Source organism: Narcine bancroftii, chromosome 8 (assembly GCF_036971445.1).
Source record: "Narcine bancroftii isolate sNarBan1 chromosome 8, sNarBan1.hap1, whole genome shotgun sequence".
Classification (NCBI taxonomy): domain Eukaryota; kingdom Metazoa; phylum Chordata; class Chondrichthyes; order Torpediniformes; family Narcinidae; genus Narcine; species Narcine bancroftii.
In genome coordinates this window covers 29,341,732-29,462,428 of record NC_091476.1, presented here as the reverse complement: position 1 = coordinate 29,462,428, position 120,697 = coordinate 29,341,732, and the positions used below count along the sequence as shown (strand labels likewise).

General features: G+C 40.2%; 2 long non-coding RNA genes across 3 annotated transcripts; one reads left to right on the top strand and one right to left on the bottom strand.

Moving 5' to 3' along the window:
- Positions 1–15,526: 15,526 nt before the first annotated feature.
- Positions 15,527–104,987, bottom strand: LOC138741694 (uncharacterized). 2 transcript variants are annotated; one of them, XR_011343667.1, is made up of 3 exons: positions 104,746–104,987; positions 44,961–45,242; positions 15,527–15,675 (listed from the first exon to the last, which is right to left on the bottom strand). It is a non-coding gene; the product is annotated as an uncharacterized lncRNA (long non-coding RNA). The 2 variants fall into 2 exon arrangements; XR_011343666.1 differs by lacking the exon at positions 15,527–15,675 and adding an exon at positions 37,588–37,677.
- On the top strand, positions 70,602–79,622 carry LOC138740567 (uncharacterized). The gene is made up of 3 exons (XR_011343004.1): positions 70,602–70,736; positions 77,096–77,195; positions 78,636–79,622. It is a non-coding gene; the product is annotated as an uncharacterized lncRNA (long non-coding RNA).
- Positions 104,988–120,697: the final 15,710 nt, after the last annotated feature.

The window sequence follows — 120,697 nt, the reverse complement described above, 5'->3', positions numbered from 1 at the left end:
CGAGAGTGCCAGCTGCTGTTTATTGAATATTTTGAGTGGTTTCCCTGTTTTCTGGAATCGTTTCCTCTCCACGCCCACTCACTTTCACAGGCCATTCCAGAAGTAGGAATGTGCGGAGGGATGTGAAGGGAAGAGCAGGTTAATTGGGAGGATATTTTTCTGTGTTTCCTGTCATGTTTACTATGCAGCAGTGTGGAACTGAGTTTCTCAATATGACTAAGATTCATGTCCCTGTTTTGTTTTAAAATCCCAAAGCTAAGTTTGATAATTTTTTCCTCCCAAGGACCCTGACTGAGAAGTGATGAAAGATATTTAAATTTAAATACAGAGGCTACACTGTGTAAGGTAAAACATCATGAGATGGGAATGTGTAGGGAGTTACCCTGTACAGGGCAGTAACAAGAAGGGGAGGTGTCCTTGTACTCCTGTTAGGTAAAACATCATGAGATGGGAATGTACAGGGCTGTAACAAGATGTGAATGCATCCTTGTACTTACAAGATAAGAGAGACATTGATGGATTGAGAGGCAGGAAGCTAGCAGGGAAAGGATAGCAACAGTTTTAGTCATTGGACAAGTAATGATATGATGATGTTTGTTAGGTCTGCTTTGTTCATGAATGAGTGAGACAAACACCAGGCTGAGTCGAAATCAGGGTTCTTTGTTCTTTATTACCGGATTGTAACACTTGCGACCAACCAAGTTAGTCGGAGAATGCATTCTGCCGTTATCAGCAAAATGGTGATTTTTTATACCCTTGGATACATGCTTAGAACATCATCATATCATTACTTGTCCAATGACTAAAACTGTTGCTATCCTTTCCCTGCTAGCTTCCTGCCTCTCAATCCATCAATGTCTCTCTTATCTTGTAAGTACAAGGATGCATTCTGTTACTCCTTAGTACTGGGTGACTCCTTCTCCGGTCACATCTCATGATGTTTTACCTAACAGGAGTACAAGGACACCTCCCCTTCTTGTTACTGCCCTGTACAGGGTAACTCCCTACACATTCCCATCTCATGATGTTTTACCTTACAATCCCTCCTTTGTCCTCTTTAGAGGACAATCTCGCCCTGACTATGCTACCACCGCGTTACATTATTTCGCCTATTATTGCCAAGCTCTATACGGGTTCTGTTCACAGGGTAGTTCGGCTGGTGGGCGAGGGCTCCCCCAACCCTCCTTTGCGTACACCCCCCATCCGTCACCCCGATCCCATTGCCCGTTTACAAGTTTCATCCCATTTGCCCCCAAGCAAAAAACTAGCTAACCCCCCGTACATTAGTAAATTCCCAAGTTAACATATGGTCTACAATCTAATTCATAATACTTGTTCTACAATCTGATTAATAATGTTTGTGTTACAATCAATGTTATAATATTTGTTCTACAATCAAGGTTATAATATTTAGGTTACAAGCAAGGTTAAAATTATATGTGTAACAATCTAATTCACAATCCCTCCTTCCCATCACATTCCCCTTCAGACTCCAGATCGATCTCAGCAACTTTCTCCGCCTCCTGTAATGTGAGATAGTCTTGCTCCACAGCCTGCACAGCTTGATATTTCGGAGGCAGTTCATCACGGTCAGCAAGGGCTGTCTCTATGGTCCTCGTGACCAGCGTTCGAATGCATGGAATACAACAACAGCCACAAGTGATAAAAATTGATACAGAAATGAACAAACCCAGCAAAAGTTGTCCTAACAATGTGCTCCATCTCCCAAACACTCCCTGTAACCAGGATAAAACAGGATTGGAGACTCCAGACTGGGCTTTTAATTCTTTCGCCAATGCCCTAAGTTTCGTTAACCCCTTAGTGAGTGATCCATCTGGCCCTGTGTTATTAGAGATAGAAGTGCAGCATAGATCTCCAAACATAGCACACACTCCACCTTTCTCTGCCAGGACCATATCAATCGCTATCCTATTCTGAAGTGTCATAAGGGAAGTTTCTGACAGTTGTTGATGTATTGCCTCAACAACGTCCCTGGTCAAATTTGCAAGGCGCTGGACATTATAGTGAATAAGGTTGATCCTATTAACATTCTTATTTACAGTGATGGGAAATATTGCACTAAAAACAGGAAAGCTTTCAAACCCAGCTGCAATCTCATCGGCTAATTTAAATTCGTCCGGAATATTCCGGGCTTGGCCAATGGCATCAATCCATACCCCATCAGGGTTCCTTCCTCCCGGCCCCAAGAGTCCAACACTCCTCCTTTTTCTCCACAGCCAACTCTCTGTGTGGCGCAATTCTAGGGAATCCTCGTCTCCCTCCTGCATTTTGACAATCAGCACTGGCGCATTAAGGGTTACTAGAGCACACCGACCATCCCAGTTAGCGGGGAGCCAGTTGTACAGCACTCTTCCTCCACAAAACTCATCTGTGTAGTCATTCAATCTGCTACAAGTCTCCTTAGTTTCAGATTCATTTTTTTTGTTATGGGACCTCAAAATCATCCCCTGTATATGTTCATGATAACCAGTAACCTGTTTGGCTGCCCTGTCAGGCACCCATGTGGCGTTTTCCCTGCTAATAGTAGGTCGTCTACATACTGAATCAGTGTAACATCTTCCGGGAGCTTTAATTTCATTAGGATTTCGCTAAGGGCCTGATTGAACAGTCCTGGACTGTCCTTATAACCCTGAGGTAATCTAGTGTATGTGTACCGATGTGCTTGGTAAGTGAAAGTGAACCAGTCTTGGCATTCCTCAGCTAATTTCAAGCAGAAGAATGCGTTTGCCAGATCAATGACAGTATAGTATTCGTGCTCCGGACTCAGAGCCCTAAGTGCTACATATGGGTCTGGGACTGGTCTCCCGATGGTCTTGGTAGCCAAGTTAATTTCCCGGAGGTCGTGTACCATCCTCCAGTCTTTTCTACCCTGTTTGGGAACAGGCATGATGGGCGTGTTCCACATACTGTCAGGTGCCGCCCTTAAAACCCCTGACTCCATTAACCCTTCTATCGTTCCTTTAATACCCTCCTCCTGACTGGGCGACAAGCGGTATTGTTTTCTCCATATTGGTTTCTGCCCGGGGTTGGCCAATTCTAGAAATACCTCTCCTTTTATTACTCCCACATCATAGGGCCCCGTTGTCCATATATGTGGACTCAGATTAGAAAGATATTTGTCTGAGTCTCTGTGATCAATATTTTCTCCTTCTATGGCTCGGTCTCTTTCTACTTTCTCATTCACTACCTGGTCCCATGCTTCAATATTCAGTCTGACAAATTTTCCTCCCTCCGAGGTGGAATATCCCGGGATTTCTGTCTGCCTGTATTCACACCCTATCGCTTCCTTTACCATCGGACCCAGCTGTCGAGCGTGATGATCTTTGGCAATACCCAAGGTCACATGAGGCACACTTTCTACTCCTAAGCAGAACCACTCCATTTGTTCTTCTGTCATGACAACCATAGCAGCTATTCCCTCCTTACCTACAAAGATAAATGGACAATGTATCGTTTCTGTCTTCCCTTCTTTTAGAGAGTCCCACCTCTCCTCATATTCCTGGTCCGGGTGGATGGTGTAGTTTAATGTAACATGCATAGGATCTAGTGGATAATGGTAATCCCCATACCGAGGAATACTGGCCCTCCACTCAAAAAACTGTTTAATCAGCCCTGGGCCTGGTTCATCATACAGTAGCCGACTCCAGAAAATACTAACCTCCACAGAGTCTTCTGAAGCGTTAGATGGGGTCATTACTATAAACTGTCCTTCCCTTCTTATTGTATCCCCTGGGTATGTTAACCGAAGGCCCTTCTCAGAACATTGTATGGTTATTCCTAGTTTGGTAAGAATGTCCCTTGCTAATAAATTAATGGGGCAACTTGGCACAACCAGGACAGGCGTCTTAACCCTTTGTCGTCCAAATGTCATGTCGATGTTATCTGTATAGGGCTGTGTTTCCCTTATCCCGGAGAATCCTATTGTAGATAATGTTTTGCCCGAAAATGTGCTCCCTGGGGGTTTTTTAATCACTGTCGTAACTGCTGCCCCTGTGTCAACCATAAATTCAATTTTTTCTCCATTTACCGTCCCCCAAATTTTTGGTGGCTCCCAGGGAGGCGTGATTTTTGATTCTCCTGGGCACCTTCAATAATCAAATTCAGCACCTTCCTCAATATAGTCATTACACTGAGGTGCCTGGACTTGTTGATCACTCTGCCACCCCCCGATTCTCTGGGGCCCATCAATGTGTCCACCCCTACCCCTTGCTCGTCCTCTTAAGTTTACTCCTCTTCCCCGATAGCCTCTCATAGAGGGTAATCTTTTTCCCCTTGCTCTCCCAGCCTCCGGACAGTTCCGCTGGTAGTGTCCAGGATTTTGGCAGTACCAGCATACTGCATGTTCCCCTCTATACATTGTACCTAGCTGTCTTTCCCAACCATTTCTTACTTGGGGTCCCGGATTTATCACTGGCCCCATGACCTGTGGGACTATCTGTTGGGCCGCTAATTTAACCCCTATATGTTCTATAGCTCTCACCAATTTATCGGTTGTTTTGTCCACCTCCTTCTGGGACGCACTTTCTGACTTAGCATGCTCTGATTGACGATGTCGTTTGATTGCATGTGTCAGGTGTCTTTTCCACAAATCCTCTGACATTGTCTCTAATCCCACAATGTCCCTTAATTTTGCTTGAACCGTAGCAGGTAGTCCGTTTATTATCCCATTACGAAAGTGAGCCCTTCCTAAGGGGCTGTGGTCGGGTCTTTCTCCAGTCCCTGTTTCCCATAAGTCCCATGCTCGAGTGAAATACTCGTGTGCAGTCTCTCCTTCCTTTAGTTGAAGGGTTACCAAGGCATCCAAACTATAGGGTGTAGGAAATGTTTCTCTAAGTGCTTCCCAAAATTTATTCCGAAGTGGGTTAAATTCTATTTCATCCCCCAATTTACTGCTTCTTATAATTTTCTCTATTTGCTTCAGGGCCCCTTCTGCCTTTAATTTTATCATGATAGTTCTGACATCTGCGAGTGCTAATTGTTCTTGGCAGGTTTCTCGCTCAAAACAAGAAATCCATGGACTAGCCCCATTACTCAACGGAGGTAGTTTTTTCATTAAACTCTCTAAGTCCATTCGTGACCAGGGTACATATTTTTGAGTTCCCCGTCCCGTGATCAGTAATGGGCATTGATATCTCAATTTTGGGGATTTCTGCTCCTTCTTTACTCTTGGCATGCATTTATTTATCCCACCTTGTTCTGACTCTTCTTCGTCACTGTCACTGTCCCTATCAGCTTCCAATGTCTCAGGGTCAAAGGTATATTGGTCACGTTCATCTCTAAGATAATCTTTTCGGCCATAGTTTAGTTGTTTCACATCTTTCTCTTTTGTTCTAACTATGTCCAGGTAGGCATGTCTATTTTTCTCCCTCCCGAGTCTTTTCCTTTTACTTTCCTCCCATGGTGGATCGTATCTCGTTTCCTCATCTGTACTACACTTTTCGTCCTTTACTCCTATTACCATTCCTTCAGCTTTAATTTCTCCTGACAGTGTTGTAGTTATCTTTTCCACTTCCTTAAATACACCTACCATTAATTCTTTTTGATCCTCACTGATCTGCCCCAGCACATTAATATCTCTGTTTAAGTTTTTAATGTTATCCTGAACCTTTTTCATGTTCCATTTCTGTATCTCTAACTCCTTCTCTATTTTCTTAGACTCCAGAGGGGTCTCTACATCTATTACTCCCCCTTCTATTTTTATTAAAGGGGCCTGTACCTCGTCTGATGTGTCCCTATTCCCGAGGTTCTTGTCACACCCCAGTGTCTCAATATCTGGATATAAGGGACGTGACTCCAGGATCCCATCTGGGGTGCCAGAGAGAGAGAGAGAGAGAGAGAGAGAGAGAGAGAGAGCATAGCGAGAGAAAGAGATAGAGAGGCAGATACACAGAGCACAAGAGATAGAGAGAGAAAATGCCTTGCACTGGCCCCACTGGGAGAAAAGTCTTCAGATTAACACTTTCGTTTCAAAGGTTTTAAAAGGTTCTCATCCTGTGATCACTGGTCTGGATCAGATTGGGTCTCCCACCACTGGGAACTATCACTCCTTCCTTCCCTCCCACCTCGAGTGAGCTACACGTCAGCCCACAATGTCTGCCTTGATCCCGCAATGGTGGGGGTGCGGGAAAAAGGGAGGGAGAGAGGGTAAAACAGGATCCCATTTGATGCGGAGCTGGAATTGTGGGCACAAAATTAAAACCAAATTGTATTTCTCTGCCCTGCCCAACCTGGGGATTTCAGGGCAGCACCGCCACAGATTGGGATTGGGAGGGGGAGTGGGTGAGAGAGGAGGGGGGGGAGAAGAGAGAGAGGGGGAGAGAAGAGAGAGGGGGGAGGGTGAAAGGAGGGAGGGAGAGAGCAAACCCGGACACTTCGTGGCTGGAAACTGGAAACAGGCACTTTTCCTTTCCCTTCTGTGTTTTGTTTCTTCCAGCTTATCTAAGACACTACGTTTTAAAATTTTTTTTTTTCTCTCACCTGTCAGGAACATCTCAGTGCCCCCGGGTAACCAACCCCTCTTCCTCCAGCGGTCTACACATTTTCGGAGCATTTTTTGTTTTTCCAATGCCGCATTACTGGTATTTCGCTCCTCTAATTCCTGATTAATTTCCTTAATAACTTGGTCAAAAGTCTTAGCAGGCAACTGTACAGCCATAGCTGCGGGACCGCTTTCTAATGCCTGTTTTAATTTAGGTTTTTGTCTGTTTAGGGGATCTATGTCAACGAAAATTGCTTTTAAAAATGTCCCCTTGCAAGCTGGATGACTAATATCTTTTAAAAGAACAGTCTCGAAGTCTTGTCCTCCAATTGACTTCAGACTGTCCTGTATACTCTGATTGCTCGTTTTCCACTCTCTGTTTTCCCAAAGGGGTCTGAAAGTTAAATTACAACTAGAAAACCAAATATTTGGGCTATACTTTTGTCCTGTTTCCCTGTACCAATCTATGAATTTACGTAACTTTATCTCCTTGGTGATGTTGGGAATACCCTCATTTAACTTATCAAAAGTGTTTCGAATAAACCGGGTGTCTCTTAGGAGTTTGTCAACTTTTTCATTAATATCTCCTACCTGATCCGGACACAGCTGTCGCAGCCTTCTGTCGTCGTTCTTGTTCACCAGGCAGGCGTCCCTGAGTACTTTTTTTGTTGTCTCAAGGTCTCTAGTGTCTGCTGTGGTATTCCACCACGGCGAATTGGGGAAATAAATTCTTAACTTCTCAAGTGTACAGACATTATCATACCTACCGGACATTTATAAGTCAGTCTCTCAGATACAATTGAGGCCAATAAGCCTGAACCTTTGTTTTCTTTCAAAGCCCAACCTTCACGTGGGAGATTTCTCCTCTTAATAACCAGTTTAGGGCAGAAAACTCAGGTCCTCAATTGTTTATAGACCACCTTCTCACTCTATTGGACTTTGCAACGACACAATAAAGACTTTTAAACTCTAGTAGTTTCTTGCGAAGCACTTAATAAATGTCATTCAAACACCTTAAGGACTTTTATCTTGTCTGTAATCACTTACGTGTTACAATCCTGGCATGCGACCTTCAATTGTGGTCGTCTAATTTGTCCGATCTCCAGTTCTTACTGACAATCATAAAGATTTAAAAAAAAAAAAAGAGAATTTTGTTAAAACAGGCTTCTCTGGACCTTTTTATCAGCCGGCTGAGATGATTGTCAGAAAAAACAGAAACCGTCGTCCAGTGTTCACTCACCCATCACGTCGGGGTCACCAAATTGTTAGGTCTGCTTTGTTCATGAATGAGTGAGACAAACACCAGGCTGAGTCGAAATCAGGGTTCTTTGTTCTTTATTACCGGATTGTAACACTTGCGACCAACCAAGTTAGTCGGAGAATGCATTCTGCCGTTATCAGCAAAATGGTGATTTTTTATACCCTTGGATACATGCTTAGAACATCATCATATCATTACTTGTCCAATGACTAAAACTGTTGCTATCCTTTCCCTGCTAGCTTCCTGCCTCTCAATCCATCAATGTCTCTCTTATCTTGTAAGTACAAGGATGCATTCTGTTACTCCTTAGTACTGGGTGACTCCTTCTCCGGTCCCATCTCATGATGTTTTACCTAACAGGAGTACAAGGACACCTCCCCTTCTTGTTACTGCCCTGTACAGGGTAACTCCCTACACATTCCCATCTCATGATGTTTTACCTTACATGTTCTAAGCACATATCCAAGGGTATAAAAAATCACCATTTTGCTGATAACGGCAGAATGCATTCTCCGACTAACATGGTTAGTCGCAAGTGTTACAATCCGGTAATAAAGAACAAAGAACCCTGATTTCGACTCAGCCTGGTGTTTGTCTCACTCATTCATGAACAAAGCAGACCTAACAATTGCAAGAGGAAAACCATTAGTTCACTACAGAAAGGAAGGCCAGATTAGTTTGTCAAGAAGTATTTAAAAGTGCCTACAAAATTCTGGAAAAAAAAAGTCTTGTAGACAGATGAGACCTAGATGAATCTGTATCAGAGTAATGGCAAGAGCAAAGTGTAGAGGTGTAATGAAACTGCCCAAGATCCAAAGAATATCACCTTTGCCATGGTTTGCATCTTGCAGTGTAGTCTCTGTATTTCTGTTCATGAAATCCTCTGCAGGCAGTAGTCACTGACATTGACACATCCACACCTGCCTTTTGAAAAGTGTTTCTGATCTGTGGGACAGGCATTTGGGATTTTTCTTCATTTTGATGAGAATTCTTCTGACATCAGCAGTGGAGGTCTTCGTTAGCCTTACAGCTCCTTTGTGATTACTGAGCTCATCAGTATGCTCTTTCTTCTTAATGATGTTCCAAACAGTCAATCCTAAGATTTGGATAATGTCTTTTACTGTTTTATTCTTGTTTTTTCAGCCTCATAATGGCTTCTTTGACTTACATTGGCACAACTCTGGTCTTTATGTTGAAAAATGGCAACTACAGACTCCAAAGGTGATCAAAATTTAGAAGTCTACCTTTCTTACATCTGCACCAATGAACCACATGCCTGAGTACTCTCAAACACCTGTGAATCCAAATGTCCCAAACATTATGGTGCCCTGAAATGTGGGGACTATTATAAAAAGTGCTGGAATTTCTACACGGTCAAACCAAGAAGTAGACAAATAACCTTGAATAAAATCTGGAATGTGCACTTTAATTACATGTGAATTGTTGGATTATAAGTTTAAAACCACGGAGCACAAGGATAAATAAAGGAAAATAAAAAGGTATTTGTCCAAAATATTATATAATCACCCATACTTCTTGAGTACTACTTGCCTCATTATTGCTGAGCATCTCGACCCTTGCAACTCTCTCCTCTCTTAGTAATATCTAAGTCATTCTTGGCTGGCATTAGAATTTCAGGTAAGGCACTGCCCACATAAAGGTGAACCAGTATTACAATTATCTAAGGGCTCATATCTTGTTCATATAGAACTTGAAGTATCCTTTAATTATAGGAAAAGAAAGATTTATTTATTATCTATCAACATAACTCCTTTGACATTGAGTTGCATTCTATTATTTGTCTTTGTTTTTATTGAAACATTTTGGAAAAATAAGTTTTGATGTATAAAGCATGAGAAGTTTTTTCATGATCAAAATATTTAACAGCTTAAAATGAATGATACAAAATGAACGGTATAAAATCAAATAAACTTAAAAAAGGAACAATGTATTGGAAAGCTTCTCAGTGTTCGTAAGTTTTAAGATTAAATTTCTAGAAATCACTCAAATGGTGAGGCATATTTCTTCAAAGTACCTGAATATTATAAGCTACTCCTGTCCTAAGATGATTAATTATGTGCAGGGGTTCATTGCATTCAAGTGTTTGAGTTTGAGCATGTATTGTTTCCAATTTGTTATAGAAATTGAAAATTTTACTTTCTAATATTTGGAACAATTATTCAGAAGTAACTGAAGAATGAAGCAGTGCAGTTGTTGGATGAGGATTTTCATAAATGATAACATGCCACACAGAAGATGGAGAGTGGTGATGAATGGATTGAAAGGAACTTTATGATGGAATTCCCTACTGTCTCTACTGCTTACTTTGACATACACTATGGGTTTGAACATGGGAATGCAGAGCATAAATTGGAAACTTAAAAGTGTAATCAAACTTAAAAATCACTGCTGGGTACACCGATATTAATGAGTACAAGAGTACAAGATAGATTGGTGGAATTGACTGTAACTTAAGTTTGATTACATTTTTAAGTTTTCAATTTATGCTCTGCCTACCCATGTTCAAACACATTAACAATTAAACTGGAATACTGAGAATTTATAGAAGTCATATTTTGGAAACTTGATTTGCATTATTTAACACAGAATGTATCCACTTAGGAAAAAGGTGACCTCTGTGTCAAGTTGGAATGCCTTTTAACTGTATCCAAATAAAAATTTCTCTCTGTACCAAAATAAGTAGTTTACTCATTTTAGTGATTTGAATAAGCCATGAGTTACTGATGAGATTAATAATTCATATTATCAAAATACATCATGGATTCCATCCTATTTTTATTTTTTTCAGAGTTAAACATTTTGCAATCATAGATCATGATCTCTTTGTAAAATACAAATTTTCAGAGATTGCATTATAAATTATTTTCAAAACCTTTGTAAATGACTTGCTAACTAGGTAGATTTTCAGATAATATTGTAATCAATGTACTGCTGGTGAAGTGCAGTGGCTAGAAATCTGAACTGTTGGTGAAACTGATTGAACTGAGGTTTGTTGGGGTATAAAACTGCAATTTATGATGCCAAGATGAAATGGGAATTATAACTATGTGCAGTATTTAATTCAAGAGTGAATATATAATCCATTGCCGCCCTAAAAACCACGGTTGAAATTTTGCATTGCAAAAGTAATTTTATTTTGTTTTCAGTTTTAATTAATTATCACTAATATTTTGGGGAAATTTCAATATTTAAGATTATCTTGCATCTTTCCAATGAGGCTTGAAGCTTAAGTATCCTTTCATCATTTGAATACAATCCAAACATAGGGCGGCAGCGTTAACATAGTGGTTAACACAATGCTATTACAGCAACAGCGACCCAGATTTGAATCACATGCTGTCTGTGGGAGTTTGTATGTTCTCTTCCTACCTTTCAAAAAAATGTACATGAGTTGTAGGGAATTGTAGGTTAATTAGTGCAGATGGGATTGTTACAGAAATATGCTATTATTAATCTTTAAGTTATAATACATTATATTTTAGAGGTACCTTGTGGGTTTGAAACAAAAACACACACAAGGACATTTATACACAGAGAATATCATTTCAGAGACACTGAATCTGCTATGTCCATCTGTAAACAGAGGAATAAAACTAGAGTTGATTGTTCCATAGAAATACTGATGAAAATGAATGTTTACTCAGAAAGACATCCAGTCAAACAGAAAGCCATTTGCTTCAAGAAATGTTTTCTGGAGAAATGAAACTTCAAACAGAACCAGTAGTGATGTCATGTAATTATAACCCTTCAATAAAACATCTTTAATATGATTAACAAGTTTCATGTGAAATCAGAAATGCAGTAATATTCTGTGAGAAAGGACTACTATAATATTCTCCTTGTCAAGGGAGGAACATAGATTCAAAGTGGCTTAAGAAAAGTTGGCCACTTCAACTCTCTTTCCTTATTAAAAGAGAGCAGGGCTACTGTGGCCATTGTAATGGTCATTTCATCTAAAACCTGGGTTTGTGAAATCATCGTGTAAATCGTAAGTTCCATAATCCCATTCATATGAAGAAACTGAAACTAAATGCAACTCTAGAAGAATTTATGAGTTTTAAGAAATCTGATGATTTGGGGCCTCAGCTACTCCATAACTACTTTTGAACAACAGTTTAAATATTCTGAGTTTCAACACAAAATATTTACAAGATTTAACTTTGAAATGGATTTTTCAGAATCATGCCTGAATTGTAATGGTTTGAAATTTCTCACACACACACACACACACACACACACACACACACACACATTTGTGCATGGAGGGGTTAAGTTTAGAGTTTAAGTAAGATTTTATATTATTAATAGTTATTAATAAAAATTATTGTTTTGAAGATACCATTGTTGGTGAATTTCTATTGATGCTGGTCTAAGTCATATCAGAGGGCCTGACAGATCCACTATCCCCTTCATAGTCAGATCTGATTGCCTGAAGGTGCTGGGAACTTGGTTTGGAAGGGCCAAAGAGTGGATCACAAAGGTCCACCAAAAATTGAGTCTGTGGAGAGAAACAACAAGGTGTCACAATTGTGGGAACAAGGTATTGAAGGAAAAAATGTAACAATGTAACAAGGTATATTGATGAGAATTTTCAGTATAGATATGACTGACATTAAATGTGTAAAAAGACTTAAACCTTTTGTTTTTAATTTTTTTTTCTAGACAACGTATGTCTATGACAAAATGTAGAAATGACAAGGTGCCACAGTGGTGGTTACAATGTATTTTGAGAGAAAAATTAAAATGTATAATGATGAGAATGTGACTAACACTATGAATGCAAAAAGTCTTGAATGGTTTTATTGTTTTGTAAATAATTTATTGTGAATAAAGTGTATTTTGGGCAGACAAAATATGAGGCCACATCTAAAAATTAAGCAGACACCCAAGACTAAAAATTGGATCAATTAGTACCCATCTTTACATACAAAGAGAACATAATTTATGTCAATGGTAGGTAAATTATTGGAAGGAATTCTTAGAAATTGGATATACAATTATTTGGATAGCCATGGACTGATTAGGGATAATTAACATGGCTTTGTGTGTGGTAAGTCATGTTTAACCAATCATAGACTTTTCCAAGTAGGTTATCGGGAATGTTGATGAAGGAAAAGCTGTGGTTGTTGTCTACATGGACTTTAGAAAGGCCTTTGACAAGATCCCGTATGGGAAGCTAGTCAGGAAGGTTCAGACGTTAGGCATTCATGATGAAGTTGTGAACTGGATTGTACAATGGCTGGACAGGAGAAGTCAGAGAGTAGTGGTGGATGATTGCTTCTCAAACTGGAGACCTGTGACAAGTGGTGTGCCTCAGGGAACAATGCTGGGACCATTGCTGTTTGTCAACTATATCAATGATCTGGATGAGAATGTTGTAAATTTGCAGATGGCATTAAGATTGGAGGCATTGTGGACAGCGAAGACAATTTTCAAAACTTGCAAAGGGATCTGGACCAGCTGGAAAAATGAGCTGAAAAATGGCAGATGGAATTTAATGCAGGCAAGTGTGAGTTGTTGCATGTTTGAAGGACAAACTACAAAAGGACACTGAGGAGAGTGATAGAACAGAGGGATCTGGGAATAGAGATACTAATTCCCTGAAAGTGATGTCACAGGTGGATAGAGTTGTAAAGAGAGCTTTAGCATATTGGGATTCATAAATCAAAGTATTGAGTACAGGAGTTAGGATGTTATGTTAAAGTTATATAATAAATTGGTGAGGCCAAATTTGGAGTATTGTGTACAATTTTGGCCACCTAACTGCAGAAAAGATATTAATAAGATAGAAAGAGTGCAGAGATTTACTAGGATGTTGTCTGGACTTCAGGAACTGAGATGCAGGGAATGGTTAAACAGGTTAGGACCATATTCCCTTGGAGCATTGAAGAATGAGGGTAGGTTTGATAGAGGTATTTAAAATTATGTGGGGGATAGACAGAGTAAATGTAGATAGGTTTTTTTTCCCACAGGTACATGGGTCAAGAATGAAAGGGAAAACATTTAGGGGGAATATGAGGGAGAACATCTTCACACAGAGAGTGGTGGGGAGTGTGGAATGAGTTTCCAGCTGAAGTGGTGAATGTGGGCTCAATTTTAACATTTAAGAGGAATTTGGACAGGAAAATGGATGGGAGAGGTATGGAGGGATGTGAACTGGGTGCAGGTCAGTGGGACTAGGCAAAAAAAAATAGTTTGGAACAGACTAGAAGGGCCGATGAGGCTTGTGTGTGTGCTGTAATGCTTTATGGCTCTTTAAGAGCAATTTAATCTGAGGCGATTGCAATAGTAATTATTTCTGGGTGAAATTGCACCCATGGTGCAATTGAACAGGGCACTTCCATATACTATTGTCATTAGTGTTTCTGATGTTCTCCACATCTAATGCATACCTAATGGCATCTCTTATTATGCAGAACCCATTTGTTTCCCTTTCCTTGATAAATTGAAGCTTTGGACTACAGCCAATATCCAGTACTGCTCAGAAGATAATTCCTGAAGGAGATAGACTACCCTGCCTCTGGACATAATTCACCATCCTGGTCACCAGTGTGACACCATTACAACCAGAGCTGTGCAAACACCAGAAGCCTTTTGGAAAAATGAGATTCCAGTGCCTGCATCTGACATTGCAGTACATGCCCATTAACTTTACCATTATGTGCTGCTCATTGAATAGCCAAGCAACATGCAACAGGAGCTGGTTCAGGAGATAGAGGCCCAGGGGGGTTGAGCAGCAGGGCCACAATTAGAAAAGACTCTCAAAGATGTTGGGTTGGTGTTGACCAGTTGTAAACATCCTCAAATTATGAAGCGATGTTAAAAGACATTTCATGACTAAATAAGATGTATCAAGTTGAGGCTTAGACCAGCACATTCTCGGAAAGAACTCTGCAATCACCCTTCTAGTCTGCATCACTATCATCTCATCCCACTGTTGACATTCCATCCTATGCACCTCACAGAGGAATCAAGGCTCCCAAGGATGATAACAAAAAGGTTTTTATTGTCCTTCTTCATTGAGGCAAATGAGTCAAGGCCACCCAGATGGGGGCCTGAGGGTGATATGTCTGTCCTCGACAAACAAGACCATTCTATAGCTCATGGGAAGAAGGGACACAGAGTTCAAAATCATCTTGAGCCAATGTGATCCACAATCTGCCAGTAACTTCTCTAATAATTTTTTAATGTGAGCATTGTATTCTTGTTGATTTAATCATCTTGACCAATATCATGGCAGAAATGCACCTGATTTCATGGGGTGGGGGAGGAGGGAAAGAATTCACCAGGAAGATCCTGGAATTTCTGTAGACAGCAATGTAATGAGACTGGTAGAGCTATTGTCTCACAGCACAAGAGACCATTTCCTTCCTGTGCTCTCTGTGTGGAGTTTGTAGGTTCACTGTAAATGCATAGGTTTCCTCCTGATGTTGCAGTTTTCTCCCATGTCTTAAATATGTGTGGGATGTCATGTTAGCTATAGTAAACTGCCTCTTGCATAAATGAGTAGGATCTAGAAAGAGTAGATGAGAATGTGAGATTAATAAAGGATCCGTGACATGGGTGGCTGATGGTCAGCAGGATCTCAGCAGAGCAAAGACCTGTAGCATTGTTGTATCTCTCTACATAAGCATGGCTCTTTTGAAGAGGAAGACCCCGGGTGTAAAAAAGATCAAAAATACCAATGCAGATCTCAAAGTTTTTTAGGCCTCTTCCACAAACTTTAATGATTCTTATTTGCCTCCTTACATTTCAGAGCTAATTGTGAAATATATTTTCAGATAAATAATTCTCCATGTAATCTCAGATGATCCTTCAATCTTTGATGAATGAGACTGCAACTTAAATTCCATGGATCCCTCCAACTTTCAAGTATAGGCAACACTTGACCTGTCTTCAGATAGCAAAGAATCAGTAAATATATCAATAATATCAATAATCTATTTTCTGTATAATCATGGATTATACACCATAAGACACAAGAACAGAAATTAGCCATTCAGCCCATCAAATCTTCCCTGCCAATTAATCATGAGCTGATCCATTTTCCCACTCAGCCCCACTGCCCAGGCTTCTCCCTCTAACTTGTGATTTCCTGGCTAATCAAACACCTATCAATCTCTGTCTTAACTACACCCAATGACTTGGCCTTCTCAATTGCCTATGGCAACAAATTCCACAGACTTACCACCCTCTGGTTGAAGAAATTCCAACACATCTCTGTTGTCAGTGGATGCCTTTTAATCCTGAAGTGTGCCGCCTTGTCCTGGACTCTCCCACCATGAGAAACAACCTTCCTGCATCTACTCTGCTGTCCATACCTTTCCAAATTTGAAATATTTCAATGAGATCCCACCTCATTCTCCTAAATTCCAACGAATACAGCCCAAAAGCTGTCAAACTCCTCAATGACAACCCTATCATTCAAAGAATCATCCAAGTGAAGTTCCTTTGAACCCTCTCTAACTTCAGCACATCTCTTCTTAAACTAGGACTCCAAAATGCCTCACAATACTAGAAGGGAAGCTTTACCAGTGCCTTATAGAACTTCCATATCCCTGCACTTGTATCCTTTTCCTCTTCAAATGAATGCCAGCATTGCATTTGGTTTCTTCACCACTATCTCAACCTGCAAGTCTACCTTCAGGTTATCCTGCATGAGGACTCCCAGGTCTTTTTGCATCTGGGTATTTTCAATTTTCTCCCCATTTAAAAAAAAAATAGAGAGCCCTTTTTTTTCTCTACCTTAGACTTTCTGACATTGTATTTAATTTGTCTCTTCTCTGCCCATTCTCCTAATGTAAAGGTCTCCAAAATGGTCAATATCAACCCTAAGAAGTCAATGGGACCATCCAGGGGGTCGATAACACCGGTGGGGGGGAGGAGGTCGATATAAAATAGCAACTCCCCAACACCCCCACCTCACCCGCCTAGACTAGCATAGCCGTTATTGATGCCACCACTCCCCCCCACCCCACACCCGTGCTGGACCGGGGTGAGAGGAAGGAAATGCTTACCTGACGTGAACCTTATTGCGCCGCCGTCACTTTTCCCCCTCATTGCTCATGCACCAGCTGGCACTTCAAGCATCGCTGTCACATTTCCCCCTCATTGCGCATGCGCCAGCCAGCGACGCAGGGCCTGTGGACCTTGGGACTCTACACCTAACAAATAAGTGCACTTCTGCCCCTTAATTTTCCTCCATTTGGGAGTGTAGGGCCTACATCCCCAAATGGGGGACAAATTAATGTCTGGCTCAAGATGGTGCCGAATAGAGGACAGAGGGCTCAAAAGCTGGACTGTCTGGCCTAAAATCAGACATCTGTCACCCTATCCAGCACTCACCCTGTCCAGCCCCCATCACGTCCAGCTCCCCTGTTCACCCCTCCCCCATCCAGCCCCTACTAGCCCAGACCCCCCCCCGTCCAGCACCCCTTCCGTGTACAGGAGTCTCCCCCCCCCATCCAGCCCCCTGTCCAACTGCCCCTAGTCCAGACCCCCTCCCCGCATCCAGCACTCGCTTCTCCGTCCAGCCCCCTCCCCCCCTACCCCCCGACCAGCTCTGGAATTCTTGGGGATTGATGAGGGACCACAAAGTCACTGAAGGGGTCAACGGTCTAAAAAGTTGTGGACCCCTGTCTTAATCTGTCTATGCCCTTCTGCAGCCTCTGTGTTTCCTCTACACTACCTGCTCTCCACCTACCTTCATATCTTTTGCAAACCTGGCCACAAAGCCATTCATTCCACAATCCCAATCATTAATATACAACATAAAATAAAGCAGCTCTTGTGAGAAAATAGAGTGAGAGCATCACAGGAATTTGACCCAACAGCATATAACTTGTTCTGCTTCAATCACACTTGAATATGCTACATTCAGAAGGTAAGGCATGTATTTAACTGGCTTAAATGCCACTCGATGGAATCAAAGAGAAAATTGTGATCAATGCCATTCAACATACTTCCAATTTTTGTCTCCATTTGCCTTAGACTTCATGAACTTATGCTTTTAAATCATTCCTTGTCATTATTAAAGTGAGGCTACTTTAACTATTTTTAATGCAAGATTTAAAAAAAAATCTCTAATGCCATAAATTAAAATTTCAATTACAAAAAAACCATTTATTTAATTCCAGCAGGTCCTCGTAATATATGATGCATAATGCTTATTTAATATCATACACAATATTCTGCACTAGACAGAATATCATATGTGGCACTAAATCTGCCATAACCCTAGTTCTCACTCTCCTCAAGTGCTGGTCTATTATGCATTTTTCACATTCTCTGCTTTATTTCAGATATCTTGACATTCACAGTTTTTATCTCACACGTTATATTTTCCTCTAATCTCTAAGATTTATTTACATCTTCCCCAACCCAATCAACAACCTCGAATAAACTCCCTCACCCTTTCTCAACCTTCACCACCATCACTTGTGTCATCCAATCTCTCTTGGTCTCCACCCTCACATATACATTCTATTTCTTCTCTCCAACCCATTCTTTCATCCATAATTTAAATGTAATTTGATGAAAGGCTATTGTTCTGAAACGCCAGCTCTCTTCCTCTCTTCACAATACTCTCCAGCCCACCTTGTTTTTATTTCAGTTATTTTCAAGATTTTTCTTTCACTTTTCAATAGTAGACATTTTATTTACAACAATAAAGTGTTGGTTTGATGCAACTTCTGATCCGGGCATTGTGAGGGAGTGTAAATAAGGGCAATTACCTGATTCAGATCAGATCATGTTAAATTATTTTTAACATTGTTGCTTTCAATATTGAACATTGTGTGTCCATATATACCTATTAATATTTTTAAATTAGTTATTTTTTATCTGATGTCATGAGCCTGTATCCAATAATTAATCTGTTAAATATAATGGCTTTAACAGCATGATAGGGTTATTCACTGGCCATCAGCTATTACGTCTCTTTTGATCATCCTCTATAATTATTTAATCTTTCCTTCTTTCTACCCTGTTACAGATCTTCCCTCTTGTTCCTTCATCCTCTCTCCTCCCCAGTTTTTTTTAAACATCTCAAGTGTATTTTTCTCTTTGGTTTTCCAGTCCTGATGTTGAACCAGAATATTAACTGTTTCTTTCTGCACAGATGCTGCCTTTCTGGGCTTATTCCACCACTCGAAACACAAAGACAGAATGCTGGAGATACTCAGCAGGTCAGGCTGCACCTGTGGGAAGAGAAGCTGAGTTGATGCATCAGTTGAACACCCTTCATCAGAAGGCAAAGCTCTGGCAAAGAACTTTAGACCTGAAATGTTGACTCTGTTTCTCTTCCCACAGGTACAGATCAGTTCGAGCATTTTGTGTCTTTGTTAGATTTCCAGAATCTGCAGATTTTAAAAAAAATTCCTGTTCCATCTTTTTCCGTTTCTCTTTCTGATTTCCACAAGCCACAGTGTCTCGTTTCAATGTCATTAACCTGCTTATCAGATGGACTGGCTCTTGATTTCTGAAGCCATTTAGATAGTCAATGGCCACTGGTCATGCCCTGAGTTCTTTGACATGAGGCCAATGAGCCTGTACATTCTCCCAAAATAAAGACTGTTGTTTTGCTGCTGGCGTCGTTAAATCCTAGTCCTGCAGCTGAAATGCAGAGGCGCTTGGCAATAATATTGCCCTAATGTGAATACAGCATGGTGCCATGCATCAGTGTGAAATATTGGTGTAATAGCAACTAATTACTTCCATTGGTTGTTCAAATATCACACAGCCTGATGCTAGAGACATTAGCAATATCTCCCTGTCATGCCCCATGAAACCTGATGTGACAGCTTTGTCCATAGCTAATGTCATTATCTCCTCCCTAACTGCAGCAGATGAAAGAGTTGAGCAGCTGTGCTCTCTGGCGCTGTGACCAAGGGGAACAACGTTAATTATTGAGTTGAGCTGTGCTGTGCAATGGCTTGGAACGTTTTTTTTTCTCTCTGCTCCTTTTTAACCACAGGTTTCTAATTCATTAAGGAATAATACTCAGCCACAGTTGAAGATCTCTGCCCTAGAACAAAAAGAATTTCTGCTTGCTTTTTTTTTGTAATCTATGCAATAAACTATGATATGAACAGAAAAGAGTTAACTTGATACTCCTCTGCCCTAATAAATCTGCTGATTTATATTTACTGGTTCATACTGGTTCATAATATAACAAAAGAAATGAACAATGAAAACACACCAACTGCTCCAGCAATTTAATCATTAAAATGTTTCCATAATTTTGAGTTTTAACCACTTTCTTTTTCGTTCAAGTATTCAATAAATGCATGTCAGTTCCTTTTAAACTAAATGATCAAGGGGAGACAGGGTGCTGATGAGTACTTATTTCCTGGCCTTGGTACTCTGCTTGGGTTAGCGCAGGGGAAAGCCTTGTTACCTTTTGACAAAAAGTTTGAAGTTAGTCTTGGGCAAAATGGAAAAACTGATTGCTAGTCACTTATACTGAAATTTAGACAAAACACTCACCTGCCTCTGTCTTCCTCTTCCAACCCCCTTCTTTCCCCCTCTCCCATCTAGCTCCTTCTGTCTGTCATCCATCACCATCCATTAGCCATCTACTGGCCCCTGTCTCACTCCTCCTGTCAACTTTATACTGGCTGGCTTCCCTTTCTACAATCAGTCTTGATGAAAGGTCTTGCACAAATATCTACACTTCATTTCCCTTCAGAGATGCTGCCTGACCCATTGACTTTCTCCAGCATATCGCTGAAAAGCCACCAATGGGGTTGAACAGACTGTTGATTCTTTCAGTTTATGTTAAAAAACAAGTAAATTCCCTCAATCCTAAACTCAGAGATTTATTACTTTGATCACAAAGGAACCTGCTTTTGCTCAGACAATCTATCAAAACACAACTTTGAATAAAATGGATTCTGTGCCTCCAAATAATTACATTGAGGGTCCCCAAACATGCTTATTGTAGAATGCTTACTGTTGGAAAGGAGAACTGGGGCTTGAATTCAAGTTGCAGAGAGACTAGCCCATCAAATGTCATGCCTCAACCCTAAAAATAATTAAAAGCTAAACTTGTAATTAGAGACCAAGGATCAAGTCATTTTTATAATAAATATGCAAATATAATTCTGTTAGTCTGAGCAAATCCAAGGAGTTTGTATATGAATCCCTGCTGAGCATGCAAAATCTACACATCCATGTGATGGAGCAAGTCAAGGACAGGGTAATGACAACTAAAAGAGCAGAATATGTGCATGATAACACCACACTTATAGCAAACGCATTTGTGTCATGCAAGTTCCCTCTCATCTTGCAATCTCTCCAGGTTACAGATTACAATTTACAAGGACTTCAGAAGGAAATCAGGGGAACATGACCCAGTCCTCATCGAGGAGTCCGCTGTGGAGAGGGTCAAGAACTTCAAATTCCTGGGGGTCAACATTTCCAATGTCCTGGAGCCTCCATGTCGATTCAAAGAAGCCTCGCCAGTGGCTATATTTTGTGAGGTGTTTGAGGAGATTTGGGATGTCACCGAAGACTCAAAAACTTCTGCAGGTGTACCGTAGAAAGCATTCCAATTGGTTGCATCACTTTCTGGTATGGACGTGCCAATGCTCAGGACAAGAAAAAAACTCCAAAGGGTTGTTAACTTGGCCTGCAACATCATGGGCACCGTCTTCACTCCATTGAGGACATCTACAAGTGGCGGTGTCTTCAGAAAGCAGCCTCTGTCCTCAAGAACCCTCACCACCCAGGTCATGCCCTCTTCACTCTGTTACCATCAGGAAACAGGTACAGGAGCCTGGACGAGCATTCAGTGCCACAAGGACAGCATCTTCCCTGCTGCCACCAGATTCCTGAATAATCAATGAATCACAGACACTGCCTCACTTTGACCTTTTCTTTTTCTTGCACTATTTTTATTTATTTTGTAAGGTGACACTGTGATGGTGCCTCCAAACAACCAATTTTGTGACATGTTTATGACAATAAATTCTGATTCTGATTCATATAGTTTAAATGTGGACCTTTTTGAGTCTTTTCCCCTCCCCTAGACCATACCTATGTGCCTTTCACAACCCAGGTATTCAAGGATCACTTGAAATAGGAAGGAGGTTGATGTACATGAACATTTACATTCTTGGGGCATGATTGGATGTGAAATACTGAGAGAAAATCAGCTTCAGCTTTGTATGAATTCCATCATTTACAGCATCAAAGTGGGAATGAGATACCTGCAGATCTGATCATTGTGCAGCCTTTGCAAGCTTAGATCTCAGCTTCCATTTCATGCAGGCAACAAACTTACTGACTGGGTACTGTGCTATAACTTGGAACAGTACAGCATAGGAACAGATCTTTAGCCTCTGACGCCTAATCCGGTAATTAAAATTATACTCTGGGTTCGGCTCTTCAGTTTCAGGCAGATGACAGGCCTGATTTGCAGCATTAATTGGGGCATTTCTCAGACTGCTGATGCCCCAGGGCCATTGGAGTCCACTCTCATGATGAAAGGCTTACACTTCCCCTCCTCTTGTCCAAACAATGTTCTCACAGTTGCAAACAGCCAGCAAACCTAGTTCATTTCTTTTCATGGTGAAACAAGGTGTGAAATCAGGTCATCATGCTATCTGCAACTGCCTCCAGACAGGATCAACCATCCACCACATGGTTGCAGCTGCTGGAGTAACAAGCCAAAGATGTAGTATGGCAGGAAAGATACACAGAAAACCAGCAGTAAGGGAATACACTTGGACGTATAATATGTTACTGCTCTTGACTAGAAGTATAGTAAAATCCCCATTATCCAGAATTCAAGCAACTGGCAAAAGAAACACGGAAAATAAATAAGCGAAAAATACGGAAGTTTCCAATTGGCACCCCGAGCTGTTAATTCGTCAATCCCGCAACATCCAATCTCAAGCAACCGGCAAATACACATCCAGCATCTATCAATCCCCAGAGGTTTTACTGTATAAAGTTGTTTATCATTTTGATAACTGTACTTTTAGTTCTTGTGATTTACTGAGACAGGTCAGGTAATCAGAGTGCAGCAGTCAATGGAGCTGGTATCTCACAGCACCAGGGACCTGGTTCATTTGTGACCTTCATTGTGTGGAGTTTGCACATTCTGCCAGTGGCCACATTTATATTTATCGACTGCTTCAGTTTCTTCCCACATGGTGGGTGTAGCCATTAGCGCAACGTCTTTACGGTGCCAGCGATCAGAACCGAACCTGGGTTCGAATCCCATGCTGTTTGCAAGAAGTTTGTACATTCTCCCCATGTCTGTGTGACTTTTCTCCAAGGCCTCCAGATGATTCCCTCCATTCAAAACATACTGGAGGATGTAGATTAATAGGATGTAAATTGGGCAGCACGGACTCATGGGCCGAAATGGCCTGTTATCATGCTGAATGTCTAAATTAAAATTAAAATCTCAAAGGTGTGTGGGTTGGTATGTTAATTGCTTGCTATAAAAGTTTCCAAGTGTGAACATTGGAATAGAGGGAGGGAAATTGATGGGAATACAGGGAAAATAAAGGTGGGATTAGGGGAGATGCAAAGCTACTTGGGAGTCCTTGTGCAGGATACCCAAAAAGTTAACATCCAGGTTGAGTCAGTGTTGAAGGTGAATGCAATGCTAGCATTTATATCTAGAGGAGTAGGATATAAAAGCAGGGATGTGATTATGAGGTTTTGTAAGGCACTGCTGAGGCCTTACTTGGAGTAAGGGGTGCAGTTTTTGGTCTCCTTTAAAAAAAGATGGGCTGGCATTGGAGAGAATTCAGAAAATTCATGATTGATTCCTGAAATAAAGAAATTAGTATATGAGGAACATTTGATGGCTTTTCGACTGTACTTGGAAGTTCAGAAGAATGAGGGGGGATCTTATAAAAGCATTTTGAATGTTGAAATACTTGGAAAGAGTAGATGTGGATGTGATAGTACAGATTCTATCACCAATACGTATATGTACAGATTGTAGTGTAGGATGACTGTGATTGGCTGAGAGTGTAGCCACACCTACTGGCAGGTCTTAAAGGATTTCTCTTAGCCAGACCAGGTCATTCTGGACTGGTTGACATACTTGTGATATACTCCAATCTTTTAGTTAATAGAAGCCTTGGTTTGGATCAACAAGTCTTTGGTTCTTTCGACGCGCATTACAATTTTATTAACTAAAAGACTGGAGTATATCTCAAGTAGATCGACCAGTCCAGAATCGGGAACCTCCTGCCAGCGGCAGCCCGAGCCACCCACCCCCACGCCCCATGGCCTCACCTGTAGTCTCTCCACCCTCCGAGTTGCTCCGGTAGCACTTTTCGCAAATCTCACCCCTGGCTGGAAGCCTGTGGCCACCAAAAGCTGACAATATAGTTCTGAACACAGGAAATTTGTCACATCGAGGTGCGCAGACTGCTGGATGAGGGTATTATCGAACCTAGCTCGAATTGATGGAGGGCCCAGGTAGTGGTTGTTACAAACGGGGAGAAGCCACGGATGCTGGTTGACTACAGCCAGACAATCAACCGCTTCACGCTCCTGGATGCGTACCTCCTTCCACAGATCACGGATGTGGTGAATCAGATCGCCAAATACCATGTATTTTCCACTATTGACTTGCGTTTGGCCTATCATCAGCTGCTGATCCGCCGAGCAGTCCAACCTTTCACGGCCTTCAAAGCGAATGGGCGGCTGTATCAATTCCTCAGGGTACCCTTTGGGTTCACAAATGATGTCGCGGTCTTCCAGCGGGAAATGGACTGGATGGTGGACCAGAATGGGCTGACTGCTACTTTCCCATATCTGGAAAATGTCACCATCTGCAGCCATGACACGGAGGATCATGATGCCCACCTTGAGAAATTTTTTCAGACTGCAACTCGGCTGCACTTGACCTACAATTTTTAACAAATGTGTCTTCCGGACCACTCGGCTTGCAATTCTGGGTGATGTGGTGGAAAACAGGATGGTCATGCCGGACCCTGAGCACATGTGTCCCCTCGTGGACTTGCCCCCGCCCCCCCCCCCCCACCCCCCCCCCAGCCCCAACACCCAGAAGGCACTCAAATGCTGCCTGGGTTTTTTTCTCTTACTATGCCCAATGGGTTCCACACTATGCCGACAAGGCATGGCCACTCTTCAAGACCACCTCCTTCCCCCTGTCAACCGAAGCCAGAGCAGCCTTCGACCACATCAAATCGGACATCGCTGCTGCAACGCTGCATGCCATCAACAAGTCCATTTCGTTCCAAGTCGAAAGCGATGCATCTGACTTTGCACTGGCAGCCACTTTGAGCTAGGCCCCAGCCGGTAGCCTTCTTCTCCAGAATCCTCCAGGGTCCTGAGAGCCAACACTCCACTGTCGAGAAGGAGGCTCAGGCCATAGTCGAGGCAGTGCATCGTTGGAGACACACCTCACTGCCAGGTGCTTTACGCTGCTGACTGACCAACATGCAGTCTCCTTCATGTTTAGCAATACCCAGCGAGGTAAGATCAAGAATGACAAAATCGCCAGTTGGAGAATCGAGCTCTCCACCTTTAATTATGATATACTGTATCGGCCAGGTAAACTCAATGACCCACCAGATGCACTATCCAGGGGGACTTGCGCCCACATGCAACTGGACAGGCTGCAGAAACTCCACGAGGAGCTCTGTCATCCAGGGGTCACTAGGTTCGCGCACTTTGTCAAATCTCGCAATTTGCCCTACATGGTCGAGGAGATTCGCTCCATGACCCGAGCCTCCCCAGTGTGCGCTGAGTGCAAGCCCCACTTCTTCCGTCCGGAGAACACCCAAGTCATCAAAGCCACCCACCCCTTAGACTTCAAGGGGCCCCTACCATTGACCAACCTTTACACCTACATCCTTACAGCCATCGATGAGTACCTCTGCTTCCCATTTGCTGTGCCCTGCTCAGACATGACTGCCTCCTCAGTTATAGAGGCCCTGCACAGCATCTTCACCATCTTTGGGTACCCCAATTACATCCACAGTGACAGGGGGTCCTCGTTTATGAGTGCGGAACTGCAGCAGTACCTTCTGGAGCGTGGAATTGCTTCAGGCAGGACCACCAGCTATAATCCACACGGTAATGGGCAAGTCAAAAGAAAGAATGCTACCATCTCTCGCTGGCAGGATGTGCTCACTAGTGACCTACACTCCATCCGCTCCCTCCTATGCACCGCGACCAATGCCACCCCCCATGAAAGGATGTTCTTTTACCCGAGGAAATCCGAGTCGGGTACAACCATACCAGCATGGCTCACGGTTCCCGGTCCAGTCCTTTTACGACGCCACGTCCGGTACTCTAAGAAGACCCCTTGGTTGACCGAGTGACTCTGCTCCATGCAAACTTGCATTATGCCTACATTGAGTACCCAAACGGACGGGAGGACACAGTCACGGTAAGGGACCTAGCCCAAGCTGGATCAGGTGCAGCAGTGCCTTTAACCCAACCTCCCCCTATTCCTTTTCCCCCAGATCATGTGCTTGAACAGAGGGACCAGCACCACCCCACAAGCTCAGGCCAGTCTGTCGACAACACCGTTGGGGAATTGAGTGGAGCAGTGGCCGCACCCGGCAACATGACTCCGGTGACCCCGATCCCGGCGCCACGGCGGTCATGCCGGATGCTCAAGCCCCCTGACCGGTACAGCCCCTAATCTCCATCCACCCTGGGGTGGTTCTCAAAGAAGGGGTGATGTGATAGTACAGATTCTATCACCAATGTGTATATGTACATATGTACAGATAGTAGTGTAGGATGACTGTGATTGGCTGAGAGTGTACCCACACTGACTGGCAGGTCTTAAAAGATTGCTCCTAGCCAGACCAGGTCATTCTGGACTGGTCGACCTACTTTTAGTTAATAAAAGTCTTGGTTTGGATCAACAGGTCTTTGGTTCTTTCGACATGCATTATAGTGGAAAAGTTGCTTCCCATGGTAGGGGAGTCAAGAACAAAAGGGCATAACTTCAGGTTTAAAGGGTGCCCATTTCAAACAGAGATGAGGAGGATTTTCTTTAGTCAGAGAATGGTGAACCTTTGGAATTTTCAGCTGGGGGAGCTGTGGAAGCCAAGTTGTAGGTTGTGTTTTAGGCAGAGATTTAAATGTGCCTAAATGGATCGGGTATCAAAAGTTATGAGAAGAAGGCTGGGGAATGGAACTGAATGGAAGAATGGATCAGCTCGTGATAGAATGGTGGGGCAGCCTTGATGGGCTGAATGGTCGACTTCTGCTCCTATATCCTATGGAGTAAACTTGACTGTTACACAGGGAAGGAGACCATAAATTTTGAACAGACTTCTAAGGGGAGAATAGCAAATAAAGGTTGAGAATTGCTATGAAGCTGTAGGGAGAATTTTCCCTGGAGTGTAGGAGGCTGAGGGAAGACCTGAGAGAGGTTGATAAAATCAGGAAAAGCATTGATGGAGCAGACAGACAGAATCTTCCCCCATGGTAAAAGCATATTGTGCCATTTATGATAAGGATGAGGATGTTTGTAAATGATGTGTGTGGCACATATTGTACTCAGAGAGTGGTGGGTGCCTGAAATGTGCTGCAGGAGTAGTGGTGGAAGCAGATACAAGAGTACCATTTAAGATGCTTCTAGATAGACTTGTGAATATGAAGGCCATGGAAGGATAGCTATGAAGAGCAAACAGCACAATTTTAATTTGATTTGGACATTATGTTCAGCACAGACACATGGGCAGAAGGGCAGATTCCTGTGCTACCATGTTATGTACATTGTATTCTATTTCCATGAATGGATCTCTCAAGATCACAAGATATCACTGCAGAAGTAGGCTCATTAGCCCATCAAGTCTGCTCTGCCATTCTAATCATGAGTTGATCCATCCACCCACTCAGCCCCATCCCTGGCTTTCTCCTTGTAACACTTGATGCCCTGACTAATCAAATACCTGTCAATCTCTTCCTTAAATATACCAAATGGCTTCGTTTTCACAGCAATCTTGGGCAAAAAGTTCCACAGACGCATGACCTTCGGACTAAAGAAACTTTTCCACATCTCTGTTTTAATTGATGCTCTTTTACCCTTAAGTTATGCCCACTTTAACAAGAAAGCCCTTGCCACACCATACCTTTCAGCATTCAAATTGCCTCTACGAGGTCCCCTCTCATCCTTCTGTTCTCCAGCAAGTACTGTCCAGGAGCCAACAGTCATTCCTCATATGCTAACCCTTTCATTCTAATCTAATTCTCTGAACCCTTTCCAACATCAGCACATTCTTTCCCAAATAAAGTACTCCAAGTGAGGTCTTACTATAGAGTTTCAATATTACATCCCTGCTCTTATATGCTATTTCTCTAGAAATAAATGCCAACATTGCATTTACCTTCTTCACCACAGACTCAATTTGGAAGTCAACCTTTAGGATATTCTGCACGAGGACTCCCAAGTCCATTTGCACCTCTAAATGTTGAGTTTTATCTCCATGTAAATAATAGTCTGCCCATTTAATTCTTCTATTAAAGTGCATGACCATACACTTTCCAACATTGTATTTCATTTGCCCATTCTCCTAATCTATCCAAGTTTCTCTACAGCCTTTTGGTATCTTCAGCACCACCTCCACTACCACCTACGTTGGTATCACCTGCAAATTTAACCACAAAGTCATCTATTCCAGAATCTAAATCATTTATATAAAACGTAAAAAGAAGTGGCTTCAACACTGACCCCTGTGGAACACCTCTCTGGTGTTCGGACAAGGTGCTTCCGATTTCATTTTATAAGGAGCATGAGGTAATCAAGTTGTTAACAGTGGGAGCAGGGTCTTTTAAAGCCTGCTCTATAATAACTAAGAAATAGGAGCAGATTTAGGCTATGCAGCCTCTTGAACATGTGCTGCCATTCAAAAAGATGATCCTTGGATTCACTTCCTGTTTGATTTGATTTCCTGTTGTTCAAAAATCAACACAGATCAAGTTTTACCCCATTAGGTTTAGATCTGGAAAAATAATATAATTTGTGTTCATTTAACAAATATACTGTTCTTCATTTAAATGGAATGAATTCTCAGAATCCAAGATAACAAATTTTGGCACTGTCAGTGAAGGGAATTTTTTTTCATCAAAAACACATTGCTTCATTGAAAGCTTTGTGTGTGTGTGTGTGTGTGTGTGTGTGTGTGTGTGTGTATGTATGTGTATGTATGTGTGTGTGTGTGTGTGTGTGAAAGCGATTGGCTTAATGTCTAAATGAGTTAGAGAAAATTATTATTCTGCAGTGTGCCCAGTAATAATCTGGATAGACAGCTCGATGCAAGACTTCTCCACCTACCGCATAACATTTCCCTGAAGACTTACTGGTGAGAATTAAACCAAAGGAAAACAAAGAACAAATGCCAAGCAGATATGAAGTAAAATACCTCTTCCACAAGATGTAATTTAGCCAAGACAGCAATGTGGGTATTTTTTGGATCCAATGGTTGAATCAATTGATTAAAAATACATGGCGTTAATTCGTCAGTTTGGGGAGAATTTATATTCTCATCTTTTTTAAATTTGAAACAATATATATTCTTAAGTTGATAGTTTTAACCAAGTATGTAGTTTCCTTATACATTTTGTAGTTAATTTTTATAGCTCTGAAGTATCATACCTTAATGAAGGGATCAAGCCCGAAACATTACTTATGTATTTTTATCTTTGCTATAACATAAGCTATTTGACCTGATGAGTTTCTCCAGCATTGTATTTTTTTTACTAAAAACAGTTTTAGTGGCAAGTTAACAATCTTAATACCCCAATCAGTTCAACTCCAATTTAAAATTGTATTGGTCATGAATGCCAACCTGACAAGAAAACACCCTCTTTTAATAGGTGAATTCGATTCCAATACAGTGTCAGAGCTCGGATAAACAAAGAAACAAGATTTCCAACCATCAGGCCAAATCTGAGAAAATCTTATGTTTTATCATTTCTATAATATCCTTCAAATTAAGGAGGAATAAAGATGATCCTCAGTTCCCACAAACTCATTTTCATCAACTGTCTCATTTTTCCCCAAACTCTTGTCAATAGCGATCCCTCTCTTGCCAGCCAGGAGTCAAATCCTGCATTAATGAAGCAGTCCCAAGTGCTAAAATCTCTTCAGACCCTCCCAAGTAGCACTAACACCCAAATCTCTCTTCACCCATGCATCAAATCTGTTAAAATCAAGACTAATCTGAAAGAAAGATATATCTGTGCTTGAGTCAGGTCAGGAATTTTACATTTGAAACTGAGAAAGGGATGCTTGTATGTTCTGATTTTCTTGAATAAGTCGTCAATTTTATTATTATCTGATTGCACAAGCCGATGAAACAGCGTTCTCCGGTCCTCAGTGCAAAACGTGCAGATTTTCAGTCAGACATAACACACATACAGACAAGCAATACACATGCAGGACAAGTATTCATATATACAATAAACATTGTTTAATAAATAGTAATGTCTTGGAATGTAAGTGTGAGCAATTCATTATTCTTTCAGCAATCTCATTGTCCCTGGGAAGAAGTTATTTCCCAGCCTGGTAATGCTGGTTCTGATACTCCTGTATCTCTTTCCCAGTGGGAGCAGGTGAAAGATGCTGTGTGTGGGATGGTAGGGGTCCTCAATGATTGTGTGCCCTCTTCAGACAATGATCATGAAAGATTACATTTTGGAGAGGTATGGAGACTCAAGTGATCATCTCTGCCACTCTTATAGTCACTGGATTAACCACCAATCCATTTCTCTTCAGCAACTGTACCACACTGAGATGTAGCCGGCCAGGACACTCTCGATAGAGCTCCTGTAGAAGGTTGATATGATGGTGGCTGAAAGCCTTGCCTGCTTCTATCTTCTCAGGAAGTACAGTCGCTGTTGACAAATCAGAAGATGTTGTGTGTCCATGATAGGTCAATAGTTAAGCAAACTCCAAGGGACTTGGTGCTCTCCACTACAGAGTTATTGATATATTTCTGGTCCTCCTGAAGTCCATGATTATCTCCTTCATCTTGTCACGTTCAGACTCAGGTTGTTACTCTCACGCCGTATCACGAGATTTTCCACCACCTCTCTATAGTGCGACTCATCATTGTTGCTGATGAGACCAACTACTGTTGTGTCATCTGCCAATGTGATGACACTGTTGGAGCTGGATCTGGTGTTGCAGTCGTGGGTCAATAGCGTGAACAGGATCGGGCTGAGAACACAGCCAACATTTAACTAGAAACAAATAAATGATTTTTTTTCTTCCAAAGAATAATAGATAGCATTTGCAGAGAAGTTCACAGTACACCAATAGCAACAGAAGTTGGAGTCATTGTGCCCTCCACAGGCAACATCACTCTCAAGGTCCAGTCATGCTTATTTTTAAAATGGAATTTTCTTTCCCACATCTGGCACAGATGATTGCTTGATCTCCATTTGGGCTTCAGAGCTAGTTACTGGTTTCTCAAATTGTTCCAAAGACCATTCACAATGGTTTACGAAACATGAGCCATGTCTTGGAGATGACCTTGATTCTTGGGCAGCCAACCCTCCTTATTCGAAAGAAGTGTGAAACAGCACAGCTTAAACATCCTCAGTAATCATTTTATTTTCATTTGGAGTGGTCAGAGGACATTGATAGAATGTACTATCATATTTACCAATTGGTCATGTGGGTGTAATTGGACTCATGGGGTGGAAGAGCCTGTCACTGTGCTCAATGTCTTATGTTAGGAAAATTTATCTACTCAAATATGTCCTCAAAACTTTAAGATTTATTCACTTTTATCCCCAAATTCCAGTTCTATAGTTTGCAGAAGAAAGATTTATTGATTATTCAATATCCAACAGAAAAGGCTGCTGATGTTCTTTCAGCCCAGAGACACAAATAAATGGCACATTTCAAATGCAAGCTTTACTTTAATATATTTTTAGATCAGGAGCACCACTGAAAAGACCAAGAGGTCTTGTCCATCTCTAGCTCAATTACAAGTCACAATATTTCCTTATCATTATTTGCACAAATCATGAAATTCTGTGTCCCAGAAATACACTAATGCTCATGAATAATATTCACATGAACACCTATGAACACACATTGGGCATTTTTGTATTGTACTCAGCCTTCCTTTAATTGCTGTTGTGTGCCCTGATCATCATGGAGCTGGACCACTGCCTGGAGTCTCTACCCACACATCTGTTTTTTTTTCACACGGAGAGGTCTCGACGACACCCTGCAAGCATTTAACAATCTACAGAGCTGTCCAAGAAGCCTCAGGGACTGAATCCCAAGATCCCACCTCTTGACTAAACTAGCTCACCAACTATAAAGCTTTTTTAATTTTCTGCAATTGAACAGCATTTAAAATCCAAACAAATATAAATAATTTTATAAACTATTTATATTTGTTAATATACAATAACTTTAACTGATAGCATTAAACTATTAACTAAAAGCAACAATATAAAGTTAAACACTCGGCATTTCTCTTTCTATGGAAAGAGACAATTCAGCCAATCAAGTCTCTGCCAGTTCTCATCAATTGCAATATTCCTATTATTTACTAGTAACCTATTCTTTCTCACTTCACATATACAGTTACTAGAAATGTGTTTAGAGATAGTCGACTCTCCAGTTCAGAGAAGGATGATGTGCAGCAAATGAGTGAAAATATTCTCCTGCTCAACTATAAGCAACTGTATTTTAACACGCTGCTCCAGTCATTCCACCCTCTACTTGAACAATGGATTTTGAGAAAAGGAAGTGGATAACTTATTTTTCTTGCTTCAGAAAGACAATGATTTTCAAAGAATCATACTCAGAACATTTGATCAGTTTGTCTCTGCTAAACCTCTTACTCCTTATTGAATGCAGAGAAAGTGATCGATTTGCCACTGTAAAGTGTTCCTGCCTTTGTCCACTGGCTTCCCAACTTACGGCAGGAATATCCCTCTAATTTAGTCCTAGATATTACTACATCCCTATCTGTTATGCTATTATGATTCTTCCCCTGCCATTCCTATGGCAGAAACTGGGCCAGTGTGACACTTACACAATTTATCTTTGAATATATTTGTCCCTTTGCTGGAAGTTTTTTGTAAATCACACATCCTTGGTGCAGAGGAGTCAAAATCCTTGGTTACGTTAACTTGCGTTCATCATGATTGAATACATTTGTCTCAAACTAATAAATAGGGTCATACTGTAAATTGTGATCAGTTATTTTCAATGCAAGGAAGTCTGATAAACAGACATCTACAGCTTTGGGTTACTAACATTTCAAAGAATTTCTTTGGCATCTATTTGAAGGTCAAGACCTCAAACCCAGCACTAATCTCAATCATTTATTGGGCAGCAATAATTTCTGTTCTTCTACATACTTATGAGTCTACCTACAACCATCACCCCAAAGCAGAGAGGTGTACTACTCACTCTGTATCTGTAAAATCCTCCAAATCCACTGGTAGGATAACAAATCAATCTTATTCTCCTTTCTCAGGCCAAAGTCCTCAATATGGATGCTCTGAATACATCTCATCAATTTTAATGGAGAGACCAGCTCAACCACATAATATGAAATTCCATCAACATGTTATTCCAGGATAACCAAGTGGACAGATCCAGGCATGTTCTCAATCCCTCCTTGTAAAAGCGTAAAATCTATTGGAGAAGTTCCTTCACCAGAAACCCTTGGAAGCCTTGAGTAAACAGTAGAAAGATTATACCATCTCTCGCACTACACACCTATCCACCCTTCCCTATAAGCATCTCCTGTTCTCCTGAATTAACTCTGTCATGTCACATTAAGCTCATCTGTCACCTCAGAATCCATAAAATTGGAGGGAAAGCAAGACATCCTTAATCCCAAAGAAAGAAAGAGATGTGATTGGCGACCATTCAATGAGAAAGGTCACACTGCCCCCGATTCAATGGAGAAACAACTGCCATTTTCCTCCTGGGGAAATTCCACAAACAGCACAACCTTGGGGATCTAGCTTCAGTCAGACTTCTTCTGGTCTCTCTCATTTTGCTGAGTCCAAGTTTTGATGCTAAAAGTCATATCGCATTGTCTATCCAAGCTTGAGGTCACATTGATGTGACAAAAGTGAGTTCTTCAAATGTTAAATAAGAGATGCTATTGCAAAATGTCACCTGGTTTGTCAAATGATGAACAACAGTAAAGGAAAAGACAATTACCACATGAAGAAAGCAAATAATCCTAACTGTAGATGTAAATTCCTTCAACTTTCCCACGGATAACATGAGTTATTAGTCCTCCATAGACAAACTGTCAACCTAAATACTGTGTCTCTTCATTTCAAAGACTTAAAATCCCTTTAACTTGTGTTATTAATGAAACAATCAAGTTAGACAGAGGTTTGTGTCAGTCACTTTGTAATTTAAAGTGGTGTCTAACTCTCCTGGGGCATCTTAACCATTTCACATTGTGCTGCTTTTTAAGTGGCTCTGTCATGCCTGAGACCTATCATCATTAAAAGTTCACTATGCAATACCACATACTAGTTACTTTGCATGTAATCAATCATATTTTGCACCTCAATGTTTCATTAGAAGGCTACAATTCACCTTTAGTTTCAACTTAATCTTCCCAAAAGAACAAAGTAACTGACTGGCAATTTTTGCTTTTGTCTTGTTGATCCTATTGTGAGAGATTTTGGACAGATATCCATTGTAATCTCTTTTCCTTTTAAGAAAAATATCGGCAGATAAGGATTTAGCATTTCCAAAAGAAATGTTTTCTTGAATTTTTTTAATTGCATCATCCTTAAGATGCATCTCTGTTTGAATATTTACACATTTTATTTAGCTAGATAATCCCAGTGTGAGATTCTCATGGCTTCAGTTTAAAATATTCACTACATGCTGTATATATTTTTTTGCAAGAGCCATGGAAGAACTTTACTAACCAGATCTGTATGTCAATAAATTATGTACCAAGGAAAAAAAAAGATCTTCTTAATTGGTTCTGCAGCTAATTGAATTTAACTTCTACAAATTTCTCATTTTCAGAATTTTGTATTTTCAAAGCCTTGTGATACATCTTGTTCAAGATCAGACATGCACCTCCTTGGTGAATCACTTTTCATTTTACTGTCTATACATCAGAGACTGGAGCCCTCTGCACTATCTCAAAGAAAGCCCAGTCAATGGATGCAAAAGATTCCTTCAGTGCACTTTCTAAATTGAATGAAACATGGTGTTTTAATTAGTAATTTAATTAAGACAGGGAATGAAGACGGTAAGCTATATTCATCCTTCATCAACAAAATAATGAAAACCTTTCCTAATTTCAGTTTAACATAAGAGGGCAAAGCTCAAAAATTCTCAGCAATAAATCGCAAGAATCTAATTCTCTGTTGAACCTACACAATAATACATTTCTTCTGATGGAAGATCACCACTCTGACATGTAAGTGGTGCTTCTCCCTCTGGACACATTGCCAGGTCTGCTGAACATTTCCAATGTATTCTAGCTCCTGGAATCATTTTGTTTTGTGAACTAGTGAGCAACAGATTATAAGAAAAATAACGTGTGGCATTGTTAGTGTAGTGGTTAAGCACCAGCGATTGAGACTGGGGTTCGAATCCCACGCTGCCTGTAAGGAGTTTGTACATTCTCCCCATGTTTTCCCCAGGGGCTCCCACCATTCAAAATATACCAAGGATTGTAGTTTAATTGGGTGTAATTGGGTGGTACAGCATGTGGGCCAAAATAGCCTGTTGCCAATTAATGTGTATGGCCATCTGCAGTCCAATGCTTTATTATTCATGGTAAGATGCACTATAGATGCACCACTTCTCACTTGTTAGGAAGGCACAACAGCAACTTCACCCCAAGAAGACTGAAGAGAGTGAGGTTATCAGCCACCATCATGTCATCCTTCTACAGGAGCACTCTCAAGAGCGTCCTGGCTGGCTGTATCACGGTGTGGTATGGTCGTTGCAGAGAAATGGAATGGAAGTCAATCTACAGGAACCTAAGAGTGGGAGAGAGGATAACTGGAGTCTCCTACCCCACCTTCCCTCCCCCTCCATTGACGTGACTACCAGAATCTTTGTCTGAAGTGGGTGCACAAAATCATGGAGGACCCCTTCCAGCCCGTACACACAGCACCTTGCAGTTGCTCCTGTCAGAAAAGAGATACAGGAGTATCAGTGCCAGAACTACCAATGGAGAAACAGCTTCTTCCCACGAGCAGTGGGAATGCTGAATGACCAAAGGAACTGCTCACATTAATCATCGAAGACCCTCATATTTGCCAAACAATTTTTAAATTTGCATCTATTAATTATTTGTCCTGTTTATGTATTTTTTATGTGTATTATGCCTGGTTTTGCACTGAAGACAGGAGAACTCTGATTTGTCGAGTTGTACTTGTACAATCAGATGACAACAAACTTGATTTGACTTGACTTGAGTGTATTTTCTAACATGTACATGTACTGTTTACTGATCACCCCAGGCTTGCTGGCCTAGGCTGACACCTATTTAAGCAAAGCCTTGATCTTAAATTTTCTCATTCTTGTTTTCAAATCTCATAAATCTATTCACTCTTTGTAAACTTACAATGTTCCGAGGTCATTCAGGACAGAAGCAGGCTATTCAACCCACCACATCTATGTCAACCATCAGATAACTGCCTATATTCATCACATTTTCCAGCAAAAGATCTGCTCTTGACATCTGCACATTCAAGTTAATCATTCCACCATTTTGGGCTTGCCTCCAGTTGCCAAGAACCAAACTTCCCCCTAGCACTCTCAACCTCCTCTTCCTCTACCAATGAACTCCGATCCCTTTCCCCGAACCTTTGGGCATCAAATATAATTTCTTCTGATATGGCTCTGCAATGTTTATTTTGTTTACTATGTTCCTATGAAGTACCCTAAGAGTGTTTTTTTAAATTAGATTAAAGGTGTTAAAAATTAATAGAAGTTATCATTTTTGTCATGGAGTTGATCACAATATTTAGTCTGAAGGTGCAAATACTTAAAAAGAACTGCAATGTCTTATACTTTGAATAAAGTATTAAAACAAGACCCAGTTGGTGTACTTAGATTGAATGGAGTATCTGAGACTCTCCTTGCTTGTCTGCAGCCTTTTTTCTCTACATCACTTTTCAGGCTCTGTCTCTACCTGTTTCCAGATCAAAGGAAGATTTTCAGGCACCCATCAGCCTCAATCTCACTCCTCCTCTCTCTTCTATACACAGCCTACCTTCCCTCTGCTATCTCAGTCCTGACTCTGGGCATCAACAACAATCCTTTTGCTTCCACAGATGTTGCTTGACTGATCGAGTTATTCCAGCTATTTATTTTTGCTTTCCATAAACATGTGTGGCAAGGAGAAAAAAAAAATGTTGAACTAATGAAGACTAATAAAAGGTCATTGGTATATTGGCCTTTATTGCTATGTCTTCTTTTCTTTGGCTTGGCTTCGCGGACGAAGATTTAAGAGGGGGTAAAAAGTCCACGTCAGCTGCAGGCTCGTTTGTGGCTGACCAGTCCGATGCGGGACAGGCAGACACGATTGCAACGGTTGCAAGGGAAAATTGGTTGGTTGGGGTTGGGTGTTGGGTTTTTCCTCCTTTGCCTTTTGTCAGTGAGGTGGGCTCTGCGGTCTTCTTCAAAGGAGGCTGCTGCCCGCCAAACTGTGAGGCGCCAAGATGCACGGTTTGAGGCGTTATCAGCCCACTGGCGGTGGTCAATGTGGCAGGCACCAAGAGATTTCTTTAGGCAGTCCTTGTACCTTTTCTTTGGTGCACCTCTGTCACGGTGGCCAGTGGAGAGCTCGCCATATAATACGATCTTGGGAAGGCGATGGTCCTCCATTCTGGAGACGTGACCCATCCAGCGCAGCTGGATCTTCAGCAGCGTGGACTCGATGCTGTCGACCTCTATGTATTGCTGTTTAAAATGAAGTCGTGTTAGAATTGTACAGCATCCTGATGAGCCCGCACCTGAACTGTTGTGTGGTTTCCTTATTTAGGAAAGGCTACTTTAGCATTGTAGACAGTCCAGATGAGATACCTGGAATGACAGGATTCTCCTACCACTAAGGGATTAAAATGTTAGAACAATACTCTTTGGAGTTGAAAAGAATGAGCAGTCATCTTACTGAAACACATGAGATCATAAAGATTCATGACAAGAAGAAAGTTTATTTTTTATCACTTTTGAGTAAATCTTCAACTGGTGGATTGTAGCCACAAAGTAAAGGGATAGCCAATTAAAGACAGGGTGCATTGGAATTTCTTCTCACACGTGGTAGTGAATATCCCAAATTCTCTATTCCATAGAGTTTTGGAGGTAGTTCAAGTGTAGGTAATTGAGGACAATTATGGAAGTGGCAACATAGTTGAATCGAGGCCTGGGGCTGACCAGCCTTGAACATATTGACTGGACAGGCTTGAAGGGTCAGGTAGTCTACCGTTGCTCTTGGCTTCTCAGTTGATTGCCATGAGCGCAGAGGAAAATTATATTCTGGTTAAGTATTCAAGAAGTACATGAACATAATGACCAAAGAAAATTAAATGCGTTATCTTTTCAGCAAAAAAATCAAATATCTTGGTTTGAATGTTGATGGCAGGGGGCCACAGCCAGTTAAAGAAAACTCAGAATCCTGGACAATGCACCCAAGCACAAAAATGTAACAGAACAAATGTCATTGCAAGGGAAGTAGAATATTCTATGTAATTCCTTCCAGCTCTTGTAACAGTGCCCATGGCATATAGGATGTGAAACAAAGCGCATATCATAAATACAAGGAATGATTGGAAAATATGTTTCTTATTATACATCACAATACTTTATGAAAGTTGAAGTTGGCATGTGATGCATCATGTGTGCTCTGAATGTGGGGAAAAACCACGTGGTGGGTTTTACGAAAGTGCAACCCAAATTTTCCCTCTCACATGCTCGTAACCAACAAACACAATTGTAGAAAACTTGAGGAAGAATCAGGAAATTTCATCCATATTTTCCTACAAGTCAGAGTGTTCCCATAATAACAGATACCTGTTGGTGATATTAATCACAAATGGCTATTCAGGGAGCATCAAGTTTGCAATCTTTTTGACTGCTACAATTAGTCTTGTGGTCCTGTGAATTGACCCCTGATCTGATGCTATATGACTGTATTTAAGCACAGGAATTCTCACTAGAAATACATTATTTATGCCATGGCAATTGTATAAATATATCAGAGTGAAAATATGACCCTTATTTTAAGAGTGCTTTCCAATAATTCCCAGAAATCATGACAAGACTTGATTGTAAAAGGATTCAAAAGACAGTCAAACTTGATCAGGTTAAACACAAGGTACTGAAATTGTCTACTCAGAGCCATTCTTTTGAGAGAAAGGATTTTCACATTAAATATAACTGAAAATAGTCAACATGAAAACACTAGCAGGAAGATTTGTTTGCTGGTCTTGGATAGTGACTGCAAATCATGGATAAGCAAATGTAGTATTTCCAAAGTTCAAGTTTAAGTTTATTTATCATCCGATTGTATAAGTACAATCCGATGAAATAGCATTCTCCAGTCCTTGGTGCAACAAACTGCAAGCACTCATGATGACATAACACATATACCGACAAACAATACATCTGCACAGTAGATAGAGACAAATATTAAAATAAATAAATATTATTGTTAAATAAATAGCTGAAGAGGGTTTGTATAAGCAGTTCATCAGGCATTCAGCAATCTCACTGCCCATGGGAAGAAGCTGTTTCTCAGCCAGGAGGTTCTGGCTCTGATACTCCTCTCTTTCTTTCCCGATGGGAGTTGCTAAAAGATGCTGTGTGCGGAGTGTAAGGGTCTTCCTTGATTTTGTGAGCTCTCTTAGACAATGATCTTGGTACATTGCACCAAATGGGGACAAGGGAGACCCCAGTGATTCTCTCTGTCATTCTCATGGTCCTGTGAATTGACCTCTGATCTGATGCCCTATAGCAACCATACCATAATGTAATGCAGCCAGCCCTTGAAAGAGCTCTTGCAGAAAGTTGACAGGATGGTGGCCAGTAGCCTTGCCAGCGACAGCCTTCCAAGGAAGTGCGGTCGCTGTTTTGCCTTCCTGACAAATGAGGAGATGTTTAGCGTCCAGGATAGGTCACTTGTTAGGTGGACTACTCTGCTGAATTATTAATGTTTTGTGGAGTTTGATCATCCTGGTCCTCCTGAAGTCCATGATCATCTCCTTCATCTTATCTATGTTGAGATTCATTATTCTAGCATCATATCACGAGATTTTCCACCTCATTGTTACTGATGAGGTCAATTACCATCATGTCATCTGCAAATGTGATGACTCAGTTGGAGCTGGCAGTGCAGTCGTGGGTCAGTTCCACCTCATTGTTACTGATGAGGTCAATTACCATCATGTCATCTGCAAATGTGATGACTCAGTTGGAGCTGGCAGTGCAGTCGTGGGTCAGTAATGTGAACAGGAGTGGGTTGAGCACACAGACCTGAGGTGTGCTGGGTGCAGCATGACGGCGATTGATGTTCTGCTACCAACCTGGACAGACTATGGTTTTTCCATTAGGAAATCCAGTTACAGGGAGGGAAGCTGAGTCTCAGCGAGGACCATTTCTCCACCAGCCTCTGGGAAATGACCGAGCTGAAGTCAATGAACAGCAGCGCAGTGTATGATGCATCATTCTCCGGGTGGGACAGAACGGAGCTGAGGGACAAGGCTATAGCATCATCAGTGGAACAGTTCTGTCTGTAGGTGAATTGAAATGGATCCAGTGTCTCTGGGAGGTGCACTTTGTTCCATCACCAGATGCTCAAAGCATTTCATTATGGTGGAGGTCAGTGTCAATGAAGCAACAAAACCACCACATTTGCACCTTTGTGAGAAATAAAAGGCAATTTCTTGGACCTTAAAGGAAGATGAAATCAAACACACAGAGTTCTGCTCTACTAATAAACCTAATATCAGTGGGTTTAAAGGCCACAGTCTGTCCGGGTTGGCAGCAGAATATCGAGCTGTGGGCTTAGCCTGCTTCTCTTCACACTACTGTCCCAAAAATGTCAGATCCAGGTCTAACAGAGCATTCAGGTTTGCAGATGACCTAACAGTAGTTGACCACATCAGCAACAACGATGAGTTGCAATATAGAAAAGTGGTGGAACATCTCGTGATATATTATGCTGGAATAACAACTTGAATCTCATCTTGAAAAAGACAAAGGAGATGATCGTGGACTTCAGGAGGACCAGGATGATTATCCTCCACTACACATTAATAGCTCAGTAGAGAGGACCAAGTTCCTCTGAGTCCACTTAACAAGTGACCTTTCGTGGACACTCAACAGTTTTTCACTTGTCAGGAAGATGCAATGGTGACTGCTCTTCCTGAGAAAACCAAACCGGGCAAGGCTACTGGCCATCATTATGTAAACCTTTCTATAGAAGCTCTATCAAGAGCATTCCGGCCAGCTGCATCCGAGTGTGGTATGGCTGCTGCAGAGCATCAGATCGGAGGTCAATCCACAGGATCATAAGAGAGGTAGAGAAGATGACTGGGGTCTCCCTTCCTCCCCTCTATCCACCCGTGTGGAAGTCCATGAGCAGAAATACCAAGGCTGAACTGCAAAATGCAAACCTTGGCAAAGGTGGTATGCTTTGGTTCTTGGGCAGTTCCTTTACGCCTCCACACTTCGCTTTGCCATCATTCTGATACAGATTCATCTTGGTTTCATCTGCCCACAAGACCTTTTTCCAGAATTCTGCAGGATCCTTTAAATACTTCTTGGCAAACTGTAATCTGGCCATCCTTTCTGTGGCTAACTAGTGGTTTGCATCTTGCAGTGTAACTTCTGTATTTCTTTTCCTAAAGTCTTCTGCAGACATAACACACCTGCCTCCTGAAGAGTATTTCTGATTGAAGATTTTTCTGTCATCAGCAATGGAGGGCTTCCATGGAATACCAGTCTCTTTGCGATTACTGAGCTCAGCAGTGTGCTCTTTCTTAATGATGTTCCTAACAGTTGATTTTGGTAATCAGAAGGTTTGGATGATGTCTCCTACAGTTTTATTCTTGTTTTTCAACCTCATAATGGCCTCATTGACTTTCATGGCACAGCTCTGGTCCTCATGTTGAAAAGACTCCAAAGGCGATCAAAAGCTTTGAAGCAAGCCTAGCCCTCTTACACCTACACCAGTAAAGCAATTAAACATACCTGAGTATTCACAAACATCTGTGAAGCCAAATGTCCCAAACATTATGGTGCCCTGAAATGAGGGGATTATGTATAAAAAGAGCTGTAATTTCTACATAAACCAAAATATATACAAATAACCTTGAATAAAATCAGGAATGTGCACTTTAATTACATGTGAATTGTTTGATTACAAATTTAAAACTGTGGAGCACAGGGGCAAATAAAGGGAAAAAAAGTGTCATTCTCCCAGATATTATGTATATTTGTTCTGTATATGTATGGCTTGTCTGCATGTGTGTTATGTCTGATTGTGTGTTTGCATGTTTTTGCATCAAGGACTGGAGAACGGATGATAAATAAAGTTGAACTTTAACTTGAGATCTATGAGAGCACATCAAGGCTCACCGAAAACTTAGCTTTTATCTACTTTGTTCACAAACGTAACAGAGTAGAATACACATTCTTTTAATTTATTTGTCTTCAAATTGAGCAGCCAAGAAGTCACTGGTTTGTTAAGCTCTCAAAGAAAGTGTTGCAGGAACTCTATAGAATACCTTGTGTGTACACCTGCTGAGGTCCCATCAGGGAATTATAAATCAACAGAACAGGCCCCTTAGCCCAACATGTCTATGCCAACAAAGGTACTTACCTGGGCAAGTCAAAGTTTCCTCTGTTTGGTCTATATCTTTAAAACATTTCCTATTGTTATGAGCCCAGAGGACCCCAAAACCCAGCAACAATAGAAATTCACCAAAACCAATGATTACTGAAACAAAAGTTGCTTTCAATTATCTTTAAACATGAAAACAGGATCAAGCTTTAACTTATTACTATTAACTTAACCCCCTTCTAATTCTAAGTGCACGTGTATGTAATGTTTAAATTCAGAAAAGTTCTTTAATTCACAGTCCAATCTCACTTCTCACTCCTCTAAGTTCATTGGTTGCAGGCAATTCTTAGACTGCACAGAATTTAACATTTATGAATTTCACCAGGCTTTGGTGCTTGAAAGTAAATGGTTACTGCTCAGGAAAGTTCTCGTTGGGTTTTAGAGAACGATTTGTTGCATGTTGGACACCCACAACTGATTTCTTCTGATCAGCTACTTTAGTGTCTTGCTGAAGAAACTTGCCCCATCAGGGTTTTTCAGATGATAACCTCTTTCTTTCAAGTCACCAGAGTTCCTTTTTGTTTCCCTTATTTCAAGTGAAACATTATGCAGCCAGCCATCTCCTCTTGTATGAACCACAAGGGCTTTGACCAGGCTGAACTAAGAACTCACAAGCCATCTCCCAAATGGGGTTTTTCCACAAGCTTGCCAGCTTGTCCTGTTCCAGTCCCAGCTGCTGCTGAACTGTGGAACTGAATTCCCTCTTTCTCTCTCACTCAGAGAAAACCACATGACCCTCTTAGAACAGCCAACCACACTCAGCTAGACTGTGGAAACCGGACCCAATCTTCTGAGTTCCTTCATCTGTTGCTTTCCAAATGAATAATCCACCACTCCACAGCATGTCCAATTAACACCTACTTGTGAAGTTCTTATAGGCCTTCTTCAAAGTTTTTAAAAAGGCACTTGGAGCCTGGACTGTCTTGATTGAGCAGAGCTCTGGCATTTTAAATGTGATCTGATTTGAAGTGTTTGTATGTGACCTACACTAAAAAATCTGCCACAATTTATCTCCTTTAAAACATACAATATAAAATATAACATAATCTGTCACACAATTCACATTATCTATCTAAAAAACCTGTAAATCTTTCCTTTTATGTGGTAGTTTTAGATTTTTTTATCCTAGGGTTAAAAAAAATTGACATAAATACCCATCAAGATCACCCTCTCAGCAGGTCTTACTTTTGAGAAAACAGTGCCTACCTCTCAAGACTTTCCTCATGTCTCAAACCTTCCAATCTCAGCAATATATTTACGAATCTTTTCAGCACCTTCTCTAATGTAATACATCCTTCCTATACTGAGGTAAATTGAACTGCCCTCAATATTCCAGGTGCAGTCTCACCAATGCCTTGTAACATCCCAAATTTTGCATTTAATGCTCCAAGCAATGAAGGCAAACATACCATCCACCTTCTTCACCTATTTCCCCATGTCATCATTTTCAATGAATTATATACAGTAAAACCCCAGTTTTCTACCACCTATAGGGATTGGTTGATACCGGAGAAGTATATTTTCCCGTTGTTTGAGATTTACTTTTACAATGCCTAACTAATATACCTGTATTAAGAATAAATAGTTTAAAAGACAAAAATACTATGCTGCATTTACACTCAAAAAACTTCACTTGCATAAATATATAAACCTTGAAGTATTTTCTTTTATTTTCAGTCAGATTCTTTGAAAAATAATCTGTAGGTTCCTCCCTCTCCAACAAGCTGCCTGAAAGATGTAAAATAACATTACAGATAATTAATTCCCCCTCCCCAAGTTTACAGATAAAGCCTCTGACTGGGGCCAGCTTTTCTATGCAGGGATAAGGAGGCACTTTAAGAGAGTCCCTCCAACAGCAAGCAGCGTCAAACAGCATTTCATCCTGGACGATGCCATTGCAACTTTATTCAAATTGCTGCTACGAGCAAAGCATGGCCAAGGCACTCTGCTGGCTGATTATTTGTTCGCATCTTCCCTAATGGTTTATGTGTCACCCTGAAGTATCAAGGTGTCAGAGTGACAGTGTCAATGTGATCTAACATACCAAGCTAAAGATCACATTGACACTGTCTACCATCCTGCCCTCATTAATCCTCTTCGTTACATCTTCAAATAGCTCAATCAAATGCCTGAGACAATTCTTGTGCACAGACCCATGTAGATCATCCTTAACCTTTTCTTGCCTTTCCAAATTTTTATCAAAAAATTAGATTGCAAACACACTTCAGCCTTGCTCAAGTATATATGGCTTATGGAGCTGAATAGTAGCAATAAGCTTCAAATATCACATCAAAACTGTAATTAAAAGATATAAGCAAGATAAACAAATTTGTGTCCTTACCTCCAGCAAATAGAGCACACAAAATTGAGAGGGAGAAAAATCGTAGAAATATGAGGAATTGAGAGATATTCTGTTGATATTGATGATAAAATCTAAAGTCCTTATGTGGATTAGACGGTCTTTACTTGTGATGATCCAAGTTTGGATTGCCAACTCTTTGATCTTTCTTGGAGGTAGTGCAGTCTTAAGAAGGCGAAAGCCTAAATTCAAGCACGTCTGATAAAGTACCGAACCTTCTACGAGTTCAAATCCAAAAGTCCAAAAGTAGATTCAGGGCCAAATCTGCAAGGAAACAAAAGACACCCTGAAAACCAACCACAAAGTTACATTTGTTATTCATTTAGAGGAAGCCAGTTTGTAATTGCATGAAAAATACATCTTGTAGAGTACTTTAACACACTGTTGAAAGTATAAAAATGGGATCAGTTGTAAAATTTTCTAATGTATGCAAATACATGATTTATATATGATTCGTTTGACCTGCTGAGTTTCTCCAGCATTGTATTTTTACTTCAATCCGCAGACTTTCGTATATTACTACGATTTATATGTACGACTTCCACACATTGCTGTGAATTTAAAGTGAGTTGCATGAACAAGATACATATGCTTCAGCAATTCACCAAATCTCTTAGATACATCACATTCAGCTTTCAGATTTATTGTCAGAGTACATATATAACATCACATACAACCCTGAGATATCTTTTTCCTGCAGGCATGGCAGAATTACCCCTAATTAGTACAAGAATAAACTGTACACAGCGTAAACATGTAAACAAATAAAAGAACTGTAAACAGATAATGAATATAAACAAACTGACTGCAATACAGAGAAAACAAAGTTTTCAATCTCCATCCTGTATGCTGACACATCCACTTCCTTTATACAACCTACTAATGTATCGTCAGCAAATTTGTAGATGGTGTTATTGTCATACCGAGCTACACAATCGTACGTGTAAAGTGAGTAGAACAGGGGGCTAAGAAAATAGTCCTGATGAAGTTCTTACCCATCTTCACTGATTGCGGTCTGGAGGTGAGGAAATCTATGATCCAATTATATAGTGGGGTGCTAATCCCATGTCTTGGAGTTTGCTGATCAGTTTTGAGGGAATGATGGTGTTAAATGCTGAATTGTAATTGATAAAGAGTATCCTGATGTATGCACCTTTGCTGTCCAGGTGTTCCAGGGCTTTGTGTAATACCAGTGAGATGGCATCTGCCATAGACCTGTTTCTGTGATAGTCAGACTGGAATGGATCCTTCACTACTCAGACAGGAGCTGATATGTTTCATCACCAGCCTTTCAAAGCACTTCATCACTGATGATGTAACTGCTACTGGCCAATAGTCATTAAGGCAGGTCACTGCATTCTTCTTCAGCACCGGTATGATTGACACCTGTTTGAAACAGATGGGTACCATGCCCTGCTGGAGTGAAATATTGAAGATATCTGTGAATACCTTGGTAAGATGGTCAGCACAGATCTTTAATACTCGGCTAGTTACTCCATCAGGACTGGATGCTTTCCTCAGACTCACTCTTCTGAAGGCAGCACGCCATCAAATATGGACTGCATCAGATCATTAAGGGATGTGGGGGTGCGGAGGGGTGGTTCTTCACTATTATTGTCATCAAAGTGGGCATAGAAAGCATTGAGTTCCTTTAGGAGAGAAGCTTTGCCATCAGCTACTTTACTGGATTTGGTTTTGTAACAGGTTATGGCATTTAGGCCCTTCCACAGCTGCCGGGTGTCCTTGATGTTTCTACTTTCATCTGGAATCTTCACCGCCAGGAGATAGCCTTCTGCAGGTCATACCTGCTCCTGCTGTTCTGATCTGAATCTCTGGACTTAAATGCCTGTTATCCGGCTCTCAGCAGGTTTTGGATTTCATTGTTCATCCAGGTGTTCTTGTTGGGGAAAACCCTGAATGATTTGATGGGGACACTCATACAGCTGTTTTGATAAAGTCTGTGACAGCCTCCTGTGTACTTGTCCAGATTCTCAGCAGAATCCTTAAACACCGCCAAATCCGTTGACTCGAGGAAGTCCTGTAACCATTCTTCAGCCTTCTGTGACCACTTTCTAGCTGTCCTAGCCTTCGGAGCCTCTCTTTTTAAACTCTGTCTTGTATGAAGGCAGAAGGAGCTCAACCAAATGATCAGACTTGCCAAAGTACAGACTTCGGAAAGAATGGTAAGCCATCCTTATCTTGATATAGTGGTGATCAAGTGTGCTGGGACCTCTGGTACAGCAGATTACATCCTGGTGGTAGTTAGGCAGGGCTTTCTTGACACAGGCTTGGTTAAAGTCGGCAACTAAAATATGCGGTGCATCGGGCTGGGCCATCCCTTGTTTACTGGCCACATCGTGCCGCTCCATGAGTTATTGCTTGAAATCGGCATCAGGAGGGATGTAAACTCCATTGAGAATCACAGATGACAACTCTTAGGATAGGTAGAAGGATCTGCACTTGATTGAGATTACAGATTCTCTGCACTACTCAGAATAAATGTAGACATCATAATACCTTTTCTTTTTTAAAAAAAAGTATATGTAGCATATTTGTATGTTTCCATGTGAGTTTGTATGTTTCTGTGTGAGTAGATGTGATTCTGCTGTACAGAGAGCCTTCTGTTAAAAAAAACTTTGTAACAACATAACACTGACTGGAACACTTTTCATCTGTGATAAGAGTTTAAGATTCAATATGCAAGAAGGTTAAGTATTCAGGCTTGTCAATAAACTGATAACTCATTTGGTACGTATATATTAACGCAGAATAATTGTTAGCAATGCATTTTTCCTTGGTGAAAATGCACTGCACTGGGCCAAGAAAGTTAATTCTTCCATTTTCACAGCAATAAATAAAACAAAATCAATATGCAAATCTAGCCAAGTTTATGCAATGTTCCACTTCAAAGCATGTTGTTCCCAGGGAAGAATATTTGATTTATTATTTAAATTGAGAATACCAACTGTGCAAGCAACACTCCTTTGAGGGCTAAATAGCTGCAGAACAGCTTGCAGGTATGGATATTAAAATCAGTCTTGAAAAGGAGGTTATTATTCTTATTACCTTGGCAAATTTCTGCAGAAGCGAAATATCGAAAACCAGTTGGGAGATTTTACAGAGAAATCTTTAACTAATGATGGACCATGACTTGTTCTGTTAAACAGGTCGGCATGATGCTTCCCCATATACTTTACCTCCTGGACATCTACCTTTGATGTACCAACTTTGCATGGTTTGGTTGTTTAACAAGTTTTATATTCACCTTTGGCTGATGAGATAGACCAGCAGGATAAATAGTTATGCACCTGGAAAGTTAACAATTTTCACTGCTTTTTCTGGGGGGTTTTTTTCAGCTTTTTCTTTCTCTTCATTCCACTTTTGTTCCTCTCATTTTATTTGTGAAGCTCAATTCATATTTTTATTTTCATTGGACTTTTCTCAGAAAGGATTTTCAAGAGAGATTATTTGAAAGCTTCAGTTTTGCTTTCTATTCTGAGAGTTACTAATGCATGTCAAAGAATCCCACTGTGCATCTGATGAACATACAATCATCTCCATTCACTCAGCACCTATTGCAAAACCTAAACCATTGTTCTTTATCAATCCACATTGCATCTGACTTATGATTGTCAGTTTCCATAAATTGAAATATTTCCAAGTATTGTTTTCACTTGGGAAGTAAATAAGTAATAAATTTGACTGTGCTTTTGGGGATACCATAATTTTTTTCCTCAATGAATAAGGAAATCACTTAACATTATGATGGATCAATACAAGATTGATCGGCACAGTTGGCATAGCGGTTAGTGCAATGCTGTTACAGCACCAGCAACTGGGACTGGGGATTGAATCCCACACTGTCTGGAAGGAGTTTGTACGTTCTCCCCATGTCTGCGTGGTTTTCCCCGGGGGATCCGGTTTCCACCTACCATCCAAAACATACAGGGTTGTAGGTTAATTGGGTGTAAATTGGGGGGGGGGGGAGAGAGGGGGGGAGAGAGGGGGGGAGAGAGGGGGGGGAGAGGGGGGGAGAGAGGGGGGGGAGAGAGGGCTCTTGGGCTGAAAAGGCCTGTTACTGAACTGTAGGTCTAAATTTTTTTTAAAAATCAATCCATACAATAACAAATCTTGTCACATCATGTGGAGCAAATATACAATCCATTGACTTTAATTAAACAAAGCATGATTAATCATCAAAAGTGGTATTTTAGCAATGCAAGTTTTTCCAAAGGAATATTTTCTCTAAATCTTTCAAGGCAAAGTGGAAAGGAATTTACTAAACGTCCACCCTCTTTTTTGTTCACCCCATTCCACATCAAAGTGTCCCATGTGCATTCTCCTGGTGATAGGCAAACAGTACTTCACCAATATCTCTATGTCCTCTGTGGGCTGAGAAAGAAGGAAGGAAATTACAGCATGTCAATACATGGTATCCCCTCCAAATCCTAACGTGTCACCACCTTGCCTGAGTGCTTACAGTTACAGATTTCAGCTCTTTTAAAACCACAAGGCATGCAGGTTGAGTCAGGACTTGGGTTCTAATTTATTTTCGTGTGGTTTTGTCAAACTCCTGTTTCAATGTCATGGCAGGAATTGAATGGAACAGCCATCAGTAACTGAAAGGGAATCCATGTCTACAGCTGAGAGGCCAATAAACAAAATTGACCTGATTTATTCACCCTCAGTAAGAGGTGATTTGTCCTTATTTCTGCTTTAGCCTGCACTCCAAAACTAATTAGATCTGTGCTTGCTTAGAAGCAGAGAACACTCTCTTTCAAACAGAAGATAATTTTGCAGATGGAGTGTAACAGGTGAATTAACCATATAACCATTTACGGAGCGGAAACTGGCCACGTCGGCCTTTCAAGTCCGCACCGGTTCACTAGAACAACTCCACTACATTATTCGCAATGGAAAACTCTTCAAAGAAAAGTTTAAAGGAAGAATGTCTCTTTCCATGAACTGATGCTCAGAGGACCATCTGTAAAAGTCAATTCATTAAGTTAACATCTGGCACCGATTGTCTCATTGTGCCTTTGAATTTAATTGTTTGAACAAGATCTGAACGAGAGAGCTATTGGACTGAGATTTAATACTCTTAAATTTCTTTCATCCTAATTTTTAATGAATCTGAATTGACAAATCTGCCTGATACCCCAGATAAACTAGTGGTCCACAAAGATATTCAGCAAAAAAAATGTTGCTACACTATTGTGTGCAAAAATGTGAAGTGTAAACATTTGGAGACAATGCTGTTCAAAGGAAATATTAAAACATTATTCAATTTTTTTTTGCAGCTCTGATGTGTTGCAACAATTTTCATGAAGGCTGACATCAGTTCAGTGCTACAACAAAAGCAATTGAGAATGGTTTCTATTCGCAGAAAACATCTAGAGCCTTTGCATCGGATCATATTCATTATTATTTCCTCTGTCACATGCATTCGAGGTATGCCTACAAAATGGGCCACATAATCGAGGTATAATTAATGTAGTTGCAAACATTTCTCTGCTGATTCTCACCAGTCTAGAAGTTAGACCGAAAATTTCTGGTCATGAATCACCTCTGTGACCATGACAGGATTTGCACAGCAGGATCATGCAAGATTTGATCCTTCACTATGGGTTATTGCAGGGGAACATGGACTGCATTCATAGAACCATACAAAATGTACAATAAAGTAGCCATTTGGCCCATTGGCCAGCCAAAAAGGAGCCATTCATCCTATCTCCACTTTCCAGGATTTGATCCAGAGCTCTCAATGTCTCTACTCTTCAACTACACATCCAGGCACTTCTTTTTAAAATGATGATCATTTTGGCTTCCACTACCACAACAACATTCAAACATTAATCATCTTGGCATGGGAAAATCTTTCCCCATTCTCCACTGATCCTTCTCCCACTTATTTTAAATCTGCATACCCAGACTTTTGGACTCTCAGTAGTGGAGGGAAAGATCGAGGTCACAGATAAGATGAGTTTTGGAATCTTTCAATGCAGAGGTGGGTGGAAAAGATTCTGGGATTTTTGTTACCTGATCTCCAAGATTTCTAAATTGAGACTATGGGATTAATGCCACATTTCCTAGAAGTGCAATAAGACAGGTAATTCCCATGAGCCTAACGTTAGAAGAATACTTACTTCTGTTATAGCTTGAATATCCACTACCCAAAAGTGCTGGAAAAATTCAGCAGGTCACACAGCATCCATATAAAGTTAAAGGTGGTTGATGTTTTGGGCCTGAGTCCTTTTTCAGAAGTATCAACCACTTAGTAGCCCATGCAGCAATGAATGATTTCATCTGCTGTGGAGTTTTGCCATGTGCAATTATCAGTGGATGTCCTTGCATCTGATTTTCCAATGGAGGAAAAGTCATTGCTGAAGCAGCTACAAATGGTTGGGGTCTTGGATACTGACACGAGCAGGTTTGTGTAGCAATGTCCTGCAGTTGCTAGATTGATCGCCAATGATCCACAGCTGTCTTGTTTCATACAAGATAGGACTTCAAATGTCAGTGGGTTTTGCCAATTGCCATTGGTTTTAACAGGGCTTCTTGATGTCATACTTGTCAAGTTCTCCCTGGCTATCAAAGGCTGCCAGTCTCAGTTTATCTTTGGAATTAAACTCTTCTGTCCATGGTGTGATAACATTTGGAACTGTTTCTGGTGGTGAAACCCAAACTGAGGATCAGTGAATGAGTCAGTGCCACTTGGCAGGACTGCTAACAATATCTTCCATCACTTAGTTAATGATTGAGAGTCGGCTGTTGGAGGTACAATTCATAAGTTTGTCTTGCTGTACATGGATAGGATAGAGCTGGCAATCTTTACATTGTCAAGCAGCTGTCACATTTTTTTTATATTTTTTATTTTTCACACTATGAACCATACTGACCAAAATACATAGACATTTTTCTCTCGAATAGTCATTTTCTCCCCTTTTCCTCCTCCCTTCCGTCCCTCCCTCACCCCCTTCCCATTTATTCAAAGTTCAATCTATATGATACATTAAACTCATTAAACAATGTCGTCACTTAATAAAAATAAACAGTAAATTTTTGTCTTTTGCTTTTATATATTGAGTCAGTTCATTTCGTTGTCTTCTCCTTCTGTCATTTTAGGTGGTGGAAGTCCATGGTAGGATTTCTCTATTGTGTTTTATGTACAGTTCCCATATTTTTTCGAATATTGTGATGTTATTTCTTAAATTATATGTTATTTTTTCTAATGGAATACATTTATTTATTTCTCTGTACCATTGTTGTATTCTCAAGTTATCTTCTAATTTCCAGGTTGACCTAATACATTTTTTTGCTACAGCTAGGGCTATCATAATAAATCTTTTTTGTGCTCCATCCAAATCGAGTCCAAATTCTTTATTTCTTATATTACTTAGAAGGAAGATCTCTGGGTTTTTTGGTATATTGCTTTTTGTGATTTTATTTAATATCTGGTTTAGATCTTCCCAAAATTTTTCCACTTTCTCACATGCCCAAATTGTTGTTCCCATTTCCTTTTTACAGCAAAAACATCTGTCTGATACTGATGGGTCCCATTTATTTAACTTTTGGGGTGTGATGTATAGCCTGTGTAACCAATTATATTGTATCATGCGTAACCTCGTGTTTATTGTATTTCTCATAGTTCGGGAGCATAGCTTTTCCCATGTTTCATTCTTTATCTCTATGTTTAGATCTTGTTCCCATTTTTGTTTAGGTTTACAGTTTGTTTCCTCGTTCTCCTTTTCTTGCAGTTTGATGTACATGTTTGTTATAATTTTTTTAATTATCATTGTGTCTGTAATCACATATTCAAAATTGCTTCCTTCTGGTAACCTCATACTGTTTCCCAATTTGTCCTTCATGTAGGTTTTCAGTTGGTGGTATGCAAACATTGTATCGTGAGTTATATTATATTTTTCTTCATTTGTTCAAAAGATAATAATTTATTTACCGAAAAACAATTTTCTATTCTTTTGATCCCTTTTCTCTCCCATTCTCTGAAGGAAAGGTTATCTATTGTGAAAGGGATTAGTTGATTTTGTGTCAATATTAATTTTGGTAGTTGATAATTTATTTTATTCCTTTCTACGTGAATCTTCTTCCAAATGTTGAGCAGATGGTGCAATACTGGTGAATTCCTATGTTGCACCAATTTTTCATCCCACTTATATAGTATATGTTCAGGTATCTTCAGCTGTCACATCCTGTCTGCAATTGAACAGCTTGGTTAGAGGCAATTGTTTCTAGAGCACAGATCTCAGTTTTACAACCAGGCTAACTTTTGCAATGGTGAAGATCTCTGAAGAAACCAAGTTGGTTAATCCAATCACCACTTCTTGCTGACATACTCAGATAGTTTTACTTGCAAAGTGCAAATTTAACATATATTTGTGCATGTAAATCTGTTTGTTTGTCTGTTCTCCATGCAAATCAATATGGAGCACTCTAGAAATGTCCAAGGAGGCTCAGTAGGCGTATCATTTGATGCTGGATGTCATGACCATTTGAATTTCATTGAATTTAAACTTTAAGGATATATGAAGTTCAAAGTGTTTTTTGACCAGCTTTCACTGACTCCATTACTGTTTATTATACAGCATTTACTAGCACTGACTTGCATTACTGCTTGTGGTAATGTTTGTTGCTGAATGTTAAGACTACATTAACCTTTATGGTATATGAAGTTCAAAAGTTCCAAAATAATTTGAAGTTTCACCAGGGACATCTCGATTAGTTAGTGTGCTGTGCATCAATGTACATTCAAAAACCAAAACGCAGTTTAATATGGGCCCAAGAAATCAAAGCAATATTGGAAAGCCCATAGAGTTAGACAAAGGAGAAGGCAAGAGACAGCAGAGGGACATCAGTCTCGGCCCTCACTGTTGATGCTTCCAGACATGCAAGGAGCAGGCAGCAGGAAACAGAACAGCAGCAAGATGCCCATCTCAGTGCTCAGGCCTCTAGACAGGCAGCAGGAAACAGAACAGCAACACCAGGCCTGCCTCAGTGCTCAGGCCTCCAGGCAAACAAGGAGCAGGAGGCAGGAAACAGAAAAAATATATTTATGCAGAATTACCATGGTTTTTTGGGTATTTTGTTTTAACCATCTAGTCAACAACTGAGTGTTTTATTTTCCGGGAAATGCCAAGTATCCTGCTAGTGTTGAAATAAATTCAAAGACCTTATACACGACAGTACTGAAGGTGAGTTGTTACCAATCAAGGGAGCAATGGTTTAATTGGAATCTCGTAACAACTCCATTACAGTAAGTCCTTGAATAAGGTCATTGCATTCAATGTTGTTTCATTATAAGATTGATGAGAGAAAAATAATTAAAATTAAAAATAAAATACTGCACTGCATTTCATTATTCTTTGGGTTTGAACAGAATGCTGGCAGGTGCAGCCTCCTACAACTTTTGATTTCAAACATTTTTTCTTGATTTATCCCTGTGCCAATGAGGTTTGACAACGGACAGTGAGCTGTGGATACAGGACGAGCTCTCGGACTGCACAAGCAACTGTACAAACATTTTGCAGTCATGTTGAAAAGATTAAAGCTAGCATTTAAAGTGCAACAGCTTTGGCTGCTACAAAATTAACGAAGTAGAAGCAGCATAAAGGAAAATATGGAAAGACTTTTGAAGATCTGGATGGATGATATGCAACACTCCATGTTCGCTAATGGCCATACAAATGAAAGCTTTGTTTATTTGAAGAACTAAAGAAACAACAGGGTTCTGGTGCTGAAAGTAAAACCTTTGTGGCAAGTCATGGTTGGTTGAAGCATTTTAAGAATCACTCAAAATTGCTACAAGGAATTATACAAACAATGTTTAATATTAGAGGTGTTTTGGGTCATTATTTAGAATTTGAACCTGTGGTAAAATTGATTTAGTTTAATGTCATTTCTCTTAAAGTAGCACTTTCCAAGAACGTATCAACAATGTTAAGTGAGGACCTGCCATATTTGCAATGGTTCTGAACCTGAGATTCCTTAACTGTTCTGGCATCTATCAGAAACAAAATAATGAAAACGTTTTAGTTGCTGCACCGATTCCTAGACCTCTCCCCTGTAACAAATATACAAATGTAATATTTATTTTGCCCTGTGCTACTTTTAGCAATGCATTTTAATGGACTCTTTAGTCCTCCCAGTCAATCTCCATCTTGCTTCCTTAAACAGCTGACCATACTTGAATCCGTACTACATCCACATCACAACAACTCAATGACATTCAAAAGACATCTCCCTTAGAATTTTAACTTTCACCTACTTCTTCAATTCGCTTCCACTGCTCATCTGTTCCAGCTCAGAATTTTAATTGCTCAGCACTGTTTTGGCACTCAGTAAACCATTGAAAATACATCACAGCATGACATTTTTCCTCATGCTCTAATAGTCCCTGTAAAATTTCTTCAATATGTAATTAAAGAGATACAATTTACCTTCCCCTTTACTTGTAAGTCCTTCTCCTTTCAATCCCCAATTAAATCCACCATGTCCTCAGATCTTGCACCAGGTCTGACCTGACAAATGATCAGTGAGCTAGCTGATCCCCATCAATGGTAATGATGCCTGTTTTTAATCCAAAGTGGGCATCATCTACAAATGAAAAAGACAGATTCACCTCCTATAAGAGAATTTTTGCACAATTACTAATGTATGAATGGTAAATACGCATCCCAAAAAGCACCGAGCAAATGGCAGTGAGTTCCAGTTCATTGTGTATCCATTTGTTTATAGTTTAAGAAGTCCTTCTTACAAAGATGTTTCATATTTTGAAGTCAGGAAAGAGATGGCACTATCAGCTGCCAACAGCTGTTTGTGCATCGAAGACGGCATGTTTGGTATGGAAGTCTCAAGGGTGGATTCACGGCTGGCGCCAAGAGGGAGCATTCACAGGCATTGCCACCACCTCCCCACCTCCCCACAATGAGCTATTGTTCCTGTCCCCACCCACACCACTCGCTTCGCTAACATTATTAGTCTCCTCCTGATATAAGCAGCGTGTTTGTCTGTTACGTCGGAGGGAGGGGGAAGTGTGACAGCAATGCATGAAGGAGGTTTATGGCAAGTAGGCAAACCTCCCCCTCCCCCTCTAAGCAAGTTTTCGAACGTCAGATTGTGCCTCCCCACCCCCAAGGTTACCCAAATGCCCCCCATTTAGACTTGTTCTGACACCGACCCTGGGTAGATTGAACCCGGGAAATCAAGAAGCAGAATGTAGAGCTATTCTGATGAAAAAGTTCTGACTGTCAGCAAACCAGGCAATACAAAAAAGAATTTCAATCAGAGATATAAAGAGAGGAAAACTCACACTGGATTAAATTATGCTGACATGGAAAAAAAACAGGAGAAAATAAAAATTATCTTTAAAATCTTTGGAAATTTTAATTGTTGAGAGATCCAAGCTAAATAATTATTTGGTCAGAATCGAAGGGATCTAACACCATGTAATTATAAATGGGTCTACATTTAAGTATTCTGTTTGCAAGCTCAGAAATAGTGTAAAAAGTTGAAATGTGCATCGCATGGCTTATTCTCTATGGAGTTCATCAGTAAGCACAACATCTTGTGGGGGAGCAGAATTGTCGCTGAGGGCAATGTTTGGATTTCTGCATCGAGCTGCGCATGTGCACAAACAGCTGTCAGATTTAAACAGCAATGATCGTGAGTCCTGACAGTTCTACTACCATTACAATTGCAAATGCAAAATTGACGTGATTTTCTTTTGACCTCTGTTTCATGGAAGACAGCATTCAGAAGATATTTTTGAACAGGTTGATGCAAATCTCTGCGCACGAAAAAAGGAGCACAGGTTGTTGTATTGGCAGTGTTCTCAAATGATGCGTGCAGCTTCCAGCAAGATAATTTGGTGAACGTTTATGTCTGAGAAACTCAGCAAGTCAAACAGTGTCCTTTATAGAACAAAGATAAAGATACATAACCAATAGTTTTGGGAATGAGGTATGGAACATTGACCTTCAGTGTTGTCATATATACACTGTCCTGAAGCTCGAGCACCCTTGGGTTTTTAGGGATAAGTTGTCAGGAGGAGTAGGGGTCAATTCAGGTATAAAATTATAACCTAATCCCACCCCAACGTGACTACAGTCATTCGGAGATCTCATATATGTACTTCCCTCAAAGTTGATTCAAGCTAAACCCAAAATGGACATTCTTGGGCTTAGGAGGGGTAGCAGAATCTACAGCAAAAGGTGCCAACTAAACAAAGCAAATAGTTTATCCTTCTGACCTTTGGTCCTGTTCCAAATATCTATGCCTTGTAATCCACTTACCCTGTCAATGCTTTAAACTTCTCTGGGGCCAAGAAGAGGAGGCAGACACAGAGTTGACAAATAAGAGCAGGAAGGGAAAGGGTCTGGATCGCATTACAAATTGCAGAAATGATGATGATAAAATTGGATCATGACACCAAAAGGAAGAAGTGAAAGCCAGAGGACCAATCAGAGGAAGCCGAGACTGGAGAAAGGGTCACAAGGACCAACAAGAGGATTAGTGTCAAATTTATTGCCTTTCAGCGACGATTTAGTTTTCTCCCAGAAGATGCTGAGGGCAGGAACCCAATTCCAAGAGCCTATGTGTTAATCTAATCTTGCCTGGAGCATATTTCAAACAAAATTTTCAAATTCCTTCATTCCAACGTGCATTTCAGACACTGGAATTGAAATCGCTCCATTTGTGTTTTGTTGTCAGGTCACGACTGTGTTTACTTTATGAGCATTGTGTGTTGCCTTCCCTTCAAACAGTTTGGCTCGTTTGATTGTGTTCAGCAAGGAGACGAGCTGGACCAATCCTTTTTTTTCGTTTATGACTCATTAATATTGTTTCTGCTTGATGAATTAATCTTTAATCAAGATGAAAGTGACTTCTTCCCTCCTTTTGAATTACTTGTGATGTGTAGAAACTGAAGAGAATATAATTTGTTATTAGTTTCTTATGCTCAGATCAAGACACTCACTGGGTTAAAGGGATCTCACCCCTATGTCTCGTTCCCCATTGGTTCCATTTGGTGCTTTGCGCTTCTCTGCTTTACACTGAAAAGAAACTGAGACTAAGTTCAAAGGAGGTAATAATATATTACAATGGGAAGTAAAATCATATGGTCATCACTGCAATAATCATTGCCAAATATCTTCTGGGTGACAACCTGAGCTTACTCTTGCAAAGTGTGGCCACTGTTTTAATTTAATAATTGGGGAAAAAAATCCAACCAGTTAAGTAATAGTCCATTGCATAATTAAAATAACTGTTATGAAGAAATCTATTACTGTCTTTAGCAACTGCCAAGCAAAGAGCCTGGTGTGAGGGTTCTTTTTTTAAAGAGGCAAACATGCTTTGTTGACAACCTTAAAGAGACAAACTGTTCAAAATTCCTGTAAGCGACTGAAAGAGATGCACTAAACACACTGCTGGGTTGCTATAATGGCGCATGCAATTTAACAGCTGTAGAAAACTTGTTGTATGTTTTGAAAATGTTATGAATCTTTTAATGCTGATTGATACAGTAGCATGTTGTTCAATATTTAAGAGTAATCGTGGCGATAAAGCTAATGAAAACAATCTGGACTGCCTGTGCAGTTGACAGCTGTGAAAACAGACTCTCAGAATGAATGCCAAAATATTAATGAAACCTAAAAGGAGGTGACAGGACTGCAAATAATCAGAAGTAACAACGATAGCAGATGGATAATTGCCCATATATCACCCTTCAACTATGTTTTTTGCAGAACGAGTTAACATAATCTGTGGAACCTGTACCACTTCTGCTATTGAGGGTCATCTGTGCGTTATATTTTATCACAGTGCATTGAGGGGTCAATAGGTTGTTATTTAATTATCTGCTTTTCATATGCCATAAATCAGGAATACTTTGAATACTGTCTGGTGGATCATGGTTCCTGGTGCCCTTAAAGTTCACATGCCTCATGCAATATTAAACAGGCAGATTATTCATCCCAAGATCCAAATTGGATTTGTCTGTTGAAGAGCTTCAGTTTTTCCTTTGGACGACTTGTGTAACATGTGTAATGCAGATTATGAACAATGTTTGCAACTGCAAGAAAACAGAAATTGCTGAAATATGCAGCAGGTTGGGCAGTGCCCGTGCAGAATAAAGCACAATGTATACTTCATGTCAATAACTTCTCATCAAAATTGGTGATAATGGACAGTAAAGAAAATTGTCTAAGGTTACAGCAGGATCTTGATCAATTTTTTTTTAAAACTGGGCAATGGAATGGCTCATGGAATTTGGCCTTTCCAAGTCAAGTCACATTTATTGCCATCCGATCGCACCAGGACAACCTGACAAAATAGGGTACTCTGGTCCTCAGTGCAAAACATGCAGGCTCACCACTAGACATAAGAGACAAACAACGTATATACCGGACAAGTATCCATATATACAAATAAATAAATGAATACTGTTTTGTGAATATTAAAGACTCGGGTGGTTAGAGTGAGTAGTTGATTCTATTTCGGAGGGCAGGAGCATGTGATACAATGGGTCTACCTTGGCAATTGGGTTTCTGTATCTTGAGTAGGAGATAGAATTTGGCAGTGGAGGAATAGGAAACAATGAAGTGGTAGGCCATAGGATGGAGATGAACAGAAGTGATGAGGTTAAAGATGGTCTGGTGAGATGGTAGTGTTATAACTTAGACCAACAGCAATAGAAATCAACCAAGATAATACCTCCAAAAAATATATTTTTATTAATTACTATTTATAATAACATTTCTTAATTTAAACATAACCCCACTATACATACATGCATATGCGTGTGTGTGTATGCATGGCAGATCCCAAACCATTACAGCTCAGGCACAATTCTGAAAAGTATATTTTAAACTTCAGTCTTTAAACTTGTGTTGAAATTCAGAGTCTTTAAACTGTTGTTCAAAAGTAACTATGGTGTAGGTAAGGCACAAAGTCATCGGACTTCTGAAAACTCACAAATTCTTGTAGAGTTGTTTTCAATGATTTTCCACAAATTCCCCTCTCTTGTGTGGAGGTTACAGAACTTGCAATTTACACAATTTCACAAACCCAGGCAAGGGTTAAATGAAATGATGATTAAAATGGCCGCAGTAGCACTTGTCTCTCTTGACAAAGGAAGACAGTCAAAGTGGCCCTTTTCTTCAAAGCCAATGATTCTGTGTTCCTTCCCTGACAAGGGAGAACACAACAGCACCTTTCTCACTGAAAGTTACTGCAATCATCTGACATAACATCACCACTGTCTCTGTTTAAAGCTTCACTTCTTAGAAAGTATGAGTTGTCTACACAGGCCAACAAGCAAATGGCTGTTTGTTTATACAGGTGTCTTTTGAGCAAACATTCATTGTCTTCAGTATTTCAATAGAACAACTCACTTTGATTTTATGACTGTGCCAACTCCAGCCAAGCAGTGTCCAAAAGACTTATCTGCCAACACAAATGTGTTTTCAAACCCACAAAATAATTTTACTAAATATAATATATTATAACCTAAAGATTAATAATAGCACAATTCTGTAACAGTAGCTGGATGTTCTTTGGTGAGGTCCTGTTGAAGGGTTAATTAAGAAAAGGGGTCTGAGAGCTGATTGGTCATGGCTTTCCTTCGAGGTCAAGGATGATGGACTTTATTCCATTTTCCACAGAGCGAAGATGCCCGTGTATGTATTTGTTTAACATGTACTTAATGTTGCACCCCAATATGCACATGATACTTCACAAATCAATCAATTAATTCCAATGGCATGGATACCACGATGATTGGAGATTATGGATTTGTTGCAGCCTTCATCCGCTTTCACAGCCATTGAGTTCGAATTAACTTCATCTGCCTGTTCCACCATGGAGGTCTTGGTTGGATTGTTCTTTGTCAGGGACCTCACCCTCGACCTTACTGCTATGGGAAGCCCTACCAAGAGCATAGCTGCAGACAGCATCACTCTTGGGATCTCAGGACCACACAAGCTTCTCCACCATGACAAGGTGAAGCTGAGACCTGTAAGGTAGAGATCAGTGCACTAGATCAAAGCAGAACCAAACCTGACTGGGGGTTTGATAATGAGGTTGGGATTGTTGCATAGAGAGTGGAGCGCAGCATGTTCAGATGGGGTGAGAATAGAATAAGGAGTGATGAATTTGAGACATATGAAGTTTTGGCAGCAATTGCAAATATAAAGATCCAGCATGGGTAAATGGACAGGATAAGGTGTCCAAGAGGAGGAAGAAGGCTTAAGATGGAAGAAGGCATTTTCAGTGGGAGGTGGAGAATCAAGGTGGAAGAAGTAGGCATAGCGATGGAGATGACAGAAAAAGATTTTGGTGTTGTGTTGAAATTAACACAAATGGTATTAATTGGATATGATATGCAAGAGGAGGTGACAGAGGTGGGTACAATTGCAATGGTTAAATAAAACATTAAGTGCATGGACAGGAAATGTTTTGGGGGGTCAGGGGCAAAATGCAGGCAAATGGGTTAGCTTCGATAGTTTTCTAGGACAGCATAGGCTGAAGGGCCTATTTACATGCTGTGTAACTACGAATGAATGAATAGGAACTGGAAAAAATCAGAAATAAAAGAGGGGAGTTGAATAGAATGTGAGGAATGAGAGGATATCGGAGAGGGAAAGATAAGTGATACGTAACTGTTCTGGTGGCTGGATTCAGCTGATAATGTGAGTAACGTAAGGTCATCTGAAGGAGTTATAAGCAATTACATTTAAAATCTGAAAGTTCAAATACCAGATATTAGCTGGACAGATATATATTTGGATGGGCCTCTCCATCGCAAGCCAATGGAGATTGCACCATGGAGTAGTAATGATGGGTTGTGTAGAGTCTGAGATCACAATTTCATATTAAGGGGTTAGTCATTCATGAATGACATGAAAAGAAATGTCTTTGCCAAAAGGATTTGTGTTTTTTTTTAAATTGCATACCCAACACGACTTGTGCTTAGTGTATTCAGAGTATATTGACAGAGGTAAATAAATTTTTGAATATTCAGGAAATCACGAGATATGATGTGAGTGGAAATTTAGCACTGAATGTAAAATTTCAGCCAAGACAAATGGCCTTCTCTTGCTTATTTTTCTTATGCTCTCATGTTGACATAAGAAAGGAAGATCAGATTACGTGATGAATTTGTGAGCTGACACCACCAGGGAGGTCAGAGATTAGAAAACTGGACTCTTTGGAGGTATTGTAAAGATGTACAGTTCCAGGAGTTCATAATATTAAGTGTGAACATTTGATCTGCTACAAGGTACCTAGAGAACAGTGAGAAAGATTCTGAATTTGATTATACTTTTGAATTAACATCTGAAGCAGACCTGATACATTAGTTGATAGAAAAGAGTTTGTACTCCCACAGAGGGAGGAATGTCAGAGATTAGAAAACTGGACTCTTTGGAGGTATTGTAAAGATGTACAGTTCCAGGAGTTCATAATATTAAGTGTGAACATTTGATCTGCTACAAGGTACCTAGAGAACAGTGAGAAAGATTCTGAATTTGATTATACTTTTGAATTAACATCTGAAGCAGACCTGATACATTAGTTGATAGAAAAGAGTTTGTACTCCCACAGAGGGAGGAATGTCAGAGATTAGAAAACTGGACTCTTTGGAGGTATTGTAAAGATGTACATTTCCAGGAGTTCATAATATTAAGTGTGAACATTTGATCTAACTACAAGGTACCTAGAGAACAGTGAGAAAGATTCTGAATTTGATTATAGTTTTGAATTAACTTCTGAAGCAGACCTGATACATCAGTCGATAGAAAAGAGTTTGTGCTCCCACAGAGGGAGGGAGGGGGGGGGGGGGGGGAGAGAGAGAGAGAGAGAGAGAGAGAGAGAGAGAGAGAGAGAGAGAGAGAGAGAGAGAGGTAGAGAGGTGCTACATCAGCCAAATCAACACAAGGAAGAACAGCAATGTCAAAGTGAATTCAGAATGCAGTTAATCAGGTGAATTTATAAATGTATAAACGCAGTTAGATTAACGTTCTTCTGTCTGAAAGGGGAAAGAGCAATGCAGCATCTGTAAGTGTGTGCGAAGATCCTGTATGATGTGCCTGATCTTGAGTGTATTGTGTGGACATGTGCAATCTGAGAAAAATGTGGAACAAGAGGTTCCAAGATAGCGGTGGTGGAAGCATCTTGCAGCAGCTCTTCCGGAGGAGTGCATGTTATATGTTAAGTTGAGAGCCATCCACAAATGACAAACAGGAGGATAGGACAATTTGAGCAGTGAGGATCATCAAGAATTCAACAACAGCACCAGGATACTTCTATGTGAGGCTCATGGCATTGCTATTGAACTAGCCCACTGCTGCAGAAGCAGGCCCTCCAATCCTTGGTGTTGGGTAGCATCGGCGGCCGAGGGAATGTGTATGGTGCAAAGGTGCTGCTGGCAGAGTTCCGAAAGTGGTGACAGAACGACCAGTTTTGGAGCTCGGAGGGACGGGAGTCGGGACTTCCATGCAGGCTCTCATGGAGAGCTGTGGCTATGAGGACTGGAGAATGTCATGAAGACCAACGGAGGATTGCGATAGTAAGGATGACTGGGCAGACAACGGGACTACCGGTCGCAACAGGCACTTCAGAGCCCGATGTTGGAGGGAATCGGCGGTGACGTTGGTGACCATTGGCATTGTTTGGGGAAATGCAGTTTTGTTTTTGTGCTTTCAATATGGAAATGACAATAAAATGATTCTGATTCTGACATTTTCTGGACCCCCCCGATGTTTCCTACATGTCAAGTAGAGGAAACTTTGGTGCATTCACAGGGACGCATCAGGACATTTAATATACAGATTCTTCACGTTCTCACCATTACCCTTAGTCATTATATTTTATTGAAGAATATTGAACGAGAAAGGAAAGGGAAAGTGATTTTGGATAGTTCAAGAATAGGCGGTTGGGAAGTCATGAACTGCATAACAAGATCAGCCTCAGATTATGAACCTTGATTTTCCATGCCCCAGAATTCCTCGTACGATTGGTGTAGCAGTTAGCACAATGCCTTTACAGCTCCAGCGATTGGGACCAAACCAGGGTTCAAGATCCACATTGTCTGTAAGGAGTTTGTACGTTCTCCCATTAACTGCATGGATTTTCTCCATGGTGGTCCAGTTTCCTCCATCATTCAAAATGTATTGTGGGTGGAGGTTAATGGGGTGTAAATTGGGCTGCACAAACTTGTGGGCCGAAATTGCCTGTTACCTTAATGTATGTCTTAATTTAAATTAATAAAATAAAAAGATTTTTTTAAAGTTAATTTAAAAAGAATCTGGAAAATGAGGCCAGAGAATGACAGATGGAATTTAATGCAGGCAAGTGTGAGGTGTTGCATTTTGGAAAGACAAACCAAGGTAGCACATACACAGTAAATGGTAGTGCACTGAGGAGTGCGGAGGAACAAAGGGATCTAGGAATACAGATATATAATTCTCTGAGAGTGGCATCACGGTGAGACAGGGCTGTAAAGAAAGCTTTTGGCATCTTGGCTTTCATAAATCAAACTATTAAGTATAGGAGTTGAGATGTTATGGTGAAATTGTATAAGACATTGGAGAGGGCAGTTTTGGAGTATTCTGTACTGTTCTCATCACCTAAATTCAGGAAGGATATTAGTAAGATTGAAGGGGCGCAGACAAGATTTACTAGGATGTTGCCAGGTCTTCTGGAGTTGAGTTACAGGAAAATATTAAACAGGTTAGGGCTTTATTCCTTGGAGAGTAGAAGAATGAGGGGAGATATGATAGAGGTTTACAAAATTATGAGGGGTATAGACAGAGTAAATGTGAATAGGTTCTTTCCACTTAGATTCGGAGAGATAAATACAAGAGGCCATGGCTTTACAGTGAAAGGGGAAGAGTTTAAAGGGAACTTGAGGGGGAACTTCTTCACTCAGAGAGTGGTGGGGGTATGGAACGAGATGTCATCTGATGTGGTAAATGCAGGCTCAATCTTAAGTTTTAAGAATAAATTAAATAGATACATGGATGGGAGAGGTCTGGAGGGTTAGGGACTGTGCACATGTTAATGGAACTAGCAGAATAATGTTACAGCACAGACTAGTAGGGCCGGATGGTCTGTTTTCTGTGCTGTAATGTTCTATGATTCTATTTAGTTAATATTTCAAAAAATTATTTCATCAAAAATTATTTCATGTTCTTTCCCACTACCCATCTCATTCTGGTCACATTATCTTCTTCCCTCTTCCTTTGGACAAAAGTTTGAAAATATGCATCTCCGGTTTCTTTCCTTCTTTTTAAAATCAGACTCTTGAATGGACCACCCTGAAGTACAAGACAATGCCTTGCACAATGAAATCTATTTTTCTTTTTAATGCTATATCCAGCACTGTTGTTTTATTTTTGCACTACCACATCAAGATTAACTTGCTTGGAAAACATGCAAAGGGATGCTTTTTCACTTTAGTTAAGTATACATAACAATAATTCAGTTTAATTCAAGATTTGAAACTGGTAAATAGCTGCCACATGAAGTTTTCGGGTCCTTTGTTCTAACCATCCCTCCTCCAGCTTCAATGGTGCCTTATACTAATGTTTTCTCTTTCCCAGTTTTGACGAATGCTGGACCTGTTTTATTTTTCACTGTTGGGTGTTATTGCCACAGCTTTTTGGCTTTATTATGTTATTTATTATTAGCTTGGTGTAAAAAAACACAATCACTTTTTTTTAATCCATCTCAGATCTTATCTTGATCAATATAAACTCCACATTTCACTCTCCAAACCGTTCCCTCTCCATTCACAGAGACATCCCTCTTCCCCTGGTTTGTTGGTGTGCTCTCCCTCCCTTATCCACCTCTTGCCCTAGGGACTGTGCTCCTTCTCCTGCACCCCCCACCCCCTCCATTTTGTTCAAACCCCAGCCCACATTTTGTCATACTTGGATGAGGGCTGAAGCCCGAAACATTGGTTATTTTAGTTGTACTAACTGCAGAGCTCGAGAAACACAGCTTACCTGAGAAGAGTCAACTGCCAACTGTTTTTTTTATATTTTAAACAATCGTGCGCCTCACAAAGGGGAGTGATATCAGCGCGTCTCATAGAGAGTAATGTCAGCGCACCTCTCAAAGGGGAGTGATATCAACGCGCTTCATAGAGAGTGATGTCAGCGCACCTCTCAAAGGGGAGTGATATCAGCGCGCTTCATAGAGAGTGATGTCAGCGCACCTCTCAAAGGGGAGTGATATCAGCGCGCCTCATAGAGAGTGATGTCAGCGCACCTCTCAAAGGGGAGTGATATCAGCGCGCCTCATAGAGAGTGATGTCAGCGCACCTCTCAAAGGAGAGTGATGTCAGCGCGCTTCATAGAGAGTGATGTCAGCGCACCTCTCAAAGGGGAGTGATATCAGCGCGTTTCATAGAGAGTGATGTCAGCGCACCTCTCAAAGGGGAGTGATATCAGCGCGCCTCATAGAGAGTGATGTCAGCGCACCTCTCAAAGGAGAGTGATGTCAGCGTGCCTCACAAAGGGCAGTGAAGTTAACACGCTGCGGAGTCATCGTCTCTCTGGCAATGTGATTCATTAACCCACATGGGTCTGCAAACGTGGGTTTCTCACGGGCAAAGAAGGGGAGCCCGCACCATTCTGTGCCAACTGCTCAGTACAGCGATTCTGTTGACCATCTGCGTAGCCGCTTGGTCCGCCATATCACCATCACCACCCCCCCCCCCACCCCCGAATCATTGGATGGCTGCAATGTCACAATGTTGGGTATTTTAGGAGGTCATCCCCGGCGCTTGGGAGGTGGGACATGCACAGGTTCAGCAATGTCCATGTGCGCAGTCTGTCTTGTGTTAAAAGGTTCTGGTCGACCACCAAGTCCATAGATCCATTGTGCTGCAGCAGTTTATAAGGCCCCTTGTAAGATTGCTGCAGGAATGTAGCAGGGGATGGATGCTGAACAAAGATGTAAGAAGTAGAGTCGAGAGCAGCAGGAAACTGTGTAGGCGGTAATCTATGATGAATTGCTGGAACTGGAGCCAGTGAACCCATCTTGTTTCTTAGTTCTTGTAATTCTTCTGTAATCGCGGATCTACCTTTGGCTGGAGAAGGAATGATGTCTGTCGGTTCTGGGAGTGCAGCGCCATAAACTATTTCTGTTGAAAAGGTCTCCAGGTCATCATTAGGTGCTGTTCTAATATGCAGCAGGCCATGGTAACTCATCTGAGGGTCGTTAAGTCTTACCCGAAAGGCTTGTTTCAGATGGCAGTGGAAATGTTCCACTAGCCCATTAGCCTGCGGGTGGTATGCTGTAGTATGGTAAAAAGTCTCGCCAGGTTTTCCCACAAGGTTGAAGTAAACCGAGTTCCCCTGTCAGAGGTTAGATGGACTGGTACTCTGAATTGAGCAACCCAGATCAAGAGAAAAGTCCAAGCATACGTTTCAGCCATGATGTCCATCATTGGTGCAGCTTCCGGCCAGTGGGTAAAATGGTCAGCCATTGTTAGTATATACTGTTGACCTCTGGACATGGGCAGCGGGCCCACAATGTCTAAGTGTATATGCTGAAACCTTTGTGTCGTAGGTGGAAATTGTTGGAGCGGTGCTCTGGTATGTTGTTGGGCCTTAGCTGCCTGGCAGGAGAGGCATTTTCGTGCCTAGTGAGTGACCTGCTTCCTTAAGCCATGTCAGACATATCTTGAGGACAAAAGCTTGACGGTCATGCGGACAGATGGATGGGACAGGCTGTGAATGTGATCAAAAAGTTTCCTCTGCCAAAACAGTGGGATGATTGGTCATGGGTGGCCGAAAGTATCACCTGGTCAGGGCCCAATGGAACATCAGCTAAGAGCAGGTCCATAATAGCTGTATGGAAAGCTTATACCTCCTGGTCCTCTTGTTGGGCTATTGAAAGAGCCCAGAGATCCAGCCCTCCTGGAATCGCATTGACCTCTGTCCTGGACAAAGCATCAGCTACAACATTGCCTTTACCGGACAAATGCCACATATCAGAGGTAAATTCAGAAATATAGGCTAGATGGCTCTGTTGACTGGCTGACCAGGGATCCGTAATCTTGGCAAGGGCAAGGGTAAATGCAGCAAAATGCCTGCATTCGAGAAAATATCTGAAATGTTTGATGGCCAGATAAAGCACTAACAACTCCCGGTCGAAAAAGCTGTACTTTAATTCGGGCGGGCGTAGGTGGCGGCTGAAAAATGCCAGGGGTTGCCAGTGACCGCTGACTTTCTGTTCTAGGACCACCCTCACAGCGATGTCCGACGCGTCTGACGTGAGCGCAAGCTGGGCGTGCATATGGGGGTGGTCTAACATAATTACCTTTGAAAGCACCTCATTTGCTTTGTCAAATGCTTCTGTGGCCTTTGTAGTCCAGAGTAGTTTCTTAGGTTTGCCGGTGAGGATGAGGAACAAGGGCTTCATGATCCTGGCTGCTGCTGGGAGGAACCTGTTATAAAAGTTAACCTTTCCCAGGAATTCTGCTACCCCTTTAACAGTAGTGGGCTTTAGGAAGACCCAAATGGCTGATACTTTGTCTGGAAGCGGGGTTGCACCTGCTGTCGAAATCCTGTGTCCCAAAAAGTCAATTGTGTGTTTGTCAAATGCACACTTCGGAAGGTTGACAGAAAGGCCCAAATCCTGAAGCTTCTGGATCAATTGTCACAGGTGTTGTCTGTTCTCATGTTGACTCATTGGCTACTAAGATGCCATCGAGGTAGAAGAAAAGGAAAAGCAAATCTTTTATGATGGCGTCCATTAAACATTGGAATGTCTGAGCTACGATCTTAAGACTGAAAGGCATCCTTAGAAACTTAAATAGACCAAATGGAGTAATAATGTCCGATTTAGGGATGTCCTCTGGGTGGACAGGGATTTGGTGATAACCTTTTACTAAGTCTACCTTCGAGAAGATCCGTTTGCCATGGAGGTTGGCGGTGAAATGTTGAATGTGTGGTGCTGGATATCTATCCAGCACATTTGAGCCATTGGTAATCTCCACAAGGTCTTAGGCCACCAGATGCTTTGAGCACCATATGGAGTGGCGATGCCAAAGGACTATCGGACCTTCAGATAATGTCTAGTTCCTCTTTTTTTGGCCTGTAATAGTCGGTCAGGGGGAAATCTGAATGCCTTGGAATGTAGGGGAGGACCGGTGGTGGTTATGTAGTGCTGAACTCCATGACGTGGAGAGACTAAATGGAAATCTGGTGTAAGTAGTTCAGGAAACTCTACTAATAAGTTCACAAAATCATCAGTGGCGAGTGGTTGCACACATAGCAGTGTTGCCAGCCGATGACCTGAATAAAGTGGGCATGTGTGAAATGAGGTGGCGCCCTTTCATATCTACCAACAAGTCATGTGCCCTCAGGAAGTTTACTACAAAATTGGGCTGTCCTTCGGCTGCTAGCGTGAAAGTCTAGCGGTAAGGTGTGTCGCCTAATACAAGTTGTATCAACTTGGTGCCATAACTGCTAATCATTGTGCCTTTGGTGGCATGCAAGTCAGCTTGAGGCACTTGAGATTCCCACTTGTAAGAGGATGGCAGGAAGATATTGAGCTGAGCTCCGGTGTCGACGAGCAGTTTGCATCGTGTGCACTGATCAGTGGCATATTACAGGCCAGTCTGGTCACCAACTGTCAAGGCCATCAGTGGCAGTTGGCGTTGTCGTTTCCCTGGGAGTCAACCATGTAACTACACGGTGGCACAGAGCAGCGCTCATTCCTGCCCCACTTTCTGTGATAGAAACACCACTCACTGTTCTCCAATGGCTTTTTTCCCCCTCGGTAGCTTGTGGAGGGCAGTAGAACTGGTGGCTGCATTGACTTGACTGTCTAAGGTGATCTGTTGAAACTTTGCCATGGGAGGCTGCGGTACCCTGTCAAGTCTGACTGCCTGCCTTGCCACTTTCCTTGGTTTGGAGAAGTCAGCAGAAGAGAGCAGCAGGGCGATGTCATGAGGGAGCTGTTCCAAGAAGGCTGCCTTGAACATTAAGCAGTTGAAATGGCGCTCTGCTAACACAAGCATTTCATTCATTAGTTCTAATGGCTTCCTGTCCCCCAAATCGTCGAGGTGGAGTAAGCGTGTGCCTCTTCCCAGGTCAGATGCGCCAAAAGTCACAAGGAGATGTGCCTCAAAAACACTGTATTGATCCTCCTCGGGCAGGTTGCTGATAAAATGATCTATCTTAGCAGCAGAATCTTCATCTAATAAGGTGACTACATGCCAGAATTTGATGGCTTCATTTGTTATGTTTCTAATGTGGAACTGGGCCTCAGCCTCCTAGAACCATGGGCGTGGTCCGTGAAGCCAGAAGGTGGGCAGTTTTACAGCCACTGCGTGCAGCACAGTAATGGCATCCATTCTGCAGGCTTTCTCACTATGTTTCACTATTGGGTCTCAAAAAGCATTGAGCACCCGTCGGGGTTACCAATTTAGTGGGACTAATTGCAGAACTCAAGCAACAACAGCTACCAGAGATGAGTCAACTACCAACTGGTTTTTATTTTAAACAATCGCGTGCCTCACAAAGGGAAAGAGTGATGTCCTGCACGCTTCATAAAGGGGAGTGGTGTCATCGTGCCTCTCAAAGGGGAGTGAAGTTAGTGCACTGCAGTCATTGTCTCTCTGGCAACATGCCAGCAGGGAAGCAACGCGCTTCGTCAATCCACATGGGTCTGCAAACGCAGGCCTCTCAGTGTGGCAATTCTGCCTGTCCAGCTGTTCAGACCACCACAGTTATGTATCTTTATCTTTGCTATACAAACTACACAGACTGACCTGCTGAGTTTCTCCAGCATTGTGTTTTTACCCCATTTAACATTCACATTTCACTCTCTTTGGCATTCATAATTCATTCCATTGTAGATATTGACATGAATGCAACATTCCTTACATTTAAAAAGTGGCTCCAACTCTGTGCAATGGCATGGTCTCCCAATGATCTATTATCTCCCAAACTCCTGCTGAAAATACATCTTCATTATCTTCACCCACATCTAATGCAGATCTCTGCCACAAATATTTAACCATATAACCACTTACAGAACAGGCCAGTTCGGCCCTACTAGTCCATGCCGTAACAAATTCCCACCCTCCTAGTCCCACTGACCAGCACCCAGTCCATACCCCTCCAGTCCTCTCCTCTCCATGTAACTATCCAGTCTGTCCTTAAATGTAACGAATGATCCCGCCTCGACCACGTCTCCCAGAAGCTCATTCCACATCCCTACCACCCTTTGCGTAAAGAAATTTCGCCTCATGTTCCCCTTATAATTTTCCCCCTTCAATCTTAAACCACGCCCTTAATTGAATCTCCATCGAGGTAGAAGAAAAGGAAAAGCAAATCTTTTATGATGGCGTCCATTAAACATTGGAATGTCTGAGCTACGATCTTAAGACTGAAAGGCATCCTTAGAAACTTAAATAGACCAAATGGAGTAATAATGTCCGATTTAGGGATGTCCTCTGGGTGGAATCTCCCCCACTCTTAATTGAAAAAGACTCTGTCTGTCCCTTTTAAATTCTTAAACACCTCTATCAAGTCCCCCCTCAATCTTCTACGCTCCAGAGAAAAAAGCCCCAGTCTGCACAACCTTTCCCTGTAACTCAAACCTTGAAATCCTGTCAACATTCTCATGAACCTTCTCTGCACTCTCTCTATTTTGTTTATATCTTTCCTATAATTTGGTGACCAAAACTGTACACAGTACTCCAAATTTGGCGTCACCAATGCATTGTACAATTTCATCATAACCTCCCTACTCTTGAATTCAATACTCCGATTTATTAAGGCCAACATTCCAAATGCCTTCTTCACCACACCATCTACCTGAGTATCAGCTTTGAGGGTACTATTTACCGTCACTCCTAAATCCCTTTGTTGCTCTGCACATCTCAATAGCCTACCATTTAATGCATATGACCTATTTAGATTTGCCTTTCCAAAATGTAACACCTCACACTTATCTGTATTAAATTCCATCAGCCATTTCTCAGCCCACACCTCCAGCCTTCCTAAATCACCTTTTAATCTACGGTAATCTTCCTCACTGTCCACAACACCACCAATCTTTCTATCATCCGCAAACTTGCTTATCCAATTCTCCACCCCTACTTCCAGATCAGTAATATATATAACAAACAATAGTGGACCCAGGACCGATCCCTGTGGAACTCCGCTAGTCACCGGCCTCCAATTGGACAAACAATTTTCTACCACTACTCTCTGACACCTCCCATCCAACCATTGCTGAATCCATTTCACTACCTCCTTATTTATACCTAATGCCTCCACCTTTTTTCCTAACCTCCTGTGGGGAACTTTGTCAAAAGCTTTACTAAAGTCTAAATAGACAACATCCACAGCTTTCCCTTCATCAACCTTTTTTGTAACCCCCTCAAAAAACTCAATCAGGTTTGTCAAGCATGATCTACCCCTGACAAAACCATGCTGATTACTCCCTATCAATCCCTGTACCTCCAAATATTTGTAAATACCATCCCTCAGAACACTTTCCATCAACTTACCCACCACAGACGTCAGACTCATGGGCCTATAATTCCCAGGTTTACATTTGGACCCTTTCTTAAACAGCGGAACCACATGCGCTACCCTCCAATCCTTTGGCACTACCCCCGTGACCAGTGACATCCTAAATATCTCTGCTAATGGCCCCACTATTTGTCCGCAAGCCTCCCTGAGTGTCCTTGGGAATATTTTGTCCAGTCCCGGAGATTTATCCACCTTTATCTTTTTCAACACAGCCATCACTACCTCCTCAGTTATCTTTATATGCTTTATGACCTCCCCACTATTTTTATTTACTTCAACTGGTTCAATATTTTTTTCCCTAGTGAATACCGAGGCAAAGAAATCATTCAAAATTTCCCCCATTTCCTCTGACTTCTCACTCAGCCTACCTTCGCTATCTACAAGGGGTCTAATTTTATCCCTCACTAATCTTTTACTTTTAATGTACCTATAGAAACCCTTTGGATTTATTTTTACTCTGTCTGCCAAAGCCTCTTTGTGCTTTTTTTTTGGCCTTTCTAATTTCTTTCTTAAGATTCCTTCTACACTCCTTGTAGTCCTCCTTCAAACTCTCAGCTCCCTGCTCTTTATACCTCTTGTACACCTCCCTTTTTCTCCTAACCAAATTTCCAATATTCCTCGAAAACCAAGCCTCCCTATGACTTCCAGCCTTTCCTTTGATCCTCACTGGGACATATCTACTCTGTACCCGCACAATTTCTTTTTTGAATATCCTCCATTTTTCTTTTACATCCTTACCTGAAAATATCCTGTTCCACTCAATACTCCCCAAATCCCTTCTTATTCCTTCGAAATTTGCTCTTCTCCAATCCAGAACCTCAATTTTAGGCCCATCCTTGCTTTTCCCTAAAACTACCCGAAAACTAACAGACTCAATTTGTTCTCCAACATTAATGTCCGATATTTTGTGATCCTTTTGTAATAAAAGTATTTCCTTCCTTCCCTCTTGCACCAAGTCCCTTCCACTGTCTTGTATCTCTTCCCTCTCTTTGTCCTTCATTTCCTTTATCTCAATTTCCTTTTCATTTTCTCCCAGTATCTTCTGTTCTTCCTTGCCATACTCCATCTATACCCAGACAGTTTATGCCTAAATATGTGGAAGTGTAGACTGACTAATCAATCTATATTTTTTTATCAATATATTGATCATTCATTTATATTTCCTTTGCCCAACATTTTAATAATGCCCATATGCAGATATTTATTGATCTCATCAATAGGCATCATTCAAGCCTCAACATGAGTATATTTTTATATATGTGTAATTATATAACAAATATTGTATATTTGTTGATCTAAGCCAAAAATAAATCAATTTATTTTGAGAAATTAACACATTTTGAATTAAAATTTTTCATAAGGAGACATCCAGCATGAATTCAGATGTGGACAACTAGATTCTCTGACATTTAGAATTTCCACAAAAACTAATTAATACACTCATACAAGCAAAGGTACCATGGATATTTGCATGTAATTAAAATTATACGAGGGCAAAGTATTATCTTGCAGCACTGTGAGGAAGCGTGGGACTTCATTTTATTAGAGAAAGGGAGATATTGAAATCCCCCACAGCTGTTGTTTGCCTCCATTAATTTATATCTGTCAGTCATGAATCATTTTATTTCCACTGGTAAAAATGTATAGAGGGAGAAGAACAGATTCTCTGATGGTTCAATACATATTTAATAAAATCACACTAACAATAAAATAATTTCTTGTGAGACAGTCATCTATGGCCATCATTAAATGTGCAATATAATTACATTACAGAAAAGTATTTCTTGTAAATTCATTACAGTTCAAACTTTAAAATCTCTGAATTGCCAAATAGGAATTTTCCAAGTGAAACATTAATTATGAGGTTAGTTCAGACAATTTTTCAGAATGGTGAGGGGACGTGAAACAATGGCTTGGTATGGCCAACTCCTATCATCAATAGGAAAAGCGAGGACAAGTATCAGGCATCATTGCTGTCACCATTGTTTTCCAGATCCCATTGGCTGATTTGTTCAGAGTGCAGTGAAACCTCGATTTTATATACCCCGACTTAACATGAATTCGTATATAATGTGATAAGTAATTGGCCCAATATGTACAAAGTATGCACCACTTAACGTCCATGCTGCGTTCTTTGAGATACGATGTTAAGGGAGCCTATTTTAAAAGATGCAGTACCAGGGATGGCCATCCTTTCCGCAGCAGATGTAAGCACTGTAATGTTTATCTTGGTGGGGAATTCATCTCATAGATAAGTGGGTGGGGTGGGGGGATCCTGCAGTGAATGGGGGTGGGGAGGTGCTGCCACGGTCAATATTGTACACAATGAAAACCTGATTTAGTGCAACCCAACTTTTGTTGCAATGCGATTTTTAGACCTAAACCATCGTGCTATAAACAGGGCTTCACCGTACCTAATAAGAAATTCATGATTATATTCTGCCATTGTAAATATTAATGCATTAGGTTTGAGTATCAGGATGAGAGTTTATTTTCAGGTGCTCAAGTACAATTGACACAATTCACTAAAATTCTTACTGCCCAAGTACACAAAATACACCAACTCCAACAGTAGAAAGTACATTTTCACAATATGCCATGAGACAGAGAAAGAGGCAGTAAAGATTTAGGAATAAATATCCGCAGTTGAATTTAATGTAAAAAAGTAATGTTTCGATAATGCAAACTGGGCAGTTTATAGTTAGCATTAGGTTAGTATGGAAAATTCAAGATCCTGTTTGCAGTTCTTAAACCTAGAGGTTGCACTGAGAAGAAATCAAGATGAGAAAAGTAAAAACACGATGCTGGACAAATTCAGCAGGTCAGTGTATTTAAATAGCAAAGATAAAGATACATAACCCTTCATCAAGGTCGAAACATTGGTTATGTGTCCAATGGTCTGTTTGACCTGCTAAGTTTCTCCACCATTGTGTTTTTTTAACTTCAACCGCAGAGCCTGTGGACTTTCATGTTTACCAGGGTTGTGGGGGTCCTACATGATGTTTGTTGCCTTCCTGACACAGTACGTCACAGAGATATCTTTGATTCCTCTGATGAAGTTGGTTAGGTACGCCACTTTCCCCAACCATCTTCTTCCTAAGGAACTTGATTTTCCAAAGCATCATGATGCAATACCTTCCACCATACATCTGTGGAAGTTCAATCAGTATTCATTGACATACCAAATTGAATAAACCCTTCTTTGTTTTCCCTATTGGCTCATGTCCTGCACCACCCCATCACCCCCCCCCCCCTCCACCCCCACCCTCTCCTCTTTATACTGTCTAATTTCCTTCCTTACTATCATTTATGATGCTGGATCTCAACTCAAAACATCCACAATTCTTTCCCACTCACAGATGTTGCACAACCCTTTGGGCTCCTGCAACAATTTGTCCCTTTTTTTTTTGCTGAGACAAACAAAACATATGTGGAAAAATATGATCAGATACTATTTCTTGTCATGCAATGTTTCAACCAAAAATACTCTTTATTCACAATGTTATTTACAGAAAACCATTCAAAGTCTTTTCACAGCAAGTCTCAATCATGTCTATACATTCCGATCAATGTACATTGTTACATTTATTCTCTAAATACACCATTACTACCCCTGTGGCACCATGTCGCTTCTTCCCCCTCCCTCCCCCCCCCCCCCCCCGTTATTTGAGGGACTTACCCTTGGTCTCAGCCCCTCAAAACCCAGTAATGGGAGGTCTCTAGACTGCAGTCCTTCCCTACAATGTCCTCGTGTTAGCTGCACCAAGCCTCAGTGCATCACTCAACACATATTCCTGCAGCCTGGAATGTGCCAGTCTTCTAATGTAATATTACATTTCTGCTTTATTACATGAAATTGCCTTTAGTTTGTCATAAGGCAGACAAAGATTTGCCATTAACATTGCCTGGCACCCCTTAGAGTCAGAGAGAAAAACAAAAATGATCCCAGCAAAGTCACTGAGTCTCCATGGATTCACTTCCAATGCTCCCACAGCCTCTGCAGCTGCTCAACACTCCAGTTCAGTTTAAACCATCGGCAACCCAAGCTCAGATCCAATCCTCTGATACGATGAAGACTTTGGGAGCCCTCCTTGCCTTCAACATATTCTTCAATCCCAGTACCAGCAGGTTGGTGACTTCAAGTTGCCAGCAGCCCTCAGCTTGTGTGGGTTCCTCATCTGCCAGTCACCAGCAGCTCATTGCCTGTGTGTGTCCTTCAGCCACAGAGCCCTTTGCTGGTCAGCTACCGTGGTCACCCCTTCTAGGATCATTTTGTCTGCTTCTCCTTCTCAACAGGAGGTTTTCTCCTCGTTACTGGTGCCCAGCGCCAGTCCACTACTCCTCCAAAGTCTGCAACCCCTCGTGGCCACAGCTGAGCACATTGATTTGATATGAACTTGACCTTTCTGCAATACTTTAATTCTGATGAGTATGGAGTGAAATTTTGGAGGGTTTAAGGAAAATAATTATATTTTTTATCATCTTTGGAATATTGCTCCAGGTGCAACAGTTATTGATTTATTAGACTCATTTATTTTCCAGCATTTCAAGAAAGGAATCAGTCTTTATAAATGAATAAATCAAATGGAAATTTGATTAGTGCTTCGTCATGGAAAGGAGATGTGCAAATTTCACCATAAAGGTTAGAAATCATAATATAACTTGGGCATCAATAGTTCTTCTATTTTAATATGTTTTCCAAAATTTTCTGTTATAAAAGGATGCATAATACAATTATATTTCCCAGCTATTCCATCTGCTGCTCTTGCTGAAGTTGCAGGGTGTTTGGGCTAATATGCCCTGCAGTATTGAGCTCAGAGTGGGTCATCTGGACAATCTAAATGGCTTGGCAAAATGAAAGAAGGCAATGAACCTGGGCCGATATGAAGTGAGACGATGTAATTAGGGTGTTATGTGCGAAATTTACAATGATAATTAAAGAAAGAGATGCAGCTCGACATTTATTTTTCTCTGTCCAATTGTGCATCTGCAGAGAAAGGAGGCGGACTCAGCTGTTTAAAATTAAAACTCCTTGGAAATTGGGATGTGATTGGGAATGGAATTCATGGAGCTTGAGAATCATAAAGCTTTGCAGCCCCAAAACAGCTGTTTTGCCACCTCATCCTTGCTGACCAAGTTATGTATCAAATCTAGTCCTGTTTGCCAGCATTTGGCCCAAATTCCTCTAAACCTTCCATGTCTTGTACCTATCCTAGTGTCTTTTAATTGTTGCCTCTGCAGCCTCCTCTGGCAGCCAATTCCAATGTCTGTGTGGGGAAAAAGTTAACCCTCAATTCCCTTTTAAACCTTTCCGCTCTTACCTGAAGAGTTTTGCGCTGGAAACTATGCATACCCAGGAGATTAAAAACTGAAAATATGATTACTCTTGAAGGGTTTTCAGTTATTAGTTGAAATGATTAATGACCAATTACTTTTAAGTGATCTAAATAAAGGGAAAACCTTAAATTTAAATATTGTAACTACAGATGATACCAAAACAACCTCAGTACGAACAACAAATGTTAAAACAGCAATTTGAATAATGAATTCTTGATCAACATTAACTTGAATATAACCAAAATATTTGCCTTATGACTCATGTGTGCAGTATTGAAATCAGCAAGTATGAGCAAAAAAATGGATATGCTTTTTTAAAAATACTTTTATTCATTTTAATAAAGAACATCCAAACAAAAAGGCTACAATTCAATAAGATAGTATGGACAGTGACATAAACTAAATAAGATAATCTACATATCACTAACATACATAAATTGTACAGCATATCCATAATTCATATTCTAAATAGTATATACCTTTATTAGAAAAGAAAACTCTAATAATACAACAAAAAAGGAGAAAAGAAGAAAATAGTAGAGGGAAAAAACTCGAACACCTTGTCTAACTGTGTTGCCAGGTGCTATATATGACTGGTATTAAAAGAAAAATGAAGGTTAAAAAAATAATATAAGGAACGTGAAAAAGATACGAGTCAGACATTACATTAGAGTAAAATTATAATTTCTGGAAACTTGTACCTCAATTATTAATTGAATAATGAATCTTTTCCATTTTCAAACAGGACATGATGTCACCCAACCACTGATCATGAGTAGGTGGGGTCGCATCCTTCCATTTGAGCAAAATCACATGCCTTGCCAAAAGAGAGGCAAAAGAAATGGTGCGACTCTGAACCAGAGAATCATTCCTTCAATGTGCTGGAGAGGGCCATCAAAGGATTCGGTGTTAAATCTATATTGAAAATTTTTGATAAAATATGAAAAACCTCTATCCAGTATTTTTCTAGACTAGAACAAGTCAATATGAATTAATGACACTTCTCCACTCTTACACCTGTCACACCAGGGAGTCATATTGGAATAAAAGTGAGACAATTTTGCCTTAGACAAATGCACTCCATGTATGAATTGTAATAGACAATGTTGAGCACATAATGAGGAACCATTAACCAACTTAAAAATTGTGTCCCAATCCACATCCAATATAGTCAAATTTTAATCCTGTTCCCAAGCATTTTTGATTTTAACTAACAAAGTCCGATTTAAATTTCTCATAAAATAATAGATATTAAACCTTTACAGGAAGGCATTAAGCTAAAAAATAAACTCATCTGCAAAATTTGATTCAGAATCTCTTAAGAAATTAGAAACTTGTGATTCAAGAAAATGCCAGACTTGCAAATATGGATTTGAAATGTAAAGTAGGAGATCATCTGCATAGAGAGAGACTTTATGTTCAATCCCTTTCTGCCATATCCCCAAGATGTCCAATGGATCAATTGCCAGATCAAATAATAAAGGGGTTAACAGGCATCCTTGATGAGTGCCACACTGCAGATTAAAAGGCTGAGATTTTTGTAAATTAATAAGAATTGTGGCAGATGGTCATGAATACAATAATTTAACGCATGTAATAAAATCAGAATCAAAATTAAAATTTTCAAGGGTTGTAAACAGATGTGTCTATGCTATCCAATCAAATGTTTTTTCAGCATCCAATGAAATACACTCAGGAGTTTTCCCAGAAGGCAAATACATAATATTCATTAAATGGTGTATATTATAATAGGAATATTGGTTTTTAATAAACCCCATTTGATCTTCAGAAATAGCTGATGGTAAAATGTTTTCCATCCTATTAGCTAAAATTTTAGCCAAGACTTTAGCATCATAATAAACATGGACAGGTTTGGTCTATAAGAGGAACATTTGCTTATGTCTTTATTTTCTTCACAATTAATGATAAACAAGCCTCATTAAATGAGTTTGGAAGTTTACCCTGTCACACAAATCAGCAAACACTACCTTTAAGTAAGGTGTGAGCCATTGAGAAAATAATTTGAAAATTTGGCAAGCATGTTAAATTATTTCTTTAGACTAAGTAACTAATAAAATTCATCAAGGTATAGGTTATGCAGGAACAAGCAAACGTGTTGATTGCCATACTATCCACAATCATGAATATTCATTCAATCCCTCAAACTCTGGGACACCATGTCCGAAATGGACATAGTCATAGATCGTCACCATTATCAATACATCCTGCAGCAAGTTCTCAAGACTCTTTCAGCAAGGCAAAGGATCTCATCATATACAATTTCTTGCAGACATAAGTTTTATCGACTTCTGTGGAAAGAGAAACAGTGTAAACATTTCAGGTTTGAACCATTAACTCTGTTCTTCTTTCCACAAATGATGCCTGCTGAGTTTTTTTTACAGAATGTTCTATTTTTATTTGAGGTATAAATCAACTGCCATATTTTAAACATTCTTTCATAATTCCTTTCCTTTGTTGTCATTGAATTAAAATCCAGGAATTCAACAGCACTCTGGGAATAATTACACCACCCTCACGGCAGCAGGGCAAGGTTGTGGTTCACCAATATCTTTTCAAGGGCATTGAAAGATAGGCATTTAATTCTAGAAACATAATAGACTTCAGATGTTAGAATCTGGTGCAAAATACAAACTGCTGGAGGAACCTGTCAGGCTAAGAAGTATCTGTGGAGGCAAAGGAATGATCAATGTTTCAGGTCAGCAAATGCAACAGGAATAAATTGTGTGAAGACAATAACTGATATTAAATCCGATGCATACCATTTTTGCCATTATTCATGAGAATGGTGAGAAATGGGATTGGAAAAACTGGCCATTTCTGTTTGAGCTCAGAGGCAGAACATTCAACCTTTTCCCAGCATCAGGTGGGTACCTAATGATACTAAACATCATAAAAAGCCCATTTGCATCTGTACAGATACAAGCTGCAGCTCAAGGCTTTGATCAAAAACTTTGTGGAATCGTTTCAGTAGAATATTGCTTTTCTTTGCCGCTTGTCTTGTTATTTAAGAAGTCTCTGCTGATATCAGGACACGTGAATGGAAAGTTTCAGAACTGACTGCAGTGACACATCTGCTAAAGTTCACAAATATCTTGCGTTTGTATGTTCAGCTGAAAAACTGCATACTAAAGTGCAAAGTTCAGTCTCGAACTGTAACCATGAAAACACAGGGTTGTCAGAAAAACTTGTTTGGTTTACCAATGTCCTTCAGTGAAGAAAAGCTGCACCCTACACCAATGTTTGGTGTAGCGGTTAGCACAAAGCCTTCACAATGCCACCGATTGTCTAATTATGTCATAATTGTTTTCCTCTAATTTACTTTCCTGCAAGGACCGAGCTTGTCCTTGCCCATAACTATCTCGAAAGTTAAGGAAAATTGCTATTCTCAAAATGTTCCCCATTGACATCCTATCACCTGGCTGGGCTTATTAGATTCCTTCCTGATCGAGCTATCTGCATGTTCTTCAAGAAACTCACCAAGATGCACTTAACAAATTCAGCCCCACGAAAGCCTCGGGCACAAATGAAATCCCCATCTCAGGATAATGGAGAAATTAATGACTCCCATTAATAATCCTGCTGCTGTGGGAACTTTCCATAATCTATATAAATATCTGCTCACCCGCCTCGCAGTAACTGTTGGGAGGTCTCTTGTATAGCTCTATTAGAGTGATTGTACCTTTCCCAGTTCTGATCTCTACCGCGCACTGCCTCAGTAGTTGAGCCCACGATTAGGTCCTCACTGAGTGCAGAGTGACTCGCTTCCTGATTAGCATACTACTTCCTTCGCTATCCCATCAAAAACAACAAAATCATGGATCATTGAGCTTCCAATCCTTTCCCCCTTGCAGCCATTTCTCTGTAATGGCGGCAACATCATAATTCCAAGCACTGATCCAGTTTCCTTTGCATTAAAATAAGCACACATCAGTCCCTCAGCTTCATTGTGACCATTCACCTTGCCTTTCCTGTCCTTCCTTTCAGGCTTGCTTGTCCTAGCATCTGTCATTCCCCCAACTCTTCCACTTGCTGCCCTGCTGCTTAGGTTCCCAGCCCCTGCCAATCTCATTTAAATTCCTTCAACGAATTAATAAGTGAAAGAAAATTGTGTGTCTCATTATGATGTGGAATGGTCGCTCATAAGACCTTGGGCAAGTTACTTCAGATTGTAGAATTAAAAATAATATTCCATGTCTGTCGGCCATTTGCTTAATTGCAATGGCTTTCAATTTAAACAGCATTAAATCTTAAATTAAGAATAGTAGGTCTTGACATCCCAGTTTGTTTTGGGTCGTGAGCTATCTCTCTCACACAACCCAAACATTCAGTAATTTGCCAGACATAAAATCAATATTGTCACAGCAGAATTTTCTACCAGGAATTAGCACACAAATGAAAAATGATTTACATGATCTGTGCTGTTGTTTTTTTATTGTTTGTTGCATTGATCAGGGTTTCTTTCCAAAACTAAGTCAAGTGGATCTTATTACAAATGAATGATTTTTAACAGGCTATGTATCCAAAATTCTGAAAAAGTACATTGCAGATTTACCAAAAGAGCCAACATTAATCTAAAAAGTTTTTATTTTTCTTATAAGCTGGAATGGGTAGGCTATATGAGACCACTGCATTGAGAAAACAAATAAATTCACATAATTATTAATGGAGAAATAATCTATTACATAGAATCATAGAAAATTATAGCACTAAAACAGGCTTCTTTGGTCCTTCTAGTCTGTGCTGCACCACTTTCTTTGCCCAGTCCCACTGACCTGCACGCAGTCCATAGCCCTCCATATCTCTCCCATGCATGTATCTGTCCAAATTCCTCTTAAATGTTAAAATTGAGCCCGCATTCACCACTTTAGCTGGAAGCTCAATCCACACCCCCACCACTCTCTGAGTGAACATAAGAAATAGGAGCAGGAGTAGGCCATTCGACCCATCAAGCCTGCACGGTCATTTAATAAAACAATGGCTGATCTGATCATTGACTCAACTCCACCGACCTGCTTTTTCCCCCATATCCCAAAGTCTTTTCCTATGTAAAAATCTATCTAACTCAGTCGCAGCATCTCGGGTGACCAAAACATGGTTTGCGTTCTCACCAAGGTGACGTCTCCATCAGTCGCGGCGACTAATGTTGTCCGTGACTGAGGAGACGTCTCCGCGGCATTTCCGCGACCTCTCCACGGCGTTGCTGCGACCTCTCCTTGGTCTCCAGCAGGTCGCGGCGACGTCACAAGAGGTTGCAGGGACGTCCCAGAGAGGTCCCGGCGACGGTGCGGAGAGGTCGCAGAGACATCTCTGCAGTGTCGCCGGGACCTCTCTGCGACGTCTCTGCAACCTTTCCGTGATGTCGTGGAGACCTGCTGGAGACTGGAAAGAGTCTCCAGAAAAATCGAACATATTTGATTTTCCGGTGACTCCCCGGAGATCCAGCTAGTCTCCAGGAGACATCGCGGAGACTTGAGTCACCAGCAGGTCTCGACCTAGTCTCCAGGCCAGTAAGATAGGCCCTTAAATCTTAAATATGTTTAATGAAGTAGCCTCAACAACTTCCCCGGGCAGAGAATTCCACAGATTCGTTACTCTCTGGGAAAAACAGTTTTTCCTCCTCTGCATCCTAAATCTACTCCCCTGAATCTTGAGGCAGAGTCCCCTAGTTCCAGTCTCACCTACCAGTGGAAACAATTTTCCTGCCTCTATCTTAACTACCCCTTTCATAATTTTATATGTTTCTGAAAGATCTCCTCTCATTCTTCTGAATTCAAATGAGTATAAACCCAGGCGATTTAGTCTCTCCTCATAGGTCAACCCCCTCATCTCCAGGATCAACCTTGTGAATTTCCGCTGGACTACCTCCAAGGCCAGTATATCCTTCCTCAGGTACAGAGACCAGAACTGCACATAATATTACAGGTGCGGCCTCACCAGTACCTTGTACAGTTGCAGGATGACCTCCCTGCTCTTGAATTCAATTCCTCTAGCGATGAAGGCCAACATTCCGCTTGCCTTCTTAATAACCTGTTGTAACAGCAACCCTAATTATTGCGATAGATGCACCAGCACTCCCAAGTCCCTCTGTACAACAACATGTTGCAGTTTTTCACCATTATGATAATAATCTGCTCTTCTATTTTTCCTACAAAGTGGATGACCTCACATTTACTAACATTGTACTCCATGTGCCAGACCTTTGCCCACTCACCTAACTTAACTATATTCTTCTGCAGCCTCTCCACATCCTCTCTACAATTTGCTTTTCCACTCATTTTAATATCATCTGTAAACTTGACAACACTACACTCTGTCCCCTCTTCCAAATCACCAATGTAAATGATGAACATCTATGGACCCAGCACTGACCCCTGTGGCCCCCCACTTACCACTGTCTGCCAATCAGAAATATACCCATTTATCCTGACTCTTTGTCTTCTGTCAGTTAGTTATCCAATCCTCAATCCATGCCAATATACTTCCCCCAACTCCATTCATCTGTATCTTATTGTTAAGTCTTTTGTGTGGCATCTGATCAAACGCCTTATGGAAATCCAAATATACAACATCAACCTGCTTCCCTCTATCTACCGCACCCATTATATCCTCAAAGAATCCCAGCAAGTTTGTCAAACAAGACCTTCCCTTTCTGAATCGATGCTGCGTCTGCCTGATGGAACCCCTTCATTCTAAAAGTCTCGTTCTTTCATCCTCAATGACAGCTTCAAGCATTTTCCTGACTACAGACATTAAGCTAACTGGTTGATAGTTACTAGTCTTCTACCTATGTCTCTTTTTAAAAAGTGGTGTGATATTTGCTGTCTTCCAATCTGCCAGGACCTGCCCAGAATCCAAAGAATTTTGGTAAATGACTACCAACGCATCAATTGTAATTCCCGCCATTTCCCTCAGTCCCCTGGGATGCATCCCATGAGGACCAGGGAATTTGTCCGTCCTCAGTCTCATTAGTTTGTAACAATGATTTTATCAAGGTCATAACCTCCTTTCGCATCACTAACACCACTCTTTGGCATGCTGGACGTGTCTTCCATCGTGAAGACTGAATCAAAATATCTGTTCAATGCCTCGGCCATTTCCTCATTATTCAATATCAATCTAGAGTCAATGTTGACTCTAGCCACTCTTTTCCATTTATATATTAATACATTTTGTTGCTATCTGTTTTTTATACTTTGTGCTAATTTACCTTCATAATCTTTCTTCCCTCTCATAGGAACATAGGAACATAGGAAGTAGGAACAGGAGTAGGCCAAAAATGGCCCATTGAGCCTGCTCTGCCATTCAATATGATCATGGCTGATCTAATTTATGACCTAACTCCACCTACCTGCCTTCTCCCCATATCCCCTAATTCCTCTATCATGTAAAAATTTATCTAACCAAATTTTAAATATGTTTAATGAGGCAGCCTCAACCACTTCCCTGGTTAGAGAATTCCAAACATTCACTACTCTCTGGGAAAAACTATTTTTCCTTATCTCTGTCCTAAATCTACTCCTCTGAATCTTGAGACTGTGTCCTCTCGTTTTAGTTTCCCCGGCCAGCTCAAAAAACCTTCCTACATCTATCCTATCCATACCCTTCATAATCCTATATGTTTCTATAAGATCTCCTCTCATTCTTCTGAACTCGAGTGAATACAATCCTAGACGATTTAATCTTTCACCATAAGTCAACCCTTTCATCCCAGGGATCAACCTAGTAAACCTCCTCTGGACCGTCTCCAAAGCCAGTAAATATGGAGACCAGAACTGGACACAGTACTCCAGGTGCAGTCTCACCAGTACCTTATACAGTTGCAACATTACCTCCCTACTCCTGAATTCAATTCCTCTAGCGATGAAGGCCAACATTCCATTTGCCTTCTTAATAACCTGCTGCACCTGCAACCTAACTTTTTGCGATTGATGCACAAGCACTCCCAAGTCCCTCTGCACAACAGCATGCTGTAGTTTTTCACCCTTTAAATAATATTCAGCTCTTTTATTTTTCTTGCCAAAGTGGATAACCTCACACTTACTAACATTGTACTCCATCTGCCAGACCTTTGCCCACTCATCCAGCTTTATATCCCTCGGCAGACTCTCCACATCCTCATTACAATTTACTCTTCCACTCAATTTGGTGTCATCCACAAACATGGCTACACCACATTTTGTCCCCTCCTCCAAGTGATCAAAAATAATGAACAGTTGTGGGCCTAACACTGACCCCTGCGGCACCCCACTTACCACTCTCTGCCAACCTGAAAACCTCCCATTTATCCCGACTCTCTGCCTCCTGTCAGACAACCAATTTTCAATCCAGGCCAATATACTTCCACGGACTCCACTTTCCTGTAACTTACTGATAAATCTCTTGTGCGGTACCTTATCAAATGCTTTCTGGAAATCCAAATATACAACATCAACCTGTTCCACTCTATCCACCGCACCCATTATATCCTCAAAGAATCCTAACAAGTTTGTCAAACAAGATCTTCCCTTTCTAAAACCATGCTGCGTCTGCCTGATTGAACCCTTATGTTCCAAAAGTTTCACTATTTCATCTTTAATGACGGCTTCAAGCATTTTTCCAACTACAGACGTTAAGCTAATTGGCCGATAATTTCCAGTCTTCTACCTACGTCCCTTCTTAAAAAGTGGCATGACATTTACTGTCTTCCAATCTGCCGGGACCTGCCCAGAATCCAAGGAATTTTGGTATATGACCACCAATGCATCAACTATAACTTCTGCCATTTCCTTCAGAACCCTTGGATGCATATCATCAGGACCAGGTGATTTGTCTAGCTTTAGTCCCATTAGTTTCTCCATCACTACTTCCTTTGTAACAACTATTTTATCAAGGCACTCCCCAACATTCGCATCCTTAACTCCGCACTTGGGCATGCTGGACGTGTCTTCCACCATGAAGACTGACACAAAATATTTGTTTAATGCCTTGGCCATTTCCTCATTTTTTGCTACCAGTTTTCCTTTCTCATCCTCCAAGGGTCCTATGTTAACTCTGGCCACCCTCTTCCGTTTTATATATTTATAAAATCTTTTGCTTTCTGTTTTTATATTTTGTGCCAATTTACTTTCATAATCCTTTTTCCCATTTCTTATTACCCGCTTTGTAACCCCTTGTTGTCTCTCAAAGTTTTCCCAATCTTCCAGTTTCCCACTGCTCTTTGCAACTTTGTACACTTGTGCCTTCAATTTTATACTCTCCTTTATTTCCTTTGTTAACCACGTTTGATTTTTCCCTCTCTTGCTGCCCATTTTCCTGACTGGAATATATTTTTGTTGAGCATTACAAAATATTTCTTTGAAAATCTTCCACTGTTCCTCAACTGTTTCATCAATTAGCCTGTGCTCCCAGTCCACTCTGCCCAATTCCTCCCTCATCCTATGGTAGTCACCCCTGTTTAAGCATAATATATTAGTTTTAGATCGAACTATTTCCCCTTCCATCTGAATGAGAAATTCAATCATACTATGATCGCTATTTCCCAGATGGTCTCTGACTATTACATCATTTACTCTACATATCTCATTGCACAACACTAGATCCAGGAGAGCATTTTCTCTTGTAGGTTCCTTAACATGCTGCTCAAGAAAGCTATCGCAGATGCATTCTATGAAGTCCTCTTCTAGACTCCCACGACCAACTTGATTTTCCCAATCTATGTGGAAGTTAAAGTCCCTCATGACGACTGCCGTATCATTATTACATGCCTCACTTATCTCTCTATTTATTTCCCGTGCCACTTAACTATTGTTATTTGGTGGGCGATAGATAACATCCACCAATAATTTTTTCCCTTTGTTATTCTTTATCTCTACCCAAGTTGACTCAACATTATGCTCTTTAGATCTTATATCATTCCTCACTACTGCCTGGAGCTCATCTTTGATTAAGTGTGCAACTCCACCTCCCTTACCATCCTGTCTATCTCTTTGTACCACCTGATACTCTTGAAAGTTTAATTCCCATTTAGGGTCACCTTGTAGCCATGTTTCCGTGATGGCTACCAAATCATAGGCATGGGTACCGATTTGCGCCTCAAGTTCACTGACCTTATTTCTAATACTGCGGGCATTCTCCTTGTTTCTTGTTTAATTGTCCTTTGTTGCCCTTAGAAGTTTTCCCAATCCTTCAATTTCCCACATTCCCCCTAAGAAATAATGTTCTCTTGAAGAAATAAGAATGGTCTTAAATTACCTGCAAAGTAAACCATTGCATTTGCTAGATCTCCTCAATTAATGTGATCTTATTATGAGCAACGCATTGGATGTTAGGGGTGAATGGCTGAACCTTGCATGAACATTCCTCATGAGTGCAAGACATTTATTAAAGTAGGTTCCTTATTTAGCAATTACTCACACAATTACCCCTTCACACCTCCCCTAACACCCACGCCATTTGTTTTCATAACCTTCCTGGCCTTTGATTCAAGTTCGTCTTCCTGAACAACTTTTTCACCCATATCCTCACCCCACCTATCCTCATCACTCCTTTCCTAATCTTCCCTCCAGTTACTTCCCAGTGCAGCAGCTGTCCAGTTCAGTTATTTTACAATCTTCCATCAACAAAATTGCCTTTGGAAGGAATCCCCATTGTATGTATTCAATATTGGTCTCATGCAAAGTAGAAAACCTAAGTCCTGATGTCCCACTCTAAACTGGCACAAATAAAGACACTTTTTTTTCCATAAGTTTCCAACTCCTTTTGCTGTTTAAATAATACAACATCTTTTATTTGGAGCTGAGACTTGACTTAACATTTCAACAAAAGAGACCTTTTTTTCCAGTAAGGTACAGAAATGCCTCTTAGTAATATTTGACTTTTAATGTGCTTCCTATTTCTTTATCATGCAAACTTATCTCCCATACCGTTTTACTGTGATCAACCAACATAGAGCTTCTTGGTAGAAATCAAATTTCCTTTGCACTTCAAAAAAGAGAAATATAATGCAGTTGGAAGCCAAAATATTCACATTCAATTCTATATTCATTTAGCCCAGACCTGCAGGAGATGGAACTACTGAAATATATTTTCTCTTGCTCTTATGGCTCAAAGGTATGAAATGATCTCTTCTTTGCTGAAGTATAACTGCATTCAATAATTCAAGACAAAATTGTACTGAATGGAGACCACAATTCCTTTCCAATTTCTACTGGATGTGAATCAGGATCAAAAAACATATGCAGCTCTAAATCTATTTCACGTTTTAAGTAAGCGTTAAGTGAGTGAATGACATACATCTGTGCTGATATTCCTTGGAAAGATCTTCCTATAATGCTAGGAGTTAACTGAAGGTGTCATCATGAAAAATTACACTAAATAGAATAGCTTTACAAAATTTTCACTTTGTACTGAAAATAGACAAAATTATTGGCAAGGTCAAAGGCAAGATCAAAGGTAGGTAAGAGCTTCAGATATGAGAAATACGATTGGCAAAACTCTGGTTAGTCCACACTTGGCGTATTGAGTGCAGTTTCTGTTGCCAACGAGAGAGAGGATGCGAGTGCACTGAAAAAACTGCGGAGGAGGTTAATCAGGATGTTGCCTGCATTGGAAGGCTTGCGGCGAATCGAGCCACTTAGGTTTTGAACCTTCATTCAGAGGTTCAGGTTCTCGCAAGAGGAGAGCCAGAACACAGTCCAGCTGGACATTAAATGCTTACAACATCATCTAAATGAGGGACGGAAGAGAGGCTGGGCACTTTTTTTTGTGCATTGTTCACGGCACCACTCGCTAATTTGACCCTGATATTTCAAACAACATTTTGGATCTCACTATGGATGCACAGGACACCACTCAAACTTCCAGTGTTTTGGATCTCACAGCCACAGGTCTGGTTCAAGCAAGCCGAGGCCCAGTTTCATCTACACCAGATTACCGCCGACACAATGAAGAACTACAATGTCATTGCATCGCTGGACCAAGTCACTGCGGGTGTATTTTCAATTTCTTATGCCAGCCTCCTGCCAACAAGTATGAAGCCATTAAAGTCCTGCTCATACATATTTCCCGAAGCCACAGGGCAGCTCCATATGGATGGCCTGGGCAACCACACTTCTTCTGAACTAATAAAAGAGACGCTGGCGCTCATGGACAGACACAAGCCCTGTCTGCTTTTCGAGCAACTTTTTCTCCATCAAATGCCTGAAGACATCCATTTGCTACTTGCATATGAAGACTTTAACGACCCCTGTTGTTTAGCAGCCTGTGCTGATAAGTTGAGGCACACTAAGCAGTATGGTAGACTTTCAGTTGGGCACATAGTGTTGCCTCAGCAAAGTGAATGAACCCTGCCCACTCTGGATCACATGCAGCATCAGACTCGACCAGACGCAGTGCAGACAAAGAGCAGTAGTGCTATTACCCTCAGAGATGGGGAGCTGCAGCCAGTCAATGCTGTGCACCCCCCCACCCCCACCCTCACATCCAGGAAACATAAGGGTAGTGGCAACGATGGCCTGCCACAGAATAACCTAATTTTCCTATGGGATTAACGTTCAGGCTGTCGGTTCTTGGCTGACTCGGGAGCAAAGGTTAGTGTGTTTCTCTCCTCTGACCCAGACACACGTTCAGCAAAGATGGGCCCTGCTTTAATGGCCACCAACAGCAGCAGCATCTGGAAATTTCAGCTCGTCGAGATTCAGCTGGTTCTTCACTATTGCTGATGTATCACAGCCACTCCTGGGAGCTGATCATTGTGTGCTCACTCCCTTCTAATAGATCTCAAAGTCACTGCCTAGCTAATTCAAAGACTTTCGAGTCCCTTGCTTTGCAGCCTGTGGCATTGCCCGCACCTTGCCTCGACTCGGTTATGCTCTCGAACAGTGGATACCCCAGAATCATAGCGGAATTCGTCAGCATTATTACTCCACAGTTCTCAATGGCCCAACCGAAACAGGGAATACCACACCATATTCTGACTCATGGACACCCCCTGCATGCACAAGTGTGCAGGCTATCTCTGGCTACATCGTGATTGGCTAAAGACAAATTCCGACACATGGATGAAATGGGGATTGTTCACCATTCTGACACCCCTTGAGCATCACCACTGCATAGAGTATCCAAAGCTTTTGGAGAGTGGAGACCTTGTGGCACTTATTGGCATCTGAACAACATCACTGCAGCAGATCGCTACCCAGTTCCCCATAGACACGATTTCTCTGCGATCCTTCACAGTGCTAGAATTTTCTCCAAAATTGACCTGGTGCATGGGTACCGTCAGATCCCACTTTACCCGGATTTTGTTCCTAAGACTTCCTTGATTATCCAAATGGGCTATTTGAATTCATCCGTATGCCTTTCCATTTAAAAAGCACTATTGATGAACACTGACATGAAAGGCATCAACAAAAATCAGTAGCAAAACATTTTTAGGTCAATTGAACTAATGCAATGTGCCAGCATCATTATATGATTAAATGAACTCTTATTGAATTAAGCATGTTTAATGTATCTCCAACTTCCTACATGATGCAACAAATCTGAAATTATCTTGTGTTTAGCTTGAAGTTGTCTATCATAACCCTTAATTTTCTTTCATGAAGCAAATTTTTTGAAAAAAAATTGCTGTCAAGTGTTATCAGTTGCTTCATCAATGAACTTTCTTCCCGATAAAAGTCAATGGGTTGAACATGGTGGAAATATTCTCAATATTTCAATGCAAGGAGTACTATCGGAAAGGCAGAAGAGCTTAGAGCATGGATTGGCACATGGAATTATGACATTGTGGCCATCAGTGAAACTTGGTTGTAGGAGGGACAGGACCGACAGTGTACTTTATATAATAAAGATAAATAACCAACATTTCGAGCTTGAGCCCTTCATCAAAGTTTGGACAAAATGAAGACAGGTGTCCATGTCTTTATTTTTGCAATATAAAGTACACTGTTTGACCTGCTGAGTTTCTCCAGCTTTGTGTTTTTACTTCAATCACTGTGCCTGAAGACTATCTTGTTTTACTCCTGTGTGGTTCAAATCCAGTGCTGTTTGCACATTTTTACTGTCCCCACGTGGATTTCATCAAGGCGCTCCGTTTTTCTTCCACGTTCCAAAGACATACAAGGTAAGAAAGTTAATTGGTTAATTTGGTGCATTTAGGTGGCATGGGCTCATGTTCTGGAAGGACCTGTAACCCTACTATATCTCTAAATTCTAAAATAAATTAAATCACCCAAAGACAGCAACATGAGTAACCTGCCAATAATCTTTGATTCTTTCTTTGGCTTGGCTTCGCAGACGAAGATTTATGGAGGGGTAAATTGTCCACGTCAGCTGCAGGCTCGTTTGTGGCTGACAAGTCCGATGTGGGACAGGCATCACCTTGAAAATTAATCTCCTCTAGCACCACACAGTGGCTGCAATCTTCATAATCTACAAAATGTTCCCTGCCTGGTTATTCTCTCAGCACATTTCCCACCAAGAAAAACAGAAGTAGCAAATGCGAGGGCACGTCACCAACCTCATGTTCTTCACTGAGCTGCACATTATCCTGACATGGAAGTATTTTTGCCAGTTCTTCAACATTGCTCCCAAATTTTGGGAGCTCTCTGTCCAACATGACTGTGAAAGTATGTACACCTGAAACACTGCAGTGGTCCAAGAAGGTGGCTCATCACCAACTTGTCAATTAAGGACAGGCAATAAATGCTGAAAGTCATACCCAGGTCCTGAAAATGAAATTGAAAAAAAGAACAAGCTTTGCCATATTGTAATTAATCAAGTCATATGAAAGGAAAGAAATGTTGTGGAAGTCATCTGCCTAAATAAGTGTGCAGCCAAGCATGAAAGGAAAGAGTTCAATAAAGAAAGCAGAAAGCTGCACAGTTATGTGAAAACAACCAGTAATATTTATTTAAAAATGGGAAAGATTCAACATTTATCGGAGCAGGATATATAAGGACATAGATTTAAAGTACCAAAACCATCTCAAATTAATAGTGTATATATGTATATTTTATACTGATTTGAACTTGTTCAATATCCTTTGAAAATAGTATTACATTATTTCTACAATCCCCAACAGAAAGATTAAGCAAACAAATAGATTATTGAAAGGGCCTTGTAAATATGTCCAATCCAACACATAATTTTCTTTGCCTGTGGCAATCCAGACCTGTTGCTCGGTATCAGTAGACATAAATTCAACCCTGTCAGGAGACATTCTGTGATTTAGATACCTTCCAGTTGCTCTACATTACTGCCAATAAAAAGACAGGAACACGAACCATGCAAGTTCAAAAATAAAATGTGTATTTGGGAAGAAATAAACACAACAAAGGATTGAGCAAGATGTGATTCAATATTACACATGGTAAACCAAAAAGGTGATTTCACCTTTCAAAGCATGCTGTGATGCAATGAAATTTGTTTTTCACCACAATTACCTTTGAAGCTGACAGAAATGTACCATTTCCACACTTACATAACAACCCAAATTCTGGAGTTGTTCAGCCCCTCTCTACTGTTTTTGTCTTTTCAAATAGAACCAATGGAATATATTTAAACTTTAGGTATTTATAAATTCACCTCTGAAAATCTCAAATGGGGGCCAGTTAAAGTTTTTTTTTTAAATCGAATCAAAAGAAGAATTAATGATGAACAAATTTTATATGTGAATTGTACTTCTTTTATCTGATTATTTCAAAATGTGAAGGATTTTCCAATACCATACATTTGGCCACACCCGCCATGTCAATAAACCAAAGATACTGCCTTATTTTTCGTTCACTATTTAAAAAAAATTTATTGATGTAAAAGTGATTTATATAAATGTTTGCTCTATGATGCTGCAGCAAAACACTGAGTTTTGTGACTTGTTCATGAAAATAAATTCTGATTCTGATTGGGATTATTTCAATATGTATTAGTAGTCAGACTCAACTGGAATCACTTGTGGTTTACAGTAAAAACTCTGTTATCTGGAATTCAAACAAACAGCAAAAAACATTTAGGAAAACAAATAAATACAATAAATAAAAATGTAAGTAAAAGTTTAAAATTGAAATGTTCTCTGAAGTAACACACAAACATTTGGTGAAGATGGGAGAAAATATTAAAGCCAGCAGAGTGATTTGGTCATGCTTTGCTCATAGGAGTTGTTTGAATAAAGTTGTATGAAACAATGGCATCACCCAGGATGAAGAATGGGTTGATGCCACTTGCCATTGGGGTGACTCTCTTAAAGTGTCTCCTTATCCCTGTTTAGGAAGAGTCTTTATCTGTAATCTTTGTATGGGGGTGGGATGGGGGGGTTTAATTATCTATATTGTTATTGTTGGTCTTTCAGGTGGTTCCATGGAGGGGGGAGGAACATTCAGATAATGTTTATTCTTAATACAGGTGTATTAGTTAGGCATTTTAAGAGTGAGTCTCGAGCAGCCAGAAGACCACCTTATCCAACATCTACCAATCCCCGAGGGTGCCAGATACCAGGGGTTTTTACAGTATTTTAGAATTCCAAACATTTTAAAAAATATTCAAGTTTCTGCATTTTGTTTCCTGATTTATTGTATATGAGAATTGATTGATGAGATTGGCTGCCCTACAAACATGATAGCAAAACTGTTAGAAGGCAGGGAATCTCTCAACTTGTAGTTTCTGACTATAAATTGTGAATCAGGGTCTTTAAATATTAGAACAAAACTGTTATCAATTCAAATATCTTTAAGGAGAAGCACAAGAACTATATTGTGTGCTTGAGGCTTTCTGTTCACTTTATCAACTGCACCAGACAATGAAGAGCAAGGAAGTAAATGAAACATACCCAGCAGGTGTGAAAGCTGCAGGCTGCAATTATTCTGCTCAGAAACAAGGGCTGAACTGGGCCATGAGAAGCACAGTGCTCAGTGTGGTCATGTTTATAAATGTGCAAGTACAGAACATGTAAAATTGAGATATTGCCCTGAATTGAAAGAGTATTAAATGGCACCATTGATGTTAGTACCGGCACATAATACACATATCACATGAATTTGCAATCTGCATTCCATTCCATTGTGTTTATCCAATTAATATTAAACTAAAACCTATTCAAGTCATCATCTCACCTTGTATTAATGCAGTATTATAGTACAAAATAAATGAATCACAAAATTTTTAAATTGTAATACAGTCATGTTTGATTTATGATTTCTTTAACACCAAAATACATTGCATTTTTAAATCAAATATTAATAACATAGACTATCAACAACATGAAAATCAGTCCTGCAACTGGACTTCTGAAAGGCCATAAATAATTTTTTTACAAATCCTATTTTGTACATTACATGCATTGATTTTGTTCTTCATAACATCCCCTTCTGGTTGGTGCGATAAAAGAATGCGTTTCTCTATACTGCCTTTAAAATCATATAATATCCTTAGCTGATTATCAAACTGAATCTGATGCACATGAGCACATATACAACCACCAAACAATTTCATTTTGCATGTTTAGGCTTCATTGATATTTTCCATATATTTTCTTGCAAGACAATAGGAAGCCGGCTCTAAAGGTTGTTATAGCCAAAGGGTGGTAGTGGGGACAAGCATCCACTGTTACAAATTCTCTTCATGGCATGTGTCTCAAACAGCCTCTGACAACCAAGTCCAACTCCTGGCCTTCACGTTCTTATGCCCAGCAGAGCTGTTCTCACTGATAGGAGAAGGGGCAAAGGCAGGGCACAGGAGCCTTGAAACCAGTTGCTCCGGGCAGATGGGGCTTGTTAACCACAGATGGTAACTCATCTAGGAGAGGAAAAACTCCGATTTCAAAGTCTGCTGCCTTGTGGTAAAGCCCTCTTATGGAAAAGGCCTTGGGAGTAAATTTCGAGGAAAAATCTGGAATTGAAGTCCCAAAGACTGCTGTACCCAGCACCAACACAACAACTCCTGCGATGCTGTCGGCACTAAACTGTATCACCTTCATCGCTCCTTTGGCCATGTCAGTAGCATGAAGGTTGGAGGGGCGGTCCCACTACATGGGCAGCAGAGAGGCCACTCCAGCTACCAGAGATGCAGTACCCATGGTCGACCATGACTGACGGAGACCACACACCATAGGAAGCCATTTCATTCTAGCCAGTTTTTTTGCTGGCTCACAGACTAATACAGTTCCCTCATAAATTTTCCCAGTAACTTTTACTCCCAACTTTGACATCAACTCACAGAGATGGAATCTCTCAACAGGCGTTCTGGTGCTGCTTCTTACAAAGCCAAGATAAAGAGGCTGAGACTTCAAAAATCATCCTTAATCTCACAGCAAAATGATAATATTGAAAGTCATACCATGTGATGCACTCAAATCTTTAAAGGATACTAAGCTTGCAGATACAACACAGGTTGCTTTTTATATCAAGAGAAGAGAAATATTCTCTCATTTTGGAAAAGACAAGCAAAACTGGATGAATGGGTAAGGTGCCCAAGGTTGTCAGATGCAGCAGTGAATGTCCTGATAGATTTAGTGACCATTAGAACAGTACTCCACTACTGTGCCACATGTCATGTGAGGCTGCAGATCTTGATGCAGGATGTGACAGCTGTCACTATTTGTTTTGTGATGAACCTCTTCAATATAATCCTCTGGTTACTCTGGGTCCTTGGCCTACGAACACTGCTGGGAGAGGATGAGCACAGCTTTCACTTCTTATCCTTCCCCAGATGATGATTCACTTCCTCTGTCTGTGACCGCTCTCAAAGGATCCTGAATGAAAAGTGATGCTGAAATCCCTCGAACAATTTTGATTGTGCCACAAGAGGGGAATGTGCACCTGAAAGAACTTCGCTTGCGGCGGGCTTCTGGTGACTTGAGGGGAGGAACCCACGGAGGCTGTGGGCTGCTGGAGACAGCTGTCGGGAGACGCGAGCCAGGCTGCGGATTGCTGGAGTCTGGCTCGAAACCGGCTGAATGGGTACCAGGTATCTGAACCGGGATGCGAAGGGGTTCCTGTCAAGTCGGAGGTTCGGATCTGGAGCTCGGGTCGCCAATGATTTGGACTGGACTCTGTGTGGCTGCGGAGGCTGCAAAAGCACTGGAGGTGAATCTACGGACACTCGGTGACTCTGGGGGATCTCTCTTCTGCTTCTCTTTCTGACTGTCAGAGGCACTTCAGGAAATTTCTGTTGATGACTAATCTGCCTTGCAGCAGGCAAAATCAATTCTGCATTTTGGCAACTCGGTTCTCCTAGCTGCGTTCCTTCTGCCTTCAGACAGGCAGAGCCTAAAGAGAAAGGTTCTGGAGATCAGGTCAGCCAGAAGGTGTTCACAGAAGGCTCAGGAAGTCAGCATATTGGGTGGTGCTCATGTTTTATTTCATAAGAATAAAGTGAATCTTGAATCATCTGCCTAAACTAAGGTGGACAAAGCCAGAAGCTGACATGAAAAAGACATCTCTCAAAATTCCCAACAGGTCAATATGAAAGAAGCAGTGTCACTTTGAAATTTCACTGGAACCAGCTCGCTCCTGTATGTTTCATCCATGCATGAATCTTACATTCATAATAGTTCCCACACTGTACCTCATGAAGTGGGCAGTGAAATGAGAGAACACTATACATCTAATCCTGCCACACACAATGTACAAACTTCCTTATCACCAAACAGTGAAACTCCTGTGGGAGAATAACCAGCATAAGGGACCGGAAAGAAAAGAAAATGCTGTAATGCTTTCCCTATCTCTAAAATCAAATTGCACAAATGTTTAAATAACCTTCCAAGATATACTGCTGATCTCTGAACAATTGATTCACACAGATTACTCGTTTGATGTTCTGGTGGCAGAGAGGTAATTATATTATTTGCAACAATTGATCAGTATCCATTTATTCTGATGTTAAACGAACTGAACTAATGCTAGCATGCACTCATTCTCGGGATTAAAGTCATTGGTCCTCCAGTGCCACCTCTGGTAAATGGAACAGGTGGGAGATGGTATCATGTTCCATTACACTTTTGCAATAACTAATTTTGTGCATTTGATGTAGAGAAGCCCAGTGGCTGTGCTCTGCACAGAGGTCAGGACCATGTGTTTTACATCTCATCATCAATCCAAACACTGAATTATACACTTTTTTCAATTCTAATTGTTGGAAGAATTGTCACTGATTAATTTTAACCCCAGATTATTCGTCAAACGTAGCAAAGGAGCATAATGTCAAGCTTTCACCATTCTATAATTTAATTGTCTTTAACATTTCAAACAACAATCCAACCCAAAGAGGTCATGATAAAAATGAAGAAGTTTCAACTTCCATATTAATGCTTAAATTAACAGCAGTTTTTAATTAAAAGGGTTGATTGAAAAGCAACTGCTTTACAAAAAGTACAAAACCTCCATAATACACTGGACTGGAAAAACACTGCTCCATCTATTCAGACTTGTCGCCTGGGAGATAGCTCTGCAACAAGAGCTGCAGATCTTTCAGGACAGAGAAAAGATATTCAGGACAGAATATTTCATTCTGATCTCTTCACATACTCTTGCATCTTTCCAGGACTTGCTTTCCTTTCAATTTTTTATTTAAAGTAGTCTCTTTTAATCATTCCCTGTGATAGTTTTCCATACTCCAACAAATTATACCACAAAAACCTGATTTCTCCTGCCTCTGTCTCGGTGGATGATTCTTCCCTCTCCATTCACAGAGCTATCCCTCCTCCCCCTGTTTGCTGGTGTGCCCTGCCTCCTCCTCATCCACCTATTACCTCCTGCCTGTTTCACTGTGCTCATCCCCCTGCCCCTCTCCCCTCCCACCATTTTGTTCTGGAGCCTGCCTACACTTTTTAAAATCTTGACGAAGGGCAACATCTACATACTGCTGCAAGGGTGGTGCAGTTGGCGTAGGGGTTAGTGCAACACTGTTACAACACCAGCCATCAGGACCAGGGTTTGAACTCTGCACTGTCTGCGTGGGTTTTCTCCATGTGTTTCCTCCCACCCTTCAAAACTGTAAGGGGGTTGTCGATTAATTGGGTGCAATTGGCTGGCACAGGCTTATGGGCCAAAATGGCCAGTTACTGTGCTGTATGTATGGTTAAATTTCAATGTAAATTTAAAATGAAACTTGGAGGTGGTGTTGCAGCAGATTATGCAAGACTCATCCCAAGTCTGTTTTGGGGAAGCTTTACTCTGACATATTTTAATGAGTGTTGGATTATTTAGTGACAACTCATTGGAGAGAAGACACTCCAAGGGTCAGTCTCTTGAAGTAACATGTTCAAGTTTGATCACCTTTCTACAATTCATGGAATAAATAAGGTAGTGAAACACAAAATCTGCAGATGCTGTATTGTAGTAAAAACACAAAAATGCTGGAGGAACTCAGTGTCTTGTAACATCCATAGGACGTAAAGGAATTGGGCTGTGTCCAATTCTTTTGCTGGACTTTTCACTTGGGGGCATTAGTGTCCCAAGTCACCGTGATGCAGCCAATCAGCACACTTTCCACCACATATCTGTAGAAATTTACCAGGGTTTCCAATATCATGTCAAAGCTCCGTAAACTCCTGAGGAAGTAGAGGTGCTGATGTGGTTTCTTCATTATGCCATTTATGTGTTGGATCTAGGAAAGATCCTCTGAGCTAAAGACTCTCAAATTTAAATTTGCTCAGCCTCTCAACTTTGATCCCCAGTGATCAATGGATTGTAAACCTCTGATTTTCCCTTCCCGAAGTCAACAATCAGCTCCTTGGTTTTAGTGACATTGAGTGTGAGGTTATTGTTGATGCACCATTCACCCAAGTTTTCAATCTCCCTCCTATATGCTGATTCGTCACTCCCTTTATACAACCCATTACCGTGGTATCGTCAGTGAACGTAGATGGTGTTGCTGTCATACTGAGCCACACAGTTGTAGGTATAAAATGAATAGAGCAGGGGGTTGGGAATGGAGCCCTGTGGTGCTCTAGTAGTGATGTAGATTGAGGAAGAGCTATTCTTGCCAATCCTCACTGATTGTGATTTGGAGGTGAGAAAATCAAGGATCCAATTACACAGTGGGGTGTTGAGTCCCAGGTCTTGGAGTTTGCTGATCAATTTCAAGGGAATAATGGTGTTGTGTCAAAATATAGTTGATAAAGAGCATCCTGATGAATGCAACTTTACTGTCCAGGTGTTCAAGTCTTGTGTAGAGCCAGTGAGATGGCATCTGCCACAGACCTGTTGCTATGGTTGATGAATTGAAAACCCTGAACTATTTGGTAGGGACACTCTCATCCACAGCTGTTTTGATAGTCTGTGACAGCTAAGTACTTGAGCACCATCCAATCTGCTGACTCAAGGAAGTCCTGAAACTATTCTTGAGCCTCCTGTGAACACCTTCTGGCTGCCCTGATCTCCAGAAACTCTCTCTTTAGGCTCTGCCTGCCTGAAGGCAAAAGGAACACAGCTAGGAGAACCGAGTTGCCAAAATGCAGTCTTGGGAAGGAACGGTAGGCCTTTATTACCTTGGTATAGCAGTGATTGAGTGTGCTGGGACCTCTGGTACATGTTGGTGGTTACTGCAGTTACTATTACAAACTTAAAACCATCACAGAGTCTGTAATAATACTCAAACCCTGACTAAGTTATTTAAATCGTTTCTGTATTTTTGTTTCGTATAACAACATCCATTTGCACAAATATTCACTTTGTAAAGTTAGGCCTGATTCTGATCTGTGAATATTGGACCAATGTGTGCTTACCTTTTGCTGGTGGTTTGGAAGATATCTGCTAGAATGTTAGAGCATTCCTGACTTCCAGACCAGGCAGAGGATGGAATCTGTTGCACCCCAGGCTCCAGTGTATCTGGTCATCTGTTCACCTGCTACATTTGGTGTTGAGACCAGGCAGTACAGCACAAATATAGTGAATTGAAGAGTTAGATTTTATGGCCAGTCCACAATTTTACTATCTTAGATCTACCTTATGGTCTCTCTTGTGTGACCACACTCAGTGGAAAGAAAAAGTGAGTGAAGATTTGGAGAGCATAAACGGTACAGCTACGAGAGCAGCTACCTCAGAGCTCTAGTGACCTAGGTTCATTTTTGACTTCCATTGCTGTCATTGTGGAGTTTGCAGGTTCTTCTGTCACAATGTGGGTTTCCTTCAAGTACTCTCATGATGTGCATGTCAATAGGTTAATTGGCCCTTGTAAATTGTCTCTAATGTGGCAGAATCTGGGAGGCATTTATATGAATGTGATGAATCGTGCAGGATTAGTGTCACTGGCTACTTGGCTGCTGTTGCAGAATGGAATGACTTCTCTTGAAACCAGGAGAACACAAATGAGTCCTCATTGAAGGATCTGCCATGGAAAGGGTGAAGAACTTCAAAATCCCGGGTGTCATCCTCTCTTAAGATCTACCCTGGGGTGTCCATATTGATGCAGTCATGAAGGAGGCTCATCAGTGGCTACACTTTGTGAGGAGTTTGAGGAGATTTGGTCTGTCACCAAAGACTCATGCAAATTTCTACAGATGTACTGTGGAGAGCATTCTGACTGGTTTTGCTTCACTGTCTGGTATGGAGGTGCCAATGCACAGGACAGGTTGTGAACTCAGCCAGCATCATGATGGGCATTTGTCTTCACTTACTACAAGAGGTGGTGTCTCAAGAAAGCAGCCTCTATCCTTAAGGACTGTCACCAACTAGACCATTCCCTCTTCTCACTGCTCCCATCAGGAAGGAGGTACAGGAGCTTGAAGACAAACCCCCAATGGTACAAAAACAGCTTCTTCCCCTCCGCCATCAGATTTTTATGAATGGACAATGAACCACAGACACTGCCTCACTTTTTCTCTTCTTTTGCTCAAATTTATTTATTTAAAAAAATGCAATTTAGAGTTATTTTTGCACCTGTGATGGTGCTGCAAGACCACAAATTTTATGATACATTTTTATGACATAAATTCTGATATAAATTAATATTAATGTTTCAATGAAGATATATCAGTTAAATATTCAAATGTGTTTCCATTTTATTTTTAATATTTATTCTAATAATTTGATTTACGTTAATTGATTTGGTTCTGATTATCATAGAGATTTGGAAACAGCTGGAAAGATCACCAGAGAGGTGTCCAGTGGCAGAATCCCAAGGTCTGTCAGAGTTTACAGGACGGTTTGCTTAACTGTTAACTCCACTGGTAATGAAATCATCCCTCTGTGTGATCTATAGCCAGATTTTTTTTTAATTACTGGGGCTATTTGGATGATTCAGTTCATTTTCAGACCTGCAACTTTGGGTTTTGCACAGCAGGGAAGGCAAAACAAAAGCACAGACTGGCTCAAGACAATCCATAGTCTTGAAAAAAATAAAATTAAAGCCTTATATCCTGTAATCAGCAATTAATTGAATTTTAGAAAATGTAACTTTTACACATTGTTATTTTTCGGAAATAAGTAAGATGTGCTCTGATTTTCGATTTCAGTAATGGTTCATTTTGCACAATTTCATTATTGATGTTTCAACATGTACTTTTGCATTATGTTCTTTTTAAAATGTTCTAAGCAACTTATTACATTAAAGGATCCCGGTTGAGTGGATGAGGATACAAAACAGCACCCAAAATGAAAGTAGTATCTTGGATTAATTGCAAATAATATCTGTCACATGTAACCTCAAGCCTATTACGAACTAAGGTTCAATTTTTAAGAGAGACTGATACTGCTATAATATGTTCTGTTTCTTTTTCCACCAATTGTCCAAATGGTCCATTGACCATATTCTCACGCTATTGTCCTTCCCATCATTTCGAGTTTCTTTCTTTCAAACAACTTTGTTCTCAGTCCTCAAATAACATACTGGTTAAGGTCACAGATCCAAAGTAACTTTCACAAAATATTTACAATCATATAAATATATCGACTGCATTATTGGTGCATTTTCCCCTCAAACATTGTCTGTAACGGTTGTTGCTATAAATTGGCACTGAAATACAAATGAAATCCCAACAGAGTTGGAATGAAAACATTATTCTCTCAGGCAAACTAACTGCAATGTACAATTTTTAATAAGCACACATGATAGAAAACAAAGAGAACCATATAAGAGTTGAAAACTTAGTCAATGCAAAGTACTGAACAAAGACTTACTTATAAGTTCCACATCATTATCACTCATTAGTTAGGTATCTGAGTTTGAGGCCTTTCAGTAGAAGACTGATTCAGGAAATAGCTAATCTTCATCATGTGTCCTCTGTCTCGTCAATTCAACCAGCAACCCCGGTTACATTCCTGATTCTGATAAAAGAGCTATGGATTGGTTGTACTCCAACAATTTACTGCACTGTAGTCAACTAAATTTTTTTAAAGAGAATTCCACCAAGTAATAATTGTAATGGCACAACATAAAGAAATTATTGCAAAGGAGTCCAAAAAGCATCAAAAATGGCATTTTCTTCAACTTTCATAAAAGATAGGCCATCTGGCCCATTGATCTGATGTTAGGCTAATCTCCACCTTCCTGCATTTCTCCTCCCCCCCCCATTATCCCTTATTTTCTTTACTATGTTTCTACCCAACACTGAAATCTTGGGAGATGTTTTCAATTCTTTGAATGAAACAACTGTCTACAGTTAAAGTATGCAGATTGCCTATAACAACATACAACTCACATAACAGTCTAAATATCTCGACTACCTTTAGTCCTGGCAAATTTTGTGTCCATAAAATGTCAGTTTATTATTTTGAAAATGAATAATTCTGAATTCCTGTTCTCAGAGAAAAATAATCCACTGTAAATATTTATAGTGAAATCTTTTCAATCTTTGCTTGATTGTAAGATTGGCCCCAGACAAAGTCCAAAATTGATTATGAATTACTGCATAACTGTTACTTGCATTAGTACTGAAGTAGTTCTTCCATTTGATATGTTCCCAGGTCTAAAGATACTTGGAAATTTGGACTGTTCACTGAGCTGCCTAAATATTATATACAAATCAGAGACTTGGTTTCAAAAATCCCCACTGATTTTAAACTGTATAATTGAAATAGATTTGGATATCTGAAAGTTATTTAGCAAGAGACTGTTGCATAGGCAAATGGAATTGCGAGAAATGGAGGGATATGCAATAGGGAAATTCAAGGCAGTTGTTAAGAGTAGGCTATTAGGTCAGCTATTAATCACTGTGGGCTGAGGGCCTGTACTTTGCTATAGATTTCCATGATCTATATTCTAAATAAAGCAATATGAATGAAGAACAGGAAATCATCCATGGAGAATTCAGTCTGTAGGAACACTCGAATTAAAATCAATTTCAACTTGTTTTCTTAACTCTTTGTGTGCATGTGTTTTAAGGCTGCAATATAAAGCTTGTGTTTTATTCAGTATTATTGGCATTTACATAGCAATTCAGAATGTCTCCTTCTGTACACGTGGTATGAGGCACAGCATTTCAGCTCTCGGTTAGAACCTAAAGGAAATATTATTTTTGTTGTTCCTTGAACTCATCTCCTTGAAAATATTGTTTATACATTACAAGTTGCTCTTTTTAAATAAGCCTATTATTACTGTCCCATGCTTAATGCAAAAAAAATCCTGATTCATTAACCATGGAGTGTCCCATGCATAAAGCAGTTGTCAGACTGCATATCATTGAAGAAATATTCAGAAATTATGTGTGTCAGAAGTGAAAGACTCAAGTTGGGAGATAAAATTACGTTGTTTATTTCAACTCAACTGTACTCTCATGCATGTTTCAATTTCATTTTGATGTAGTTTAATATATTCTCCAAGTACACAAAATAATAAGAATGGTGTTAACACAATCCAGGTAGAAAATGTCCTGAGGTAGTTCTCCAGCAAATACAAACAAGTCAGAAAAAAAAAAATCAAGCTCATACCTTTGGAAGTAATAGAGCAAGAGATCCAGGAACTCTGTCAAATCAGTTGTACGTCCAGAGTCTAACGTCGCGTTTTCGTCCTTGTTATAACAGAAGTCTCTTTTCCTCAGCTGTGACATCAAGTCTACTTTTTGTTTCACTCCACTTAATGATCAATTTCTTTAGAGAATTCAACAGCAATCTGCTTCCTCTTTCCTCTCCCCTTCAAAGACTGATAGATGTTTGCATTTTACTCCAAAACACTTTCCTTTCTGAGAGGAAGTTGCTGATAATTGTTTTCCGTTTCACTTCCCTCAGCATATTCAGTGAATTATCCAGAGCTCACACATCATATCCTTGTTTACTATGAAATTTGTGGTGTTTAACTGCAGAAGGATGTAGCTAGATTCTAAACTTCCCTTTTTCACTTGCTGGAGCTATATTGATCATTGTCTTAGTATGCCAAGTATAGACTGTTACGACATAGAACAGCAGCAATAGAAATTCACCCAAGACAATATTTTTTATTAATAACTATTAATAATATAGCATTTCTTACTTTAAAGTGTGTGTGAGAGAGAGAGAGAGATCCTAAACCATTACAGTTTGGGTACAATTCTTTTTTTTATAATTTATTTTAAAGTTTTCATATATGTCTTCTTTGGCTTGGCTTCGCGGACGAAGATTTATGGAGGGGGTAAAAGTCCACGTCAGCTGCAGGCTCGTTTGTGGCTGACAAGTCCGATGCGGGACAGGCAGACACGGTTGCAGCGGCTGCAGGGGAAAATTGGTTGGTTGGGGTCGGGTGTTGGGTTTTTCCTCCTTTGCCTTTTGTCAGTGAGGTGGGCTCTGCGGTCTTCTTCAAAGGAGGTTGCTGCCCGCCAAACTGTGAGGCGCCAAGATGCACGGTTTGAGGCGTTATCAGCCCACTGGCGGTGGTCAATGTGGCAGGCACCAAGAGATTTCTTTAGGCAGTCCTTGTACCTTTTCTTTGGTGCACCTCTGTCACGGTGGCCAGTGGAGAGCTTGCCATATAACACGATCTTGGGAAGGCGATGGTCCTCCATTCTGGAGACGTGACCCATCCAGCGCAGCTGGATCTTCAGCAGCGTGGACTCGATGCTGTCGACCTCTGCCAATATGTAGTATTTAATCATTTGTACATATCTATCATATTGTACAGATTGGTCCTGACTACAAAAAAATTATACTCCCTCCCCTTAACAAACCTTCCCTAACCCCAAACCCTAAAGCAAAATCAGTGCTTACATATTTTCGTATTATATAACATGTTAAATAAAAGAAAAGAAAGAAACTAAAAATGAACTACTAGCTATGAGGCACCAAGGACTTCATCAAACAAACAAGTATCTTAAATCATCTTATGGATGGCATCATAGGATCCAGTGATAAGATTAAACAACAATACCTATCTTTTGCATATATGGGCTCCACATTTGCAAATATATTTACTTATTCCTCAAATTATAAGTAATTTTTTTTAATGAAATTCACTCTTGAATTTCTGCAAGTAACCTGTCTACAACTAATCATGAATCCAATTTCCAAGTAACTGTGATACACGTTCTTGCCACCGCCAATACTATTTTCACAAATTTCTTTTGATTTAATGAAAGTTCCAATGTAGGGTTTACCCCTTCCACATTCCCTAATAAGAATGTTAGGGTTTTGTGGATATAAAATACCAGTGATTTGTCCTAATTGTTCCCCTACTTTCACTAAAATAGGTCTCACTGTCAAACAAATCCAGGCAGAGTGCTGAAAAGTACCTTCTTCTATACTGCACCTAAAACACATTTGATAAATCTGATTTTATTTTATGCAACTTACATGGCGTGATATATAATTGACACAGAAAATTATACTGTACTAATCTTTATCGTACATTGATTGTATTAATCATACCATCTCTACACAACTCTGTCCATATGTTCATCTATTATAATATTCAAATCCTGTTTTGTTTAGATTTATAAAGTCCAGGTTTAGAAGTTGCTCTTTGCAACAAGATACATTGCAGAATTAAATTTCCGTACAGTCCCTCATCTAATAAGAGTTTCTACTTCACTACAAGGGGGCAATAATCTCTCTGATCCTAGTTTATCTCTTAAAAATCTTTTTATTTGAAAATAGCAAATAAGTGTATTCCTAGATATTCTATATTTATCCCTCAAGTTTAGGTACAATTCTGAAGAGATGATTCAAATTTAAAGTTCAGCCTTAGAAATCTTCTGTGTTGAAGCTCAGAGTCTTTAAATTGTTATTCAAATGTAATTATGTAGTTGAGATGCTGAGAAATCAGACCTCAAAACTCATGAATTCTTGCAGAGTTGCTTTCAGAGAAATATTTATTCATACGAATTACTTTTTTCACAATTCATCTCTCTTGTATGAAAGTTAAGGAACTTGTGCTTTCCACAATGATTTCACAAACCTAGGCAATGGTTTTAAACAAAATGACCATTAAAAATGACCCCAGTAAAACTGCTTTCTCTTAACAAAGAGAGACGGTCAAAGTGGCCATTTTTCTGAAGCTACTTTGATCCTATATTCCTCCCTTGACAAGGAGAATACACTAGCAGCTCTTTTCTCACAGAATATTGCTGCATTTCTGACTTCAGATGAATCTCATTAAATATTTAACATGCAGCTTTTCATACGTCTTTAATGACATGACTTGCTTTGATCATCACTGGCTTTTTTTCTAAAAACAACTCATGGCAGTGGTCTCCGACTTTTCAACACAGAGCATAAAGCAAATGGCTGTTTGTTTGAACTGGTGTTCTCCTTAGCAAACATTCATTGTCTCAGGATTTCAATGGAGAACAATCAAAAGTCTTTTATGGCCATTTAACACTTTCAACTGAACAATGACAAGTTTCTTCATCTACCAATTTATGGAGCCTCGGCATCTGTTTTAAAATTATGTAATGTTCTCTGTGACTTTGTGTTTCCCTGTTTCCAAACCCCTACAGTAACTCTCTATAAATATATTTTATCATAAAGAGCAATAATAACATGTCTGTCACATAGACAGCTGACAATATTTCAATAAATCTATAAAATTCTCATTTGACTGACAAAAAGATGAGCCTGGGAAGAACAGGGAGATGGGTAAACCTGGTACAAGAAATAATTATTTCCAATTACACTGCTCAATTATGGTGTGATTTCCATATATATTATTAGTGTGCATGAAAAGAAAGCAAGGAAGAAAATCTTTTCCTTTAAATCTGAGATTGATGACTATAAATGCACCACATTGAGACAACCACCTTCCTCCACCCCACACATACCAAGGAAAAAGGGAATGCTGAAACAGTTGACCATTTTCCCTAATTGACTGAGATATAACTAAGCCATTACAAAAATTATGTCAGATAATGAAATACAAGTGAGTAAGAATACATTCTGTGACTTGTTTTATTTATTAGAGGAAAGAGCTGAAGTGTGTTTTGCTGCAGCTATAATGAAGCTGAAATCATCCACGTCAGAGTTTGAAGTAAATACATTCAGCGAATAATGTAAATGCACACAGAAGAGGCTATAGCAAGCAAAGTGAAGACGATCTGATCCTTCTAAATTATCTTGACAAATATGGATCTTTGAATTTATATTTGCATATATATTTTAAAATCATTTTTAATGATACACAAGTGCACAGAGATTTCAATTAATCATATAATTTCAGAAGTATGGAGAATTTCAAAATTCCTCATATGTTTGGTAGACCAGGTCAAAGGTCCATCAAAAAACTTTCCTATCATCTCCCTGCTCATTTTAAGGCTTGTATGCATATATAGCCAGAGCTTCCCTGTACATTAATCAGCTGCTGACCTTTCATGCATGAGCTTTGACAATGGATGGAAAAAGAGAACTGTAACAGTTGTAACAGACAAATGACCTGCTGAGTTTCTCCAGCACATTTGCGTATTGCACCCAATTCCAGAATCTGCAGCCTTTCTTGATAAGAACTATAACAGTTGTCAGATATCATCATATTCTAATCTCAAACATTGCCGATGATATCATCATATTCTAATCTCAAACATTGGCGATGATATCATCATATTCTAATCTCAAACATTGGTGATGATATCAACATATTCTAATCTCAAACATTGGTGATGATATCATCAGATTCTAATCTCAAACATTGGCGATGATTATCATTCCTGATCAAGGATCAAGTTCAAGAACTGATCATGTTTTAATTCATGTGCTATGTTGCAGGTGATGAGGCCAGTATCTGTAGCCCAAGCTCCTAAACAGCTTGTCCATTAACTAACCACTGTCCTACTTTTAGCTTCTAAATAAATCATAATTCTAAATAAGATCGAACAACTTGGAAGTTGGGACCTCGATTTTTCATTATTTTTAGTAATATAAACAACAATGAGAGAAGTAATGTGTTACAGATGTCTCTTTGTTCCTCTAATGTAAAAAAAAATTTTGCAAAATGATTGCTCCAGTCACCATTATTCAAAAGAGAAGGTGAAATCAGGGCACCCTGAAGGAATACTGGGCTGATGTTAGGATACCCCAGAGGAGCGTACAGACCACTTAAACACCACCAAAGCCAGGCTGACATTGTATTATCACTGAAGGAGCACATGATTTTACATTGGGACAGGACTGAGGGGGTGGTCAGGATAGCGGCAAGGAAGATTCGGACCACTGGAATCTGCTGGACCATCTCAGTAGGTCAAGCAGCATCAGTGGGAGAAAAAGAATGATCAATGTTTTAGGCCAAAATTCTTTATCAAGACCAATATCATATTAACTAACATACTTGAAAAACTGGCATACTGTTTGCCCAATATCTGAGCTTTTACTGCAAGTATCTGGAGTCTGCATTAGGAACAGAAAAGTGCATTGATAATAGGATGAAGAGTGCTGCCTCTAACACATGCTGAAGTGCAGGGGATCCTGCAGCATTGATCATGGCTTTGGGAGAGTGATATTCTTGTACATTCAAGAACCCTGACCTTTGTGCATTTTATTGTGAATATAACACATGGTGGACCCAAAAGTGCACACAGGGTTCAGAACCTGCCATTTTACAAAGGGCAGAAATGAAACTGTCGATGGGAACAACACTCAGTGAGGTTCCAACCATAATCTGCTCCTCATAAGAGAAGGAGAACCTATAGTCTGAAGCTAGCTTCAGAGATTTCTATCTTTAATGTGTGGTCCACAGCAAAGACTGACATGCAAAGGGCTGTCTGATGTTCAGATTTATTGTTAGAATACATACATGACAACACAAACAACCCTGAGATTCTTTATCCTGTGGGCAAAACAGAATCACCACTCATTGGGAGTCCAAAAAAAAACCCCACATTCTCTGCTATTGCCATTCTACACAACATCACTTGTGGCATGGTTAGCGCAACACTGTTACAGAGCCAGCTGTTCAAATCCCACCCTGTCTCCAAGGAGTATGATGTTTCTTTTAAGTAATAAAGAAACTTTGGTTCTTTTATATTAACCATGTTTTATTAACAACTCACAGCCTTGTGCTGCAGCCAATTTTTGTATCTAACCTGAATGGTAGAATTAATCTCCAACTCCCTTTTGTGGTCAGGAGTATCATTAGCACTGGATCACCACAAGGAGTTTGTTCGTTCTCCCTGTGATTGTGCAGATTTTACCTGGGGGCTCCAAAAACATACCGGAGGTTGTAGGTCAATGGGGTGTAATTGGGCGGCACAGGCTCATGGGTTGAAAATTCCTGTTACTGTACTGTATAGTGGATCAATATCAGAATAAAAATGAGATAATTAAACTTTAGACATGCATTCTGTACACAGGATAGGAACATTTTAAGGTAATTTTCATGATCAGTAGCCCAAAAACCTGTAAGAGACACCCAAATGTGTTCAGGAAGCAAAATCATTATTGTCCAATTTTATGTTTCCAATTCTAATTCTTTCTGAAGACTCAATATGAAGCCATCATTCTCTTCCTCAACTGATACTCATGTATAAATTGTTTATTTCCATTTCTGTTTTTAATTTTGGATTTGAACATTTGTAGCTTTTCTCCTGAATTAATACACTACTTAAAATATATGGAGTCTCCTGTAACCTGATAAACCCCATATAATTTTGCAATCTCCTGTCTTTTTCACATCAGCTACAGCTCATCCCTGTCACAGCTGAAGTTGGTTTCTTATTTTCTAGGTTATATAAATAACTTTAAATCTTACTTGACTCAAGTAAGTTTAAGTAAAAAAACAGAATTCAGCTTCCTATTGACATGAAACAAACAGGAACTTGGATTTATCATCTCAAACTATGAGTGAGACACTTCCTTACACCTATACAAATGATTGGAGGATTGACAGACTGAAACAACAATTCCGATTTTATTTTGACTCTTCATCTATAAGCTTTGTTCTCCACAAAGTATTAGCTCTGAACTATGAAAGCATTGTGTGAAAAGTCTCTTGGCAGTCACATTCAGAGAAATCTCATCAATCAGACTATATCCTTTGAGTCGTAGCTCACAGTCCTTTGTTTTTAGAACCATTATAAAGAAAAACTGTTCAAATTTTCTTCCCACTCTGCTTCATATCCATACATTGTTGCATTCATTTATATTTACACCATTACCACCACTGTGGCATCTTGTAGTTACTCCACTTCTGTGGTTTCAGTGCTCCCCAACAACCCCCCCCCCCCCCCCGCCCCACCATACCTGGTTTCAGTCCCTCAGTGCCCAGTAATGGAAGGATCCTAGACTGTGGTCCTTTCCCACAGTGGCCTCATGTTGGTTGCGCTAAGCCTCAGTGCGTCCCTCAGCTTGTACTCCTGCAGCCTGGAAAGTACCAGTCAGCAGATTCCAACACCGATGTCACCAAAGTTCATCTTTCACGGAGTTGATGGTCTTCCAAAAGTTCTGACTCTGTTTGCATACCCAGGATCAGCCCATAAATCAGAGAATCCTCTTTCACACTTGCTGCAGGGCATGAACTGTGACAAGGACACGCATCCTTCTCCACACCCTCTTAGCTGCATTCTGCAGAGGTCTCCATTCCACCACAATCATCTCAAGGACAACATGCATTGTGGGAGATGTTCCTATTTTACAAGAAGGATCTGACTGGGAGGGCTACTCTCACCGGAAGCAAGACCAGGTGCTGGTTTGAGAGCATTAGTGATTAGGCATTCTGCCAGATCATCTGCTCCAGGACCACCCCACCATGTCCATCATTTCTCAGTGTCTGCAGGATATTTCGTGTTGACCACTACCTGATGGTATTGTGGTCAAAGGTGTTTGTCTGGAAAAACTTTTCCATGCAGGATAGGTGATGTTTAAAATCAATCTGAACACAGGATTATCAGCTACAAGCTCACATTTCAGATCTTCACTGGTCTTTGAAGGTATATCAGTCAACTCCACCTTATCAATGGTGAGTTATTTTGCAGACTTTAACGTGCATAAGATGTATCTATTTCAGCTCTTCACAATGGTTTCAACTTGAAAAAATATTTCACTAAACGTTAGCTTAATTGGTATTGTGATGGGGAAAAAAATCCTTAATGTATTATATCGCGAGTTCATTTTGATTTGTCAAAATGTGGACCAGAAAGGAATTATTGTTCATCATTTCTTTGGCTTGGCTTCGCGGACGAAGATTTATGGAGGGGGTAAAAAGTCCACGTCAGCTGCAGGCTCGTTTGTGGCTGACCAGTCCGATGCGGGACAGGCAGACACGATTCATCATTTAAGTTCATCATTTAAGTCAATGTTTATTGTGCTGGAACCTATCAATAGGATGTTGATTTATGTGCAAATCTTTCTGTGCTGATAACTGATTGTGACCAAATGATCATGTCTATATTTTGGGCCCATGGCATAGAAGAACTTGCAAAATAATAGATGTTTAAAATAGGAGCAGGAGTAAACTATTCAGCCTTTGAGAATGCTCTGCTACTGCATATGATCATGACTGAGTGTTCAAACCAAAAGCCTCTCCCTTCTTTCTCTCCATATTTCCAGATCTCTTTTAGTACTGAACTATAATCTTGTCACAGTCACATACTTTGTCGGGAGCGGTGCCAGCCGCTGCTGAGGATGTAAGCAATGCGACATGCCGGAGTAATAGTGCACATGTGCGGGTGTGTTAGCGTCAGTATAAGGATGATGAATCTCAGATGCAGGAGGAGAAGGAGAGTGTCAGGATCACTCATGTGGCAGTGAGCCAATGAGAAGGTCAGAGGAGTTTAGCTGGGTAGAGCTTGGGAAGTTGAAGAATACAATGTTGAGTCTAGAGCATAATAAAAATAAAGTGAGTATTGTTTGTAAATGTGGTAAATCAGTACTGTTACAATCTATTTCCTTGGACATATTTCATGATTTCCAAGATTCACCACTCTTCATTTTGGCACTAAATGGCATATCTTTAGGTTGTGTATCATTGGGTCGAGACGTGTCCACCATCAGGAGCATGTCAGCCGTAAACATCAATTAACCCTCTGCCACTACTGAATTGCTGAGTTCCTCCAACTGTTTGTTACATATTCCAGCATCTGCAACTTGCATCTCTCCATCAAGAACACCCTTTTACCGTCATCTGTCCAGTTCTGACAGAATTTTACAAGTTTCACTGAGGTCTTGCTCTCCTCAATTTTAACAAATATAAGCCCCAGAATTCCAATATCTCATCATAGTTCAGTTATATTGCTGTAGACCCTGGACATTCAAATTTATAGTACCACTGTAGAGTGCGTCGAAAGAACCAGACTTGTTGATCCAAACCAAGGCTTTTATTAACTAAAAGACTGGAGCATATCACAAGTAGGTCGACCTGGTCTGGCTAGGAGCAATCCTTGAAGACCTGCCAGTAGGTGTGGCTCCGCTCTCAGCCAATCACAGTCATCCTACACTACAATCTGTACATATACACATTGATGATAGAATCTGTACAATCACAACCACAAGGCCAGAAAAAATTATAGAAGATAAATTAGCAACAATTGGTTCAATTATGTATGTGGAAATCTTTTTTGTGCTACTGGAGCACTGAAGTTCTTAGGTTCTTTATTCAGATAAGTAAGGCACCTGCCTCATATCTGTCATTACCAAGGTAGACAATAAAGGCTAGCCATTCTGTTGATGAATGTGATCACATGCAAGAATTACTTACTCGACATTACCTACATTTTCATAAACATGTTAACAATTTCATTGAGAACAACAAATGAATATATAAATATTGCCCATTTCTGACATAGATACAAACCTTTAATAAACTTGTACTTCATGCTAAGCTAAATTACTGAGTTGTAACTGTCATCATACCATCACTATTCAATATTGTCCAGTGTTATCTTTCATTTTGTTTATACATTCAAAAAACACAGAACATGAAATTTCAGATGTACACAATTTTCAATTATATTGTTTTTAGATATCCTGAATTCCTGCTTGACTTGTACATTCCTCATTTAAAAATGGCCCCAAATGTCTGGAATGACCAATACCTCTGAACTACATCAATCATCAGGTTAATTACCCTGCACTGGAATGTTAATAAGCAGAAAAGAAGTAAAAATGGCACAGTAGCAGAACTAGTAGAGATGCCATTTTACAATGCCTGCAACCCAATCCAGTTTGCACGTTCTGGGTGCTCTGGTTTCTGCTCACAATCCAAAAACATGAATTTGTGAGTTGATGGGACACTGCAAATAGTCCCTTGTGTGTCATTGTACAGTAGAACCTGAGAGGAGTTGTTGAAATGCTGGGAAAGTGAAATGGAATTAAAGGAGTATTGCTATACATGATTGTTTTTTTGGGGTTTTTTTTTTTATTTTTTTTTTTATTTTCCACACTATAAACCATATTGACCAAAATACATACAGACATTTTTCTCTTGAATATATAGTGTCATTTTCTCCCCTATTCCCCCCTCCCTTCCCTCCCTTCCCTCCCTCTCCCCCTTCCCATTTATTCAAAGTTCAATCTATAAGATACATTAAACCCGTTAAACAATGTCGTCACTTAATAAAAATAAACAAGAAATTTTTATCTTTTACTTTTATATACTGAGTCAGTTCATTTCGTTGTCTTCTCCTTCTGTCATTTTAGGTGGTGGAGGTCCGTGGTAGGATTTCTCTATTGTATTTCATGTACGGTTCCCATATTTGTTCAAATATTGTGATGTTATTTCTTAAATTATATGTTATTTTCTTCTAATGGAATACATTTATTTATTTCTATGTACCATTGTTGTATTCTCAAGTTGTCTTCTAATTTCCAGGTTGACATAATACATTTTTTTGCTAGGTCACCTCAGACTTACTGAGCAGGGAAGCACAGCTCTTAAGAGTTTTCCTGAGAAATATCTAGAGTTATACATTTATGATGTCCCCTAATTGTTCCAAAGAAGCAAGTATTTATATCATTCTAAAATTCTCTTCTATTTTAATTATTTTGTCCATAAAACATCACTAATATTTGGCCCAGTAATTGTTCACAGATGATTTACATGGGTTGTTATCGAATGTAATTGGTCTTTATTGCAGTCACAGGGGTATAAAAATATTTATATATTCCTGAATGTTCTCTATTTGGAAGAGATTCTTTCTGGTTCATCTTCAGTTCTAACTACAAGGTTGTTTGCATTGATTTTGTTTACAAGCTGTTCATTCCCCTGAAGAGGGCATTCTGGTTGGTTGCATCACTGTCTGGTATAGATGCGCCAAATCTCAGGACAATTAAAAAAACTCCAAAGGGTTGTTAACTTGGCCTGTGACAGTACAGGCACCAGACTTCTCGTCATTAAGGAAATCTACATGAGGCACTCTTAAAAAAAAGCAGCCTCTAATCTCAAATACCTTATCCTCTTCACTCTGCTGCCATTGGGGAAAAAGGTATAGGAGCCTAAAGTGGAATAAAGGCAGCTTCTACTCCACTGCCATCAGATTCCTCAATAATCAATGAACCAAAGACTCTGCTTTACTTTTCGTGCACTAGTATATTAATTTTTTTTAAAATATTTATTGTTGTAAAATGGTTTATAATATGAATGTTTGCACTAAGATGTTGTCACAAAACACCAAATTTTGTGACTTGTTCATGACAATAAATTCTGATTCTAATAATATTTAAAACCCAATGCACCCTTTTCAAGTTATTAACCTGTATTCATCTAGATACATGCTTCATGCTGCAGATAAATCAGACAAACTCTAACATTTAACACTGATACAGTAAGTGCACATTGAAGAGAAAATTAATAAACACAAATCTAAATTTGAAATGGGTTGTGATGAACCTTTAGTAATTTGAGCTGGTACCAATCAAGCAGTTTGCAAGTGATTCACAAAAAATAAGCAAATTTTATTTCTCAAATTGCAACATGGTGCTTTACTCCCTGTACAATCTTAAGATCTTTGAAATTTCACAATTTTAAGATATTTTTTGAAACCTTCTCGAACATTAATTAGGAAGAAAGAGTGGAGCTCTTGGCATGAGGTGCTATAACAATAATAAACTCTATTCCTATCACATGTTAGAGCTGCCCAGAGATTTGGCCGTTGCAAAAGATGGATGTGAGGATATGCTCCTTACCTGATAGTGACTGCAGAATAAAATAACTTATTCAGGAAGAAAATTTTGCTTCAACCTTTGCTTTCTCCCATGTGATTCAATTTTTAAGACAATAAAAGTCATTTTGAAGATCCAGCATTCTGTTCACAACCAATTCATGCTTGAGGAACATATTTTCAGGATGGTGGCATGGGTGGATTACTCAGGATGCTTACCCCACTCATTATCAGCCAAATATGCTTCTGTTTCCATGAGAAACATGGAAAAATAGGTGCGGGAGTAGGCCATTTAGCCCTTCAAGCCTACACTGCCATTCAATATGATCATGGCTGATCAGTACCCGGTTCCTGCCTTCTCCCCATACCCCTTGATCCCCTTGGGCACAAGGGCCAAATCTAATGTACTCTCAAATATTCTCAAGTTGTCTTCTAATTTCCAGGTTGACATAATACTCAACTACTTCCTGTGGCAAAGAATTCCACAGATCCACCACCCTCTGAGAGAAGAAATTTTTCCTCATCTCAGTCATTTTCAAAATGTATTTGAAATTTAGGATCATAACCCTGCCACAATCTCTTTGGATTTCATTTAAAGATTCAGTAGATCAGGGAAAACTAATGTAAGTAATGAAAGATGCAAGCAACACATGACAGACTTCCCTTATTTAAAGAATTATCTCTGAAATAAGCAGAGGGCTCCAATCGAAGCAAGACAATTTTCATTTAAACAGTCAGAGAAAGTAAATGAACTCCAGAAAACTCACTTGAAATGCTACATACTCATTGTTCAACCAGAGCTAACCCAAAGGAGCCTGATGAATTCTACACAATTTACTTTGAACATTACTATCAGTTTCTCATTGCAGTGGTTGGATAAGGTAATACAAGGTGTGGAGCAGTTGCAGAGGCTTCAGTATTCAAATTTGACTGTATAGCCATACAATTTTTAAAAATTCACATTCACATGAAGTGGTTTTCAAATAGGAATATTTATGCTCATTAAAAATTGAGCAAAAATAAACTCATCATAAAAGATTGCTGATAATAACAGCCTTTTCATCATTCATACTGAATGTCCAAGTGTTCACAGATTAACCTTAACTTCTTTAATGCCTTCCTGCCATTGGCTGCTCGAAGCCGATGAAACATTTTGAGTGCATTGTGGCAGCTTTATTATTTTCATTCTAATACCCTGATTTGTCTGCATCACCTCACGTAAATATTGATCTTTTTGCCATGAATCTGTTTCTTTTGTACCCAGAGCATTCCACATTCATACATTTCCCATGTATATTTTTTCCAACACTTTTATTTCTCCTATTTTAGCTCAGTCTCTAAAATAATGGAACTCATTTTCAATTTGGCAGCAAATCTAGCATGAAATAAGGCAGCATGAATTATGCATGGCCCTTCTGCAACTGTGTCTGAGGTGAAAATTATCCTACCATCTCTCTTTCCTGAAATCTTCCTCTTCCTCTCCATTTCCCTTTGCATCCCTCTTCAGTAATTTCAATATCTCAATCACATTCTATTCAACTCCAGAGAATGAGATCCAATTGCTCATTTACTTGTGGTTATTTATTTACTGGGAAGTTGCCCTGCAGTTAAAAATTTTCAGTTAATTTTCATAGTTACCTGACTGCATTGTGCTTTGTTTCCAAAATTCATTGCATTAGGAATGGAATGAATTTTGGAGACAGAGGACCATATAGTAATGCCATGATATATCACATTTCACACCACTAGGTAGGATTCAATTTCCAGGAAATTATCTTTAGTTAATTCTATCATTTTATCATCCTGTTTAACTTAAACTGGACATTTTCCAAGAACGGTTTATCATTCCAAAAGGTAGGGTAAAAATTCTGAGTAACTATTTCCAAGTAGGAATTAGCTATGTTCTATTTGTTTGCAGTGATGCCCATCATCAAGAATTAAAAAAAAGCAGAAATAGACTCCTTACACCTGCTTTGCCATTCATTTTGGTTAAGGTTGTTCCTTTCTGTCAGCTCCACTTTCATGCACTAGCCTGATATTTTTTTAATCCCTTTCATATCTAAACATCTATTGATATTGGTCTTAAATATGATCAGTGAATGAGCTTCCATGTCACTCTTGAAGGAGATCTCCAAAGGTTTGCTGTCCTGAGTCCTGTCATTTTATCTAACTTTGATAAAGGCCTCAAGCCTTTATCTTTCCTATATAAAGTATAATGTTTGGACCACTGAGTTTCTCCAACATTGTATTTTTAATTCAACCACAGTGTCTGCAGACTTTCATGTTTTACTCCCCAAGTCCTCTCATGTCAGCTCTGAATGGCCAATGCCTTATTTTGAGATTTTAGTCCCTGGTTCTCGCGCCCACAGGTATGGTCATTAGAATTTGTTTGCTTTAATAAAATTATCTCTGATTGTTGTGCTGGTGCTTCCCATTCACATGCAAAAACTGACAAGGGAGGACCCGGCGATGAAAAACCATTCAGTGACAGTCTGAAGATACAGAGGAATCATACGCGAGTGCTTTAAGTTAGTAAACTTGGGTTTCAGAAACTATCCTTAATGAACATACCACGGCCTCACCATCGTCAGCAGTAAGTGTGTTGAAGGCTGTAGGACAAAGATGATAAATGTATCCCTCCCCCCCTATCAGAAGCCATTGATGAACCAAGAAATCAACTTGCTGCTGAAGGACAGCTTAGTGGCATTCAAGACAGGAGACTTGGCCTTCAACAAGAAACCCAAGAGTGAGCTCTGAAAGGCCTTGAGACAAGCCAAGAGACAGTACCATACCAACCTCTAATCCAAAGAGAATATCACTGACATGCTGCGATTATTGACAGGGAATGCAGCCTATCATTGGGATACAAAGTGAAATCTAGCAGCTCGGCCTGCAACAGTGAGCACTCCCCAATGAGTTAAATCTGTTCTATGCTCTCATCAAAGGGAGCCAACAGGAATGTGATATCCACATGAATTACTACATGATGTTACACCCATAGTCACTATTGCTGGTCTGGGCAGCCTTCCAATGGATGAACCTGTGGACAGCAACAGACCCAGATATAATTCCAGGATGTGTCCCGAGAACATATGCAGAATAACTAGCAAACATATTGATAGAGATCTTTAATCTCTCCCTATAAAGCAGGGCAGCACGACTAGCACATTGGTTAGGGTAATGCTGTTACAGTGCTAACAATCGGGCCTGGGGTTCAAATTCCATTTTGTCTGTTTGGAGTTTGTACATTCTCCTTGCGTCTGTGTTGATTTCCCCTGGGTTCAAAACGTATTGGGGTTGCAAGTCAATTGGATGTAATTGGACAGCACAGGCTCATGGGTTGATATAGCCTGTTACCATGCTGTATGTCTAAATTTTAAATTTAACTTCAAAAAAATACTAGGCCAAAATCCCTCTGGCTTCAAGTAGTCCAGCATCAGAACAGTACCATAGAAGAATAAAGTAATGCCCCTAAATTACTACCAACCAGTGGTTTTGACTTACACCATCATGAAGTGGCTCACATCAACACTAACCTGCCAGCCTTAACCAACTTCAATTTACCTATCAGCCAAAGAGATCCACAGCAAATGCCATCTCCCTAGCACTCCATTCACCCCCTAAACATCTAAATGCCAAGGACATGCATGTTAGCCTATTGATCTAGATGATAGTTCTGCCTTCAGAGCCATAGACCTGAGCAAACACATTCCCAAACTTAAGGATCTGGGACTCATTGCCCCCTCTGCAACTTCATCCTTGCCTTTGTATCTTACAGACTGCAATCAGTAAAGCTGGATAACAATACTTTACAATAACATTCAACACCAGTGCTCCTTAAGGATGCGCACTCAGTCCACTGCTTTACTCGCTCTACATTCATGACTGTATAGCTAAAGGCTGTTCCAACTACACCTTTAAATTTGCCATTGACTATCTAGTAGTGGACAGATGTAAAATAATGATGAATTAGAATACAGGAAAGATATTGGACGCCTTGTGGCATGTTACCAAGATGATAACCTCTCTCTCAACATCAAAATGTTGAAGGAGACGATGATCGACTTCAGGAGAGAAAGCAGACTCGACATCCCTATCCACATTAATGGTGCTTAAGTCAAAAGAGAAGTGTCAACTTCTGAGGAATTAATATCTCCAATGACCTGACCTGGGACAATCAGATTGACACAATGATGAATTAACCAACACCTCTACTTTCTTAGAAGATTAAGGAAGTTCAGCATGTCAATGTATTCCTCAACAACTTCCACATTTTTTTTCTTCCAGAGTGAAAACCCTGACCTTACTTCAACCTTTTTCTCGCTCCTTGCCTGTGTCTTACTTTAACTTCCTCATTACAACATCGAAAGAGGCCATTCAGCTCATTTGGTCAATGC